We start from the raw sequence: 119337 nt of genomic DNA, 5'->3' as shown, positions 1-119337 counted from the left end.
TGCACGCCACCTGCTGGACATTTGGGAATGTATAGTAAATATTCTTTTTTTAAATGATTTTTCCTTCTTCTGTATACAACCAAGAGTTAAAACACAACCCATGTTGTGACACAGCTGTCTTGCACTCAGTCTTCACTTACACAATCACCTGAAGGGTGTCAGTGTGTCAGCAGCACATAGGGCTTATCTGTTGGGTTGTTATCAGCACACAAACAGCTCACACACCACACTGGGAGGAACTTAGATTATGTAGTGCGGTGTGAAAACAAACAAACAGACAGCTTAATATTGAGGCAGAGGTCTGTGTGCAGTTTCATATCTGCCATTGTTGTTGAGTCTTACCTCCAATATCACACATCACGAGGACATCATGAAGTAACATCCTCATGATGTGTAATTTTCAGTTAGATGCACAGCAGCTGGCATGTTTCGCAGCACCTGCTTACACTTGAAGTGTGCTGGGTTCAGCTTACAAAAGACTTATGAGAAAATCTAAAGCAGCATTATTTGCTGTGGTCAGATATATGAGATACTAGTTTCTACCAAAGAGGTCAGTGTTATGCAGGTTATTTTGTAAGCATGATGCTATTGGACTACTGGACACTAGAGAGCAGCAAAGCAGCATAAAACCCAGGCTAGCCCTCTTAAACATAAAAGTGTAAACCATAAGTTTAATAATTTATTCCTCAGTCTATATGAATTTGCACCATGTTGAGAGGTAGACTAAGTTCATGGGGAACAGGTTCACTGTATCTTCTTGACAGACAGTTAGACCACAGGCAAGCCTCTCCCAAGCACCAATTGTTCCTTTACATTGACAGAGCAGATGAATATTTAACAGGAGGAGGGAAAGTGGTAGGCATCAGGTCACTAAGAAGAAAATAGCACTCACCCCAGGTGACCCCACCACCAACAGTCTGATGACAGACTAGATTGCTGCTGCTGATTGGCTGCTTATATCTTTGTTGACCCAAAGGAGAGCTGTGTAATGAGCCTTAAATGAAAGCATATTTGTGGGAATAGAACGTGTGTCTAGGTGGGCTGAGTACCTTCAAGAGAGAAGCAGACAGGGTGGAAAAGACTGCGGTCAGCACCATGGACAGCAAAAGGAGAATTATCCAGGTGATCAGCGCCATGCAAGCAGATATCAGAAAGCTGGAGCTGGAAAACATGGGCCTGAAGAGGAAAGCTGGAAGTAATCTCAGAAAGAATGCATCAGTTCCCATCATGGCAGCAGAATGCAGAGGTACACTCATATCATTATTACTTTGTGATATTAGGTAGTCCAAAAATAGAGTGATTTTACTATAAAATGTGTGCTCGTGAGATGTTTTTGTCTCTTTACGGCTCTCTAAGATAAGCTCATAGTATCATTTTAGGGGATAATAGATGTAGTTTTCACTACAGACTTGATTTGGACTTTCAGTGCTGTGTAAAAACATCTGGCCCCTTCCTGATTTCTCAGTTTATTGCATCGTTGTCATGATTAAATGTTTCAAACCAAAGCAATTTTAATATTAGACAAAGGTAACCCAAGTAAACCCAAGCAAATACAAAATGCATTTTTTGATGATGATTTTATTAATTAAGGGCCCTATGAGAAAAAAATGACTCCCAAGACTAATAACTGGTTGTGCCACCCTTGGCAGCAGGAACTGGAATCAAGAGTTTGAGGTAACTGTTTGAGGTAACTGTGGCCATGGAAGAGTTTTGACCATTCTTCTTTGCAGAATTTAATAGAGCCACACTGAAGGGTTTTCAAGCATGGATGGCCTATTTGAGGTCAAGTCAAAGCATTTCAGCCTGATTAAAGTCTAAGCCACTCCAAAACCTTCATATTGTTTGTTTGAGCCATTCAGAGGTGGACTTGCTGCTGTGTTTCAGATCATTGTCCTTCTGCATAACCAAAGTGTTTTTGAACTTCAGGGCATAAACTGATGGTCTGACGTTCTCTTTCTGGATTTTCTGGTAGAGAGCAGAATTCATCAATTCGTCCAAGTCCCGAGGAAGCAAGGCAGCCCAAGACCATCACACTACCACCATCAATTGGACTGTTGTTATGATGTTCTTTTTATGAAATGCTGTGTTAGTTTTACACCAGATGTAATCAAACTCAAACCTTCCAAAAGTTCAACTTTTGTATCATCAGTCCACAGACAAATTTTGGGGATCATGAAGATGTTTTTTTGGCAAATGTGAGACGAGTGTTTGTGCTCCTTTTTACTCAGCAGTGTTTTTTTCCTTGGAACTCCCACGGCTGCCATTTTTTGCAAGCAAGGCCTGCAGGTCCTTTAGATGCTGTTGGGATTGTTTGTGAACTCCTGGAGGAGTCGTTGATGCGCTCTTGTAGTAATTTTGGTAGGATGGACACTCCTGGGAAGGATCCCCTGTGTACCAAGTTTTTCTCCATTGGTGGATTATGGCTCTCACTGTGAGTCCCCAGGCCTTAGAAATGGCTTTTTAACCATTTCCAAACTGACAGATGTCAGTGACTTGGTTTCTCAGTTGTTCTTAAATTTCTTTAGATTGTGGCGGTTGTGTTGCTTTTTGAAATCTTTTAACCTACTTCACTCCAGGTAGTTTTGGATAATGCTTTATTCTTAATAAATAAAATCATGAAAATTGAAAATTTGCATTCTTTGAAAATTACACGGGTTACCTTTGTCTAACTTTATTTGATGACAGAAAATTAGAAAGGGGAATAAGACTTCTTCACAGCACTATAGAGGTGAATAGGTTTATTTATTTATTTCCTCAGACATTGAAACAGTGCTCTACGGAAGAGGATTAGGGCCACTGGGGAAAAGAGCAGTAATGTCTTTCTTTTCTTTTCCAGAATTCTGGGGAAAAAGTAAGAATTCTGACTTTTTTTTCTCAGAATTCTGGAAGAAAAAAAGATGTTACCGCCTTTTTCCCCAGTGGCCCTAATCCTCTTCCGTAGTGCTCTTATCTCTGTGTTGTTGAATTTCATTTTCTCTTTCAGAAAGTGTCGTCATGACAGTGAGGCGATATTCAGTCTTCCAGCTGCGGGTCAATCATCGATATTTGACCATGGGCATCTCAAAGAGTGAGGGAGGGACCGGAAAGAAGCAACGCTGACACTGAGCATAGTCAAACCAGAGGCGGAGCCAGACATTTTATACACCCAGAGTTTAGCCCTAAAGGGTGGTATGCATGTGGGATTGGAAGGGGGGTGGGAGGCTGGGGGGTGGAGTTGCTGTGGAGTTGCTAAACCCCAATTCAAGATCCAGAACTGACCTGGAATTAAAACAGGACTACAACAGTTCAAAATCAGGACTACTTCAGGACTTACCCAAGACAGAACCAGAATCAAAATATAGTAGCACTGAACGAACCTATGACACTTTCAGGGTCAATATTATTCAAGTATTCCAAAAAGATACACTAGGTACTAGATACATGTTCTAATGAATTTTGGCAAACAACCATTTGACTAACATGTCTGTCTCACCTGGCTCTTGTTCCATTTCTCTTCTGTCCTCATTCTCCTCTCCATCTCCCTCTCTGTGCTGACAATCAAGACAAACACCACCATCATCAAATACACAGTTGAAACCAGATATTTACAAACTCTTCAGATATAAACACAATCACTTTTTAAATTGTAAAACATCAAATCAGACTAAATGTTTATTTTTCATGGACTCTGCTAACCTATCAGAAGCTTCTTAAGCTCAGAATGGAATCATCTGGAGTTTTCTTATTTTTTAAAGACACAATAAACTTAGTGTATATATACTCCTAAATTTGATGAAAGTGGTAAAAAAAAAAATAGACAGCTCTCTCTCTCTTTATTCTGACGTTTAATTAATTTAAAAGATATTTCAATATTTATTTATCTAAAACAAAAAAGTTTACTTGATGTTCAACAGTAAAAAAAAATGCTTTATGTTTATTTCCCCAAAGGTGTATGTAAATGTCTGGTTTCAACTGTAAATATACTGAAGTCTATTGAAATTCCTCTTGTTTGCAAAGAAATATATTAAACAACATACAAAGCATAATATATAAAATGACATTTACCTGAGATTTTACTTTGAAAGAAGCCCCTTATGCCCATTGTTGTGTAAATCAGTACATTTACTGTTAGGTATTTTAGTACCATGGTAGCATTTACTGGATATTGTTTTATAGTGACATTATACAGGAAAACTCTGTCATTCAATAAGGCCCCTTTGTTTTAGTTATTTTTCTCTTTGACCCAAGAATTGATGTGTGAGAATCACAAGCTGGTACAAGGTTGAAATACCACAGAGATCACTCCCTCAGCTACATTAGTTTCTTAATCTTTTAGACGCCTGTTGAAGGCCAAATGGTTTGTTTCAGATTTCACTAATGAAAGAACTCTTCGTTTTGTGCCTTGAAAATATGTCGCTGAGATAATCACAATTGTAGCTGAACTGATAAACTACACAAAGGATGCTTCTTCACCCATGGGCAGGAAGACGCTGCCTTATCTTGGTCTGTACTGGTTTAAACTGATAAATCTGCTGTCTCATGAATTTTACCCTCTATATAAACTGTTGTACTTGTGAATAAAGTTGAGTCACTTTGGGAAGACAATCTAAAGCAGTCTCTGTTTTCTTGTTCTCCCAAGCTGCTCCCGAGCTCGTACTAACACGCTGAATGGCATGCTTGAATATTACTTGAGAATATATTTGACTGTGTTACAGACTAAGGGACATTCTCTGCTGATAGGTGAAGGTACATTCTCTGCTGATAGACGTCCACGCCTCGGAGGAAGTCGATCCACGGATTAGGCCTTGGAAACCGTTTCCTTCATTTACTGAAACCGATTTAGAGTGCTTTATTTAGCCGTGGAGGGTAACAACTGAAAATATGAAATAAACACAAGTAAAGACTCTCTAAAAAAAAAACAAAAAAAACAGCATTGTTGTTCAGCTTTTCATTTCGCCATTTGTTGATTCACTCAAAGAGCAAGTAACGTAATATGGGTCAAGTGATCAGTTTGATATCAATATTTTGTGATACACCGTCATATTTACATTATTTGTACAGTACGAATGATTTGCTTTGGTACCTGGTCAAACTTAAGCTCTCCTCTGTCTGCACTTCTCCTATAGCAAATTCGCACGCAGCAGCTTCTTCCCCTCACCTGCCTAAATGCTGTGCTCAGTCGGCTAGTGTCCGAGCTCGGATCATACCAAAATTAGGGGGAATTTACGACTGTGCGCTATGTGCTTCGAATAGTGTGTGCAGTTTTTGTTTTATACAGTTGTCAGCCAGGCATCTAACTATGAAACAAATTACAGTCTGACCCGGGCTTAAGCCCAGTAACCCCCCCTCCGACACCGGGCTTAAGCCCAGTAAGCCCCCCCCCCATGAGTCAAACTACAATATATTTCACAAAATTCCAATATCTATCTCCTAGCAACCTATGTCCTCGTTTACAAATGGCAGTGAGAGATGAATAAAGTGATAAAGTTGAGGGTACTATAAAGGATTCAAAAGGTAATTGAATATTTTTTCTATACATTGTTCTTTCTTGTGTTTTACTTTAAGATGAAACGGTTGATAAAATACTTTACTTAATACTTCACTTATTTATTGTCTAATTATTATTGCCGATGTAACCATCAAGGTATGTAAGACATGAATCGCTAACGGAGCCAAGATGGCGACCGAGGTAGACGCTGTTCTCCGATGGTAAAAAACACAAAGGTGATATAACTCTTGCTGATGTGCAAAACAACATTGCTACTTTAATTAATGAGCGCTCTGGATAATCTGGAGGCTATGGTCATGAAGAAGTCTATTGGCTTCATGTTCTTGGAAGTAGAATCTTTGAAGAATGTCACCAAAACAGTTAAAGCTACTTGTAAGAAAAACAGCAGCAGATTGTCTCAAGTAGAACTGAAAGTCAACGAAGTTGAAAGATACCATCGGAGATGGAACCTCAGGCTCTCAGGTGTCCCTGAGCAAAAGCAAGAAGACATCTCCAGAAAAGTACTCGACATCTAACTCGGCGATGTTAACATTCCTCCAGATCCTTCACTAGACAGATGGCCACCTAGCTCAAATAACTCTGTCCTGTTGTTTAAATACATTTATGCAAAAAATTTCATTTAATAGACATTTGGAGAATTTAAAAACCCTAAAGCCAGACTATTTACATGGAGTAACAAATCCAACTCTTCTAAATCCCGTATTGACTTCTGGTTAGTCTCTGATTACTTAGAAATAATGTTATAGTCAATATAATGCCAACTCCACTCACGGACCACAAAGCAGTATCACTTCAAGTCTTTCTCAATCCTAATGCTGCCCAAACTTGTAGGAGCTGCTACTAGAAACTTAATAATTCCCTTCTAACACATGAAAAAGTGATTGAAGATATTTTGTCATTAATGAAACGTTTCTGGGATAAAGCCCTAATCAGTCATCTCTGTCAAAATTTGGAACTCTTCGAATTTGAAGCCGCCTCATATTTAAGAGAGTATGGCTCATCTGCAGCAAAACAAACTCTCTTTTTAAAACATGCTTCACAGGTGCAGATAGCTATTAACACAATTAATGCCTTTACTTTAGCTTCAGGACTCCACTTAAACATTGGCAAATGTGAACTGCTTGCCCTTAGAAATTGTACCAGTCTATCTGTTGCTGGCATCCCAGTGAAAGAGTCTGTCACTTACCTTGGTATCATCATTAATAAAAATCAATCCACCAGGTTCTCCCATAATTTCACTCCAATTTTGAATAAAACATAAGCTAAATGCTTAGCTGCAGTGGGATTTATCCAGTAAAGGGAGAGTTTTACTCATGAAAGCGTAGGGATTATCTCGTCTAACTTATGCTTGTGTTTTTGTTGTTTCTTTTATCTTTTCTGAGTTCTCTCTTTGTTATGAGAAAATACTGTTTGGTTTCTTTAAGTACCCCACGGACAGGGCAAACAAATTTTAATTTATTAATTTACTGATATTACTGGCTAAATTTCATATACATAAATTGAAATTTTCTAACGCAAAACCATCCTTTCAGTGCTTTTTAAATGAAACCAAACAATATGTTAGAACCATACAACATTCCCAAAATGTAAACGCTGTCAAAACCATAAACCTATGTTCCCTGTTCAATTGTTCAATGTTATGTGATTCTTTACTAGACTGCTCTGTTTTGGTTTTTACCAAACCCCCGGACACTGTGTTTTTGTAATTTGGATCTATATTTTGTGCTTTGTCAATAAAGCTTATTCAAAAAAAAAAAAAAAAAGAACCGCTAACTTCCAACCTGTGGAATGCACCTGTTAGTGACTTTTCTCCTCTCGCGAGATTTCGGATTGCGCAGTGGAGAACAGCCGTCCGCCATCACTGCATACAAGCTAACACTAGCCAAAACCACTGAGGAGAACGACTGACAACAACACAACAGACACACAGGGCGACCTAATTCCCACAGGGGAGGTCACCGAGTTTCTCTGTCGCTTTCCGGGCGCTGAAAGCAAATTAGCAGCTGCCTTTCATGTAGTCTTTAAGTCAACTTAGAAAGGATAGTCGTTGCAACTAATCATGTCCAACCTAAAAAGCGGCCCCAAGAAGGACACCAAGATGAGGATACGAGCCTTTCCTGTGAGTACTGAAAACTGTATGAGCTTTGTAAAATGAGCCGAAACTATGAGACGAGTCAGGGGATGACAGGTCTTTATGCTAGTAATTGCCTGCTAACTAGTTGCTCAATCGAAGAAAAAAAATGTCACTCAAGCGAAAACTGCTTCAATCTCAGCAGTTACCTTGGGCGTATTATCGTGCAGTTTAATTAATGCTAGCTGGCTTATTGGTTTGTAAATGTCACCGTCATTTGTCATGAGCTTATGTTAGCATTAATTGAAACTTCAGTGAGAAGATTGCTAGCTAAGTAGCGGGCCTGGCCGTGTTAGCTGTCTTGACATTTGCTAAGTCAGTCTGCAGGTATCAGTGCGCTATGGTAACGATAAGCAGGGTTGTTTGTTGCTATTTATTCACGCTATGCTTTTGCTTCCGCCCGCGGAGGATATCAACACACATTGTCATGCAGAGTTAGCTGGAGAGCTAGCGCAACTTCATCCCAACAAGGTGCTAAAGTAAACATGGTCAAAATAACTTGAACAGGTTATGGTGTTGATGTTGGCCAACCCATCACAGCCACCCCTACCACAAATTCACACTTAGACGTTTGCATATAAGCATCTGATCAAGCCTGATACATTTAGGACAGTTTAGAAAAAGAAAAACCCAAAACAGATGATGAAGCAAAAATAAGAATGATTTTGTCAGTAGCTAGCGAGGTATATTTGGCCAAAAAAGAGAAAAAAATGAAATGGTCCATTGTTTAATGAACACACAATCAAGATATGGATGATGATCCTAAACACCTTTTCAAAATGCATAATAGACTCCCTTAAGAGATAAAAGCTTTACCACGCCATTTACAGTCCCAGTAATATGCAACTGTCAGAAAAAACGGTATTTATAGAAGGAAAAAAAAATTGAGAAAACATTTCTAGCAGATTGAACAGCTTGGCTCTTGTTCTCCACTGAAATCAGGTTAAGATTTCTGCTGAGAGAATTCACATCTACTTCCTACTTACCTACCTCTTTTATAGGTACAGTTGTTTTCAAATGGTATGACTCAGTGGCCTTATTTCTTGATTTAGAGAGTTTAATTGTTTGTCATAAATTAAGAAAAAAAGTTATTATTATTTTTATGAAGCAGAAAGCAGGGCGTTTGGTAACCTGTTAAACAAGCCACCCTTGCTTGTTTTTGGCATAATATTCAGGTTCAGAGATGTGGCTTTCAACATTCCTACACTAATTTCCAACAGAAGGGAGAAAAAAAGTTATGTCTTTATATTTTTACAAAACAGTTACTGACCATATGCAAGAGTATACAAAAGACATGAGATACATCAGATAGACCTGCTTTGGAAAGACTAATCCTTTTTCATTGTAAACAAAAAAGGCATTAATCAAAGTATCTGAATTTAATATTTGTCTCTCACAGATGACAATGGATGAGAAATATGTGAACAACATCTGGGACCTTCTAAAGAATGCTATCCAGGAGATTCAGAGGAAAAACAACAGTGGACTGAGCTTTGAGGAGCTGTACAGGAACGCCTACACAATGGTGCTCCACAAACATGGGGAGAAGCTGTACACAGGCCTGAGGGAGGTGGTCACTGAGCACCTCATCAACAAGGTAAAGAAACTTTCATCAGTTTCAAAGTATTTTAGACAATGATGAGAATCGATCTGAAAAGAAGACAATTATTCATAATACCACACCAGATGTTGAGATGACTTTATTTGACTATTTATATCTTCAGGTACGGGAAGATGTCCTAAACTCCTTAAATAATAATTTTCTGCAAACACTGAATCAGGCCTGGAATGACCACCAGACTGCCATGGTCATGATCAGAGACATCCTCATGTACATGGTAGGTATGCTTTTGTGTTTTAGTCATACTCCTCATGTAAAAAGTTCTGAAGCTGGACATCAGTAATTGTAAAAGATCTTTAAGATTTCATAGAGCATTTGTAACTTTTGTTTGGTGTTTTTGCACATGGAAATAATTTTGTGATATTTAAGGGATGGTCATTTGTGTTAACAGTAGACGTAAACGGCTTCTTTCACTCCTCAGATGGTTTGAAAGAGGAGTGAAAGAAGTCATTTACGTCCACTGTGAGCGACTATCTTTAAACAGAGGCGGTGGTTTACGACACCAACTGTCTGCCATCTATAATCCAGTTTTGCGATCCCTTCCCAGACGCCTTAACGCCTACTCACATCCTGGGTCATCTGACCTCAGGAAATCACATGATAGGGTGGGGCCAGGTTTCACAATGAGCTCACCCGAAACCCTGGCTGATTGTGACTCACACCCGCTTTCACACCTTGGCTCATGTGATTAGGTAGAGAATCATCAGGGGGTCCGTTGTCCCTCTTTGGGGGGAAACTCCCACTGGGTTTAAATCTGGGACTCTCCACCATTTGACCTTAGAACTGAAGAAGCTTCTCGTATGAGAGGTGAAACGTCTTCAAGCAACTCTAAGAAGTCCAGACGCTTTTCTTTCCAAGCTCCTTAGAAAACAGTAGGGTAAACAATGGCACCGTCAGTACAGAGACTACACAGCTGTCCTGGAGTTCTTTAGTTCTGTACTGTCCTCTTTCTTTAGCCCAGACAGTGGGTTTTTTTTGTTTGTTTTAATCTACTGAAGGCTGATAACCTACCTTATTGGAAGCCACTTCTTACTTTGTAAATTTACATATGCTACTATGTATTTGTATAATCGCAGTACAGCAAATCCATCCCTTTTTTCATACCATAGTTTATCATAGTACATATTTTCATAGAAAACTGCATCTTCTGTTCTCATGTCTTCTAGGACAGGGTCTATGTTCAGCAAAACAATGTGGAAAATGTCTACAACCTTGGCCTCATCATATTCAGAGACCAGGTGGTGCGCTACGGCTGCATTCGGGATCACCTCCGACAGACCTTACTGGACATGATTGCACGGGAAAGAAAGGGAGAGGTTGTAGACAGGTGTGAAAGAATAGTGCTTCACTTCTTGGTCTTTAGAACACTTTTACTGCAGAACTGAAAATTTGTTCAAGTACAAAATTGAGTGATGGGCTAGTTTCCTGGCCTTATTTCGAATGCTCTACAATTCATTGCAGGGGAGCTATCAGAAATGCCTGCCAGATGCTGATGATTCTAGGCCTGGATGGCAGGTCTGTATACGAGGAGGACTTTGAGGGTCCTTTCTTAGATATGTCAGCAGAATTTTTCCAGGTGAGTCTGTGCTATGCACTTTTTACTCCATCTTTTTGTTGCTATTCTAAATAATTTCTATAACAACACATAATATGTGCTTGTTTCAGATGGAAAGCCAAAAGTTCTTAGCAGAAAACTGTGCCAGTGTCTACATAAAGAAGGTAGAGGCCAGAATCAATGAAGAGATTGAGCGAGTTATGCATTGCCTGGACAAGTCCACAGAGGAACCCATTGTCAAAGTAGTGGAAAGGGAGCTAATTTCAAAACACATGAAGACCATTGTGGAGATGGAGAACTCTGGCTTGGTCCATATGCTTAAGAATGGCAAGACGGAAGGTAAAAGCATTAAATCATTCATGACTTTTCTGTGCACGTAATTCAGAAATAAAAAAAAATTAAAAAAACAGCAAAGAATTTCCTTTCTCATTGTTTTTTACTTCACGTCTCACTCTCAGACCTGGCATGCATGTACAAGCTGTTTAGTCGTGTGCCAAATGGCCTGAAAACAATGTGCGAGTGTATGAGCTCTTACTTGAGAGAGCAAGGCAAAGCTCTGGTGTCAGAAGAGGGAGAGGGCAAGAACCCCGTTGACTACATTCAGGTATGCCTCTGGTATCTGAAAAAAGTGTAGCATTAGAAGATTTAAATATCAGGTTAATCATGCTTAAAGTACCAAGAGAGACTTGTATCGTGCTGGATTACATAACTTCTTTGTTACCACCGTTTGAACAGGGTTTGCTAGACCTGAAAACACGATTTGATCGGTTCCTCCTCGAGGCCTTCAACAACGACAGACTCTTCAAACAAACTATAGCTGGAGACTTTGAGTATTTCCTGAACCTCAACTCCCGCTCTCCAGAGTACCTTTCACTCTTTATTGATGACAAGCTCAAGAAGGGAGTCAAAGGGGTGAGTGGCTTCTTCAGAAACCTTGAGTAGATCTGGAAGTCATTTAGAGTTTTCTGTTAGCAGTTGACTTCTACTTTTTATCTTGTTTCTGCCCTTTTCTTGTTTGAATAGTTGACGGAACAGGAAGTGGAGTCGATTCTTGACAAGGCCATGGTGTTGTTCCGGTTTATGCAGGAGAAGGATGTTTTTGAAAGGTACTACAAGCAGCATTTGGGTCGTCGGCTGCTCAGTAACAAGAGTGTCTCAGACGACTCAGAAAAGAACATGATCTCTAAGCTCAAGGTAAAAACCATTCAAAAAGTAGTAGTTTTGTATATAAATTTATGCACGGGACTTGTACATTCTCATATCATTTATCTCGTGCTTCCTCTCTTCACCTGTCTAAATCTTTGTCAGAGGGTTCACGTCATTTTCTTCATCTCTTTCTGTTACAGACAGAGTGCGGCTGTCAGTTCACCTCAAAACTGGAAGGGATGTTCAGAGACATGAGCATCTCCAACACTACCATGGATGAGTTCAGGCAACACATACAAACTACATCAGTAAGTCAGTCAGAAAAACAAGGCACACAGAAAAACCCAGCACAGCTGACGAACTCTATGATAGCACAGCAGGATTTCAGATATAGAGCCTCATACACCCACACATTGCACATTCATACAGCTACACAGCACATCCTTGCATGTTCAACTTAGGCACACACTTTATTTTGAAATATGTTCTGTCAGTGCCTTATCTCCACACTTTGTGATGTTTGGTGTCATGTCTCACAATAAAATTAAAAAGAAGAAGTCATTGTTTAGGTTATTATTTAGAAGTCCTGTTTTAAAGCATGACTAGAGAGCATTAACTCGTGGTCACAAAGCACATTTAGATTAGAAGTCAAAGTTCTTCTCGAGTCCAGAGTGCTGATGTGATCGTCTCTGCCTCACCCCAAAGGAACATTTGAACATATCAAATGCTAATTTACTTCATGAATACAGTAATCTCAGAAAGATAAGTACACTGACCCACATCTTTACTTGGTATACAATAGTAGACATGCCTTAAACTACACAGTGGAGGCTTTACTGTGTATATGCGTTAGTCAAACAACATGATTGGCTCATAGGGTCATTAATTTAGCTGTTGATTGTCTCTTTTGGGGCCAAATTCTCCCATTGATTTTTTTTTTTTTTCTTTATTCAGGATTTGTTGAGTACCATCTCTCTCTGTCTCGCTCTCTTACTCTGTCTGATACCAGATATTCTGCATTGAAGCTGTAATGGGTGTGTAGTCATGTTATCTGCTTTTCATGTACGTGTTCCAGGCATCTTTAAGTGGTGTGGACCTCACAGTAAGAGTCCTAACTACTGGCTACTGGCCCACACAGTCTGCAACACCTAAATGCACCATCCCCCCTGCTCCCAGACACGCCTTTGAAGTCTTCAGACGGTAATCCTCTTTCTTCATATGTTTTGCAATACAAAGAAGATCTCAGTGTACTTTTAATTTATTGGTTTTCACCGCCTTTGTTTTTATTTACCAGATTTTACCTAGCTAAGCACAGTGGTAGACAGCTCACATTACAACATCACATGGGAGGAGCTGACCTAAACGCAACTTTCTATGGAGCTGTTAAAAAGGTAGATTCTGCATTTCAAAACTGCTTTAGTATTGAAATTAAAATCAGTATCATTGAGGATTTTCATAATCTTTCTGTTAAGCAGCAAAACATGTTTTTTAAACCTTCTCCATGTGCAGGAGGATGGTTCAGAGTTGGGTATGGGAGGTGCCCAGGTGACAGGGTCTAACACCCGCAAGCACATTCTACAGGTCTCCACCTTCCAGATGACCATCCTCATGCTCTTCAACAACAGAGAAAAGTGCACTTTTGAGGTGGGAACACACTTTTTATATGGCTGCACTCTACCATTATATGACTTAATGTCTTTATATATGTGTGTTTTTGTACATATTGGTGTCACAGTTTTTGACTTAAAGCCAATTTTCTTTTTTTTTCTACAGGAGATTCAGCAGGAGACAGATATTCCAGAGCGAGAGTTGGTGCGAGCATTACAGTCTTTAGCATGTGGGAAACCCACACAGCGAATTCTCACTAAGGAGCCCAAGTCCAAGGAGATAGAAAATGGACACGTGTTTACAGTCAACGATCAGTTTACCTCGAGACTGCACAGAGTCAAAATTCAGACAGGTGAGCAAAGGCTGTGTGTAATGCACCAGAGCTCGCTGATGTCTTGTGTCTTTTCCGGGACCCTTTCTGTCCGTCTCGGCTGACACTCCAGGATATATGGGTCATCACCGCTGTGCTTTTTAAAAATATAATAGTATTTCATATTAGTACTTATATTATCTAATACTGACTGATTCAGTACCACAAGTAGAATATCATACAGCTTTTTAACTCAAAATAAAAACACAATAATTTACTTTAATTTTTATTTTTAATTTAAAAAAAAAATTTTTTTTATTTAGGGCTATGCATAAGTAAAGGCTTCTGTTCTGAAATACTTACTGTTACATGGTGGCTGTGTAACCATAGCATTCTTTGAAGTGGAGTTAGGACACTTCCTTTCTGTAATACAGTTCCTGTATCCAATTTTTCCAGTTGCTGCTAAACAAGGTGAATCAGACCCTGAAAGGAAAGAGACTCGGCAGAAAGTGGATGACGACAGGAAGCACGAGATTGAGGCAGCCATTGTCCGAATCATGAAGTCGAGGAAGAAGATGCAACACAATGTCCTGGTTGCAGAGGTAAGGAACTCGTCCATTTTACAGAATCCATTTTCATTTTTCAAATAATGAACAACAATTTTAATGCTGTTACTTTCTGTTCTTCTTTTTTTTTGTGTGTGTTTGTTCAGGTCACTCAGCAGCTCCGGGCACGTTTTCTTCCGAGCCCTGTGGTAATCAAAAAGCGGATAGAGGGACTTATAGAAAGAGAATACTTGGCGAGGACACCAGAGGACCGTAAAGTGTACACCTACGTTGCGTAGAAGATGAACTGTGAAGGAGACGAGGAAGAGACTGGACTGGAGGGAGGGGGAGGGGTAGTTGTTTTTCTTTGGACTGTTGTTACGCATGGACTGGAAGTTTCTTTTAGAGACAGACACTGGGAACCCGACTCATCGCCCCTTCCAAAAAAATACAGTAAAAACATAAATGGGGAATAAAAATCTTACTACAGGAAAAAAAGAATCCATCGAAATCTTCTAGATGATTTTTAAATCTGACCAAACTTCCTGTTCCCTGAGAGTTTTAACATGGATGGATCCAGCTTCAAGCTTTTCACTGTTTTACCCTTGTAGAGCTCAAACTTGAAAAGAATCCCTTGGGAAAAATGTGAATGCACCACTTATTTTTTTGGCTCAATACTGTATAAAAATAAAATTATTTAAAAAAAAAAAAAAAGGAAAAAAAAAAAAAAGGAAAATGTGGATTCTTACAAAATAACGATTATGAAATGCTGGAGTTTTTCAAGCAAGCAATTGCAAAAAGTCCACTAATTTACTGGTGTTTGTCAACCAGCTGTGACGGATCAGTATGAAAGGAAGCGGGCTGAGAGGGAGCGTTTACTGCTCTCTGCTGACCCTTTGTGGAAATAGCATTTAAATCCACACCCAGACAGTTGAGGATGAAAACATCTAGTTTATCCCGCTGCTCTGCAAGAACACAAGTACAGTCTTTTCTCCCAATGGACACAACGCTGTCATCTGGTGTTTATATAGAAGAAAGTGTTTCCTTCCCAGCACGCTTGGTCATGGTTCAGTTATCTGAATTTGAGATAATAATAGGTATTTCCCCCCCCCCCCACATTCCATCTGTTAGGTTGGGTTTATACTGCCGTAATATTGTGCAAATATGTAACAATGTGGCGCCATAAAGGAGACTGAGCAATCAGGTGCAGAAAAGCCATTTTTTTCCTATTTTATCAAACATCAACTGCACATCTGAGATTTAAGCACTGTTGACATTTGTGCAAATTTCCAAATATAAAGCACGAGTCAGAAATCTGTTTTTGTAATGTAAATATACAAGACATGAGTGCACATGCAATCAAGTCAGTTATTTCGTCTTTAATCAATATTTTGTGACACTACAGAACGCAGTTTCATAAACATGCAACTGTCGCTGTAGACAGGAGGCTTGTTAAGAATCGACGACACCTTTTCCAGTAGCTGGTCATATGGTTATGATGTAGCAGACAAACTAGACAAACTGTGGTCTACAAGGTCCAGCGGGATCTGCGTCAGCTTGCAACTGAAAATCTTTGGATAGATTCTCCAATTGAGTCATGAAACTCTGAATCTCCTCAGCCGAACTGTGAGTCCAAGCCAGAGGGAGGTGGGTGGGAACAGGCTTCCGATCTGCAACACATGTAAGCTGTCAGAACTGGTGGCGCCAGACGATGACGATGCTTGAGTTGACCTGAGAAGGTTAACAGAAAATATGGTGGAGCCCGTCACATTTTGTGTTGTTTACCTTGAAAGAACTGCCCGCTGCGTGTTCTGGAAGCCACCCTGGACAAAGCCAACCACACGACTGTGTCGGCTCCTTGTTCTACAGTACGCAGCCTGTCCTCCATCATCCGGTGGAACTGAGGCATTGATGTAGAAACGGCTGGAAACAAGGAGAAAATAGATCTAGCTGTTAATTGTATTTGTGGTTTTTGAGAAAGGAGGAAGACTAATTAAGATACAGTTCAAGAAAAACTGCAACTGTTGCTCAAATGAGTGTACCTGGTGTATCTACCCAGCCTGGATGCATGACAGAAAAGTGAATGACAGGATTGGCTTTGGCCCACTGTTCTGTCAGCACCACCTGCTGTCTCTGAAAAGGAACAACACAATGTGGCCTCTTTACATCTTACGTCAGTCTTCTCCATTACTTTAAATGACCTACAGTGGGGCAAAAAAGTATTTAGTCAGCCACCGATTGTGCAAGTTCCCCCACCTAAAATGATGACAGAGGTCAGTAATTTGCACCAGAGGTACACTTCAACTGTGAGAGACAGAATGTGAAAAAAAAATAAAAATCCATGAATCCACATGGTAGGCTTTGTAAAGAATTTATTCGTAAATCAGGGTGGAAAATAAGTATTTGGTCAATAACAAAAATACAACTCAATACTTTGTAACATAACCTTTGTTGGCAATAACAGAGGTCAAACGTTTACTATAGGTCTTTACCAGGTTTGCACACACAGTAGCTGGTATTTTGGCCCATTCCTCCATGCAGATCTTCTCGAGAGCAGTGATGTTTTGGGGCTGTCGCCGAGCAACACGGACTTTCAACTCCTGCCACAGATTTTCTATGGGGTTGAGGTCTGGAGACTGGCTAGGCCACTCCAGGACTTTCAAATGCTTCTTATGGAGCCACTCCTTTGTTGCCCGGGCGGTGTGTTTTGGATCATTGTCATGTTGGAAGACCCAGCCTCGTTTCATCTTCAAAGTTCTCACTGATGGAAGGAGGTTTTGGCTCAAAATCTCACGATACATGGCCCCATTCATTCTGTCCTTAACACGGATCAGTCGTCCTGTCCCCTTGACAGAAAAACAGCCCCATAGCATGATGTTTCCACCCCCATGCTTCACAGTAGGTATGGTGTTCTTGGGATGCAACTCAGTATCCTTCTTCCTCCAAACACGACGAGTTGAGTTTATACCAAAAAGTTCTACTTTGGTTTCATCTGACCACATGACATTCTCCCAATCCTCTGCTGTATCATCCATGTGCTCTCTGGCAAACTTCAGACGGGCCTGGACATGCACTGGCTTCAGCAGCGGAACACGTCTGGCACTGTGGGATTTGATTCCCTGCCGTTGTAGTGTGTTACTGATGGTGACCTTTGTTACTTTGGTCCCAGCTCTCTGCAGGTCATTCACCAGGTCCCCCCGTGTGGTTCTGGGATCTTTGCTCACCGTTCTCATGATCATTTTGACCCCACGGGATGAGATCTTGCGTGGAGCCCCAGATCGAGGGAGATTATCAGTGGTCTTGTATGTCTTCCATTTTCTGATGATTGCTCCCACAGTTGATTTTTTCACACCAAGCTGCTTGCCTATTGTAGATTCACTCTTCCCAGTCTGGTGCAGGTCTACAATACTTTTCCTGGTGTCCTTCGAAAGCTCTTTGGTCTTGGCCATGGCGGAGTTTGGAGTCTGACTGTTTGAGGCTGTGGACAGGTGTCTTTTATACAGATGATGAGTTCAAACAGGTGCCATTCATACAGGTAACGAGTGGGGGACAGAAAAGCTTCGTACAGAAGACGTTACAGGTCTGTGAGAGCCAGAGATTTTCCTTGTTTGAGGTGACCAAATACTTATTTTCCACCCTGATTTACGAATAAATTCTTTACAAATCCTACCATGTGGATTCATGGATTTTTTTTTCACATTCTGTCTCTCACAGTGGAAGTGTACCTCTGGTGCAAATTACTGACCTCTGTCATCATTTTAGGTGGGGGAACTTGCACAATCAGTTGCTGACTAAATACTTTTTTGCCCCACTGTATATAACCAGTCAGACATGGTATTGTGCAATGTAAAGCAGATTCAAACTTAATTTTTAAAAACTCTGGACCACACCTTCCTGTCTTACCTTGTTCTGTGCGTAGACCATAACGGCATCAAAGTAGCCCTTTGCCGACTGCAAGTCATCGACCTCGAGTTTCTGTACCAGCATGCCTCCTGAGGACACAGTGATCTAATAGGCAGGAGGGGGAATAAATACATCAGTGTGCTTACAACACCATGACCCACTACAACGTGGACAAGAGTGGCATTATGCTGTCTGCACTATACAGATGAACACTTTGTTTGTGTGCACTTATGCGTGTAATCATACCACTCTTGGATCCCGGCTCTTCTGTAAAAGTGGTATAAGAGTCTGTGTGAGAATATACACCCCTGAAAAAGGAAATTAAAAAATTGAAAAATTGTTATGCAAGACAACAGTCTGACCATCAGAAGAAAATCTCACCCATAGTGTTAGTGGCAAAGTTCTTCTCCAGCCCTTCAGTGTTCAGCTCTCTCTTGTGCACCATACACCCTGCATTGTTTATCTGCCAAAGCAGAGAAAAGTCCAATCACACAACTTAGTCTAAACCATTAACACAGTTAGCTTAGGAAAGAGGATATGAAATCTATTTATTGTAATAAAGAATAAAGGTGATACATGCCAAACCATTCAGTGATGGATACTGCTTCTTGAAGGCCTCTGCAAACTCCCAGACTTTGCGTGACTGGGACATGTCCACAGTATGGATGTATACTTCCTAGAATATGAAGATTAGGCATCACTTTGTTTCTCATAAATCAGGGGATTTTTTATTTGCTTTTTACTTTCTGTATTCAAAGTCAATATTCTCACCGTGTTCCCAGATTTAGTAACAATGTCTTCTTTGGCTTCTTCTGCTTTATCTTTGTTCCTACAAACCATGTGGACCGTGCCACCTGGAGACAAAGCATCAGGTTTTATTTGCTATCATTATGTGGTGATGTTTGACAGATAACACAACCCTCCGGCGTGTACCTTTCTTGGCTATAGCCACGGCTGTTGCTTTTCCAATTCCACTGTTGGCTCCAGTAATCATAAATGACCTCCCCACCACCGACACATCCAGGTCCCGGGGATCAAACTCTTTCGATGCCACCTCGTATCCCTTCCTACGGGCGTGCAGAAAACATGTAATAAAGGTAATGCTTCAAGGCGAGGACTGATCATTTCTCAAAAGGCGGCTTGTGATTGACAGCCTGCATTGTTGTTGAGATGATGAGACGATGAGACTGTCATCCTCAAGACACACGAGCTGTCAATAGAACTATTGTAACTGTACATAAAGGGCAGTTTGTGTGATGATTGTGCCACACAGTGATCAGACCTTTGATATGGCTCTGCGGAGCAGCTTTTAGGGTTGAATAAACAACATGAAATGCATGTCACAGGGCAGAAATCTTAATTTTAGTTTTAAAAAAAGAGAGACAGAACAAAACAATACCAAGTAAAAAGATTGATATTTACCAGGCATCTTTGGACAACATCCCTACACACAGCAGATCAACACCAAAATGATATCCTACTGACCTTGTATATTGCTGGATTCCATTCAAAAACCAGATGGCATTTCGGTACAGAGACATGATTTCAAATGAGGAACAATCCCAAACAAAGTGCATCAAGTTTTCCAGTCCTTGTTCAAGCAGCTGTGTGACAGATCATAATCACATGAGGCGGGAGGAGAGGGATGCGCTTGCTGCTCTCTGCCGACTCTGACCGGGAATAACATTTAAACACACACCCTGACAGCAGTCAAGCGACGCCAGTTATCAGTTCATTCATTAACGTGGGTCCCACAGTCACGTGGCAGATTTTTTTGTTTTTTTTAAAGGGCGCTCCTGGTTGGGCGGATCCCTGGAAATACAAGCCCAGGATAACCAATCCACGATGGTTGTGAGTACGGATGACGCGTCACTGCCCAGCGGCATTGTGGGCGGAGTTAGCCAAGTTTCACCCTGTACTCACTTCACGGAGGATAGATATGTGTCCATCCGGGCAGTTTGACCCTTTGTGAGGGTTAAAGTACTTCGTTTTTAAATATTTTCACGGTGTTTTGTAGCTCCTCGGTCTGGTGTTGAAAATGGTAAGTTTCTGGCGAATGTGTTTGTTTTGTGCGCTTGACTGTAGGCGAAAAATACCCCGACTGTTCACCTGTTGCACCTGCTGTCGCTGACAGGTAGCTAAAGCTAGAAACTGCGCCTCTAACAGCACTTCCTGCTACACTGGGGCAGGTTTGTTTTCCGATTCAGGCCTGATGAGAGTCTACTTGGTTTCCACTTTGAGTTTTTATTGTCTGTATCCTACTTTTAATAAAACTCGGAAGTAAGGTGTGTGCTCTACCAGTAGGTCTGTTCTGTAAGAAAACAGGTTTTGTGACTTCTCGTCGAGCGTTGCCCTGCTGGCTGTTTAATGCTTTACATATTAATTTGCCTGTGAGTTCTTAAGGGGTTTACACACCTGTAAATGACCTACAGGTGTGTAGACTTAAACAATCAAGTCTTCCTGTATCTCTGGTGATTAATGCTTGACTATCACTCAGTCTAATAATGTTATCTCCTTCTGTATTGTTCATTTCTAGTAGTGGAAGAACTGGTATGTCTTCATTTTGTTGGCCTGAATGGCTATAATAGAAGAATATGTTTCTTCTTTATACATTGTATAACCGTGTATTGTTTTTTTTTTTCTGTCTTTAGTTAATGGGTTTCTCAGATACTTGAACTCAGCTGCTCATTTGAATGACACATAAGCAGGCTGAATCATAAATGTTGTGCAGGACATGCCAATTGTGTCATACTACACATACTTCTTTATGACTGCAGTGGTGTCCACTGGCTTTTAAGTGTGCTCTTTGTTGCACATCAGGGTTTAGGCATTACAGCCTCACTGGTGACCTGAATGGTAGAAAATAATTGACAGACCTCACTACTGAGACAACCCCCTGTTTTTCCTCTTTTGTTTTCTTGCAAGCAAAAACCTGGTACTCTTAAAGTCGAGTCTGATTTTTGTTTTTGTTTTTTCTTTAAATGAAACCTAAAATCAGGATGATATTTCAGAGAGCCTTGCATGTTCTCGCTTCTGATTGGGAGAAAAATGCTCCATAAAGCCTGAAGACAAAGTAATATTTATTCTTGAAGCCTAACTTTAACAATGAGAGGAAACGGCACGGCAGTGTGGTCCCGACAGAGCGGGGGTGGGGATGAAGGAGACTAATGTCTGTTTGGATATGTACTCAAACCTGACCGGTGCTCGGAAACACGTTATCCAAACATCCAAAAGCTGGACTCGCTGGCTCACTTGAAAACTGCCACTTCCTCAGTTGTCAGTGACCTTCACTATTACTCCCTGTCAAGCCCTTTATTTCCCCTCGTGTTTGGTCAGTCAAGTTACTCGCTAATGAACCGTGCCAGCAGCACAGCCACTTGTGCAGTCCTGATTGTGACTGTGTGTGTTGGTGTGGGCGCAGCGCCGGCTGCTTAATAAAGTTTCTCGGGATTAACTTGATGTGGATTTCTGTTTGTTTGTGTGAGTCATCATTGCTGCCTCGACACGGGCCAGGATTTCCCCTCTGACAATGCCCTCTTGTGTCGTTAGATGCGCTTCATGCTGCTCTTCAGTCGCCAGGGGAAGCTGCGTCTGCAGAAGTGGTTCACGTCAATGTCGGAACGTGAGAAGAAGAAGATCATCAGGGACATGACCACCATGGTGCTGGCACGGCAACCCCGCTCCTGCAACTTCATGCAGTGGAAAGACCTAAAGATTGTTTATAAGCGGTAAGATTGCTTCACGTGTTTATTGACACTTCTCCAATAGGTGTTGGTCCCCACAATGCCACTGTTAATCATCTGTGTCTGATTCTCCTCAGGTATGCAAGCCTGTATTTCTGTTTGGGAGTAGAGAGCCAGGAAAATGAGCTGCTAGCCCTGGAGATCATTCATCGCTACGTGGAGCTGCTAGACAAATACTTTGGCAATGTATTTCACCTTCTCATATTTGTTATGCAGCTGTAGTCTGAAGTAAAGTGTTGCTAAAAATCAATAACATTGCTGCTCAACTAGGCTGCAAAGATTGGATCTAAGAATATGTTCTGCTCTGTAGTTTCTCTAATTTAATAACTGCGTCATCCTCTCAGGTGTGTGAGCTGGACATTATCTTTAACTTTGAGAAGGCCTATTTTATCCTGGATGAGTTTCTAATGGGAGGCGAGATCCAGGAAACCTCTAAACAGATTGTGAATCGCTCCATTGAAGCCTCAGACATGTTACAGGAGGTGAGATTCACTGATATGCACGCACAAATGCACTTAGTAAAACACTGTGACTTGCACCTGTGGTGTGAGCACGTAACATCTGTTGCATGGCTCAGTGTATAAAGCGAGACACTGCAGGCATAGGCGTGTTTTCTTCATGCACTGGTTGATTTTTGAGATTCTGGCCTATTTGGATTTTTTTTATTATTATTATTATTATTATTATTATTATTTTGTTCAGACTAATGTAAATAAAATGTCTTAAATATGCATTTTATCCACTGTGCAAATTAGTGCATGTTTAAGGAGGCAGTGCCTTTTTTTTTTTTTTTGTATTTAAATTTACTTGCAGCTCTTAGGAAGTTTCACGGTTTATCTGTTGGTTAATTCTTATTAGTAAAACAGACACTGAAATGCTGTTTTCCTCAGAAATCCCCATTCCAGTAGCACTTACATACAGCAAACCTTACAGAATGACAGGCTGGAATAAATCTGTATCAGCTCTCTTCAGTGTTCAGTTAAAAAGTTGCAATACCAAAAAACTATACTTAATGTAAGTGCTCAACAGGAGAAGGTTAATGGTGATACATTGTATTTAACAGACTTCACTTGTAGTGTCTCCTTTTAAAGCAATGTTGCCATGTTTTCAAATGTATTACAAAGTTTGTTTATTTATTTAAATCATGGTTGTGGGGTATTTTGAAAGGCCCAGATACCTGAAATTAGTGCTTACTGTTTACTTTAAGCAACACGAGTATTGTGTGAGGCTCTGACATGGGAACGTGATGTGTGTGTGTGCGTGCGAAGTAGTCGGTGCATTGTAGAATCCAATCAAATGTGGTGATCCCTGTTGTGCCTTTGTCTTCCTCATAACTAAAAGGCATGTGGATAGTAGTGGCTGCTCCCTCTTTGTTTTAGAGGTCTGTGTTTTGCTGTTTTTCTTACCCCTTATGTCTCTCTCTCTCTGTCTGGGTGTTAGCGTGAGACAGATTTTCTTTAAATGTTAGCGCTGATGCTTCCTGCTCTCCCTGTAGGCTCGTGGCTCTCTGCGTAGCTGGGTGTGTTGTTCGGTGCTCCTGAGTCAGGGTGATTAACACTTTTTATCTAGAGTGATGCAGTTTAGTCTCCCATTCATTTTGACCATTATCGCTTCAGGATGACATCAGTGAGTGGTATGAGGTGGAGCTGTTTGGATGACCTTGAATATGGACAGAAAGGTTAGATGTTCCGCTTATGTTAGTGCATTGCTGTGCTCAGCACTTTGTAACAGGTGATGTGTAGATGTGTGACTGTGGATATGATTTTGTATTACACTGCACTTTTTGGAGTCTGGGAACCTTGATTGTTTTTTTCATCCCTTGTGCTTTCTTTTCTATTTTTTTTTCCTTAGACATTGGAGGAGTACATGAGCAAACCTGCATTTTAGCTTGTGGGGGTGGGGGACAAAAGGACATGAACTAACAGCAAAGAAGAAGACGGGAGCAAGATGTGCTATATAGCAGTCACATACTTTTCTGAACCTGAAAATCGAGCGAACTTCGATTCTACTGAACATTTTCAGAAGAGAAAAATCTGGCTTTACTTGAATGTCTGCCTAAATCATAGCTTTGTGCATCATGTCTTTTGTGGCGACTCTAATATACATTAACAGTAATGCATTCAAGTGAAAGGAGAGTTTGTATGGGTGCGTTTCTGTGTGGAGGATATGGGTTGGGGTTGGGAGGGGTTTTTCGATGTCAATTGCAGTTATTAAATTTGAAGTAATAACAAGATGGTGGGTATTTAAAGGAAAAAAAATCATGATCAGGAAGTGATGTTCCGATTTCCAAATTTCCTGTATTTATCATGTATTAATATGTCAGAAATTAATGTTTGGAGTCTGTCTGAGAAGTCTCTGATATATATATTTTTTGTGTGTGTGCCAATCACTCAGCAACTTACGGAGTTACTTACAGCACAGAACTCGTTTTGATATAACACTGATACCAATGATTACCTGCTGTTTTTAATGTGCAAGACATACAACGTGTGTTTGACTGTTAGTCTTTTAGAAAGGGCACTTGCTATGCTAGTGTGGGTGTGATTGCTTTTTCTTTTTTTTTTTAAATGTATACATTTGATGTGCATTTTCTGATGTTACAAATAAAATGTTTTTTGATAAGCAATTTGCTTTGAGTAGTGACTTGTTATCTTGGTGCTGAATGTTTAATTTGAATGAATACTCATATATATGTCGCTGTATCCCGCCATCCCCGCCCCCCCAAAATAATGCACATGCTGCTTTGGCTTCCTTTTATATGCAACATTTATATTTGTTTAATAAGGCAACACAACTCAGAAAGAAGAAAAATAATACCGCTGATGCTTTATTCATCTGTGATTGATCACACATTGTTGAACATGTACAAAAATGGTTTAAAAATGAGCATACATAGCACAATCACTGTTAGGCCAACAATACAGAGCTTCGCAGTATGAAAGGGGCTGGAAGGCAGGCGACGTTCTGATATTGAGACTTGGAAATAATTATCTGTAATAACAACATTAAATCCACTAACCCTGAATATATCACGAGTCACAACAACACTCGCTCTGAGGCCAGCACACTGCCCTAATGAAAAATTCCTATAATATTCCAATAGTACTCCAAATACGCCGTGTACTTGGGTTTTTAAATTCCCGGTCAGCATCATACTGAATAATTTACATGAATATTCACATATGTAATTGAATAGTTTTGACATGGATGAAAAATAAGCATCTTTACCGTTACTCATTTGATTACAGTTGAAAATATAGTGCTGTTTACAAACACATTTAATGTAAACAAACCTTCAACAACATCACAAATCTTTAATAACTTGGGTTTGGTTGTTAATTCTTTTTTTTCTTTTTCTTTATTAACTGGCAATTTGAGATTCGCAAGAGGTTCGCAACCTAAGGGAGGAACCTAAAATCTCTTGTATAACTATATATTAATAATAATATAAGGTTCTTGCAGCAAGTAGGGACTATTTTTTTATTATTTGATTTGTAAGAGTGCTGTAGTTCATTTTCGTTAGGGAGATATTAGTCATACCGGCTATAGTTCATATAATAGAAATTTGTAAACTAGATCACGTCCACCAAACTTTATTTTTCAGACAGTATATATATTAAATTCATAATTTCGTGCGTCTGGCAGGACATCTGGCTACATCCCGGCCACTGTTTTTTCACGGTGCTCCTCCTCTTCGTTTACGGTTTGAGGGGCCGAGGTTTTAGCCGTTATCTTTTCTTTCCCCTGCATTTCTGTGGGCTTTACGTTCTCCTCTGTGGCCTCCTCGGTTTCCCTCTTGACCAGTGGCCTTTTCTCATTGTCCACTTGCCCCAAGTAGTCCATTGCGCGCTCGTACAGCTCGTACGGGAACTGCGCCTTCAGCTGCGCCTGGGTGTCCCGCTTGGTGATGGTGTTGGGGTACTCTGTGAGAATTTTTGCCGCCAGGTATGTTGTCACCTCGTCTTCCACGTCACCGCCGTCGTCGTCGTCACTGTCAGCCTCACGCTTCAGGGGCATTTTGTTGAGCTCGGAGAGAAACAGGTTCTCCCTACGTCCGGAGGGAGGGGGGATTTTAACTGGACCTGAATTTGCAGCAGGGTTGGACGCAGCAGGCATTCTGTCTGAGGGCTGAGAGGTCTTCATGGGTCTCTGCACCACGGGGTACTCGTTACTGATTGTCTCTACCCCGATGATGTCTAAAAAGTCCTCTCTGTCCATATCATCAGGGATAGTCTTGCTTTTCAGCGGCAGTCTGCGGCTGAAGTACCTTATCTTGGGGGTTTGGCCAGCATTCGTGTAACGAGCCGCGGCTTGTGGATCGCGGTGGAGCTTTCGGAGCTCCTCGGTGAGCAGCATATCGATAAGGTCTTGTGGAGGGACGTGCAGCTTCAGGGAAAGCTCCAGCAACTCCTTCACGGTCCGAGGATCCACGATAGAGGGACGGATCAGTCTCTTTTTCTGCTCACCGGTCCTATCCCTCTTCTGCGTCTGGTCACTCATCTCCAGGACTTTCAGCAGGTAGTAATCTACGAGCTTAGTGTCATCATCAGCCTCCTCTTGGTTCTGGCTGGCCCGGCGTTGCATCTCCTCCCTCTCTGATTCCTCCTGGTCACTGAGCGCCCTGTCCATTTCTTCATGGCTCCCGTTGACCATCTCCTCCGCCTCTTCCCTCTCCTCCATGGGGACCCACTCCTCGCCTCCGGCCACATCCTCATAGGCCTGGTTTCTCAGGCTGAGTCGGTCCTCTTCTTCCTCCCCGTCGTCCCCGTCTCTCTTCTGCCCACCGATTGTGGGCATCCTCCCGAGCTCATCAAAGATGGACCGCAAATTGGCGAGGCTCTGGGGTGTGTACTGCTCATCCAGGTCCTCGGTGGCCCGCTTGGAAGCGTCAGTATTTTCCTCGTCCTCAAACATCAGTGGGTACTTCTTGTGGGGTCTGGGGAAGTTACCGTAATCTACTGGTGCGCCCTCAGGCATTTCAGTATCTTTGGTGCGGTGCCTGTGAGCTCGGCGGTCATTTCTCGGCGGCGTTGGGGGGCTAAGCTTTGCGTCTTTCCCGGTCTGATCCTGGAGGGACCTGAGCAGAGCTTTCATCAGCTGCTCAGCGGTAATGTCCTGCCTCTGCATGCCCTGGGAAGGCTGGTGATCCCCGGGACCTTCGTCCTGCTGCGAGGCGAGCTGAAGCAGGACCCTGAACTTCTCCACTTCGTCGTAATCCACGGGTTCAGGCTGGCCCCCGTTTCGTTGCTGCTTCAGGTTTTCAATGTACTCCAGGGCTTTCATCATGTCGGCGCTGGGTTGATACGCAGCCGGCTGCCCCTCACTCTCCCCTCCTCGGAGCCTGTAGTGACGGGGGAGAGACGCAGCCTGCACGGCGCATCCATGAAGGAGGAAGGCGAGCAGGACCACGGCTCCCCCCGCGGGCAACTTGTGGTGAAAATGCAGCATTATAGGCAAATTATTACCTGGAAAACAAGAGAGAGGACAATGATGGTGAAGCAGCTGGGAGGGGGAAAAGATCATAGATTATTTCCCTCTCTTCGGTTATCTTAACTAAAAGCTTATCAGGAAGCAACGAGCACGATCGTAAACAATTCTGTTTTGATCTGGGGTTTGTGCGCCTGTCGGGGAGTTACGCTTCGCAAACTGAACGATGTGTCGGTGTGCGCGTGGAGAAACATTCACATCGCTGGATGAGTCACTCCCCGTCTGGTTATTGACGTCTTAAAAAAATCAGATTTCCTCCCGTCAGCATCCACATTAACTAAAAACAATCCTCCGTTATTACAACTCACTGTAATCCCCGACTGTAGAAGGATATAGTTTTCTTTCTATTTCATTCGTTCTAACGGAACGTGTCGAAATCTGCGAGAAGCTGTGATTTAAAAAATAGAAAAAAGACTGTCTTTCAATTTTACCCGTCTAGATGTGAATCAGAATAAAAAATACTGAATCAAATAAATAAAAAAGAAATCGTGGTTTACCTTTGGCAGTAAAGCTCAGACAGCAGTAAGGGTGTATGACATCTCCTCAGTAGCGGTGCTGTTCTCTTCTGTTTTCAGCACTCGGACAGCTCCCCTGGTTATATGAGGCAACACCTGACCACCGCGTCATCACACAGCACACGCAATAACCGGCCCTAAAAATCCATATAAATGATTCAGGTTTATGATATGGCATACTAATAGCTGCGTTTAAAAATAGCCTTGGACGCTGTCTGTTGCACAGCAGCGCTGTGTAGAAGATGCTGACAGGAAGGATGTTTGGAGCTGCTGCTTGGGAAAAACAAAAAGAAATAAAGCCGTTTGTTAGATTCAGCTGTGGAAACAATGAAAATGTTAACTTTGCATGTACAGGAGAGCTGATTTGATTGAAGTGAAACCAACTCTTAGGCGCCAGTTTTATGAGATGTAGAACTAAATGTGCCAACGCCAAATCCCTCTTTGTAACGAGAGGTTCTTAAAAATGCACTTTTGGTCATGAAAAACAACATCGCTGCACGTTCTCAACTTGGCATCGGAAGAGTTAAACCCTCTAGCGATGACTCACAGGCTAAAACCACCGCGGAGTTGCTGTCGCAGTTGAGCAGCCCCCACCAAACCCCTCCTCCTTCTCCTGCTCTCTCTTTCTCTCTCCCTTCGATGACAGAGATGTGATAAACACTGGGCCTCTGTTGGGGGCCAGAAGCTCCGGCATTCCGCAGGACCACAAGGTGTAAAGGTCTACAGCAGACGAGATAAAAGGTGGCGACAGGTGAAGTTTATGGTGAGATCAAAAGCCTTATTAAACACTTGGGCTATCACTGTTATCGCACAGTGACGCCTTCATGCTAAACCAATCAAGAGCACTACACGAGGTGTCCAAGGTTCTACAGTACATGAACAGATGCCACACAGACTTGTTATACTTTATCCACATGTTTGAATACCTTAATATATTTAAGTTGATGTGAACAGTAACATTCCTGTAGTATTCCCGTTTCATGTTTTCGTTTCAAGTGTCTCCTTACAACCCTCCTCTGATGCTCCAACAACATCTCAAGTCTCTAAAGAGCTTCAGGTCAGCGTCCTCTGACATCCCACACATACAAGTACTCTTTCATTTCAGCCCAGCTCTGCCTTTCCTGCCCTATTTCCATCTCACATCTAATTGCATCCGCTGTCCTGCTCTATCGTTTCATATTTTCCATCCTTTCACATCTCTTAAAAAAGAAAAACTGCTTTTACTTTATCCTCAGTACCAAAAGTCACAGAGGGATGGGGGAGGGAGGAAGGTGCTTTTGAAACTCGACTGTGCCGTCAGCTGCCTGTCACGTACGGCTGAAGAGCTGCAGAGACCCTCGTGACGTTGAAAGACCCACTGTGCTGCTGTGCCTGCTGCCTTGTTTAAGTCCATCTCGGTGTGGGTGTGGGTGTGAGAGGGGGGAGCAAATGGAAAAAAACTGAATCACAGATCAAAACACAGTTAAAGGGAAAGGAGGAGAGGTGTGGTGGTGTTTGGAGAATGTGTTAGCTCTCAGCATCACACACTGGACGTGGTGACTCTCCATTTAGAAACAGCCATCGCCATGGGGGACGGCAGCGGTGTCAGAGGTCACAGCAGTCGCATCGCTGCTGTATAAATTGAGTTGAACTGTGTCTCTCTTCAAAAGGGCACATTTTCCTGCATGCATATTAAGAAACTGATGATGGAACATGCTTACTGTCGCCTATCTGTTTTGCTGAAAGTGAACAAGCACACAGAACTACTTGAAGATCAATTTTTGGCTCATTTGTTGGCCGTGATGCTGGCCGATGTCTTGTGTGCGTGAGTGAAAGTGACAGGGTGAATGAGAGCTGTCTCACATCATGTTTGAAGGAAATGGTCCCCTGCTCAATCTCCTTTTAAATTTTTGCCTTTTGTCCATTTACAGTGTAAAAACAAGCACGCTGATGTGTCAGAAATGCTCAAATGCTATTCAACTTCTAAATATAACTTCTGCAATGCATGTTTAAGCAACAAGCAACATTTTAGTAGATATTTCTCTGCCAGTGTCTGAGCTGTGGGTCAGTAAGAAAAACAGCCTGGTGGTCTGGATGTTGTGACGTGAGCTGTTAAATATCTGGTAGAGTTTAAAGGATGTGTGCGCTTCTATTTGCGTGTTTATCTCTTGTTGTGGAAGTTATACCAACCCCCCTGGGCACTGTGATGATTCTGAGTGATGGATCAGAGGTTTCTAAACTCATATCCCAGCAGGCCGCTGCTGGTAAAAGATTCACTGACTGAATCTGTTATTCGTCTCCGGGGCTTGTGATGTGCTGTCTCTGTGCATCATTCTGTACTGATTAATTACTTCAGATGCTAAAAAGAAAATAAACATTCCCAGTGAACGGCACTATTGCATTCTCTCTGTCTTTTTCTCTCTTTATCAATGAGAGTAACATCAGGGCACGGAGAAAATGATAGTAATTAGATTACGAGTCTTTAGTGCCACTCTCATCCTCTCATGGGTTTTGTTTCCTGCTTCTTCAGTGCCCTTCTTCTTCTTTCTCTCCATTGAACTCTATAAGTCTATCGATAGCAAAGCCCATTATTAGACAAAACAGAAATCATTTTGGCAAAGTGTTGATGATACCATTCCCTCCTTTGGTTGCTAAGTTACACAGAAGTATGCTTTGGAGGCGCCCTTCCATTAATTCAGTTCTGAAGTTTATCTTTCCACTGAAATATTTCTCTGAGCCTACATCTGCTCTGCCTTCAGATAAAATAACTCAAAGATGTTCTGCACTATCTAAATAATTTTAAAAACAACAACAGCATGGCAGTCAGGGTGTCCTGGTAAATCAGAAGAGCTGAGGTCAGGGCACTGTGTTCCAACCCAGCTCTTTCACAGCTCCTCAGATTGTGATCTGGAGATCTCACCAAGTAGAGTTATCATCTTCAGCTCCCCCAACCCCACCCCCCATTAAAAATAAGCCTCGTAAAAAAATTAAAGAGCTTAAAGAGCCTCCTTTAAAAGACCCGTAATTACATACTTTTGCAGGAAAAGTTTTTCGTCTCTGTTTTGATCGTGAACCTTTTTTGTATTCGGCTCTTACTCAAGGTGCTTTTCAGGGAGAAGAGAAAACATGACATGAATTCCTTTTATGACTCGTGGATTTTTCAGATTCTGGACTCGTGCCATTTTTCTAACAAAGCAGAGACTCAGAATCACAGATGTGCAGTGCAGACTTTATTAACTGAGCTGGTATTTTTCAGGGTGGGGGTCCTTTAGGCCTGAGAGAGAAACGCATGAAAACCACACATTTACAGGTTTCAAGGCAAACAGATGTAGAGTCACAATGTTCTGACCTGTAGTCAGAGAATACTGAGAATGAGCCTCTTTTTCTAGGAGGAAATGATTTGCTTAATGGACAGTCTTGGTTGTATGTTAAAAATATTATTCTTTCAGCAAGTGACTTCATTTTGCTTCCTTTCTTCTTCAACCTGTAAAACCATGCAAGTTCTCTATAATCATGAAATGATATATTTCTTTCACTCCTGTTTAAACCCAGCAGCCCTGCTGTTCTGGGTGATACCGCTGCTGTTTCCTTGCACATAAACCAGAGATGTGGGGGGAGAAAATTAGACTAGCTCAACAATGGCTTGCTTCCGTCATTATAATAAAGGAGTACACACCCATATACAAACTCAAACACATACACTGTGTGACAAATGGTCTTTTTGTTTGTTTGGTTTTACTTTACTTTATGCTCTGAGTTCAGATTCTTGCATCAGTCAGCTCAAGGACCTGTGACTCAGCCGAGATCTTCAGCAATCAACACCGATTTCCTGGAATGGTCTAAGCATTCAGTATGTGCGCTTAAATAATGTTGTGTGCGAAAAAAAAAGAAAAAAAGAAGAAGATATAGATAGAGCTGCATGTAGTCAGCCCCTCCTCCTCCTTTGTTTTGTTTAACTCCTCCTCACCTCTTCACCCACCCACCCCCAGTCACCACATCATGAGGCGGGAGGGCACGCGCAATGGCGCGCCCGTTGTCATGGCTCACCTTCCTTTTAACCAACGTCTCCATGGTGACGCTGTCTCACTTGCCTTTCATCTGCCTCCACCTTCATCTCTTCCCACAGGTTGGTATCCTTGTCTCCTTCATTAGACTCTCCAGTTTAGCTGGCCGTTTTCTCAGTGACGTGCATTCATTACATTTTCTCCTTCTGCTGTACCCATCTGGCTCATCCTTCTCCTTGAGCCAATTACTGCAAGTAAAGCATGGTCCTTGTCTTCAGGAGGCAGGTTGTTTCAGGAACAGAGATGATGGTGATTAGAGCCACAATATGTTGTCTGAGCCATTAGGATGGAAGGACAGAAACAAGGAGAGGAAGCATGCTAGCTGAGCAGCATAGGGAGGGCAGAGGAGAAATGAATGAAACAAGGTGGAGATTCAATACAAGCGTAGCCTTTCTAAAAGGGCAAATGCCCACGTAATGCTACAGGAATGCAGGAGAGGACCTGTGGGATTGGATCAAATATCTCTGCTTTAATGAGACTGGCTTCAACAGCCAAGCCTCCATTCCTCCTCTGCTAATGATCATCTTTGGATTCCTTCCATTAAAAAACAAAAATAAATAGTTCGACATGTTTGGAAATGTGCTTATTAATTTTCTCGAGTTAGGCTATATGAGAGTGTTGTTGCCACTCTAATTTTTCCAGTTAGCTCATGAAAAGGACTGGAAATATGAGGGGTCTTGCCAAAACAAATCGTTCTTCCACTAATCAATTATATACCTTGTTCCTTTAATCAGTACAAAACCAGAATGTTTGGGGCGATTTCACAGGTTTTGTGCGCCAACACTGTTTCTTGGCTAAGTGTCAGGAATACCCTGGAGTCTTGGCCGGGTTCATGGGAACTTGCTCCCAACTGATAAACAACATGCACTTACGTTTAAGCATGACGTTGCCAATTTCCAGCTACGCGTTTAACAAAAACGATTCCCTTCACTCTTATTTAAGTGCATACTTCTATTTAAAACATATATTTCTGATGATTTTGTGCCTCTTTTTTTTTTTAGCTCACTTAAGCATAGTGAACACCAGTGAACACCAGGCTTTGTGCCATTCTTTTCCTCTCCTCATCTCATGTTTTTTTTCTTACCGTCTGACAAAGGTGCTATTTTAGTCATGCCTACCTGGCTGTCTCCACCGTCACAGCCTGATTCTTTAGCAACCACATTTTTTCCCTTCTCCTTTTAACTTCTCTTCAGCCCTTTTCAGCAGTGCCCCCAACTAGCCTCTCAACCTCAACATCACTCTTTTCACTCCTTGTTGTTACCTTTCATACCCCATGCTTCTTTACACTGTACATATTAATGAATGCGAGCACTCGCCATGTTGTTCTGAATCATACTGAGAGGATGTGTGTATGTGTGTGTGGCTGCGCATGCATGCGTATATGAGCACACGTGCTCAGATTCGTGTCTATGGTGAGGGATTCAGCATGACGCACTGGCTGACGTCACCAGAGGCCCAGTGAGGATGTGTTTATTGATGAAGAAATCCTGTCAATGAAGAGAGAAGAATAAGAGCGAGCACACGCCACAGTAACCTGTTTTTTAAAACTGTAGAATATGAATCAGAAAACATTCAATTTAATCAGATTTATTGTGGCCATATGAGAAGCTGTTTGGAATTAATAATGCACATATTCACAGAAAAAAGAAAAGGAATGATCCATCAACATTTTTGCCTTTCCAGCTGCTCTTTTTGCCTCCCTAATTAGTTGTTCTTAACAGTCTAATATGTTCCTAATTTGCTTAACTGTAACCCACACTGTCTTGGTAACAGAGATGATTGTCATGTTCATTAAAGCGTGACACCTTTTCCAGTCTTCCTCTGCAAACACAGTTTTTTTTTAAATGCAAAGCTGCTGGGAAAAGTGTTTTTTTTGTTGCAAATGTGAGTCATTAAATATGTTTTGGGTGTTGCTCTAATACCAGCTCCAGCACAGAAATAGCCTACTGTAGCTTTGTTGTTCTATTAGAAAGCCAGCGCCTGTGTTTCTTGCGCACCACATGGAGCTCACTGGATGTTTAACAGTGTCCCTGCAGCGTGGCACTATCAACAAGACAAGCCGTCTTTGTTCTGAGAATTTTAAATGCGCATGCTATTTCTGCCTCCTCTACTTCTCCCCACAGTTCGTCCTCTGATCTTTCCGTTAGTTAGCCTAGTTCCATCTCATTCTTGGACCCTGCCACCACTCCCTTCTGCCACTCTTCCACCTCTCCTCCATCTCTTCCTTTCCTCTCCTGCCCTTTTCCTTCACCGATGCTTCCTCATCTCTGCAGTCTCTGTCTCTTCCTTCACCACTCCCCGTTGGTGCGATGATGCTGTCCTGGCTGCCTCCCAAACCCCCACAAACTTCGCTCCTCCACCGCCACACCTCCCTCCCGATGCTATAAATACCCAGCATCGGTGAGTCATCGCCCAGACGTATCAGTTGCCTCTCTCTCTTCTTTCTGCTTCACCATCCTCACCCCCCCACCACCCGCTATCGCTTTGCTCAAGCTCATTAACAGACCTCACACATTTTCCCACCTCCACTTTGGCCCCAGCTCCACAATGACCCAGCTGAGCTAAGCCGAGGTCGCGGTGCCCATGCCCGGCACGGAGCAGCCTGCCGTCAGAGAGTGTGAAGCCAGAGGTCAACCTAACACATTACCAGCCAAAAAACCCAAAAACAAAACCAGCATGAAACAGAGGATTAACACGATCAACCAAAACTTTACTGCATCACATTCATCGACTTCCCAATTAGTCAATGGAAAATGTCACCATTTACCAAAGAAACATGTTCATATTTAACAGTATCAACTAATCTGTTTGTTTCAGGACTTAAATGCAATTATACCACACTAATAATGAAGTGGTATGGCCTACTAATATCTAGTATTAGTGTTACATTTCACTGAATTTCAACATGAGATATTTTTGCTTCTTTTTTCTTGTAAAACCTTGGCTCTTAAATGTAATTGAAATTATTTATTTATTTATTTAAACCCATACACTGGGAGTTCAAGTGATGTAAATGCATCGTCAAACGCTTACATTTAAAAAACAAACTTTTTCTTTCACCTTTTCCTCGGCTGCCTCTAATCCACAGTTCATTGTATATCTTTGTGTGCCAGTAGTGGGCAGGGATACCTTAATCCCAGTCCTCAGCCTCAGATGTAATCTTTTTTTTTTCCAGACACCACCCACTTCTCCAGAGTTATAAAGGCAGCTAACGTTCGGCTTCGGCTCCTTGTGTAAACTTCAGTATGGCTTATTGGCTTGCAGTAGTGTGTGCGCATAGAACACAGAAAGTTTTTTGCGCACCTCTGAGTCATAAGTAGGCAGGGAGAGAGCGAGAGAGTGAGAGAGAGAGACGAGCAAAGCAAGGAGAGGGAGAAAGAAAGGAGCAAAAAAAAAAAGAAGTAGGAATAAAGTGTCAGAGAGCAAACCGAGGACAAGCACGGGAACACGCACATATACACACACGCACTCGCACGCTCACAAACTAACCACATATATAATGTGAAAGATGTCCTTCACTGTTTCCTTGCTGTTGTTGTCTTTGTGGTAGAGCCACTCTTCTGTGTGTGTGTGTGTGTGTGTGTGTGTGTGCGTGCGTGCGTCAGAATCAGTGGGCTAATAAGGGAGCATTATGCTTCTGACTCACTCACTCGTCCCATAGGGTTGGATGGAGCGAATAAAGAGGAGGAAGAGGAGGGGTTGGAAGAATTGCTTGACTCTCTGTGGTCTCGTAGATTCATTTTAAATAAAGGAGCAGCAGACATGGTACCGGCAGAATGAAAAGTGTTCTCCCTGACATTAAAGACTGGCATGCGCTTCATCTGTTTTCATCTCTTGGTGTGAATTGATATGAACTGTGATGTGAATTGTAATGCAGACTCTGGTACTGTAAAGTTTACTTGCACCCATTATTAACTTGTGCTTAGCTAATCAGGCCTTTTACAGAGTGAGCACTCCAGACGGTAACACTGAACTAGTGTATAGAATAATTGGGTGCAGTTGTGCTTTTCACTTTTGTTTTTATATTTATATTTTATATATTTTTTTATATATTTCTCTACAATTTTGTTGTACATGTACAACGACAATAAAAGCCTATTCTATTCTGTTTCTGAAATTGCCACTTGAGGCTGTCTCCACAGTCACATCAGTCCCTATATACTTTCAAACGAAAATCCCCATGTTTACAGCAGTACAGGCCCACTTACAGCCTGGAACAAAATAGCCGTTCTTTGAATGAGGCTTCAATTCAGCTGTTTTTAGTCTCTGGACCTCTCAACGATGTTTGGGGTATTTTTTTTACTGCACTTCCTTGATAGATGGTACAGTACTGTGCGAAAGTTTCAAGCCACTTCTCATATTTTCCTAGGAAAATTGTAAATAGTTGAGGTAATATATCGGAATGTGCAAGCAAAATAAATGTATAGGAATGCGGTATATATGGCAAAAAAAGGTTTGAGCACCTTTATTCTTCAACACAGTCTGAAGTAGAGTTCAGGAGTAGTTCTCTGGGCTTCTTCTTTTGTACTTTTCTCTGTCATATGACCCAACACTGCTATTGGGTTCAGGTTCTAGGGAGGCCAATCCATGGCTAATGGAATTCTAATGTGTGTTTTTCTATCTAGGTATGGTTTCACTGCACTAGCAGTGTGTTTGCAATCATTGTCAAACTTAAAATTGAAACTGTTGCCAATTAGACGATTTCCAGATGGTATTACATGGTGGATCAGGTCTTTGCTGGATTTTTTCCCATTTCTTAAGGATGTCACTTACAGATACTGTTCATCAGCTGTAAATATTTTTTTTAAGGTCTGCCACTTCTTCTTTTGTGCTCCAGTTTCTTCAGATTCTTTAAAGGATACACTGTAAACCATGCAGAAGTATGCCAGATTGCCAGATTTTTGGCTAATAGCTCTTTGGAAATCACCAGTTGAGTGAAACTCATCTCAGTTTTTCTACTTAATAAAAGAAGAATTTCTGGTAGCTCATTGCGAGGCTGTCCCATATTTATAAAACGTTAACCTTTTAGAGATTGATTTAAAAAAGTGTTTGGCTTCTAACCAAAATATCCATAACAGATAGTGAAAAACAGGATTTTCTGTCATTTAATTGTGTATCTGTTATTTAACTACTTTGGTGTAGTATGAATGGCTGTGGAGGAAAAAAAACAAAAGGCCCCCAACAATGTATGCCCTCCTTCTTATTTTCAAAGCTGGCTAACAGGCTGATTTGAAAATAAGTCTCTGGGGGGCTGATTCTGGCCCCTGGGCCTTATGTTTGACACTCCTGGTCTATTAAATATAATAATTGAAAAAAACTCCAGAAAGCCCACATAGGTATTGCTTAACACTTCTGGCTTCAAAAACAAAACTTAAATAATAAACATAAAAAAATAAATTTAAAAAAACCCAATAGGGTGACAGCCATAAAGCTCAGCTGCAGGCTTTAATAACAGCATGTATAAACTCATGTGTGACTTGTTGTTTTATACGTGCAGTCTGTGATTCTGGAGAATCCAAATACGTCAGCTGAGGCTCAGAGAAACTGAATGGGACAACTTGCCAATGTCATGTTTTTTTGCTTTAGACTAAGGCTCAACAGCAGTTCAAAAAAGTAAAGGATTATCTGCAGCCCTGGTGTTGAATAATGGATCCTGACTACATCATCTATGTTAATCAGCAGGTGCGTTCAGAAGGAATTCAATAAAAGTTCTTTTTTTCTTTTTCTCTGATTCAATTTCTCAAGAAAGGGTGAAGAAAAAACAAACAACACCTTCCTTTGTTTACTAGCTTTAAATGAAGGTCGACTTCCAGGACTGGATGTTCCGCTTGCGTCGAAGCGGCACACAGCCTTTCACAAACCACATCCGCACACGCACACTGGCCTTCGTTGCCATAGAAACTCTGCTTTGAGGATGATTCCAATCAAGCTGCTGATTATTAGTCACACGTTAAACCTCACAGACTACGTTCAGGTGTCTGACAGACACACACACAGAACTCCAAAGCACACAAACACCAGCAGTATTTACAACACAAACTTGTTTATTTCATGACATAATTTCCAAGGCCAAATCACAAATAAATAAAAGGAAGAAGACACTTGCAGTAGCTCAGCTTTCAGGCCCACCCCGAAAAAAAAAGTTCAGTTACAAAGATTACTAAACATATTAACAGGAAGCTTTACACATGTACAGTTATTGGTACTTTTAATGAACTTTGATCTGTGAGACCTGCCCCACCCACCCCCACCTCCCTGATATTTACAAAGAAAGAGAAAATAACAGGAATGGTGAAATTGATCTCTGCACCACCCCTCAGTCTTTGCCTTGTTAGTTCAGATAATGCTTGTTGGTATGAGATGACGTGCGTCATCAAGAAAAAAAACCCCAAAAAAACCCAACAATGTGTGGAGTGCTTCACATTCTAAAGACCCCTGAAGATAGCTCGTGTGTGTCAGAAGGCAACCAGCCGCCTCAAGCCAGGCAGAGAAAAAGCAGCAAACAGCACACACAAAGGGAGGCACGGGTCCCCCCCCAACTTTATCGCGATAGTTTGGTCAAAGCTAAATACGATCCTTATGTATGAAATCTGATGACATTGCCATTAGGAGGACCCTACTGTACCCTTTATTAATGTCATCTTTGTTACAAGCAAAGCAGGGTTTGCATTCAGAAAAAGGCGGCTGCAAGAAAGATGTAAACCTTACAACAAAATAAAAGAAATCGAAGAACAGGGACAAAGCTTGTAAAAGTCACTTTACACTATTGCCATTCAGAGTATATCAACCACCAGCACCAAATCCATAAACCTACATTAATTAATGCATGTTTTTTTACAACATTTCAAATAAATGTCAGGTGTCTGTAGCACTGGAGACCCTTTTATATACACTGCACAAATATTATACAGATAAACCAATTTCAAGATACAGAAATGTGAATTGAGCTTCAGCTATGCATACACTCCCAACTTTTTTTTTTTTTTTTAAAAGGAGTGGGTCAATAAATTATTTCTTCAGTTGTTTGAATGGAGTGTGATTCTCTCATACTGATGTGCTTTGGTACATGTGCACTTTACATCATGCAATTTTCTACAACGCCAGATATAACTTTTTTTTTAACTTTACAGTCTTATTAAAAACATTACATTTGCAGCACAGTACGTTCAAAAGGAGCTACATCTACACTTCTCTATCAGTGTCTCTCTACCATCGCCCACATTTCTACAGTCCTACAGGCCTTCCATTATGCACTGAAGTTGAGGCCTAAATGTTAACATGCCGCGAAAGGGCCGCTGCCTGTGCGCTTTTTTTTTCTGTCTTCCTTCTTAGATACTTTTAATATTTGAGTATAAATATTGCACATTCACTTTGCATTTCATTTTTATACGTACGGTAAAAAGGTTAAAGTAACAGTAAACAGACCTATGGTAAAAACATGTACAGTTGCACCACAAAGTAACTGGGACAGCAGTCTATGAAAGGCTAACTAGTATAACTATTCTTCCTGTGGTAAGCAACTAAGTTCCCTTGAAACCATCCGTTTGGTGCATTGGTCGTGACTGGAGGAACATGTGGCATGGCTACTGTATGTCAATAAACCACAGAAAAAAAACTGAAAGGAAAAACAAAAACACTCCCAATTGGTCCTAATGTTTGACAATCTTGTGTAGGCAGGGAACAGCAGAAGGGATACGACTCCATCATTTATAACTAGGTCAGGTCAGTAAGTCAGAATTTAAATGTACAGACCTTATGACGCGGGCTAATAAAGGAAAAAAGATACAAAAGAAGAAATGAAAAAGCTTGTAAACAAAGACCATTAAAGTACAGGTAGCATGAACAAAACAAATAATAAAAAAGGAAAAGAACCCCCACCCCCTACCAAATAATACCACCATAAAGTAAAAGTATGAAAATGTATTTGAAGACATCCTAATGCTCAAATCTCTCATGGCTTTGGAACACCCATTCCTTACACAGAAAACTGATCAGATGGGTTTAAAAGCTAACAAACCAAACATGAAGGAAATGTTGAAATGCGGATTTAAAAAATAAAATAAAATAAAGACCACAGAGATCCCCGCAGACCTGAATGTTACTTTGAGCCCAGGAGGTGTCCCCTCTGTTGGGCTCATGCTACCTCCCCACCATGTCTCTGCCAGGGGTGCGCTCTTCATGGCCCCCACGCGGCACACTCCAGCAAGCAGGGCAGCGGGAGGAGAAGCAAACAGAGTGTGGTCGCTGACATGGGTTCAGCTGCATCAAGCTTGACATTTGTTTCACTTTGAGTCATGCAAAGGTCTGACTTCATTCGCTGTCTTGGTCGTCACAGCAACTTAAAGACCTGAATTCCTTGAAAGGGAGTGGTTGGTGCATTGCACACGTCTGGCTGGCTCAGCTGTCTGTTCAGCCTCTTAGGTTTTGACAAAAACCATTAAGCTGGATTCGAGAGTCGCCCCCCCCGCCTCCATCCTGCTTTGATCGAAGCTGGTTGCAGGGAAGCCGGGAGGGAGGTGCATGGGTCCCTGTGGGTGTGTGTGTGTGTATTTATGTGTTACTGGTAACTTAAATGTAACTCCTCAGAAAGTAGTCTTGGAAGTAGTATTGAGAACTGTGTGAGTGTTTTCAGGTATATATGTGGATGTGTTTACTGGTTGCTGGGAGTGCGTCTCGTGTTATTTTCCTCCGTACATTCTCTCGATATCTTCCTGGTAGTGTGTCTTTAGCTCCTTACGTTTTAGTTTGAATGCGTCAGTGACCAAGCCCGTCTCTGGGGTCCAGGGCTCAGCGCTCAGCCGGATCTTCTTGGGAATCTCAAATCGCTCCAATTTTGCTGGATGTGAGAGAGCACAATCACAAGTCAGCCTGACAGATAAAGTGTCATCTTAGTGCAAAGTCTGACACAGGGGACGGGATGCTATCTCACCAAATCTGAACAAACTATTCAGATGTCTCACTTGAGTTTTGTTAATGATACTGTACTTGGGAGATAAGACTTTTTCCCTCTACCTGTGATAGCAGCCTCAGTGATGATGCGGAGGACCACCTCCTCCATCTGGGAGTTGTTGCAGAGTTCTTCCCACGAGTCCTTTATTTGCATCTGCTCAGCCAGGGCCATTAGCTGCTTGTGGTTAGGCACCACAAAGCTGATCACATATGACTGGTCACTAAACAACAACAAAAAAGATTCGATTACAGATTAGGCAGCAACAATGAAATAAACAGATCCAGAAAGTCTGCGGGGCTTTACCTGTTGGCATAGGCACAAATATTGTCTATGAGTGGGCAGTTCTTCAGAACAGCCTCCACTTTTCCTAGAGAGACATATTCGCCTGCCTGTAGTTTCACCAGATCTTTCTTACGGTCTGTGAGAAAAGAAGAATTATTAGAATCCCGACTGATGTTCCCTCTTGTATCACATGCAGTCTAACTCATTTTTGCATTTCTTACCGATGATCTTGAGGCATCCGTCGGGGTGGAATTCTCCAATGTCTCCAGTGCAGAACCATCTCTGGCCGTTCTTGTCCACAAAGAAGTCGTCTTGGATCTTGCCTTTGCTTTTGTAGTAACCCATTGTGACATTGGGCCCACCAATCAGAATTTCCCCTCTTGGGTTGGGCTTGTCTGTGCTGTAGTAACCACCTAAAAAAGATCCGGATTTTTTGATTATTAAGCAACTTAAAGTTTTTTTTTTTTTTTTTTAAATGAACTAAGGACGGATTTTCTAGCTCTGTACTCACCCTCTTCCCAGTCCTTCAGCGTGATCTCTGAACAAACCAGTGGAGCACCAACCCGCCCTGTGCTGTAGTCCCAAACTGAAAATACAAATAAGGACTTATATTAACTTTGCTTGTCATTTCTAAGTTCTTTTTATAATCGTTTCTCCTAACAGCAAAAACACATCTACTCTTTCACATTTGCTTACATTCACTGATGGTGCCAGCTCCACAAGTCTCCGTCAGACCATAGCCTTGCCCCACAGGGCAGCACATACAGATGTTCATGAATCTCTGTGTAGCAGCCGAGAGGGGAGCTCCGCCAGACAGCAGCACCCGTGTTTTCCCTCCCAAGAGCGCACGCACACGTTTGAACACCAGACTGAGGAAAAAGACAAGAAAACAGAGCAGGGTGATGATGACGACTGCAAGTGGAGGAGACTCAGACAGCAACTCCAGAAACTAAAAGAGCTTTGAAAAGTTAGCCATAAAGCCCCATAGCAAACAGATATTGATTCGTACTAAAAAATGTTGTGTGCACGCACAATACGAGAGTCAATACTACCCAAATACTCACACAGGATCCAGAGAAATAGCTCTTTAGTTATGATTAGCCAAGAAGGAGCAGACATAAATGTTTGCTTGTGTATAACTCAGAAAGCAAGCGTCAACTGTCATTAATACAGAATGTCTGAACAGCAGGTGGGCGGGGCTTCGTCGCTCACAACCTAAACTGTGTGCCTGATATCAGCACCACTGCACGTACCCTCTCATCGTACAGATTCAAACAGAAAAGCATAAAAGGTCCTGTTTCAGGGTTACGTCATGTGCATGGGTATTACCGGTCACAGAGAGGTGTGCTGTAGCCCTTGGAGATCTGCTCCATCTTGTAGTTGTAAGCCAGCACAAACAGCGTCCTCTGGAATTTGCTCATCTCCTCCACTTTGGTCATTACATTTTTGTAAATCCGATCCATGATCTCCTGCACACCAAGCAGATGAACTCTCAGTAGACATTTCTGGCATTTTAAAAGCCCCCAGTACTTTTATCTGGTGTGACTGTGTTAGGTGTACTGCGATAAATGCAGACTTACTGGTACAGCAGCCATAAGAGTGGGTTTAAGCACACTGGTATCACCTTTACTGCCCTTCTTGATCTTGGTGGACTGTGAAATAAAACAAAAGGCAACCTCTTTAAATCTTTAATGGGTTGTGAATTTGCAGTGTACAGTTAGAGAGACAAGAAACGCTGACCAAAAGATGCTGCTGCCCGTTTCCCCACTGACCTGGTCTGCTAGAGTCTGAGGAGAGGAGTAGCCGATGCGACACCCGTGAGAGATGGACACCAGTTCCGCGCTGAGCTCCAAAACGTGGGCTAACGGCAGGTAGCCGATATAGGTGTCCGTCTCACTGCGAGCACACAGGTGATCTCATTAATTACCTCTAGATACTGACATAAAATTGAGATATAAACAACAAAACTGTCTCTGTGTGAGTGACAATCACCACACACGTTGGCAGAGAACGAAGTGACAGTGGAAACTCTGTGCACCAGAACGTGGCAAAACTCAGCGAGAAAATGTCAGAGAACAGCGAGAAATCGGATATTGACATACTTGAGGTTAGGGATTCGCTCCGCCATGCCTGTGATGCCAGCAATGAGGTTGCCATGGGAGATCATGACACCCTTGGGGATGCCTGTGGAGCCGCTGGTGTACATGATAACTGCGATGTCTGAGGTCTCTGGCTTTCTGCGGTCTACTGCAACTATGGTGGACAGAGAGAAGAGCGGTAATGGCTACTGGGGAAATGGACCGTAAATATAATATTTACAGAAATGAAACCGTAGTAACAACAACTGCATGGTGTGTGATGATTAAGGATTGACTTATCTTTAAGGTTTAAAAAGGACAAATATAAACACTTTTAATTGCATATAAATTTACAGTGCTTTGATCATGCCTCTTTCAATTCATATTAATGGGTTTAATTATTGAGAGATTGAATTGCTCCTCATTATGAGCCCGGTCTTCAAATGTGTGAAGACAAAGACAAATTTCAGATGAATGCTGTATATTAAAAAAATGAAAATAATAATTTCACACATCTACTGCACATGACAAAAATGCAGTTTTCAGATGTTTCAGTTAAACCAAACACAGCCGAGGTGTTGGCTTTGTGATGGCATTGTGTGTTTTGTAAGTGGTGATTTGACCTCCTTCCGTCACGCAGAGCACATCACTCCAATTACACATTAGGGTGCTGGCTTTGTGTTAAGCCTCCATCAGAGCACTTCCACTTTCCAGACCAAATTAGAAAACTTTTCAATCACCCTGCTCAAACACTCACTATTGTCAGGCCTGGATCCCATCTCCTTCACTGTGTCCATGTTGTAGACCATGATGCCTTTAGGAATGTCTGGCCAGCTTGTGGGTTTACTGTCCACTACGATGATATACTGCAGCCTCGGCACGTCACACAGAATGGCCTATGGCACAGAGATAGATGCAGGTGGGAGGGAGGAGGAAACCGTCATTAAGCTACACTTGTTATCACACTCTAATGTTGCACACAACAAACCAGCAGCTGCTGGTTGACTTTGTTAAACAGCGTACATGTGATAAGTGTAAGAAGGTAAGCAGTTACCTTGAGACGGCTCTGCAGCAGGTCTTTGCTTGTGATGATGTGCGTGACTTCGGTCTCATTCAGCCCATGTGCAATGGCCACGGGTCCGAGAGTGGCGTACAAGGTCACAACTGTCAAATTCAATTACATCCGTTTTAGTTACACAGTCAAAACAAGATATAATGGTATCAGCTTATATGCTGCCTGATAGGAGAAACTTTTCTATACGTCCATTTTCATAACCTTTTCTCCAGTTCAGGGTCATTGCGGGGCTGAAGCCTATCCTAGCTCTCATTATGTAAGAGGCGGGCAATTTAGAATCACAACATTAACCAACAAAGACACCTTTGGACTGTGGGAAGTACCTGGAGAGAACCTGTGCAGTTACTGGGAGAACATGGAAACTCCCAGAAAGGCCCCAGCTGTGTGGCAGGTTCAAACCAGGAACCCTCATGTTGTGAGGAGACATTGCTAACCACTGTAACACAGTGCCATTAAAATAGGCTTGGGATAATTTTGAAATGATACAAATCCTTTTATTGAACAAATAGGCTCTGACTCTACTGCCTACAATACCCGCAGCACTGTCTGTGGGAAGTAGCGTCACAGCTGACTACGATACAGTCAAATGGTACCTTCATAGTAAGATGCTCACTAGTCTGAAAAATATTGCTGGAAAGTTTCTAAACAATGGCACAATGACTACCCCTTTTTTCATAACTCTTATCAACAATTATATCAAATATTTTTTACTCATTAAATATCTGTATTGAAATTAGTCCCTAAAAGTAAGAATCCTCTGAGCTTTACATTAAGACAATATAAACAAAAAAGAGCAAAATAAAGAGAATGTATATTTTATTGAAAAGTGCCTTGGATGTCTTTGATATTTATTATTATTATTATTATTATTATTATTATTATTATTATTATTATTATTAATAATAATAATAATAATACACATTTGTCCTTCTGCCACTCACGTGGGAAATTGTACATGAAGCAGGCTTGTGCTGTGACAATCCACTCCGCTCTGGTCTCACAGAAGATGGCGATGTTACAGTGAGGCTTCTGATTGAGAGCTGCCAAACCACTGCCAAAACACTTTGCTGCCTGGTAGGCTTCCTCATACGACAGCCAGTCATAGTTCCCGAGAATTACCTGCAACGAACACGCAGAAACCATGCAGTCTTCAGCATTTTTGTCCTCATACTACACCAAACATTAAAAGAAAAATGATGGTGGTGCATATTTTCTACAGGGCCGGGAACGGTTTCATTCAATTGGAAGAATATGAAATGAATAAACGGAACCATAATATCCACATTTGTAGGATCGGCGCTGCTTTTTATTAGAAGGAATAACGAAATGGTATCACTGAACCCACATGAGAGGCTGCAGATATTGCTCTTATATGCAATACTGAAAAAGCCGAACATGATAGTGTCTCCTGATGGCAGCATAACACATTATTTACAGTCCGCTAGTGCCATCTATGGGTCTGTTGCTTTGCAGGTGTTAATTGGGCCCAGAGACATAGGAGCAGAAAATTTGCTGCACTTCCACCCACATTCATCACACTGTGCACAGCAGCTGACTGCACTCTTATAAACAAACTTCCCGTTATCTGACCGAGTCGCCTGGTGTTACATTTCTAAAGTTAAATGAAATGAGGGGATCTTCATCTTGACATGACTCAAACCTCAATTTTCACATGAACTAAATAAAACTAATTAAACAAATTATAAGGGTAGCATGTCTCACCTTTTTAAAGATCTTGCCGTTTGGTTGGCGCTCATCCTCCTCACTGAGCACCTCCCTGGTTCCCAGACAGTCTCTCTTAGGAAACCTTTTGGCAGCGTATTCAAACATTTTGTCCAGGGTGTCCACGCCAGGGTGGAGCCACGCAACTAGCTCCTTTTGGCTGTAGACTGCTCTGTAAGGCCCTGCTGGGTGCCCGCTAACCGAGCGTGCCTTGATCCTGCGGGCTCGTTCCAAGTTGTTGCCAGCTCCAGAGAAGAAGTACCAGGGTATGAAGGTGATGACAGAATAGACCCAGACCACTGAACGGAAAACCTGCAGCAGCAGGGGGTTCATATCCTCCTTCAACTTCATCTCTGAAGATGAAGTAAGCGCTGGAAATGTATAAAACTTGGACCTGCCCTGAAAGTACCTCAACTTGCTGCTGAGGCTGAAGGCTGGAGGCTGTGAGTTCTTTTGTGCTTTTTCTTTCTGCACAGGAAATCACCTAGACCTGCGACACACAGACACACACACACACACACACACCACATGTAACTTTAGGAACATAGTCTGGAATAAAGACGTATCAGCACATTTTGATAGCAAGGAACTGCTTCCTGGTAAAATAATCTTTGCTTGCATGAAGGTTATCTCTTCCTATTCTTAGTATCACTTTCAGTCAGCACTATTCACCTCACCAGCAGGTCTGTTTAGAGAGGAAACATGGTGCTCAGTTATAAGATAGCTATTAATTAAAGATTTATTAACAGAGCTGATATGGACTTGTAATTAACTCCTTAGCTTAAAGACAACTGACTGCCTCATGTGTGAAACTGCTTAATTTCCCCATTTCATTAATTGCTAAATTAGTATTGTGAGGGCAACACTTTGTGATCTGGCAACAATACAGAAACAGCCCTCATTTCTTTCCTTTCATCTTGTCATTTTTCAATATTTTGTAGAACACCGTTAGATACACTTATAGAGATGATAGCTACAGCTGAAGTCTTACATAAAGATATAGATAAACCAGGCCAAACAAGCTTTGGTATTGCTGGAAATGACAACAGTTAACCTCACAATCGCTGAGGGCAAAATCAAGCAGTGGCTGCATTTAAGCCAGAGAACAATGCCTCTCTAATTTTCTTTATTTCTGACTGCGTCCAGTGTACTCAACCACTTGTTTCCAACTGGATCATAACATGCACTGTACTTTTGTACTTCTCCAAGTCGTTTGGCTGTACAACAAAAACCAACTGCAGAACGAGAGCTTGGCTATTTGTAGCATATACTTAAAGCCAAAGGGTAATTTGCAGAGTAGCCCTGCTGCCACACAGCCAGACCACATGAGAGTTGGTGACAGGCAGTGACTCATTCTGCAGCTTAATGCAGAGATGTTTGCAGACCCTCACATAACTCTAAAATGACTAAGAAGAATCTTTTCGCTTCAGCATTTATTTAAGAGGTGGGCTGACCATGTGCAAACAGAAGCTACAAGACAAGAGGAAAAGGTCCTCAGAAAGCCTCTCCACAGTTGCACCCTGAAGCTGAATTGGAAGACTTCTGTGCTGAATCTGAGTAGAGCCTACTATGCAGACTGCGCAAGTGGCCCGAGCCATAGCCAGAGTCTGCAACTGTGAGGCTGTGATGAAGCGACATGTAGTTACAATCCCAGGTAGCTGTAGGTTAGATAACTGCATAGGTTTTAAGAATCTGAATCTCTTTATTTTCATTGTACAAGTACAATGAAACTGGATATAAATAACACATACAAAATAAATAAAGGGAAATATAAACAGTTAAAGCTAAAGAAATAAATGACAAGCATTCTGCAAGTGTGTGCATCAGCCCCACTTTGTACCTGTATATTTACTGGGGGGAAAAGACAATCCTAACTGTTACTTCAATCAGGTCCAAACTCAAATCGCTCCTGCTACAAACATGTCTCACCTGTTGTACAGCAACCCAGATACCACAACCAACCGATAAAAGTCATCCATTATCTGGGCAAAGTACACTGAGAAGTCCTTCCAGCTCCAACACGTATTACAGGTCCAGCCATTGTTGGATTTGAATGACAGAGACACACCCTCTCCTGCTCACTAGTTCAACAATATAATGCATGAAAAAAATATGTCTCAGTGGGAAAAACCTGCAATCCCTTAACACACAGCTGCAATGAATAACTTTTTGATCAGAAATTAGACCTTATTTGTTAATGCCAGCCAACAGAGACTACACAAAACCTCGTGCTTGTTTTAGTAACGCAATTTAACAAACACAGCAACTTGCTGCCACTTTAATTTTAAAGTATTGTTTGTTTTAACACTAAATATGATAGCAATAGTGGCAGTATGTTAATCAGCATCGGGACAGTAGTATAAACTCAGCAACTCCCACTCTGGATTTAATCTGGTGACGAGTGTAGCGTTTAACCTAGTAATTATCATGTAATTCAGACTGAAGCAGTCAGATGAGAAGCATGACATACAGTGCGGTGTCGGTGCGTTGGTTTGGATCCTTAACAGTATTCTGTATCAACATCGTTGAATAAAACCGGCACACATAAAATAATTTTTGAGCAACACTACCGCTGGATGACACACAGAAGGTCACATGCTGCGATGCTAGCGAAGTAGCATCCAGATTAGCGGCTCAAAGACGCGCTAGCATTTAGCTATAGCTAGCCTCCACCGCCGCTACTACCACTGGTGCCTTTAGTGAAGCCGGTTTTCCCGGTGGACATTCACCGAAATTAATTTAAAAAGCAGCATATAAGCGTGGCCCGGTATGGACGTCTAAGGAGAATTAAAGGGTACGTGCCACGTTGATTAGCAAACCGGTCGCTGAAAATAAGACCATCTCTCCTCAACATCTGCAGAGCGCTCACGCCGCAACACATTCTCACCTCTTTCCTCTGCAGCTGCGCTTTCAGTCTCTGAAGCACCGGATCAGCTAGATTAGCCTCTGCAACCACAGCTCTGAGAAGGATGAAGACATCGTCTGCTAACTCAGCGTGCTTGTCCCTAAATTACAACCGTTGGTCCGCTTAAAAACCAATATAAAATTAAGTCAAATTGTAAATCAGAGCATCACCGGGCCACTGCTGCCAGCCCGGAAGATATAAAGTGACGTCACGACGCTTCTCCGCCTGCGATTGGAAGACTGGAGGTGGCGCGTGCTTGGGCCAACAGAGACGTCAGAGAGGTTATTATCGGTCACAGCCGTCTACGCGGTCCTACAGCAGTAGACACAGAGTGTGGCCGCCCGTGAGGCGACAGGTTTAGTGGGCTGTTAAGTGACCGCAAGTCACATATTATTGTGTTTGATAAGCAAGTCGGCGATCTGCCAAAGAAGAGACAGACAGCTGTCAAATGGGCGAAGGGAAACGAGACGAAGGGAAAACAAGCTATACATACCGCAATACGTGTAAGACGCTAGGTTGTCTTGAGCAAGAACGGTTACCAAAACCACCGAAACTCCTTACCTTCCTCTTTTTGTCGACAGCTTATTAAAACCTAGGAATGTAAAGATTGACTACCTCCTTATCAGCTTTGATTGACTGTATTTCATTCTAATACATATCCCAGACCATCAAAATGATACACTGAAACGTATATGAATTAAAACCACGATGCTGTGCGTTCAAGCACCAGACTAAGGAGCACTTAGTGAGTAATCTAACTCACATCACAGTCTATTAAAATTTCAGTACCCTACCAGATATGTCAGTTTCCCCCCAAGTATTTAATTCAAATATCTAACTGCATGTGATTGTTGCACAGTTTTATTTAAGAGTTCTGAATCCTTGAAAATAGCACACTTTTGCCACAATATATTTCCTGAATTAAGAAGACGAAAGAAGCGTCTGAACTGTTGTTTCATACTTCTCCATAATTGTTTTTTTGGAGTTTCTATTCCTCCAAACTATCTGGCTAACGTTGTACTCGTGGTTCTTTTCTGGTCTATTTCCTCTCAATAGTGTGTGTGACAGGATAGAAATGAGAGAGTAGAAATATGAGGAAGATGATGAAGCTGCAGTGAGTGATTAAAGTTAGGATAAAGCTTGTTCCATATCAGCCTCTCCAAACTAAATTCATCTTTATAAAAGGTTTATTTCCATGTACCTGTATCATGTGAGAGACAGCCAGCACTCTTAATAGAGCTTTCTACAATAATGTATTGATAATTAATGGTGCTACTGTTGCAATCAGTTCAGCCTGGCCTGTGGTGGTCACTGATATTCATGTAAAATCTGTTTTTGGGGGAAACAGTTAATGGATAGTTTGCGAATTCACTTATCAGAATAATAAAAAACAGCTGCTGCTAAAAAGATCACATGACTTGATAATGTGGTTCATTCCTGTGTTTCACACACATAATAAACATAAATATGTGTGTGTTGGGTTTATTCTAACAGGCAGACATGTAAATACAATAATCACCAACATTGGTTGACTTTTAAGTGTCTTTAAAAAAAATCAATTCATATATATTTAAATATTTTTATGTAATTTTATAAAAAGAAACTTGTCTGCAATCTCATGTTTACACACCAGAGGGAGTTGCATCTCTTACGTGAGGCCCACACATTGCTCTCCTGTTTCAACTTGACTTAGACGTTATCCCAAAATGCTGCATGTGAGACAGAGGCAGAGGACAGATAGGAGAGAAACATCTCCTGTGACTGCTAAAAAGGAACACGATGAAATTGAAATGGTTAGATGAGCTGCGTGCGACACTTTGACCCTGGACATCGATTTCTTCTCACTGTTCTTTAGAGTTTTTGCATGCTTGTTGGGCCATATGTTTTTACTGCCATTTTCTGACACATGTGCACACAAAGCCACACTTTCTCCACCACTTACACACAGACTTGGACTCACACAAGCTTGTGGTCACATGATGAGGCAAACTGCACACAGAAGGGTGATAATCTCAGTCCTCGGGCTGTGTCTTTGAGGTCACGGCGGGACACGGACCGTCAGGGTGCAGATGCTGCAAGTACACACATCACTTTCATCTGCTCTGTGAAATATGTGTGTCCAATGTGATAATGACACAGAGACACACTCTGCACACACTTAAAACGATACAGGAAGAGAGAAAATGTATCATGCAACTGTCTGTCTCTTTTGAGTGTCCACGGCGTCTAATCACTGTTCCCCGGAGATTCACCTACTGTGTTATTTAAAATGTGATTCTTTCCCGCCAGTGTGATTACAACGTGATTACCTGCTACTTTAGTTATTCTGAGTTGCTCAACTTCAAATCGAAGTATTTTAAATTCTTCTCAACTTTCTGTTACTTGTGCACATCAGAAAGAGCACTTCTCATTTACAAAGGTTTCAGAATGTTAACCCTTTATTTACCACAGGCCTGCCAGTGGGCCTATTTTACAGGCATTCTTGACCATGACCATAACTCAGTTAACGTTTGAGTTAGAGACAAAATTCAAATGGTTTCTGAAAAATCTCAATTATTTCCCTTTTCATTTTACAGCCAAAATTACAAATTAGGTCTTTAGCATGTATAGATCATAGTCAACAAAGGGTTAAGTTAAAAGAAAAAGCACAACTGCTTACAATTTGAACACTTATTGGCTATACATGTGTTTGATTTCTCAGTTGCAAGGTCACATGCTGTATGATCCATGTCAAAATCTGCTGAATCCTATGCAGCATTGTGTACGTATTCTCTTTTTTGACACCTGAGCATTTGTGAGTGAGTTACAACCTTTTGCAGGTTAACTGTAGTGTTGTGCTGCATGTATTTCTGGGGAGATTTGGGAGAGCTTCAAGGCTGCAAAATTTAAAACGTTTGGAGAAATACACCAAAACCCACTGAGCAAAATTGTGGAGAGAGTGATGACCTCAAAACCTGTTCCTTTTTGTTAGAGATGTTCCACTGTCAATGTCAATGTCAATTAAAGGTAAAACTGGTAAACTAATAATGTTTGACCCCCCCCCCCCATCTGATTATGAAAATCTCTGATATCTAGTTGGACGTATAAGGAAGAGGAGGGTGGGAGTGTGTGTGTGTGTGTGTGTGTGTGTGTGTGTGTGTGTGTGCTGTGTAGGGATTAGAGAACAAAAGGATCCTTCTCTGTCATCAAAGAGGATCTGCTCTCGACTCATCCCCTGCTCTGTAGCGACAGCTTTTTATTTTTCGGGAGTGGGAGTGATGGCTGGAGGGAGGGTGGGAGATGGTGGGAGAGTTTGATGGCAGGGGATGCAGATTTCAAAGTAATCTTTAACTTTAAGCCCCACAGTCCCCATGAAATGAAGCCCTCTGCCCCAGACACACTGTTGCCTATGGCTCCCAGTGGAAGCCTGCTATCCCTCTTTTTTTTTTCCTCCTCAGGCTTTTGTCATGGTGGCACTTAAGTGGCATTACTCACTGACCGGATGACCAAATGAAGGAGTTCCTTTGAGAGACCTGAAAGAGATGGATTTTAACTCCAGAGACCAGTGTCGCCTCTTAAAACAACACTAAGTGGATATAAATGCCTACTGTGTTACTGGGATTCAGCAAATACCACAAACCAAATGGAGTCATCTCCTTGATCAGGATGGATTTAATAACCCAAACCCAGTGCACTGAAAGTGCTGCTGTTCTTATGATGATGAGACACAGCAAATACATGCAACAAATCCACAAAAATCCAATAAAACACTTGCTCTAAAAGCCATCTAAGCATGATTTTAATGATTTGATAAAGATAACTGAACCCCCATCAGGTTATTTAAGACAGCCTGCACTTCCATTATGTCATCACTTCAAAAAACTACTTATTTAGGCCCCCAACCCCAAAGTTATTTTTCTCATCTTGTTAAGGCCCATGTCCCCTCAGGGTGACTGACCTGGGATCCCCTGCTGCTGCTGCCCCGGCCCACCATGGGGAGTCAGTGTAATCACACAGAGGTAGTTTTAAGGTAAACGGGCACAGAAGATAGGAATAATTCTGTCATGTCCCATTAGCTTTACTCATACAGCTGTTTCAATGCACCTTGGGACGCTAAGCTAAAGCCTGCTTTAAATTTTAAGTTATTATTAATGGCTCTGTTTAGGTAAAGTGTCCCAGTAAAGCATGACAGTGTGGCAAAGAGTCTGCACAAGTTCAAACATAGTTTGTGCACCGTTTACTGATGTTATTACAATTATCCACAAACACACCTTTTACTAAAGTGCCATACGGGATTTATAATCACTCTGAAAAAATAAAATGATAACCATTTCCCTTTGAATAGTTCTCAACAGGCTGGGTTTCGTTGGTGTATCCGGGTGATCACGTGATATTGAGATAAACTGAGTCGCTTGCCTCGGTTTCAGGCTGATAAAGCATGCAGGCTAACCAAGTCAGGATGAGCGAGAACAGGGCAAGAATGCTGGCAACAGACAAGCAGACAGGGACGAGCGACCTGATGTGGCTGAGGTTATGCACAAAGACGAGGCCCAGAAACAGGAGCAGCAGCGTGGAGAGGAAGGAGAAGATGGCGCACACGCAACTGGTCTTGAATGCAACGTGTTTGCACGCCTCCCATCCGCTGTGGCCGGTCTCCGTGGAGGTCGCAAGAGAAGCGGGCAGACCCGGCAGCCTTTCCGCGTTTAATGAGTCCTCGGGCTCCCGCTTTTTGTGCGAGAGCTCCTCGGTGAGAGCTGTGTTGTCGGGGAGGTTGCGAACCCGACGTTCCGGTAAAGGAGTTCGGTGGCGACACACGGGACAAACGATTCTCCAGCCCCGACCCTCCCGGAAGTGCAACGTTTCGAGGCATTCCAGGCAGAAGGTGTGGGAGCAGCTCAGCAGTTTGGGACTGTGGCGCTCCAAATCGAAGTAGTTGTAGCATATTTTGCACTCGCTTTCCTCCCCATGGATGCCTCCTGCACTGAGCGCCTCCGCCATGTTCTCCATTATTGGACCGCATTAACTGCTTTAATTGACAACACTGTCAGTACACCGAGTCTCACATTTCGCCATCACACATAAGAGGACCTCCTGAAGTGGAGGACTGCAGGAAGGCAGTGTGAAGTGGAATAAATAATATTTCTGGTTGTGTTGAAATCGCGTTCCTTTCTGAGCATCGCCGTGATCTCAACACCGGAACTAACTGTTAAGCGAAAATATATATCTAATAATAATACTAATACTAATAAATCGATAGACATTGTCAAATTGATTTCTCCATTGGTCTCTGTCACCTGGCAGATTTGTCTCAAGCGTGAATCACGTGTATAAGTTGGATCTAACAGGCCTATTTAACCGTATAATTAGAATTTAGTGCCCGCGGTGTCAGTAAAGGGCACCATGTGTTGATTCCTCTACACTTCAGCACCACAGGCAGTGGACAGCGCCAAGCAGGATGATCAGCGGTGACACCTTCAGCCCGGCGCTGATCCGCTGTTGTGCAAGTTTTAGCTCAGAGAGCACCACATGGGTTACATACCAGCAGCCGGTTTAGAGATTCGTGAATGTTCTTTTTCATTATCATGTTTGATATTAATAACCATTTCCAGGAGACTCTCATGGAAATGGTTCTTTTTATTGCAAGCATAATGACTCATATTCCAGTTTTAAACTTTTGTCCGCCCTAGTAATACAAGGAGTATCTGCTCAACTTACATACATTTACACCCTATTTGGTTTGTGTGGAGAAATATTATCATCATTATTTTATTTAATGAGAAATTATGAAATTATTTAATTTAAATAAAGTCAGACCACTGGTATAATGCACAAATGTGTTATGTCTGTCCTTAAAAGTTTTGCATCCCCATCCATAGTATGGATCTCTGAATATGGAGTTAAAGTATACTTGAAACGTTTCAGAGTCAGTAGAGTCATCTTAAAGGAATTCCCTGCCAACATAGATGAAGAAGATTTCATGACCTTTCCACACAGAAACTATGTGTTACATGTTAGGACAAGCTTCTGTCTTCAGGCTGTATCTTTACACATGATAGCACACACACACTGGCCTGCAGGATGTGCCGACGTACAATGGGCCCTCTTGTGGCGGAATTTATGCTTGCATGTTTAGTGAAAGCAGTGTTAATCTATATAAATGAACAACTTTACATGTAGTTAAAACGTTTTAACAGCGCGGTAATTCCAGCCATTAATGGTTAGAATACACTTTAAATTGCTAGCATATCAGTGCTCCTTTATAAAAACTATTATAAACTTCATTCTAATCATGGATTTAATGACGATTGGTGTTTCGCTTTAGTTCCTGTATGATTCAGAAGTAAAGTGATTCATCAGTAAAATATATAAATGAAGAAGAAATGTGTCAACACATAATGAGATGAATTTCTGACAATAGAAATGTTGTCAGCGCCAAGATTTTTAAACAAAAACATGGAAAATGCATATAATTGAACTCTTTCAAGCTCTGTAGCCCCCTGTACTGGGACTGCTCTGTATCTGCTTTTAATAAATCAGTAAAGGGGATGTGAAATACTAGGACTAAAATTGATTTAGCATTGTTCTCTTTTTCTCTTCCATCACACAGTTACACCTAAGAACGTAACACTGTAACTCATCACAGACTCATTCATTTAAGGCTGTTATCACACTCCGGTTCTCTGGCTTATGGTTGTTATTGGTCTTAAGCAGAAACATCAGTTGCTGTTTTTTTAAAGCTCAATCTGGCCCTGCGATAGAGAAAATGACATACCAAAATACTTCTTGCAAATCATATTAATTATGGCAAAAGTCACCCGAGTGTTTCTTATCCAGAGAGACAAGGTTGTTTGGCCTTCTAGTCGACTGAATTCATCCTGCATGTATTTTCAGGGAAATTAAGAAAAAGCCCTAGGGCTTGATGGTGTCTTGGGTTACTGCTTCAGAATATGTTTGACATATTTATTCTTTTCCCCCCTGTACATTAGAAAATAAAACTGAACTCAGAATATGTAATCCTTGAAGATGTGCAAAAATGAGCAGATTATGGATAGGATTCGCTTGTGTTATATATTTTGTGATTTTAAAACAAAAGCCTATTGAATGATGAATTTCCACATCACACGGGTAAAACTAGTCATTGCTAATCATTAAAAGAATCTATATTGCACTGAATTTGCTTTGGATGTAAAACTTTCTTTGGCGAAGCAATAATTCTGCTCCTGTGTATTGTCATAACACCGATATCCGCCAAAGAGAAACACACACACACACACACACACACACACACACACACACACACACACACACACACACACACACACACACACACACACACATTGAAGTAAGAGCACAGTGTATTGCAGGTTAAATAATAATCTTACTGAAGGTGGCAAATGATGGTTCATCATCTCAGTGTTTGGGTCTGTAGTTACTCAGCTATTAAAGCAACCCCGCATGCCCCGAGGTTGTATGGTTAACAAATGCTTTGCTTCTCTTTTTGTTTGTGCTCCCTCACCTAAGCTCACCTTATAGGTCTTTGTTATGATAACTGCACTCAGCGTGAGTTCCCACTGAAGTCTGGAGAGCCACACATATTTGATAAGATCAAACACACTAGAAAAACAGTGCAGTCTTTTGGTTGTGCCTTGTAACAGTAACATCCCAAAGGCTGTTAATCAGAGAATGGATTTCCTCATTCTAACACTGCTTAGATGTTTATCTAATAGATAAATTGGGTATTCTCTGTTTCTCACCTTTCAGACTATGTCCGCTCATGTAAAGCTCTATTAAATTATCACCATTGAATGCTTGGAGCTTAAAAAAAGACAGGATAAATAAATAAATCAGTTACGATTGATATTGTCCTTAACGGAAATCACACACACACACACACACACACACACACACACACACACACACACACACACACACACACAGATAAACCCTTGCGGGCGTCTGCTTTACAGACATGTATTATTACACTTAATTTAAAAAATTCCCACTCACAGCAGAGGCATGATTCTCTGAGGTCTAATAAAGGTTAAACACATGCTGTTTTACAGCTGGCTGTTGTTTTAACACACTGAAATTATGATAGAAAGTCAATGGATAATCCAAATTTGGGTAATCAAGGTTATCAATCACTCTGCTTGTCAGGGTAAGCAGTTACATTTACAATATATTTTTTTTAAACTAAGGAACGGAATTTTTTTTAAAATGATTTAACCTTGTTAGCTCAGCAGTTGAGTCCCTATAGCTCATGGACAGATTATCAGTTATGATTTAATTTCCTCCAGATGTCCTCCTATATTTGAACTGATATTGTGTTAATCTCGACTATTATGCTGTAAGTGGCTTTGCAAAGAAAGGAGATTTTTCCAGTGCTGTGGTTCAGCAGAGGGCCTTATCGGCCAAGAACAAAACTGCCTATAGGTTATTAGGCAGCTATACTAACTTTATCTTTAGTGGAGACATAGAAGGTTATTGAGTTTCATTAATATGTATGATTCCAAAATATAGCCTCAAAAGACTCTGGCTGTGTATCTGCCAAGTAAATGCTACATGTTATTTAGTTTTGGGTTCATTTTGTTCTATATTTTTGATGCATTAGGTTCACCGCTGCTGCCACCACCACAGCGCATTTCTGACTCAGCTTACCCCTCTAATTGATTTGACATGGTAGATCCAATATCCTTTTCATGATAGTCAAACTTTAGTATAATAACTTTCTATCTCCCCCATTCTGCTTTTATGGACGTATAATGTTTCCACATGTTCTGTGTCCATTGGATTTTTTTTAAACAGAGGGTCTTATAGAGTGACTAAAGATATGTTGAGCCACATGCTGTGGGAGTGAAAGGACCAGAAAGATTGCACCAAGTTGGGATGTAAGTGAAATAACGATACAACAATCTCTGTGCCCCCATCCATTGTTTCTCCATTTAACAGTCAATAAATAAATAAATACGTTTATTATTAAATGAAATTAGTTTCATTTAGTTGAGATTTTCACAGTGCTCCTCAGGATCATCATCATGTTTAGGTAAATATTCACAAATATAACGGTGATCACTGCATTGCACAGAAAATGTAAGTTATGATGTTGCCTAATATTGTTTTGACCAATCAGTCATTCAATTCAGCAGACTGAGGTGTCCCATAAGCTCAGTCACCCAATGTATAACGTATTCCTGGGGGGAACAGAATAATAAAAAATAAAATAAAATATAATAAAACCGCCATTTCTTGTAATTATTTAAAAAACAACAACAACAACTCAAGCTTTAGAAAAATCAAGTGATCCAACATGTGGCTCAGGGTGTCCCTAATGCAGCATTTGCACGGATGTGTTACACTGCTCCGCGCTGCATTCATTGTTAAATTACTGCAACGATTACATGACAACTTATAACTTATTAGAGCTTATTACGGTGTATGTGAAGAAACTCCTAGAAAAAGATTAAAAAAAAAACCCAACTAGACTCCCCCTTCTATAATAACAACAACACCAAGAAAATGTCCATAAAAATATCTATATGTATAAAAAAATGTGTTTTTTGTTGAAATAAGGTTATGATTGACTGTGTTAACTGATTTGATTTTAAAGTACTCATTGCGAACTCTCAAGGTAGCAGAAAACTTAGATGACTTCAAAAAGAATCGTCAGATTTGTAAAATCTAACCGCAGTCGAGCTGCTTCTGTAGGCTAATCGTCTCGCGCTGTTCATTTGAGGCCCAGCAGTGGCATCATCATCTCAGCAGAGCCAGGCAAGAACTATTAATCGAACAGATCTGGTGAATTTGTTTTGTTAAGAGTTGCTCTCGCTGTGAGAAGTTTCACGCACAGAAGCCTGTGACGTGACAAGCTGACCTCGTGAGGTCAGTCCAAAGACAAGAGAGGGCCCGACGTCCAATCACACAGCTCCCCCTGGCCCTGAACGTCCGGATCTTTGACCAATCAGCATGCGCGCGGTAGAGTCAGAGGGGACGGCGAGCACAGATAAAATGTTTAACTTCAATCCATCCTCGCACAGCATCTTCATAGTCCCCGCAGGACTGCCAGGGCAACCAGCACTTTGATTTAAACTCACCCCTCAGCCCACATCGATCACCGGAAAGCAACCAGTAACTCTTATGAGGAATTCGGTGCGCTGCGGTCGAGGCAACCTGTTACTCAACGAATGCAAAGAGGGCGTCTAAACTAACAAAAGAAGGAGCGTCTTGTTGGATTAAAATCTACCAAGGTAGCTACGTTAAACGTGTGAAGCGACCTGACAGAAAGTCAGGAAACATGACAGCACTTGCAGGAGGTTTACCGAGGATGATGAGGCCGACTCCCCATCAGAATTACCCGCGAGGAGGATACTCTCTAGAAGGTAAGAAACCTCATCCAGCTGCTACTGCTCGCACATCTAAAACTAAACTTCAACTTAAAGCAAAAAAACTTGAGCAAAGGTGGAAAAAGTGACTGCGGAACATCTTTAAAACTGTAAAAAACCAAAACCAAAAATAAACAAAACAAAACGAAAAACAAAAACTTGACTTTAAATGTCTGTTACTGGAGAGAAAGTCTGACTGCGCTATATGGTGATTGGTTTTGAATTTGTAATATTTCATGTCTATTTTATGCCTACTATTTAAGCATAAGTGTAGTTTTTGTGTCTAAATGTAACCTTTAAAAAACGATGTGTTTAATAACACAGTTGTCCAGCTGGCCAATATATATTTTATAAATGCTTTTACATATTTCACTGCTCTTATTCCAACATAGCCTGTCACATGAGAGTTGTGAGGAGTTGTTGTTTGTTTATTTATTTTATACATATACAGTTTCCAAAGTGTTTTGCTGAAAAGATAAGAGGCAAGTTGTCTAGTTTTCAGGTGTTTCACAAACTAAACCTCTTGTTGTCTATAGTCTCGACTCCGTTAGGACAGGGTCGGGTCAACCAGCTCGGTGGTGTCTTCATAAACGGCAGACCTCTTCCCAACCACATTCGACATAAAATAGTGGAGATGGCCCATCACGGTATCCGGCCGTGCGTCATCTCCCGTCAGCTGCGGGTGTCCCACGGCTGCGTCTCCAAAATTCTCTGCCGGTACCAGGAGACGGGTTCTATCAGACCGGGGGCCATCGGAGGCAGCAAGCCGAAGGTGAGAGACGGGACGGCTAATGTTGTGTCTGATTATTATTCAAGAGCCAGTGTCCACAGGTTATTTCAGCAAAGCTTTTCAGAACACGCTCAGACAACACATTCCCGTCAAAATAAAAATCTTCACTGTTGTTAAACTCACAGATTTAATAATCTGGAAATTTGCAATCGTTATTAAAAAATTCAACAGCTGATATTAAACCCCCCCAACCTTTTCTTTTTTAGACATTCAGCCAAAATAAAACGTGTGTCTAGAAATATGTATATATATATATATATATATATATATATATATATATATATATATATATATATATATATATATATATATATATATATATATATAAAACCCTTATTTAAAATATGATTTCTCCCTTTTCCCACCGAAGCAAACCGCTTCTCCAGAGATTGACAAGAAAATCGAAGAGTATAAGAGAGAAAACCCGGGAATGTTCAGCTGGGAAATTAGGGACAAACTACTGAAAGACGGAATCTGCGACAGAAACAACGTCCCCTCAGGTACAGACAATTATAAAATATTGTAACTATAACCGGAAGGAACGATGTGGAAAAATCATTTCATCTTCCCCGCTTAAAAGTGATGGGATCATTTTAATCAACAAAAACGAGCGCAAAATTTGTTGGTGTAAGGGATTCTGAACATTTTTTTGTTAATTATTTGATAAGGAAGTATTTTTTTAAAGAATGATTTTACTTTTTTCTTTCTTTCTGTAACTTATCCGAACTTTTCCGTCTGACTCAGTGAGCGCCATCAGCCGCGTCATGCGCTCCAAATTCGGCGGAGCTGGTGAGGATGAGGAGGAGGATGAAGAAGTCGTGAAGAGGGCGATGGAGGAAAACGAGCCACGGACGAAACACAGCATCGATGGCATTCTGGGAGATCGATGTAAGTTCTTCATTTATGATTTCAATGCGCTTTGTGCTCATGTTACTGTCCAGGAGAATGTTGATAAAGAAAAAAAAAATTAAGAAACGAATTTGAGTAGAAAAGTAAGATCTGGTTGTTTATGGCTTTTAAATGTTTAATTGTGTGTGGTCGGTTTTGTTGTCTGTAGCTTATGAGCAAGGCTTTTCAGGCTGGTGAAATCCGCTTGTGCTTTGCCGTTTGTTTGTATCAGAAAGAAAATGAATAATAATAATAATAATTTCGATATTACTTTCTGGAAATGTTTGAATTTTTAAAATCTCAGATGCTCACGCATGCGCATACACTTGTGAGAGTTAAACAAATAGTTTTTTCAAAATCAAACATTTGTGTAACTCCCAGGCCTGAGAATTTATTTCTTTTTTTAAACACTTAATCGGACACTGCGAATGAACTTCTGAGCACAAAGCATCGCGAGTCCATTTAGAGTCACACCTCGGTATGACGCACAAAAAAGCCAAACTCCAGTGAGCGGCTCAGTGGTGTACAATAAAATGCCAGGCTCTTTCAAAATAGGGAAAGAAAGGGAGGAGGAGAAAAAAAAGCTGCGCTGACAAAAGGCCGGGAGAAGACATTATGAACCCGCAATGAGCGATGAATTATTCAGGGACACCAACAGGCCCAGTGCGACCTGGTTTATAGACTCCTCCAAAAAAGTGCCAGTTTGGAGGATTTCGTCAGTGTTTACAGAACAAATCACATCAAAGGGGAAAAAAAGGGAAGAAACCAGAATCAGACAATCACCTGTTGATTTTCGACCTGTTGAGGACTGAAATGAAACTGTTGCTATTGGAGACGTGATTGAATTTATAGTTGCTACACGAGGAGTAATTATGCTGCTGTTTTAGCCTAAATAATGCAGAGTTTCCTAATATATTTCTGTTGAAATGCGAACTCTTGTTCTATTTTACCAGACGGGAATTCTTCTAAGAGGAGAAAATAAAATTAACATTGAGTTAACGCATTCCGCAGCTCACAAAAGGCTCGCAGTTTTGTGAAATGTGGAGATGTGTTAAATTCACGCCAGTCAAATCGAACGGTTCCGTTACTGTTGCGCACGGAGCTTTTATCGCCGCTTTTTGTCTTTGCGCAGCGAGCATGACGCCTTCAGCGAGCGAGCGCAGGGAAACTCTTCACTCTTCACTAGATTAAACCCGAACCCTTTTATTTCTCTCCACTTTCATCCCAGAAAAAGTCCGCCCCTTTCCTTTCCGCCTAGGGCGCATACATTTAATGGAGTGACTGTGGGCACTTCCCTCCACCAGACGAGGAACATCCACAGTATTGATCAGGCCAGCTTGCTTGTTAAACTTCTTCAACTCATTTGTAAGGGAAGGGGGGGGGGGGGGGGATACAAAATAAAAATCCGATTAGATTCTGATCGTAGATGGATACACCAGCAAATTATGATTTCATACGCATAATTTCTTCTTGACCCTGATTTGCTTCATCGCCCCAAGCCGAAGACCTAGTTGTTTAAATATGTTTAAAATGTAATTTGAATGATTTTTAGGAATTGTTTTAATTGTCAGAACAAAATAAACAAATAAATAGAAGTTTCTCCTTTCTCTCTCTCTCCACCAAATAGGTGACATCCTACACGCAATCATCTTTAAAGCACATTTCTCTATTGAGAAAAGTACAATTTCATTCTTGTCTCTTTGTGGAAGTAGTTGAGTTTTTCTTCTTTCCCCCCTCTTTTATGAGACTTCATTAGAATGTGAAAAGGGTGGTTTGGGGACTGAGAGAGTGTCTTCTGGCCAAATATTGATTAAGTAGGTGTTTGTAGAGGCTATTGTTGTGGTAGAGAGAAGCCTGTTGCTCTCTGCCCCTTTCTCTTCTACCACTATTGTTGGCTTTCCTTAAGTGCTAAGATCAAAGCTGACTCATTTAGATTTATTTGTCTGGGAAAAAAAGGACTGCTAAGGTTTGTGGGTTAAAGTATATATCAGGAAGGCCAATGGCATTGGTGAGTGGCTGGAACATTGTGGGAAAGGGTTTGATTGTTCCATTTCCTGCATAAGTGAAAGTAGACTTGACAAAGTTTAAACAGCGCGTACGGTTGAGCAAGTTGGTTTACAATTTATATATATGTGTGTATATATATTTGTTAATAAAGCAGTCAAGCAACTCATTGTATCTTGGGTGTGTGATATTTACAGGAACACTGAATTGTGCAACGCTGTTCTTGTTCTTGGGATGTGTTAATTGATAGCATCCTTTCCTCCATACTCTTAGCACTTTAGCCTTTAGCGTCATACAATTAATTAAAGTAACCAAAGTCATCGAAGCTAGAGCAGCAAGTCTTGCAGGATCCATTTATGGCAGTGGGGTGAAAGGCAAAAAGAAGAAGAAGAAGGAGGAGGCGGGGGGGGGGAAGAAAGCTCAGAAATACAAACAGTCAAAGGGATAACTTTTCTTTAAAAAGGGAGTCCCGTGGTGCCAAAATGAATGAGCTCAGTTCTTTCAAATCTGCCATGGTGAACGCAGTCAACATGTAATAATTGGTTTCATTGAGGTGCATTCCAACAATCTGCTGCCATTCTCCTGCCTCTATTGTCCAGAGGCAGGCAAATAGCCAGAGGGACAGGAGGAATCAAGTGCTGACAAAACATGAAAGATTTAGCTGCTTTTGTCAAAGGAGCTGAGTAGGACTTTGTTTGTGTAAATAAACTGGGTTACTGGCTCCCTGTGATTTTGGCATGGCTTTTGAATGAGGGGGAAATTTGGAGAGCGAGGAGAGCAGAAAGTCTGCAACTGCGTTCAGGCCTGTGCCGTATTTTAAAGCGGTCAGAAATGCGTATGTAATATAGGTTGATCTGAACCGCCAACAAAGGAGAAGCTATTGCAATAACAAACTTCCGCACGTAGCCGGCTACATACAGGCTCTTTAATCCAATTTTCAAGTTTCATAACTTAGGCTCTCATGAGGCATCTAAGTATATAAACAGATAACATTTCGGGCACACACAGGGAACAGAGGCATCCAGGCAACATAGCAATAACCCTTAACTGTAAACAGAGAGAGAGATTTTGTAGAACATGCGACTGGAGTTTTGGAGGAGACAGGAGACAGAAGGCCTCAGTGCAACCAGAGGAATGTCTGCTATAGCCACATTTCCATTTTCCTCTCAGGGCTGGATAATGGAAAAATTTATATGTGGGGCTCACTCTGTGTTTTCCTGTGTTGAGAGTGCTTATGATGCTTATTTATCCTGTTAGACTGCTGGGAAAACAGCCCAAATTCATAGATGGATGGGTGGATAGATACTTCTTTGCCCTTCTACTCTACTTAAAATACTCAGCACTTTCACATTTTGCTAGTCGGCACCACTCTCAACGCTCTCTCCTGCTCCAAAAAAGAATGGAAAAAATCCACACTGGCTGATCTGCAACTGAATGCAGACTCTATGCTTCATTAAAGCCTCTTTCTCTGTTGGCACCCACATTGTGATCCTCCAATATTAATTCAAAGGACAATTAATGAATGCGGGCCAACTTTGAAGTAATGGGCTGGGGTCCTGCCCTGAGCCGGCCCCTCGGCGCTGATGTACTCTCTGCATTCTCCCCACTAACCCCAAAGACACTGTGAAGTTACTGAAAAAGAAGCATCGAGCAATAGAAGGTCAAGGAGAGGAGCCCCAGTAGAAAAAGAGCTCTCTATTTTCTTGGAAGTATTAGCCAAGCAAAAGTCTGTGATGGGGAGGATAAAGGAGCGAGGAGAGAAAAGGGTCGGGAGCGAGGGGACTCTCCAAAGAAGAGCCACAATGGGATAGTTAATTGAGTAAAGCCAGACAGCGTTGTCAATCACTTAACTTTGTTTAGCCTCAGGTTTTGTGAAGCAGTTTCATCCAGCACATTGCACATTACGGACGTGCCAACGCAACTCTGCTGCTGTTTTGATTTATTTCTTTTTCTCACTCTGAACAAGGAAGACAACATTTTTTTTAAGTAAAGAAATGTGTGTTCTAGTTTCCAGCTTATTTCCTACCATTTAAGTAAAAATAAATAAATAAATCATAGACATTTGTAGGGTCTGAAAAATTAAAGTGTGGAATGTGTTGATGGTTTTTCTCTCTGAGTATCTGTGCAGTTTTGTTGCAGGGTCAGTGGCGAGGCTGACTCCGCTGCGGTGCTGTGTGTGTGAAAAGGTCAGGGGCTAACCTGGGGTCACTTCACTGTTAAAACTATCAGGCCCCAGGAAATGAGGTTATGATAATGTTTGGGAAAAGCTGTCAACGGACAAACCAGTGTCAGGATGTTACACCGAAGGATCCATGACGCACAAATAACCTTCTTTTTGTAACACGTACATCTTTCCTGCATCCGAGAACCATGTTCCGGCTGTCCTGCGTCAGGTAATTGGTTCGGGTGTCTGTTTTGCCTAACAGGGCAGAGCTGATGGGGAGCTCTGCTGGTTGGTCTCTGTGTGACTGGAACGTGCGGCAGACTGGCCTGTTGCTGCAGCCCTGCGTGGGTTCTTTGCAGTTGCTTTGTCCGTGCCCCGAGGGTGGAAATGCCACCGTGAAACTGTCACCTAACTGCACTGCGGTGGAACTAAATAATAACCACCGCACACTGGGCACACATAATAGCCACGCAGGGCCATTTGTGCTTTTTTTGTCACCCTCACCGATATTAGACAGAGATACATCTTTCAACTTCATATTGCCGGCTATTTCTTTGTCCGTTAAGTGCTAACCTCCTCCGCTTATTCGCTCCATTTTTTTTTCTATGTCCATCACATCATCATCTCTCACTTTTTCTCCCCCCCCCCCCTTTTTTTTTTTTTTTTCCCAGGCAGCTGCGGGTTCCTGGGGGCTCTTTAGCAAGTCAAGTGAGCAGCCCACTCACTCCCAATTCCCCCTTAACTGTTAACCCCAGCTGAGCCCATAAGCTGTCAGTTAACCATTCTTTCCCTCAGTGCATCTGCTCGCTCTGGCTCTATGTGGCATGCCACTATTTTATTCAGTGGCCCATTCGCACTGTGCTCTGTGGCCTGAAAGGGCCACATCTACTTCCTTGGGCAAATAGCTAGTTCATTTGTCTCTTCTGCCCTTTGTTTTGTGTTGCGAACACATGTCACCAGCTCAATTACCTTCTCTATTAACAGCCCCTGGAGGACGGGCTAAGCCAGCCCCTATCAAGATGAGACTATAAACTGCCACATATGCTCTGCTTCGCTTTCTCTTTCCTCTGTGTTTCCTCATCCCCTCGTTTCCCTCTTCATTTGAGACTTTCTCGTCTTTTTTGATTTCTTACTTTATTCCTTCCTTCAGTATGTACTTTGAGTCTCTCTCACACTTCTCTCTCCACCTCTTTGGTTTGTTTCTCGTTTCAAAGTGCATGTGTGTAAATTTATATGCATGTATGAGCGCAGTGTCTCTTCATATTAACATCTCTTGAAAGGGTAAGTGGAGGGGGGGGGGTGAATGCTTGGCAAGGCAAGCCCTGGCCGAGGTAGTTTCTGCAATACACAAGAGCAGCCTTTATTCCTAACAGTCGAAACCCTCTCTTGGGTTTTTTTGGCTTGTTTGAGGCACTCCTGCTGCAGGTGAAGCTAATGGAACTGGACATTCCCCAAGTTCACATCTGTGACCCTCTGGAGTTTATCTTCCCTGCCTGTCAGTCTCCTCTCTCGATCAATATGTGGTTGGGTTTATCTTGCATGGTGGGTCTGCAGCACTGTCCTTGCCCTCTGCATTTTATCTGCCTGCACGCTCGTCTGTGAATACACTTGTTTTTTTTTTTTTTGTTTTTTTTTTGTCTTGAATTTCTGATCAGGGAAAGGAACCTGTTGAATTCACTTGTTGAGCTCCTTAAACTGCGATAAACACAGTCATATCTGTTCTGCTATCTGAACTAGCTTCTTATTAGTTTATTATACTACATCTTGCTCTCTTTTGAAACAACTGTTTCGTGGATTATTCTTCAGCAACCTCAATTTCCGCTTGTGGGATAATAATCTATCTTTCTGTTTGGACGCCCGTCAGAGCCAGAGCCAAACTGTGAGGAGCGATGGAGTATTTTCAGCTCCCCGGTGCTTTAGCTCCAGCGTAAAATTTGATTTGGGTGTTTAAGTAAGGAGGTCGAGGCCTTCCTTTGTGCGGTTAGTATCCTCTTCTGTCGTTTTGTTGCAGGGAATGTGTGGGAACAAGCCTGCTTCTGCATCAGCATGCCTTAAAAACTGATGTCAGTGCAGGAAAGTGTTTTTAAAAAAAAAGTCAAAGATGCAGATGCAATGATGGGAGAGCAGAAGACAAGAGCAGTGAAGTAAATTGATGAGATTTAAGGGACAGGTCCTAAAGAATAACCAGCACCCCAATTTGCCTTAGCTTGGCACCCAGCACGCCTTCCCCATCATCTTCTTCAGGTGCCTTCAGCCTCCCATCTCCTCACCATGTCAACCCTTCAACTCCCCATCCCCCAACTTTGTGCCCCTCAGGCCATGGAGGGAGGGGATGAAGGGGTGCTCCCCTGCTGTGCCCCTCCACAGCCCTCAGTAGCCCTTCTCCAGACTCCTTTGTGCCCCCCCCCCCTTTCTCCCTCCCACTCTTCATTCCCCCACTCAGCCCCTGGCTCTACAGCCCCCATCTCACCCTTCAGCCCCCTCCACTCCCCTGCTGGGCAGGTGACAGGCCCCTGAATGCGGGCCCGGGCGTCCCTGATGGCTCCTACAGATGGAGCGTGGTAATCGGTCCAATAGAGCCCTGCCACAGGCTTTTCCCTGCAAAGATACAAAGGCCTGGCCACATAACAACCCCCCCCCCCCCCCCCCCCCCCCAAAAAAAAAGAAAGACAGTGAGAGAGGAAGAGAGAAAAAGAGAGAGAGCATGCTAGAGGATGACAAAAGCAACACTGTCATTTACCATTAAGGACACTCTGTGACGGACTGTTTTCTTAGTAGTTACTAATAATAAAAACAGGGAGGGAAAGGAGAAGGAAAGACAGAAATAAAAGGTAAAAGGGTGCAGGCGAGGAGATCCACCCCCAACCTTGTAGTTAACATGATATACAATGCCAATGGGGAGCTTTCTCCTCTGAGGAGTTTTATGAGTTCGCCTTCCCTCCCTCAAGAATTTTTTGCGTTTCTTTGCCGTCATTCATTGTCTTTTTTTTTCTTTCCTTCTCTGTTCGCCCATTATTAAAATGGTAATGGCACTGGATATAGCTGTGCTCGCTTCCTCATCTTGAGATGTACTCTCCTCAAGTTGCTGATTTATAGAAAATGCACAGAGAAATACAAAATAAGTTTCCTTTTATAAGCAAAGTTTTACTTTAATCCAAAGTCTCTCTTTGTGTCGGACATGTATTTTACATATAAAATGTGCTTCAGTGCGTCTCAGGCCAAACTTTACCTGGAAAAAAACAACACAAAAAACAGCCCATGCTCAGAGTTGCACTTTCCAAACCTATTGAAGCATCCAACCAATCACTGATCGCCTATACACCTACGTGGCACCCTCAGTCCAAATGTAATAAAGAGCTCTTCTCAGCATCAGAATCTTGTGTGCTGGCGGTCCTTATCACAGCAGCATTCCCTCAGGCCAAATCCGTGTGTAATGCCTGGTCAGACACACACTGGCAACCAGCACAAACATTTCCTGCTTGGCTCCAGAGACTCCAGAGGCGAGGGGAGATCTCTGCCTTAGCCCCCACCCCCTCCTTGTTGTCTGACTTGGCACTTTTTAATTAAAGCTTTAAATCTGAAGGGCAGAGGGAGAATGTCTGTCTGTTTGGGGGGGAATAGCCAAGCTTCGGTCTTCTGCTGAAGCCTTTCTGCTGCTTACACCTGTCCGTCTGGTTTTGAGCCACTTATTTCGTCTCCCTCGGCGTAGAGGTGTTTGCTGCATAGTTTGAGTGTCGAAAAGGTGCAGTGAACCCTCCTCATGAGCTTTAAGGGGTCCCTCTGGGGTGGATTTGGAAGTGGATTCCAACTCTGTCTTATTTCCATCTGTTTTTGACACATTGTCACAGTCTACATTCACCGAGTGAAAACCCGTAGCTCAGGCGCAGCAGATGCATGTTTGTGAGTGTGCATATGAGTGAGAATGATGGGGGGGGGGGGGGGGGGGGGATTGCACACACGTAATGGTGGACAATGGAAGACTGTCACGCTAGTTTGTGGAGCTTAATCATTATTTAATAGATGGGCAACCTCCCCCTCAAAATTCAGAAATGGTTGTCTATGGTCTCAAGCATTCAATGATTCCCTTCTTCTGCTGAATTAGGTCCCAATGGCTGTCTCCCAGTTACCCAGTTGCTCTCTCCTGCCCTCAACTGAACAAACAGATTAAGAAGCACCTGCAAAAGGCTGACTGCCTTTCACTATGGGACCCTATCGGCATAGGACACAGCATGGCTAAGACTGGAAGAGACACAGTGTCCCAGGGAATGGATACCCCAGAGAGATGTAGTCCTCTTTAATCCATGTTCAAGCAGCCTCTGGCTTTTGATCCCCTCAGGAACCACTGAGGAGTTTAAGGGAGCAGGAGGATACAATCTAAAGTGGCTCTGCACCATGTGTTGCACTCAGCACAATCTATTGTATCAGATCCTGCTATTGTACCCCAGCTTAGTATTTACTACAGTGTTTCATTCTGTGTCAGCCTGACTCCTCTGAATATCGAATTAACACAGAGTTTGTTTCCTGATCCCAGCCAGTCACTCAGACGAGGGCTCCGATGTGGACTCCGAGCCGGGTCTGCCTTTGAAGAGGAAGCAGCGTCGGAGTCGGACTACCTTCACGGCAGAACAGCTAGAGGAGCTGGAGAGGGCTTTCGAACGCACGCACTACCCTGACATCTATACGCGAGAGGAGCTGGCTCAGCGGGCCAAACTCACCGAGGCTCGAGTTCAGGTTAGACCCACGCACGCAAAAGTTTTGGAGACCTGAATCTTGACAGTATAGCAGTGTGTCAGTCCGTCATGACTTTGTGTCACATGGGCATTAAATAGCCTTGAGATGTTGCCACGCATTCCTCACAGCTATTAGACATGTGTTCCTCTAAAAACCCTTGACCCTTTGCCCCTGCACATGCAGACAGACAAAATGCAGATTCACTACAGCCACCGTGTGTGAAAACAGTGTCCTATTTTTGGCAAACTCCTCAAAAAGCGCTATGTTAAGATCATCAAATATCACAAAATAGACTCTTGTTTAAGACGGTTTCCTAATTATAGGGTTTAACAACCGTAACAACCCTCCAGCCTTATCTGAACCCAGCGACCAGCCATGGCACACAAAGCAGTAATGTGTGTCATTTCACTTCACTTTACAAATGTTAAGATCTCTGTCAGTTCAGCTCCTTGTAATCACACCGACTGGCCTGGCATGTGCACATATACCTTCACTGGCCTGATGGCAAACCCTATTGGGTTAGGAGAAAAATAAACACTTGCCTATGTTACTCTCTCAGGTGTGGTTCAGTAACCGAAGAGCCCGGTGGAGGAAGCAAGCAGGGGCTAATCAACTGATGGCGTTCAACCACCTCATCCCTGGTGGTTTCCCCCCATCAGCTATGCCCGGTTTGCAACCCTATCAACTGTCAGACAGCCCCTACCCTCAGACTTCTATAGCTCAAGGTGAGCATAGCTGAACGAATCTGAGCATACCTGAGTAATGATTTTGCAGATTTCTTCTTATCGCACATGTTTGTGTTTTTATAAGAATAATTGGATTTTAAATAAAATGTTTCATCTAATTTTATCCAGCAGCTTCTGAGCAGCCCAGTACAGTCCACCGACCGCAGCCTCTACCACCCACCTCTGTGCACCAGAGTGGGCTCAGCTCCTCAGCCAGTTCCCAGGATGGGAGCTCTGCGTACTGCCTGTCTTCTGGTCGACACGGCTTCTCAGGATATTCAGAAAACTTTGTGGCCCCAGCAGGACACACCAACGCCGTCAACCCGACCATCAGCAACAGCCTCTCACCGCAGGTCAGTCTGCCAATCTGTTGTTAAAATACACAGCAATACATTTATCGCCAAGTTATTGTACTTCTGCATAAACAAACATTAATTAGACTGAAATACAAGCACACACCTATCCACACATAGCAAAAAAAGAAGCAGTCCTTCGCTGCGGTTCGAGAAGTCCACCATATGTTGGAATAATGACACACGGGCACTCGCACTTCTGTGTGTGGCCTCATAGACAGCTTTGCAGCGACACAGACGACACCTTGTTAGGCTAAAGAACTCGGTAGCTTTTCATTTTTGTTTATTCCGACGGGTAGCTTGATGAATTTAAAATGTGGCAAACGTCAGTCTTTGGAGGGGCAGAAAGGACCAGACGTGAGGAAGGATGTACGGATGTCGGATGATGACACAAATCAAAACTGAAAAGACAATTATGGTCGATTACACAGTCATCAGTGTCCATCAGTGGCTCCCTACCAGCTCAGAAGATAGACTAACAGGCGTAAAACGAGCTTTTAACCGCCACAAAGGGTGGCGGGCTCACATGCAATGCATGCTGAGTCTTAATTCCCATGAGAGAGAATCTCAGACTCCTGTCAGGCTCAGATAAAAAAACAGCTCCGGGCAGGTTTCTTACTTTGTGAATGCCTGAGGATGTATATACCGAGAAAAAAGAAGAAGAAGAGCTTTGTTGTGGCCACTGAGGTGCACAGTTAGAAAGCAGTAGGTGGCACCATTGTGGCTGAAGCTATAACTGACCACTTTGGCAAACATCTGAAACATCTGGTTTTAAATGCATTCAAAGTTAGTCATGTCTGCTAACTCATAATTTGTAAATGGTACGCAAGCTTGCTGGTAGCAGCCTTCCTGTAACTGAGCTCATGCTTGTGGGCTGAGTTTCCTGCACCCACAGGGTCACCAATGGACTTTAACTCCAATAAAGAGGCCAAAGGTGCTGTGGCCTCATGGATGGTTTCAACATTAACCTTAGTGGGCCGCTCTGCATTTAAACGGACATCTCATCTTGCAAATCGGACGGCATGCCTCGAATGTTTTCTCAGTCTGGAATTGCAATCACTGAATGTTCCAGTGTCTTAATTGATTGGAATGAAGTAATCTAGCCCTTCGTAACAAGGTGTGTAATTTATGTAAATGACTCACTTTGTTGGCTAATTTGTTTTAATTTATGTATCCATTGCAGCTGTTTGAATGTACATTACAATGCGTTTTTCTCGATTTCAGATGAGGATAGAATTAATTTCCCGATTTTAACTTAATAAGGCAGAGAAAATGAGAATTTATTAAATTCTATGACATTGATAGTTAATACCTCAAGACCTCTCTGCACTCAGAAAACTTTACTTCTTCAGTTTCGTCATATAGCTACGTAGCTTGGTCAAATTTGTATCAAATCCTTGCTGGATTTATCCGTTTATCTGACCTCCAAATTTGTCTATAATATCTGATCTACTCTACTGGATCCTTCAGACGTTTCGGGGTTTCATTCAACTCCAGATATGGAGAGGACCGTGGAGTTTTGATATGGATAAGGTTTACTTTAGATAGATGATATTCTTGTCTGAACAGTTAGCTCTGCTTTGGGAGTAGCGTTCACGCCAGTGGTTTCCCTTTCTCCTGTGTCTCGCTGCTGATCTGGTGCATACCAAAGCAATCCTTTCTCACCAAGGAAGCAAGCGGCCAGGATTTGCACCCCCCCGAGTCCTAATCTCCGGAACAACCTCAAAACAGACACATACTACCAGGACCTGATGCTGTTTCAGTTGGAGACAGAGAGGGCATGAGTACCTAGATCAGACAGAAAGCCATGCAAATACAACGCAAACTAACCTTTGCACACACATGGTGCATGCATTTCAACACAATCATGTGTACTATATGTTTTATTTTGTAAAGAAACACCACGTGGGGAAAAATGTTAAAAAAAATAAATCTTAATTTAATCAGGCAGTCTGAGAACAAAATCTATTTTACAATAACAGACCAGAGAACATGAAAGACTCACAAGAACAAAACTGGATGAAGACACAATCAAGGAATCCTTAAATACAATTCGTAGATTCATAGCAAAAACATGCACGGGGAATATCTAAGATTAAGTATTCATTGGATATTGAGCTGCAATTTGGTAGGAACGGGGGAGAGGGATGTGAGAGTGTAAATGAATACCAACAGTGAGAAATCCATCCAAACTTTTCATACAGCGAAGAACGATGGGTGTGAAATTTGTCATCTCATTTTTTTTCTTTTTTCTGGGCTACATTACAATACAAATGATCTCACATGGCCAAAGACACAATAGCTTTAAGGCTGAAGGTACTGCGACATGCAAGGCCTAGTTTCATTCATTATTAATCAAATATTAACTAAAAAATAAAACGTCTTAATTACTAAAACATGACTGAATTGTATTGTTTGAAATCTACGTAAACAGAAGTTGAGATATCAGCCTTGCGTGTTCAAAAATATTTAGACTGCACAAATGGAAACTAAATACTAAAGGGGAAAAAAGAAAAAATATGTAAAAATAACTGAAGAAATTAAATAGTTTGAACTAATATAGCAGCTTTTAATCTTAACTAAGTTCAATTAAATGCATCGCAGTGCATTTCTGATTGACAAACGACTCATACAACAAGGGTGGAAAACAAGGTGCTGGCCTGCCATTTGAATTAAATGGAGTTCAGTGTCTTGTCCAGTATGTTGATAAGCTGGGGATCAAACTGGCAACCATGCCACTAGAAGACTGCACTTTTTATCACCTGAGCCACGGCCACCCTCAAAGCTGCCTCTGTAGCATACATGTGCGTGTGTGCGCCAACTGACTGTCCGCTGTGAAAGCCTTTGTTTTTTAAACCACTTGGCGCTACTCATTCTTTATCTTTTTCTTTTCAGTTAGACAGTTCCTGGTTTTGCTCTTGGCTTCGGCTCTGCGTCCTCCTACACGGACTGTAATTCTTGTTCTCCCTTTTTGTCCATTTTTAGACATTTTAATGACTTCACTTTGCCTCTCACGCAAACCTTTGTGCAGCTGTTCCCGGTGGATCATTGATACCCCTACATCCCTGACATCGGAGCAAAAAACTGCTAATACACATACACGTGCGCATGCAAACACCTACTGCTGCATGCTTGTAGGAGATGTAGCGCTCAGACACATATGCAAACACACCCCACCCCTCAATCCCACCTAACCTTTGACCTCTTCGCCCTCACAAGGACACTGTGGTTTTTGTCTCAAGAGAAAGTGAGATGATTAAGGGAAAGTGAAAGCGTGAAAGTGAAATTTGCTTTTTTTTTTTTAGGCAGAATTTAAGCAAAAATAAACATCACGTTCTCAGCGTTTTTGTTTTTAAAATCAACACTGAGCAAATTTAGACACTTTCTTTTTTGTTGGTTTAATTTCAAGGAAATGCTACGAGTTGGCTAGTGTAAACAATGAGAGAAAAATACTCCAATATTTTTATTAACCTGCTTCTGCAAATACGACATAAGAACTATAGCAGATTCCACTAGTGGGCTAAAGCTTTGGCCACTGTTAGCTTCCTATTCCAAATAAAGAGAACCATATGTGTGACGGAAGCTAGTAATAATGTATTTATGACAGTGAACGGGGGGAGAGAAGGAGCGCTTACACTTCAGCCCACCTGTGTGGAGTGGATAAAATGAGTGTATGATACTGCCTTGGGATTTTTCAAAATTTACTTTGCAATATATTTTATTTTGAAGGTCACGCTGTAAGTAGAAAATCTCTTCAATTAAATCCAGTTCCTGTTCTAAACAATCAAGACTTCCTCTGTCTGCCTTCAGGTGATGGGCCTATTGAATCCAGGTGGAGTACCACATCAGTCCCAGAGTGACTTTGCCCTTTCCCCATTGACTGGGAGCCTGGAGCCCAATGGTGGTATGGCTGCTAGCTGTCATGGTTCCCAGCGCCTGGAGGCTCTACCAGGCCTGACCAGCATGCCCGCCCTGCCTAGCACTCAGTCTTACTGCCCGCCCTCCTACTCCTCCTCAGCCTATGTGGACCACCACCCTTCCTACCAGTATGGACAGTACAGTCAGAGCAAGGTACAATGTAATTTTTTAAATTTTTGTTATAATATTGTAACAAAAACACTAATTCATACCGACTTCCAACCTGATTTAGGTTTGTTTAAAGGCCTAAACCATAACCTCTGCTTTAATTGCGCAGATCCTTCTGATGAGTGAGCTTCTCAAATCGCCCAGCACTGCGCTGAAATTACATTAAACTTTAGGGAATGCTTGCAGCGCGGTTACCTCAGTTTACATTACCATCATCGGGCTATCCACGTGGCCCGAAGCTTATCCCAGCACACACGTTTTCACTCACTGTCCTTTCGTGACCCCTGCGTATGATGAGCTTGCCCATCAAATCCTCAGTCTAGCTCACCTAGCCATGTAATGACCCCTGTGTAACAAAGATCGCCGCCAAAATGAAAGGACTCGTGTCTCGAAGTGCGTTTGACAGGCCAGAGGGGAGTGTGCAGTCTGCTGTTAGGCCTGATCTGAAGTACACTACCAAAATGTTGACTGGCCCATCAGTGGCAACATCTTGATGTCATTAATTTAGTCAGTCCTGGGAGGGACTCATATGTAGCTGGGGGGTGGGGGGGGGGGGGCAAATGGATGTGTGTCTATGTGTGTGCAGGCGTGTACGTGTATCTGCATAAAAGCAGGGTAAGAGGCTTTTTAACAGGGGGTGATTATGGCCCTTGGCAGGTCCGGATTAGAACCATGTGTCCCACTGGAGGTCAGATTTAGAGTTGTTATTGATCAGTGAAGCAGTGCCAGAGATCCAGGCTAAGGCTCTGTCTCGGCGCAGTGTAACCAACCTCACCAAGTACAAACTATGTCCAGACTTATTCTCAGAGCTTTCTCAAAGCTTCTCATTCCGAAGTTTACCAAAGGGTCCCAGATTTCTTTCCCACCTGCTCTCACCATCCCTCCCTACCAACATCACGTCTCACATTTAACTGTCCATTTCACACTTAAACCTCCATGAGATTTTCTGTTGTATGTAAATAAAATAAACAAATAAAATAAACTTTTTATGTTCCCCTTAGGTGCCTTTTATTATTTGAAGCTCCCAAGGTGGTGTGAAGAAGAGGTTTGCCAGGCCTCGCTGACATTTGTCACTGGAAAACACCACCAGCCGCTGCCTCTGACAACTTCCCCAGGACAGCAAGACATAGTGTGGGGGCTAAAGCGATTCAGACATTCTCCTTTGGCAAGAAGTGAACGTTCTGAGATGAAGGTGAAGTGATGAAGGTAGTTGTCTGGGATAATCAGAACCAAAGGCACGGTTGCTCTTGTTACCCGACACTTGCTTTGCTTGTGTGTCATGTCATGCTCCAAGAACCAAGCGCTGATCATTCACCATACTTCAAGAGGAAAAGTAGGAGGGCGGGGATATGAGAAGTAATTCCACTCAAGACCTTTTAGTATTTTTATTTTTTAAACATGTAGCAGAGATGCAAGCTAAGGTAGACTTCATAAGAACTTCTGCTCTTCTAAGAATGTCTTCATCAAAACCGTGTCATGGAAAATGATATTAACTGTAAATTAAGTAACTCTTTGGCGATCAACGTGTGATTACACCGGGAAAACCAGCAAGAACACATGAACTGAAGCCACGTGGAGTCATTGTGAATCCGCTGCAACCCAAAGAAAGTGCAATACAGTCATACCTCATGTAATGTAAATGAACGTGCATCAAATGTTCCCCAGTTATAACCTCAAAAACACACTCTGTCTTCGTAATGTCATTCATTTTGGGTTGTACGCACTGAGCAATCAGGGGAAGTCATCAAGCGATGAATGATAGAACATATAGTTGTGATGTCATTAAGCCAAAAAAAAAAAGAAAAAAAAATTCTCTGCCAGTGAATACATTATTCAGTTTGACAGTTAATTTTTGCTTTTGCATGTGTTTAACTAGTTTTTTTTTCTTTTTATAAGGAACTTGCAAATATTACTTCCACTTCCTATTTATTTAGTCTTCATGTGTCTTTTCTGTACGTCCTCCTGTACAAGCACATGTAAGTGCTTCAGTAAGTCTTACATAATGCTCATTCGTTATGTTTTTTTTCTTTTTTTACACTCTTCATTTACAATGGCGTAAAACTGTTTTGTTGGTAAAAACATTTTGTGTAAAATATAGCACTATTTACTATTTATAATAAACGCATAAAAGTGGACAGTTGTAACACTGAATTGTGTAATTTGTGGAATGCATTTAAAAACATAGGCATGGATAAACTGTTTATCTGCACCTATCTACAACAGAATAATATATGAATAAATCAGCCCCCAGAATCTTACTACCTTTACAGAGAATAAATTTGGGGGGGGGGGACCTCTAAAAATGGTAAGAAGAAGGTTAAAAAGAATCTGATGGCGTAAAGCACCTTGGAGCGACTAAAAGTTCTTTCATAGTGTTTCATAGTTTCCTTCTTTGTTGTTTCCTACCTGCTTTTTAAAGATGGGGTGCATTTCTGGATCACTAAATCATAAATATATCTCCTTTCATAAACACTCCTTCACACCCTTTAATGACTAAAGCAGAGCTGCAGTAAATTATAAAAGCACAGAGTGGGGCATTAGTCAGTCACATGGCTATAGATGGTTTGGAAGACTTTTGGCTATCACCACTAAACAGAAACACACACACACACACACACACACACACACACACACACACACACACACACACACACACACACACACACACACACCAAAACAAGCCAGTTGGTACATTCTTTAAAAGGCTACAACTTTACCTGCCTTTTTTGTTTCTCTGAGCTCAGCTGTGCAGCTGTCCACGCCATTCATGGTACATATCTAAAATGAGGACGCGAGCATCAATGAAAAACACGGACGTTTGTTTAGTGCTTTCATGTGTTTTCAGTACTTTGTGTCTTGAGATGTGTGTTTAAATTTGTTTATGCTGAGTATTTGTGTCAAACGTGATAAGATCAAGGAAAGATTTAATTTCACTGTTTTCTTTGCTCTCTCCAAACTTTTTTTTTTGTGTGCAAGCGTTCAACTTGTAAGACACAGCCAGTGAAAAAGCCAAAGGGTTTGCTTTGGAGCTCCGTGTCAGTCAAGCTGCAACACACTGGAGACAACTTAACCTCTGACCCCAACACTCTTTGAAATGAGTAGACTACTTGACCGGAGCTGACAACAATCCAAGTGTCTCTGCAGCATCCAACCCCCAAATTGAAAGTGAAGGAAAGAGTACAAAGAGGATGAGCTACAAAAAGAGAAAAGAAAAAGAGGTTATTTCTGGAAAAAAAATAAGGGGGGGATTCTTATAAGGACTCTGATGAATTTCTGGTCAAAATGACATCTTTACAGAAATCATTAAAAAAAAAAGAGTGCAGTTGTGCACATTATGGCTGCAAAAGGAAAGAAGTGGGCTTCTTAATATCTGAAACACCACCTTATCAGGTCTCCACAAGAATGGGTGGGAGGCTCACGGCATGCCTTTCCTAAAGCGGCGAGTGACTGCCTCTAACACTTGCCATTCACTATCCCCTTTAGTTCTCTTTCCTCCCTGTGTCTTTTGCTTTATTGTGATTCTTGCTGAGCCTCTTTCCTGCTGCTGATTTGAAAATGAAGACCATGAACCGGACCCTCCTGCTTTCTCTTTTAAGCAGATGCAAGCAGATTCTCGATGACACTGGGACAAACATCAGCGAGCGCCAGTTCAGTGGGACCGTTTCCAACACCACAGTGAGCTCTCTCTCCAACATCGGTCCAGCTACCACCGTCTCCACCACCAGTTCTAGAGAGACCTATGACAACGCTCACTTCTATATCCTGTTTGTAATGTTCTTCTACTCTTTCCTCGCCATGACACTTTTTAAATGCTTTATAGACAGCGACGAAGAAAAAAAGGATCCCTATGAGGAGTTCATAAAAACCGGGCGGCCGTCAACACAGGCATTCAACGCAGACCACATGGCAGAGAAGTTTTACTTTGAAGAGGAGAACAGCCTGTGAGCCACGGGCTTTCTAAGGAGAAGGAGAAGGAGGGGTATGAATGCATACGGGGGATGTTTTGACAGTCACCAAGCCAGAAAAACGTCAGGGCAGACTACTCAGGCAAGACCTGCTAGTGATTTTGAAAAACCTGTAGTAGATTCATTCCCCCCCCTTCCATCTGACAATCAGGAGCCTTATGCAAGCAGGCTGTTCGACAGGCAGGAGGAGACGGCTGCCTCTGATGATCTGAGAGATGGGTGGAAACATAGAGAAGTGTGGGTCAATGGCAGGCCGGAATCTCCTCCTGTGAGGCCCAATCAGGATCACTAACAGCAGGGCCTTCAACATGGGTACACCACAGGGAACCTGGGATTCGCAGCAGACTGAGGGTGGTGCAGGGCAGAGACTCAGTGAGTGCGTGTGTGTGATAAAAATGTGTGTGTTAACCAGCCATTTAATTATCTGTAAATTCCGCTTGAACTTTTTACAGCATTATTTTTATTTGTCAAATAAAAACACAACAAAAACTTTGAATCCTGTGAGAGCAAACAGATAAGCGTTATTTAAAAATATATATAACTGTATATTATATGTTTTTAGACAAACAAGTTCAACAGTAGCCATATGCTTGTGAAAAGACAGTATTTTTCTAAAAGGATGAAATGACATCCAATTCTCAAATTGGTTCTAATTAGACCCAAAGCTCCGTGGAATATCCAGGACCGAGCGACATTCCTTTGCCATTACATTGTAACTGATCTGTGGAGACTTGACGCACGGCTACAGGGCCGCCCCAACCTCTGCGTGACCCCACATGATCTAAGTTTACAAAGCTGTGGCGAAACGTGAACCCACGACTCACTCTACAGAATTAACTTCAGGGATTGTGCAGAGGATTGTGCAAAGAGAACACACGCTTCTCATTTGCGCAACGCAGCGCAAACGTTACCTTCGCGGAGAACAGGAGGACGCTTCAAATTAGCAGACCGGTGTGTGCCAAAAAGTGATCGCCTGCCAATAACTGATTTCCAATGTTTCCATGTGTTGTGTATGTGTAATGTCTTCACGTATATTGGTAAATAGACTTTAGTGAACAGGATTTACAAAGGATCTAAATACAAATTTAAAAGTTACTTGTTTTTTTTAATGTATCTTTATGAATCTTAGTTATACCCGCATTATAACCAATCTGGTCTTTTTTGTCAACTTAAAATATGTTTACAGAACTATTCTTATATTTGTTGCAATTTCAGGTACCTTCTTGGCCAGATCACGCTTAAAAAAACAACAACGTGTTTTTATGTAATTTTAACTATATATATATATATATATATATATATATAAGATATATAAAATCCTCTTCACCAAAAAGTGCTTCTACCTTGTGACAATAATGGTGTTTGTGGCTCAAGTGACTTGCAATCATTCATGAGTGACACATTTGACATATATTTCGCATATAGGCCAACAAGTCCTCTACAGCAGTTTAAATACGGAAAGTCCCTTTTTTGGTAAATACCGGAAATCACCTTTTGGCAGACAGTCACTTTTTGGCAGCTACAGTGTGATATGCATCTCGGGTCATCGCGCAGACACGGAGTAAAAGTAAAGATACATAATAATAAACTAAAAATGCAAAAGCCTTCTTCTGGATCCTGCAGAAGTTAAGTTTCCGGGGTCAAAGGTGGGTCTGGAGCGACACCGGTCTAATTTGAACTATCCGCCACAAAAGGTTATGCCAATCCCCGAGGCCATGTGGAGCTGTTTCCTCTTTTTCACTCATAATTACATTTTTGTCTCATCCTCCTGGCATGAAGAGTTTGGGGTCACCACCTGTACTAGTGTACAGCACCGACTTCACGTTTGGAGCATGACTGCGAATATTTTCTGCGTGGGTTTACGTCATTTTATTACCCCGTGACTTTAGCTGTTTTACCTGCAAACAATCAGAAATAGATATGATATGACTTTTATTGTCTCAGTTGATTAATATATCAGATGTTCTTGGTGCAGAGCCTTCACTGTTTCACTGGAGATGTGGAAAAACATGCATGCAAAACATATATATTTTGTTTGTTGTTGTTGTTGTTGTTGTTGTTGTTTTTGTTTTTTTTACTGATAATGTCACTTCTTTTGTATCTTTGTAAATTGGATAAACGACTCAACCGAGGTCTTTAAAATAGACTTTAAGAAAATATTACCTGTTATGTCATCTGAAGAAACGTGCCAATAAAATCCACACAAACTTTTAACTACAGTGCTGGATTGCACTAACATCTGTGCCACTAACGTCAAAGACCTGGGAATATGCTGCCACCTGCTGGCAAAGATTATTCGCCACTAAACCGTTTACTGGCAATATTTTCTCCTGCTACAAGCGTCACCCACGGCCAAGTAATTGTGATTGAGGGCCGGCACTAATAAAACGAGCTGAAAAAAAGTTTGTAGATGTTCACGTGTGCATTAATCAGGGCCATACAATTAATTAGGCTGACTGGTTCACATTGCTTGAGTATCAAAATGGCAAAAGATGACAAATATGCCGAAGGGGAAATTGGCTTCCACCTGACATTCGTACACACCACACACCACAAACACAAAACAACAAAAATAAGCAAAAACCAAAACAATATACAGAAAATTTCTCTCTCCTTGCATCTCGGGGTTGATTGTCACCCATGCTCATGTTGAGAAATTTGATGACTGGAGGAATAATGGATGATTTTGATCTGTTTTTCTTTTCTAAACAAAAGGGGGGCAATAGCACTGTGTAGACAGGAGAGGAAAGATTCCTAAAAAAACCCCCTTATCTTAAAAAATGTAAATTCCTTTGGGATTACATGAAGCTAGGACAGGTTGGAATAAAGGTGATACTTAGGGAACAGAAGCTCCAACAAATGAAGCCGTGCTTTTGCTTCTGCTGTTCACTTCATATTTGTGAACTTTTGTCCGTTTTTCTTCAGTTTTGTCCAGTTTGACAAACGTCTTTGTCTTGATTTGAGTGGCCCGTTGTTCCAAACACTCATGACTGCTCAGATATAAGAGCATTACCTCTGAACAAATAGCATGAAGGGCTCCCACTCATATGCTAAAATATTTAGGTGCCTAACAAAATCTTTTACATTGATTCTAAATGATGATCCCCTTTTAGATTAGCTCCATAGGAGCTACAGCAAAATACACCAGGGTGTTTTCTCATGGGAACCTTGAAATCAAAGCTGGTGCTGTGACGCATTGTTAGATAAAGATGCTTGAAGACGGGCCATTAAGATCCCCAGTCTTGCCTGCTCTAGCATTAATGTTTATTTTTTTCTCCCAAGACAGTGATAAATTTTTACCACATCATAAATATCATTCTCATCCCTGCCAATTAGAGCTATATATTTGTATTAATATGACTTGTTTTCCAGGGATTATAATAATAGGGTTTGATTGACAAAATCTCAAATCATGTCTGAATTTGTCTTCAGACACACTGCACTCAAAAAAATATAACATTAGATTTACTTAAAAAAGTTATGTCAAGTGGTTCCACACAACTGCTTTAAGTAACTTTTAAGAAATGTTGTTACTTAGTTTGAACTCAATACTGTTAAGTTAGATTTACGTAAGTGTATTGGCTAAATGTAACTTAATTGCAATGCTTAGCTGATACTTATCTTTGTTGCTTTAAGCCTACATAACTTGTTTAGGCAATATCTTTGTAATACTGTTACTTAGCTGGTACATAACTTTTCTGCTTTAGAAGGACATAACCTGGTTAGGTAGTATCTTTGTAAAACTGCTATGTAGCTGCTACATAAATTTGTTGCTTTCGAATTATATAAAATTGTTAAGCACAAATCAATTAAACCAATCTATTTAACACAGTGGAATATACATTATGAAATATGAAAACATATGAACAAAAAAAAAGATTTCTATTTGTTTATTTGCTACAATGAATGTGTTTATAATTATGCAAGATTACATTAATCATGGCAGAAATAGAGGCTAAGTCATTAATGTCATTGATTTTCAAATGAAGTTCAAATGAATGATATATTACATGTGGGTTTAATGTAATTATATTCTAACAGCACTAAAGCCAAGCCTCAGCAGCACAGGCATGTTTCAGAGTATCATATCTTAGTAAGTGTGGCTATTTCCTTGACCACAGCAGACTGGATTTGTACGGTGAATTATTTTTCTGCCAGATAATTGTGAGAATTTCTTCATTTTTTCTAGATTTTTCCCATAAAATTGGAAGTGAAGTGAAATCTGTTAAAAACCCTTATAATCTAAATATATGGTCAACATTCACATCTGTGTAAAACATTCCTCTATGTTTTTAATGTGAAAAAGAACCTGTCAACTCAGCGTAGGATCTTGACAATAGTTAGTAAAGAGTAAACCCTGTGACTTTTATTATGAAAAAAACAGAAAAGAGTGAATCAAACAAAGCACATGTGCTATAAATGTTTTCTTTGATTGAGTTTAAAATAAAAACTAAATAAGAGCTCAGAAGGATGTAGATGCTGCTACATGAATGCAAACATAGAGTGCTTTATTAATTCTGAAATAGTCAGTTAACTTTATTAGCTTTTAATAGCTTATTTATATTTAGCAGATGAGTGTTGGAGTCTGTCATCACGGTGTCGTTTTATCCAAAATCACGCTTTCATTGCCCAAAGCCTCACACGGGTTTGACCTTCACTGCGCAGCCCTTACAGCTCTCCTGGAAAAGTCCCTGAAGCTATGAGAGAGATGAGACTGATTACTGACAAAAGTATCATTGATGCATGTTGTTGTTTTTCTTTTCACTGTAACGTTTACTGTACATTTTAATGCTGTTTGTACTTACAAAAGATGAAATTTCTAAAATTGCTTGTTCTTGGACTTCAGAACGACATTGAAAATTAACCTTTAGGCGAACAATCGCTATTTGGGCAGAAAGAAAGAAAGAATTGCATGTTTAGAATATAATTTAACGTGCAAACTAGAGTAGTTTAAACATTTGGTGATTAGACACTTTTTTCAGGAGTAACACAAACAATGTGAATGTGTAAATGTGAATTTTTGAAATAGCTCTTAAATGGTGACAAACCTGTAGTTGGCTTAGTAGAGACGGAAGAAAGTGTTGGTGAAACGGTGGATGCTGAGACAAAGAAGCCGTTATGATATTTATTGCAGATGTAATGCTGTAGCTTTTTGAGCAGTCTCTGCTTGCAGCGGGAACATTTGTAGTCAAATGTAAATGTGTGTATTTCTAGTCTCTGTGTTTGTCTTCACTTACATTGTCCACAGGTTGAACTATAGTCAGGACAGCAGTCACCCGATTTCACACAACCCTCGTCACAGAAACACCCTCTTCGGCAGGAGCCGTTGTAACCAGCGCAACATAGAACTGGTGGGCCCGCACAACCAGTAGCACCTTGAACACACAGAGACAGATATGTAAAAGATGTACTGGTGGACTCATGTGAGCACATGCACATTATTATTTAGAGAGTATTTCTAACTACCTGGAAAAGGTTACCATTAATACTTCTACAAGGTAAAAACATTTATTTTGTATTTTGATTTGAATGAGCTTGAAAGTTAATATTTGGTATGACCACCTTTATTCTTTAGCACAGCATGAAATGTTATAGGCACTTTAAGTATTCTCAGGAAAATGAGTATAAAAGGAACCGCTGTCCAATGAGAAGACCTTTAGAAAGCCTGGGGAACTATTGTTCTGAACTACTTGAAATAAAATAAAATAAATAAAAAATAATGATTAAAAATCTATAAAACAACAACAAAAAAAAAGGAAAAAAATCTCATTAAAAAAAAGAAAAGCTCATTATTTTGTCACTGAGCACACTCTGAGTGCTGCTGTTTATTTTTAAGGTGACAGCTGTACAATTTGTAAACATGAAAGCTTAATGTCCCGCAGCCTGAAAAAGGAGATGTGGAAATCGCTTCAGTTTGTCTGCAGAGCAAAGTGAAATTAATTTGATTGATTTATTGATTTTTCTAGTAACTATAATGCCAGCAGTTTAAAAAAGAGAGATAGCAGAAGATTAGAATAACATAGCAACATTTGATACATTTGCAAACATTAACAACACCATTACTGCTAATTCAAATAATGTGAACATATGTGAAGTTTCCTGCTAAATTTTCTTTGCTGCACCATCAGCGTGCTGCCTGCTGTAACCCTAATTTCCTTCGGGATTAATAAAGTATTTTGATTCTGATTCTGATATAAGCCCCTTAACACCCCACTTCAAAATTAATATGTCATCTAAACATTTGGACCTCCGCATATTTACCTGAAAAAACACATAAATGCTTGTAAGTACAACCTGTACAGACAGAGGCAAAACTAAGTGCTTAAGTCCTGTGAAAAACTCAGACTAAAAGAAGCTTCGCAACATAAATCATGAACACTAAGCTCTTGTTGAGCGAACGCCACCTTCTTCTTTTTCTACATTAAATTTATGAAGTTCATTTCAGTATAGAGACTCACAGATAAACATCAAAATCGAAAGCATAATAAATACAATCCTGCATTTATAACCATCGTTCCCCCCTTTTTTGTACAGATAGTGCTTCTATATATTCTATATAAAGAATTATGTGTTACTCACTGCTGTAAGGACGCAGAAAACCTGTCAGGAGTAAGAAACACCAAACTAATGACCAAAACCAATCCATGACTCTGACTGTTTGGTTAACTGGAGATGAAGGTAATGACATTTCCAAGTGAATCACATTGACTTATGTAAAACAGTTGACTTCCTTGTTGATTCACCGATGCCTACTGTGTTGCATGTTCAGGTTGTAGGCATGTAGAAAACTATTTCCTTTTCCTGTCTAATTATAATTTGTGACAACCAATTTAATTATGAAGCCTTTTTGTAAACTGGCTTTGATTTATCTTGCGGAGGATTTAGTTAGTGTCAATAGAAAATAACCAGTGATTGAAATAATGAATAAACACAGTAATATCATAGTATTCTCAGAATAATCACACTTATTTCACAGTCTAATCCTGAAAAAGAAATCTCCAGTGTTAAATTAACACTACAGAGTGTCTATATGGGTCCACATCTCTGAGTGTTAAATACAACACTGTTGAGTGTTAAATTAACACTTTTGACAGTGTTGTATGTTTAAAAGTAACCTAGTCAGTTTTGAAGATTAACAAAGACTAACACTGAGCAGTGCTGATTTTCTAACACTGGAAAATAACTCAAAATGTTAGAAATATTCCAGTTTTATCAACCAGAAGTTCATACTAATCACAGGTGGCTGGGCTTAACAGTGTTAAGGCCACAGAATAGGTGCGTACTATACAAACCGTTTACCCAATTCAAGTGTTGTCTATGTTTGTCGCACATGCTATTTCTTTACAGGAAAAATGATTCTATGTTTCTTTACCTTCTTTTAAATGTACAAAGATGCCTTTTGTCTGCCCTCTGCCTATGGTTAGATTAGTTTAGAATGATCTTTTTAGACTTTCTCAGCAAAGACATACTGTTTTGGGACATATTGTTTTAGATTGTTTTATCTCTCACAGCTTTCTCCCAGCTCTCTGCTGACGAGACTAGCGCCACATATGGAGTTGTTTATTTTATCTGTTTTGTATTTTCTTATCCTGTTCTCACTGTCTTTCCTATAAAAAGTGCCCAGCCTCTGTACACGTTGTGAGTTGTTCTGAACAGCTTACCCGTGTGCACGTTAAAGCATAAAAAGTGATCTTGTCTCATTGTGTCTTTATTTCTCCTGGGTCTTTTACAGAGTTTTCCCCCGACATTTCTTGGTCCTTCGGAGCCGGAGCACCTCCATCGTGTCCCATCTCCGTGACCAGTCCACGTTGTTCGCCTGTCGACAGCCCACACACCAGGTGTGTGGAAAAAGACCAAGAGCGTTAAATTCGGGTCTTGGCCAACGTCTTAGAAAGTGACCCACGGTGGTGGGACCCGATCGAGGTGGACCAGACCCGGCGACACTGACCAGGTAGATACAGACACACTGACACAATCTTGCGTAAAAGCGCGTTTTGAATTCAGGGAATTTAAAATAGCGGAAGTGGCTCGTCGACTGGTAGCTCTGGGAGCTCGTCGACTCGTAGCGTAGCTCGTCGGCTGGTAGCTCTGGGAGCTCGTCGACTGGTAGCTTTGGAGCTCTGGGTAGCTCCCCCAGCTGGGTCTAGACTGGGTCTAGGGAGTAAGTAGCTCTGGGAGCTCCCCTTATCATAAGGGTTCCGGTCGCGCGCGCGTCGAAGCTGTGAATGTGAATGTGTGTGTGTGTATTGTTTTAATTAATGGAGCAAGCTGAATTTTCACGGTCCAATAAGAGACTGAGCTGCTCCTGTGTTTTTCTTTTACTGCTGTTCACTGACGTGCTGGTGAGTTGAGAGAACGGTCGAGTTCCGTCTCGTAAAGTTCACACCGCTTTCGGAACTAGTCCGAAAGTCGAAGGGCGTGTGAGCAACCACTCTCGTCTCTAATACCAGCGAAGGTGATAGCAGCTGTATTGTGTATATATTACTTAAAAATAAGTAAATACATAAATAAGATGGGTAATCAAGCAAGTGAAATTAAAACTCACTCCTGCTGACGAGCAGTGGTGAGAAAAGAAAAGTCCAGACGCCGGACAAAACAATGTCTGTAAACTGAGAGATTTAAGAAAACAAAATATAAACAGTCAGAAGACCAGAACTCAACTGCCAGTTTAGTAAAACCAGAAGACGAGACACTGTGCAGTGCCCACAATCCTTTTAGTAAACCATCACTCATTCCTGCAGCCGCATCTGCAGCACCACCCATATCAGGAAGAACATAATAATCCCTTATTAAGTGAAAACTAGAGATCAAAGTAGTTTGAGGTAGTTTAAAAGGGTTGAAAACAGACCCCACTGAGTAGATATAAATATAAAAAGTACGAAATAAAGATGAACAAAGGGAAAGTTACAGTAGAAATTATCTTTAGAGTATTTGAAATTAATAATAGCAAGGATAACAACCTGTAAAGTGATATTAACAATGAAACACAGTTGGCATGATGACCATGCCCAGCATGTATAAAATGAATATAAAGCAAATAATTCACACGAAAATATTTTAATAAAATAAATAAAGTATATTAAGGCTGTGTCACTGTTCAGCCAAGGACAGTGTGTGAAAAGGTAACTGTCTCCACCTTGGGAAAAGGATGATTCTGCAGGTCATCTGAAGCCCTTGATGGATACAAAATAAAATATAATATAATAGAACTGCCTGGTCCGCCATGCAACAGAGAGAACAAATGTGACCGCAGATTGGATGAATTCTAAATTATCTGTTTGCTGAATAAGATGATCCTAACTAACAAATTGGCTCAGTAGTAGTATAGTGGTACACACTGATAAAATATTATGCTATTGCTGTCATATAAGACAAAGAGGATAATATTAACAATGACATAATATTAATATGAAGAGGCACCTTAATCGGTTATGATGTGAGGTGAATAATTGTTAAGCAGTAGTCTGCATCAAGCTTAAGGTTTGCTGAAACTCAGTGTAATGACATGTGAGATGAAGACAATACAGAGAATAACTAAACTAATGAAGTGCATAGAGGCACTTGACCAGCTTGAAACCTATCATCCTAGAATGACACATTGCTGAGATAGAGCACACCTATAATAACAACCAATAAGCAAAACCCTGTAGACAACAGCTAAAACTACAGGATTGAGAAGCTGAATTAAATATGTAGACACTGCTAAGCTGATGAGCATGTTCCACATTTTCTTTTCTTTTTATTTCTTTTAGAGCAGAAGCTGCTGTAACACACCCAAAGAAAGACTCTAGGTCTGACCAACCGTCTCAGTCGTGGGCAAAAAGATGTCAGTCAATAAAATTCTAAAAGATAATTTATTGACGAAAAATATATCAAGAGATAAAAGATAAAACAGTCCAGTGTCCCACTTAAGAATTGTATAAAAACACACAGTCCCAAGGCCAGAGCCAGCTATGCCACACAGCCAAGTTGCACTCCACATGTTGCCTTTAACAGGGTTAGAAGTTGTCCTTGGAGACCCACCACCCTGCAAGCATATAGTCAGTGGTCACTCCAGCCTCTGCAACTCTGCTGCCTTTAGGCTGTGGCATATAATAGGCCCTGGACTGCACAGAGAGACAAAACGACACACTTAATATAAAATTCATAGCGCAAAACCAATCCATCCCAATCATATCTGATTTCATCACATTACATACCTGCACAGAGAGACAAAACAAAACAGCAGTGGTTGTAGTGTGGGCTATAAGTAGACCAGTGTATCAGTGCAATCAAGTACACCTGCCTCTAATTAGTCCAACCTCATTCCAGCCATTGGCTCACCAAAAATGTGACACACACAAAACCACTCCCAACCCAGTGCAACTTCACACAATAATATGGAGCTGAATTAACACAGGCACATTAGTCTACCATGTTACAAGCTGCATGCTATTACAAGCCAACATATGCAGACTTCTGCCTTGTTCGGGTGGCAGCATTTTTCTTTTTTCTTTTGTGTCCTGACACGTTTATGTTTTTTGTTTTTGTTTGATTATTTTGTTGGTTTTGGAAACGAATTTAAACGAACTTGTGACAATACTTGAGAATCACAGTGACACATAGTGATTAGGCATATGATTGAAAAATGCCTAGGTTTAGAGCTGTGAGCTATGAGCTGTGAGCAATGCAAAGTTAAATATATATATGTATAAATGGGAAACAACCCTAACTTGAAAGTTTGAAATGTGTGAGATCCATGAATTGTTTGAAAAACTAGAAATTATTCAAAACTGCCTTAAGTGAAAATGTAGTGTTGCATCTATTCTCCCAAACCAAGACGAACAAAAAAGAAGAAGCTTTCTGTAACTTCAAAATAAGGCTGACTGTTGACAATAGACTAAAACACTAATCCACAGGTGGCTATCAGGAACAGAGAGGCGAGCAAAGTCACAAACACTAAGGCTGCAGACAGCCACGCAGAAACAGCAGATAACATAGAGACAACGCCTGCTAGAACCGTGGAGAGGAAGGTCACTTCCCACGAGATTGTAGGAGTAGAGGACAAATTAGTTGTAAAGTCAGCTTCAGGCCACACAACTGTACAACAATTAACTGCCCTTTTAGAACTAGTACACACAGCAAGTGGCCGCAGGTGCTTTATTAAATGCATATATGACCCGTCGTGTCCAGTAAATTTGCTAGGTAGAGACGCTCTGACAAAACTTAAGATAGCAGTCATGCCATTCTTTTCTGGTATTACACCTGAGTGCCAGAAACCGACCGAGTATCACAACATTCTGAGATTTAAACAAACTCCAGGCCCAGATCCACCTTATGATCAGCAAGTGTGGAAGCTAGGAGAACAGCATTTGACCTTACAGCACAGGCCGAAATTGTGTAGGTTACGCAGTAACCACAGATAGTAAAATAATAGAAGCAAAACCACTTTCTTCTTCATGTCCTGCACAGAGCGCTGAGCTGATAGCTGTGATACGCGAAAGCTAAATACACAAAGACAAACTAATAAACATACATACAGACAGCCAGTATGTTTTCTCTGCTGTGCATCATTTTGCAAAAAATTTGGCATAACAGAGGAATGATTACACCAACTGACAAACCAGCATGCCAACCTCTTACAACGCCTACTGACTCTTTCATTACTACAGGCAACAATTTTGCTGACAGAGCAGCAAAATAGGCGGCACAACAGGCAAACATCACATTGATGGCAGTAAACACACATCAGATTCCACTGGATGTGTTGAAAAATGAACAAAAAGCAGCAAGCACAGCAGAGCAGGCAAAATGGCTAAAACACGGTGCAGTTCTGACAAACGATTTAATGATGTGTTATGGCAAGCCAGTGTTGCCAAAATCGCTCCACGAGATGGCGGCATTAGTGACTCATGGCTGTACGCATTTGTCAACGGGGGGACTGACCAGTATTGTCAACTCTCATTTCTACACTGTAAATTCTACACTGTAAATTTTGAAACCTCAGCAAAACAATTTGTCAGAACGTGCATGACGTGTCAAAAATATAATGCTCAGGGAAACCTGAGACCACACAATCCATATGGACTTTATTGAGCTAAATGAATGCCAAGGGTAAAAATACACCCTAGTGGTTATAGATGTATTCTCAAAGTGGCCAGAAATCTATCCAGTGAAAAAGGCAGATGCAATTTCAGTAGCAAAGTGCCTGTGCAATCACTTCATACCCACATATGGCATCCCAGCTTTGATACGATCAGACAACGGCACTCATTTTGTAAATGATGTCATCACTAAGGTCTCTGAAGCACTCAGTTTCAGCATAAAACACCACTGTGCTTATCACCCTCAGAGCGCAGGCCTTGTAGAGAGAACTAACGGCACTATAAAACAAAGGCTCAGGAAATGCATGGCAGAAACAGGAAGGCCGTGGCCTGAATGTTTGGGTTTAGTGAAAATGTGGATGCGCTTAACACAAGGCTCCCATAAACTAACTCCATTTGAAATCATTCATGGCAGGCCGTTTCCACTGCCCATTACCAGTCAACCAATAGACAAAGCAATCAGAGAAAACACATTAGCAGAATGGATGTCTAAGCTGTTAGAAAACAAAGAGATCATTGTACATAATCAACAACCTGATGATGTTTCTCCAGTGTCTTGCAGACTAAAGCCCGGTGACTGGGTTCTGATCAAGGTGCTCCAAAGGAAAAACTGGAGCACACCCAGGTGGGAGGGGCCATACCAAGTCCTCCTCACTACACCGACCGCTTGCAAAATTGCGGAACGACCATCCTGGATCCATCAGAGTCACTGCAGGCGAGTCAGTGAAGCCATCTAAACACAGCTGACGGCAGGCTTGCCCACTTGTTGTGATCTCGCCCGGTGGAGGGGTCAGCTATCCTGGCCGGGGGGTCTACTCGCGACAGGAGGGTGTGTTCCGTCGTCATGAGGTGGTGGCTCTTAACAACTGCAGCGGCCCTGACCATGGCCGGGCTCCTCACCTTTGCTTCCATGAGGGACAACAAGTCACGCTATATGGAGAAAAGGCAGACACTGTATGACAAAGGAAAGTACACCAAGTTTCCCCATGGATACGCCACTAACTTCTGGTGGCAGTTTATGAACACTACAGCTCACTTGAATAACAAAACTGACTGCTATGCATGTACCCATATGCCCCTATCCTCACAGACGTCTGGCCTGTGGCCGTACAGCATACCTGAAGATCGCAGTTGGTGCCTGTTGGGCCTGGCAACACATCCAGGCTACGGTACTCTTTGGTCCAAAGCCAACTACAGCATCCCAGCGAAAGCAACCTGGAGGTCATCATCACTCACAAATGTGAACTGTTCCGGACAGACATACCTACTGACCTGGCCCCAAGTCTCAGACCCGCTGCCTGATGTAATTCTACTGAACAAACTGAACGCATCACAACTGCCAGTATGTGTGATGAACAATGGATCGCGGGCAGTGGGGGAGCTGCCTACTCACCTATGTAAGCACATATACACTTTCTGCCCACCAAGGAACGAGAGGAAGTGTATGGACTGTTCACTCAACGAAACCTGTGCCAGTAACGCGACACTGATGAGCCTCAACTGTCGCTCCAACTACAGCTACCGAATGATACTACAAACAAAGACTCATTACCAGACAGGATGTGCACGGACGGCACCCAGCAGTAAAGGAACCAGAGTTTTGGCTGACTGGTACTTCCTATGTGGCAATAAGGCTTATCTGTCACTCCCTGAAGGTTGGGGGGGTCTGTGCGCCCTGGTGCAATTATCAGATCACGTCTTCTTCATGCAAAGTGTTGCACATCACCCAAGCAGCCGACAGAGACGTGAAGTGGACATCGCCTCACCCAATTCTTTCGGCATTACAGTGGACACTGGAGTGCCGGGAGAGTTTCGCATCTGGGGAGGAGTGAAATTCTTACAGAGCTTGATCCCCGGCATTGGAGTTGCCGAGGTGCGGGATCACGTGGAAATCAATCGATATGCTCTGCTACGACGCATCAACTTTGACAAAGACCCTGGGAACGGCCTTAGCAGGAGAACAGAAGGCCATCAGAACGATGGTGCTGCAGAACAGACTGACACTAGACCTGCTAACAGCATCACAAGGAGGAGTTTGTAAGCGGAGACATTTATGAAGCTTTGCAGAATTTGTCCATTCTGCAAAAATATGTCACTGACCACACATCTAGAGCAGCTACAGCACAAGGCTGGCTGGACTGGCTGGACTGGCTGTTCGGCGGTTCATGGCTGGCTGCTGTAGCAAAGCCGTTTGTCCTTCTAGGTCTCATCATGATAGCACTGCTCATATTAGTGTTGTGTGTGTTGCCATGTCTAAGAGTAATGATTTCAAAGATGATAACAACTACAATGACTGCTTATGTTGCCGTGCCTGAAGAAGACCAGCATCCCGTTGCAATTCTGTTAGAGGAGAACTTGTAATAACTGCTAATGAATGACGTGGTGATTAAAAATGACTTGTCAAGTGATCACGCACTGATTAAAACATTAGTAGGTTATGCAGGTTTTCATCCTTTTATTTTTTGAAGTTTTCAGTTTTAAACATAAAGTTTTTCATTTTAAATATAAAGTTTTCATCCTTTTATTTTTTGAAGTTCTCATCCTTTTATTTTTTTTTGAAGTTTTCATTTTAAATATGAAGTTTTCATCATTTTACATATAAAGTTTTCAATTTAAGGTTTGCATCATTTTAAATATAAGGTTTTCATCCTTGTATTTTTTGAAGTTTTCATTTTACATATTAGGTTTTCATCATTTTTAAATACAAAGTTTTCATTTTAGTTTTTATCCTTTATTTTTTGTAGTTTTAGTTTTATTATTTTTTCTTGTTTATTCCACTTGTTATTTCATTTACTATGATTTTCATTTACTATGATTTTCATTTACTATGTTTTTCTTTTTAATATTTTCTTTTGTTTTATTCTTTAGACCAAATGACTTCCATTTCTGCTATGCTGACATTTTGAAAATTAAAAAATTGCTTAAGATACTTAATAAATAACCTTCACAGACAATTGTTGTATACATTTAAAATAAGTTAAAACAGGAGGGAATGTTACAGGAAAAATGATTCTATGTTTCTTTACCTTCTTTTAAATGTACAAAGATGCCTTTTGTCTGCCCTCTGCCTATGGTTAGATTAGTTTAGAATTATCTTTTTAGACTTTCTCAGCAAAGACATACTGTTTTGGGACATATTGTTTTAGATTGTTTTATCTCTCACAGCTTTCTCCCAGCTCTCTGCTGACGAGACTAGCGCCACATATGGAGTTGTTTATTTTATCTGTTTTGTATTTTCTTATCCTGTTCTCACTGTCTTTCCTATAAAAAGTGCCCAGCCTCTGTACACGTTGTGAGTTGTTCTGAACAGCTTACCCGTGTGCACGTTAAAGCATAAAAAGTGATCTTGTCTCATTGTGTCTTTATTTCTCCTGGGTCTTTTACAGAGTTTTCCCCCGACATTGTCCTTGTCTTTTTGAAAGTCAGTCTCTGAGGGAACTCTGATATTTGAATTACCAATAGACCCTATCTATGGAAATAAACAATTTGATTATAAAATAGGATTTAACCACCTCCCTTATGCTTTCCTGTTGTACTGACATGCACTTCCACTGAAGATATTTTGATCTTATCCACAGGAAGATATTTTTGATTGGCAAACTAATAAACAGCTAAATTATCAATCTGTCAACTGTAATAAACCACTCATCAACTGAAGGCCCCATCATTGTTTGTCAATTCAAAATCTCAACAATTACACCACTCTGTATTAACAAGTACTTGGTCATAGTGGGAAGGAAAAAGTCACTGGAAGAATCAGAGCAGGATCAGGGATGGACAGCCACCTACTGTGACTGAATGGGTTTGAAAGGGGAAGACAAGAGAAAAGACTATAAGAAAAAGAGCCATTGTTTAATAATTGCTAAGGATTAATATAATAGTGATGAATAAACACACATGGAGTAAAACGATGGATTAAACACAGAGCATCATTGGAAGCCTCCCAGCAGCCTAAACCTCTTGCAGGATAAATTAGGGATGGTTCAGGGTCATCTGGTTCAGCCCTAACTATAGGCAAGCAAACAAGCACTTTATATAGCTTTCAGACACTTTCAGACAACTCCCAGCTGAAAACAAAGTGCTGTACACGTGACATGCCAAAAATGATACATTGAATAACAATTAAAAAAATTAGATTAATTAGAATTAATTTTAAAACAATAAAATCAGCACATTAGATTAAGTTAAAAGCTTTGTCAAAAAGGAAAATTTTAAGCCTAATCTTAAAAAAGTTTCCCTAGTGACAGGTGGTTGCCATGGGGTCACTCAACAGTCTGTAGGGCTGTGTGACTTCACAAATATTCTTCCCATGTGAATGTCATCAACCTCCAGGAACCACTGGCCGGGGAATATAAATTTTTCCCATCACGATTGATACCAGATGGTCATGAACCAGTCTCTAATAATTGTTCAACATGAAGTGAATGAATACAAATATAACATCTAAACCTAAGTACGTAAACAGATACATGTTAAAATGTCACCTGCCTATTAAATGGATAATAGACTAAAAAAAAGTACCAGTAAATTTTTAGATGTAGTTTGTCAAGAGAGGTGGATTGAAAAGGATTGCAGCCCCCCTGGTTTACCTCTCATTTACCTGAGAGAGGGTAAAACGACTTAGCATCACCAACCAGTGATTGAAATAATGAATAAACACAGTAATATCATAGTATTCTCAGAATAATCACACTTATTTCACAGTCTAATCCTGAAAAAGAAATCTCCAGTGTTAAATTAACACTACAGAGTGTCTATATGGGTCCACATCTCTGAGTGTTAAATACAACACTGTTGAGTGTTAAATTAACACTTTTGACAGTGTTGTATGGAAAATAACTCAAAATGTTAGAAATATTCCAGTGTTAGAAAATCAGCACTGCTCAGTGTTAGCCATTGTTAATCTTCAAAACTGACTAGGTTACTTTTAAACATATAACACTGTCAACAGTGTTGTATTTAACACTCAGAGGTGTGGACCCATATAGACACTCTGTAGTGTTAATTTAACACTGGAGATTTTGCTGTGAATGACTTCGATGTATTTCTTGGCTGGACCTCAATGATCAAATTTGAAGCTAGAGCTAGTGGGATTCTAGTTTTATCAACCAGAAGTTCATACTAATCACAGGTGGCTGGGCTTAACAGTGTTAAGGCCACAGAATAGGTGCGTACTATACAAACCGTTTACCCAATTCAAGTGTTGTCTATGTTTGTCGCACATGCTATTTCTTTTTGTCCTTGTCTTTTTGAAAGTCAGTCTCTGAGGGAACTCTGATATTTGAATTACCAATAGACCCTATCTATGGAAATAAACAATTTGATTATAAAATAGGTGTCACGGCTGGCGGAGGGAGCCGTGTGGTGTGGAGGAAAAGGAGGACCCAAGATGCAGCGAACTGATGACAGAGTGATGTTTATTTACAAGGTGGTGGTGGTGGCAAAAACAGGCAACTCAACATGAGCAATTACAAACCTAAACTGGGAGAAACTAAAGACAAACCTGAGACCATACAAAAAGGGTGCGGGGCAGAGAGACGCAGAGACAGGAACGAAACACCATAGAATGCAGAGCTACACGGAGGAACGCAGTGATACATAGATGAACGCAGACGAGCCGACAACAAACACAGACCGACACCCACTAAATATACACACACAAGGTAATCAGGTAATCGCACACAGGAGGGAAGAACAGCTGATCTGAATACACATGATGACTGGAGGACACAAGCTGAACACAATGACAACAGACACAGACTTTCAGAACAAAACAGGAAATCTAGAACCCGAACCAGACACAAGGGGGGAGGACACAGAATAACTAGACAGAGGGAAATAATCACAAAACAAAACGCTGGGTCAACGACCCAGGACCATGACAATAGGATTTAACCACCTCCCTTATGCTTTCCTGTTGTACTGACATGCACTTCCACTGAAGATATTTTGATCTTATCCACAGGAAGATATTTTTGATTGGCAAACTAATGAACAGCTAAATTATCAATCTGTCAACTGTAATAAACCACTCATCAACTGAAGGCCCCGTCATTGTTTGTCAATTCAAAATCTCAACAATTACACCACTCTGTATTAACAAGTACTTGGTCATAGTGGGAAGGAAAAAGTCACTGGAAGAATCAGAGCAGGATCAGGGATGGACAGCCACCTACTGTGACTGAATGGGTTTGAAAGGGGAAGACAAGAGAAAAGACTATAAGAAAAAGAGCCATTGTTTAATAATTGCTAAGGATTAATATAATAGTGATGAATAAACACACATGGAGTAAAACGATGGATTAAACACAGAGCATCATTGGAAGCCTCCCAGCAGCCTAAACCTCTTGCAGGATAAATTAGGGATGGTTCAGGGTCATCTGGTTCAGCCCTAACTATAGGCAAGCAAACAAGCACTTTATATAGCTTTCAGACACTTTCAGACAACTCCCAGCTGAAAACAAAGTGCTGTACACGTGACATGCCAAAAATGATACATTGAATAACAATTAAAAAAATTAGATTAATTAGAATTAATTTTAAAACAATAAAATCAGCACATTAGATTAAGTTAAAAGCTTTGTCAAAAAGGAAAATTTTAAGCCTAATCTTAAAAAAGTTTCCCTAGTGACAGGTGGTTGCCATGGGGTCACTCAACAGTCTGTAGGGCTGTGTGACTTCACAAATATTCTTCCCATGTGAATGTCATCAACCTCCAGGAACCACTGGCCGGGGAATATAAATTTTTCCCATCACGATTGATACCAGATGGTCATGAACCAGTCTCTAATAATTGTTCAACATGAAGTGAATGAATACAAATATAACATCTAAACCTAAGTACGTAAACAGATACATGTTAAAATGTCACCTGCCTATTAAATGGATAATAGACTAAAAAAAAGTACCAGTAAATTTTTAGATGTAGTTTGTCAAGAGAGGTGGATTGAAAAGGATTGCAGCCCCCCTGGTTTACCTCTCATTTACCTGAGAGAGGGTAAAACGACTTAGCATCCACCCTTTTTATGTTAAAGTGATACAGAGTGTTAAACCAGAGTTTATACATGTGATTTTACTATTAGTTAATCTTGCTCAATTGTATTATTAAAAATATATAAAATCAGAATATAATCAAAAATAGATTTAATCAAGAATTAATACCTGAATCTTGACCTTTTACTTTGATTTGGTGTGCGTACACGTGTGTGTGTGTGTGTGTGTGTGTACTTCTCTCTGCTGGGATTATTTGCATCAACGGGAAATGCAAACATGGCGCAGCCCGAACAATTGTCGGGGGCATTTAGAGTTTGGTCAGAATGACTAAGCAAACTTTGACTTTGATATGTATGATTTAATAAAAGAGGATATAATGAGTTTTTTGTGATTTACTGGGTTATGTAGAGAAAATGTGAGAAACAGTATTCCTATATAACTGAGCTGATGAAAATCAGTGTTTGACTGAATATGTCATAGTCCGCAGTGCTCGGTGGGTAAAATGCCATGTTTATGCATTGTGTTGATGTCCCTCGTTTCCCTTTTCCCCCACATTGTGTGTGTGTGTGCACATCAGTATCTTGGTGTCCTGACTGCACTTGAGGCAGGGTGGATATTATTAGGATTTCCAGGAGAGTTGCGGAAACAAATGGACGAAGTGAGCAGGTTGTATATAGACACCAAGGGAGCAGAAACACAGACCATGGACACTGGGAGAACACACTGCACCGGAATAGGGAAAGCACAGTCACCAGGAGCATGCATGGGGATTTATCTGCATATTGTTTTTGCTTCACAGTAAAAAAACGCACTGTGTTCTACGTAGAAAGTCCTGCATTTGGGTACAGCCTTCGCACACCTGACAGAATATTCATATGTGATAAAGTTATTGATAAATCATGTTAAAGTACGATATAGAAAAGAAGAAAATGCAGTGATTTTGAATTTTGTTTTAAATCATGTTGAAGTAAGGTCACATGCAGAGCGATGATATGTGGCTGGGCCTCTCGTGATTCGATGTCACTGCGGGTAAAGCCAGATGTTATCTCAGAAGATGTAATGCTGTGAAAGAGGTGGGACATTAGGACCAGGTATAAAAGTTTTGTGCAGAAGAAATGACTTGTTCTTCTTTTCATCTCCTGCCAGGCAAGCAGAACAGAAGACTAGCTTTGATATGTCTGTTCTCTCTTTACCATCTATTGTCTCAAAATAGCATTAGCTGTTAATCAGATGAGTATAATTCAAGTGATTTGATTATGTGATTTTTATAATTTGATTTTAATTTGCTTTGCTCCTGCTAAACATAATAAAATATGCTGAATGATCAAAAAGTGTAAATTGAGAACTTTTCCTTTTTAACCCCCTTATGAATCAGAAAAGATATAAACTTTTCATTGTTATTACAGCACAGCCTAAAGACTTAACAGGTACCATATAAGTTACCAAGTGCAGAGGGACAGTTTGGCAAGCACACCTTCAGAGGCAGCAGGATCGACATCTGGAGGGCTGAGAAACAATTAGAGCTGGGTGAGTCTCCTTTCTGGCTCCAGCCAAGCTTTGCGTTGCCCACTGGGTAACACTCACAGAGACTATGATTTTTTAAATAGAAAACCAGTTCCAGTTCCTGTTTTGGGGCTCCCTATTTGAAGATCCATAACATAATAGTTAAGCTGACAATTCAAATCACAATGACAGTGGCAGAATTCTATATAGTTATTTTAAAATACACTTCCATGCATTGAGGTTTCACAGGACTGATAATTTGTGTACGCATTTGAGTTTTGCTGCCACACGAGGCCTGTAGAGTCTCCCGCCTTTGAGCCAGACACACCTGAGGATAATCACTCACCTCTTGCTGAGCTGTTGGAATAGTTAAAGTGTTTTTGTCGGCTGGTGGATGTGACTGTACTCACCGTGGCATCTCTTGTTTCCAGGTGGATTGCGGAAACGTGTGGAGGGAGCAGCGCACTGTTGTACATAGGCACCGAGGAGGACAAAACTTCACCACACATCAAGGAGTAAAATCACAGCACGGGGATTGGGAACCCACGCAATGTTTCATAGTTTCTTTTCATTGTAAATAAACACATTTCATTCAGAAAGACCTGCATTTGGCTCCTTCTTCAACCAACCCTGACACCGCTATTATTTTTTCATCAATTTTTCAACTCTACATTAGACCTGTAAAAACCTTTTTCCGAAGTCATTAAGGTTTTTAGAAAAAAAGAAAACAACACTAAACATGGGCGGTTAAAGGTTTTTTAATTTATTCATCACAGAGTTAAAGTGACTGACTGACGATTCATGGTCTGAAAAACGAGAAAAAAAGTTTTGATTTATGTAGTGTATTCTGCATAGGTTACTTTGTGTAATGAAAAATGTCCTTACTGTTTTTCAAAAATGCATTAAGAGTGGTAAAAATGACTTTTATGCTATGAGAATTGAGACAAGTCGACTGAGAAAAACTATAAAGTCACTTCTATTGTAGCTTTGAAAATTGGATAAACAACACTGGATGTATTTGGCTCACTTAACTCTTTAAAAGAGAGTTTCAAGAAAATATACTCTGAAGAAAGAAATGTGCCAATACAAAAACCACACAAAAGTATAACTACAATAGAGTATTGCGCTAACATCTGTGCCGCTAACTTCATAGACCTGGGAACATGCTTCCATCTGCTGGCAAAGATTAGTTACTGGCAATATTTTCTCCTGCTATAAGCATAACCCAGTGCCCAGATTGTGCAGAAGGGTGGCATTAATAATATGAAAAGCAATGGATGTGGATTTTTACAATTGCATTCATAAATGCAATGCCAAGAATGGATCTGATTGGTCCTACATCCCTCCTGTATCAATATGACAAAAGCAAAACATGCCACAGACATGCCAGTGAATATTTTGGTCTAACTCCCAAAAACTTGCATACGTCATTGAGCTGACAGCATGGGAGGAAGCAATTGAGGAAGCGTTTAAGCATAAAAAGCTGCGGTATGCCAACTTCGGAGCTGAGGCAGAGGACAGAGGCTGGAAGATCAAGGTGCGCCCGGTGGAGGTGGGATGCAGGGGTATTGTTGCCAGTACAACAGCAAAACTGCTTAGAGAGATTGGGATCAGAGGACAGGTGCAACAGCAGGCTATAAGAGAATTAGCTAACACTGCTGAGAGGACCAGTCACTAGCTATGGCTAAAAAGGGCTGACATCACTTGGACAGCTAAGGCAGTCAGCTAACTGTGAGAGAAAAGAAAATATTCCGCTCTTCTCCCCTCTGCTCTTCTTCCCTTTTCTGGGAGGCAGTGGGGAGGTAGAGCGTACAGCCTGATCCGGCGGGGGGGTGTGGGAAGCCAGATCGGGCGCCCCCTTCCGGCTCTCCTCTCTCCTATCTCCTATCTTACTGTAGAAATGGTAGAAAACTAAACAGAAGAAGGAAGAAGAGAAATAACAATTTGACAGCCCTGCGACAGACTGGCGACCTGTCCAGGGTGTACCCCGCCTTTCGCCCTATGACAGCTGGGATAGGCTCCAGCGCCCCCCGCGACCCTGAAAAGGATAAGCGGAAGCGAATGGATGGATGAACAAATAAAGACTTTTTTTTTTATAATCAACGTGCTGTTTAAAAAAAGATTACATTAATCATGACAGACGTAGAAGAGATTAAGTCATGAATGTTGTTTTCCTTGGTTGCCCTTATTAGCAGGTGAGGCCTCACTCCCGAGGCGTAACATGCCGACGTTTTGTCACGTCCTGCGGCGTTCCTGAGGAACGCGGAAGGTCTCCTTTCGCGGTACGCGCCGGGTTATGGCGGAAATCCAGTGGAATGACGCTCCCGGAGTAATAGACGTTCCAGCCCTGTATTCCAGCCCTAACCATAACCTTATTCCTGACCTTAACCAGGACTTTAATGATGTTAAATAGCGTGTTTCCAAGCGATTTGAAGAAAAAGAGCGAACATGTGTCGATTGAGTCCAGGCGGTTCTCATATTTCCTCATTTTTCTGAGGTCGTCATTTAGGAACGTGTTGGGTAGCTGAAAACGTAATATGTTGACGATTTGTCACCTAGCATAAAATGTTACGCTTTGGGAGTGAGAACGTGTTGAGGCGAGGAATTAAAAAATGAAGAAATTACACCAGATCTATAACATGTTAGTTACTTTAATGTAATTACAGCACATATCATCTGGAAAATTCTAACTGCACTGCTAATATTACATTTTAAATTATGCGTTATAATTTTATTGCAGCCGCTCAACTTCCACAACTTAATATAACACAGAAAAAAATACAGTAGGCTAATGCAAACATGTTTGGCAGTGTGTCTCCTTCCTTGACCAGAGCAGACTGGATTTGTATGGTGAGTTATTCTTCTGTCAAATGATTGTCAGAATTTTTTTCTTTTAAAAAAAAATAAAATTATTCCATTATTAAACTTTATTTAAAAAAAAAATCTTGTACCTCCACCTAAAAAAACTTTTTATCTCTATATATGGTAAAGATTCATAACTGTGTAATACATCCTTAAATTAAGATTATAAGAACTTAGAAACATGCATATACTACTAGTTGAGAAAAAGTGTCTGTCACTTTATTCATTCTGAAACAGTCAGTTAACTTTACTGGTTTAATTAGATTTTATTGTGAGTGTTGGAGTCTGTCATCACCGTGTTGCTTCATTCTAATTCATGCTTTCATTGTCCAAAGCCTCACACGGGCTTTACCGTCACGGCACAGCCAGTACATCTCTGCTGCACGAGTCTCTGAAGCTATGAGAGAGATGACACTGATTACTGACAAAAGTATGAATAATGCATGTTGTGCTTTTTTTCACTGTAACATTTAGTGTACATTTTAAGAATGTTTGCACTTACAAGTGATGAAATTTCTGATATCGCTCGTTCTTTGGTTTCAAAATTAGATAGTAAGGACACTTTTAGGTGAGCAATCGCTATTTGGGCAGAAAGAAAGAAATACACATTTAGAATGTAATTAAACCTGCAAACTAAAGTAGTTGAAACATTTAGTGTTTTGCCACTTTTTTCAGAAGTGACACATACAATGAAGGAATCTTTGTCTAAATGTGAATTTTTGATATAGCTCTCAAATGGTGACAAACCTATAGCTGAATTACTAGAGGTGGGAGAAAATGTTGAAGAAAGACTGGATCCTGAGGTTGTGGTCACATTAAGTGGTGCAAGTGTTGTACTGTTTGCTGTTGTGAAAGAGATCATAGACAAAGAAGCTGTTATGATATTTATTGAAGCTGTAGCTTTTTGGTAGTGCAGTGGAAACATCTGTAATCAAAATGTAAATGTTTAAAACTGTGTATATATTTCTAGTCTCTGTGTTTTTCTTCACTTACATTGTTTACAGGTTGGATTATAGTCAGGACAGCAGTCACCCGCTGTCACACAGTACTCGTCACAGTAACACCCTCTGTTGCAGGAGTCGTTGTGCCCTGGGCAACATAGAGCTGGTGGACCCGAACAACCTGTAGCAACTGCAACACATAAAGACCGATATAAAATATGCACTGTCTGGCAGTATGCGCGAGGTGGACTCATGTGAGCTCATGCACGGTATTATTTAGAAAGCATTTCTAACTAGCTAGAAAATGTTACTGTTAACATATTTTTAACAATCAGATCTATGAGGCAAAAGAAGTTTGTATGAGCTTTGTAAGTTAATATTCATTCTTTCACCTTCATTCTTTGGTACAGCATGAAGTGTTGAAGGCAAGCTTTCTTTTAATTTCTTTAAGGATCCCTCAGGAAAATGAGTGAAAGCCACTGTCTAATGAAACATTTCTAAAGATTGGGAACCTTTGCTCCAGATTACTTTAAAAACTGACAACAAACAAGCTTTGGCTCATTATGACAGACAATGTGAAGCTTTTAAAGATTTTCAAAGATAGTAATCCAGTGGGGAGGGCCAAATTGGTGGAGAGAAGAGCCAGAACAGGAGACATGTGGACAAGCAGGGAAAACATATGAGGGGCAGCTAACTTGAATAAATATGACTTTTTCAGGAAAACAGTAGAAGATGTTAGGAGTTGGGTTCTGGTTATGTGGTGTTTTTGTCTGTATGTGTTTTTGGTGCCTCCCTTTTTGTATAGGTAGGCGGGGCAGTGAGTCACTGAACCTGGCACACCTGTTACTCATCAGCTGCATTCTTCAGAAGTGTTCTTTAGGAGCTACCTCATTCATTCATTTCATTTCATTTATTTGTTCATTTTCAGGCACAACAAATACCTATATTGAACATAAAATGCACAAAACAAAAAACAAAAATTGCCTGAAAAAGGAGTGGGACGAAGAAAACTTATTAAATCCCACCCCTATACTCACTCATCAACAAAAAAAAACAATAAACTTCCCGCAGCTACGCCCATCATTGCATACAGACCCATCAACAGCCCCGGGCACATACAAGCATCTAAACAGCAGCTCGCAAACAACAATTAGAGCCTTCATAACTGAATACAGAATATATAAATTATAAATTGCATTACCACAGGTAACAGGCAGTAATAACTACAAGTAACAAACACATATACGTATACCTGACAGAAGACTAGTGTCGGAGTATTGACGTTTTGGGAGAGTCTGTAATTCTACCCCTGCCTGCTGGAGCCGTTGGATTATTTCTGGTGACTGTAAGGAGTTTTGTTTCCTCCCCAGGGTTTTCCCTCGTCTGGTTTGTTTCCATCTGGTGGTTTTGGCAATAAACAGTACCAAGTAGGCTCTTCAACTCTCTGTAAAGTCTACATTAAGCTTTTGTCGGTTATTAGGCAAGACCCTCCTAATTCTCACGTCCCTCTCCTTTTTTAGATCGAGTGCACTACCTGTTGTGTTTCCGTCACCTGCACGTCCTGGCTCCGCGTCCCCATTCATACGCTATTGTACATACTTTGTCCTTGTAAAACCTCCCCATCACTGTAAATAAACTGTCTTCACCGCAACTCTGCCTCCGTGCGTTCTGCTCCCTGGGTCCATCTGCATTTGCCATAACAGAAGATGGATGATTCACCTTAGGAACTATTTTATTGTTAATGACTGCTAAAATAAGTTTTTTAGCTTCTCATATGGGGCATGCAGAAAAAGTTTAATAAACACTGTCAACAGGCAGACGCTTAGCGGGGACAAAAAAAGCCAAGAAATGATTAAAATAATGAACACAAACAGTAATTCCATAATTTTCTAATAATATTCAAACTTATTTCTCGCACTAGCCTAATCCTGAAAAACAAAAACAACTTCTTGACTGGACCTCAGCGATCAAATTTGAAGCTAGAGGTTATAGGGTTTCAGTTTTATCAACCAGAATTTCATAAGTACTACGATGAGGCTGTACTTTACTGTGTGGATGTTCTGGAATGTAGACATAGGTGTACTATTACTGCAGCTGGAGGCATTTTCAAAATGTGGAGCAGCCAGTAATGTGGGGCATTCTTGAAAATTATTGGTTGTCTGCTTTTTCTGTTGCCCTGACACACTATAAAAACAATTACTTAATAATTGGAATAAACTTTTTTGACCAAGAAACAGATTGTAAACTCTTTTGTTAAAAGCAAATTCATTTCTCAGAGCATGAAATGGTGATTGACCAAGTAAAAAAAAAGGAAACAACACAAGTAACAATGGTAAACTCGCAAGCATAAAGTTGTCCGAGCGCCTGCTGCCAAGCCAAACAAACCAAACCTCTGGCTCATGCTCAGCGGTACCACTCTCTTCGATGCCGCTGCAGGGAAGTCGGACTCACCTGAGCGGCATCCACGATCACGTCTCGCCGGCTTAAAAATCTGCAATGGGTCCTGGGTTATTGTTGTTGTTGGAGTGTTCAGCTGCAGCCGTGTGTGTAGTAATAAAAAGTGCTGGACGAGTCTGCTGTGGTATGTTTACAGAGGCCAACTGGGAAATTAATATTTTCAACACACAATTTATTTTGTCATAATAATTCGTCATCATCATAGCCAATATAACCAGAACACTTTATATTATGCAGACTGTCTATGACTGTTGTAGGTGGTGAGCACTGTCAGTAAGCTAAAACAGATTTAAACCCATTGGAGAAACTTCTTAGGAGTTCCCCCAGGGCCCTGGAGGTGTAAGAGTCACATCAGCAGGGGTTCAGAACGCGTGATCATCACATGGTTCATGCAGACTTCAGATAGTTCCTGGAAGTGCTTAGTTCGAACATGTGAATGTGGGGAGACAGAACTCTTTTTCCAATAATTAGTAACTGAAAATAGTTTTAAAACCAGAATTAAGTGCATGCTGTCAAATCTTTGTATTTGTGTTCATAAGTTACATATTCATGGTTTAGTATAAACACCAAGCCTTACCTGTATTCTTGGAAAACTTCCCTTTTGCATGCTACAGCTTTTTCTTTAACATTTTAAGCTTACCGATTGGGGTCACAACTTCTTTATTACTGTTATATTTTCATGAATAGAATAAATGTTTCAAAGTAAATAGTTTTTTCATTGGATTTTCAGTAATCCCAAGATAACTAATACTTTAAGTAATCTCAATTATAAATTAAGTTTAAGCCTTTCAGATGTATGATTAAGAAGTCTTCAGATTTCCATACATTCCATTCTGATCTATTACCAGAAGGTTTTTTGTTTTTTTTTAACAAGAAATGTTAAACATTAAGTTGGGGTTCATAATACATAGTTCATATAAACTTTGGATAGCTTTCAGAAGTGCTTCGAGTATATTTTTAATGTGCAGAACAATTTTTTCAATAATTAGTAGTCAATAAATGCACCGAGCTACAATAGCTTCCCTAACACAGCGAAACTGAGTATTAGCATGACTAGCAAGTCCTAACAAGCCTTTTTGACACATTTTAAGCTTACATTACCACAGTCAGCAGGCTTCTGTGGTTAAAATGTTTTGTATGCTAATCATTAGTAGTCACAACCTGATATTTATTGTTGTATTTTGATTAAATTGAATAAAAACCTCAGTAATCTTAATAACAATATATTTTAAGACTTTCAGGAACTGACTGATGGGTAAAGTTTCAGCATTCAGTGATACACATTAAACTGAATGCATAACAGATACAATAATACATTTATATAACATAAGCATTTATATAGCTTTTTGTAAGTATAATTTTGTCCCATTATGTAAATAAAAAAGTAAATAAGTGATGCAGTTTTGTGCCTCAGTTAATTATTATTAAGTGGATTTTCCCTGTATTCACCATGTGTATTGGGTTTGTTGATATTAAAACATGGATGATGGCTCATTTAAAATGAAAAACTAAATATGTTACTCACCGCTGTGAAGAGGCAGCAAAGCTGTCAGAAGTGAGAAGTACATTGCAAACCAGTCCATGACTCTGACTGTTGAGTTGACTGTAGCCAAGAGTGGCACAGTGTCAAATTAGAGCAAACTGCGTTACGCAAGAGAGGAGGCATTTTTACTTCCTTGTTGACTCAAGAGACGACAGACACGGGTGGAAAGTGTTGACTTTAAACCATTCACCAGTTTTCAAATTGTGTTTTTAAAGGCCAAGTAAAATCAGAGTTAGGATTTATATTTTACACAAATTATAAATCAGTTTTTTGGTAAATTCTAAATGCTACTCCCACAGAGGATAATTATCTTGTTAAGTGTACATCCTTACTGGGTAAGGCTCGGGATACTGTGGCTCCTCTGATAAAAAGAGCCTTAAATCAAAAGTACTTGAATCCCTGATATAACTCTCAAAAGCACATGCTATAACAGGTAACCCATAACCTGGAGAGGAAATGGGGCCTCACTAATTTAGCCTTTCTTTAGCCTGGAAAAAAAGAATAAAATAGTTTTTTGCTGCATAAAAAAGCTCTCTTAGAACATCCAACTCTTCATTACTGATTGGAGAAAATAAGAACAACCCGAGGTTTCTCTTCAGCCCTGTACCAGGCTGACAAACAGCCAGATCTCTGTTTGCCAAGTGTTCCTTTAATCGTAACCAGTAATCACTTCATGAATTTCCTCAGAAACAAAATCAGTACTGCTGTCCAGCTGTTGGGTGCTCATGTCACATCTGTCCACCCCTTTTTAAATAACACTCTAGTTTTCACACAGTCATACTCATCATATACATTTTTTCCCCTGTCTGTCAGCTTAGACATTTTGATAATACACATATACTGTAATAACTGAAATAACACTAATAGAAATTAATAAATAAACAAAAAACCAAACAAATGAACAAAAGGAGACTATAGAGAACTTAGAGTTCTGATCTTGGAAAGGCAAAATGTGTTTGGCACAAAATTGCATTCAGATCATAATTCTGATTGCAAAAGTTGCCAGACAGGACAGGTTAGAAAATTGTTTAGTTGTCACAGGTAGTGTTGGAATTCCACAAGAAAGACAGTTCCCTAAATGATACATTTTGTACACTTTTACCAGTGTTTTGAACTTTCATTTTTGTTATTTAATGTTTGATTTTTAGTTGTGAAATTTTGTAGTTTTGTGACATTACAGTAGAGATTTCCTTGTTGGTTTCTTTAGTTTATATACATGATATTCCGACAATCTACTCATCAGCTCCAAATGTAATGTTTTGATTTGCAATCTAAGTCCTTTCTGCTGAATGCTTAGTGTCTAACTCTAGCAGTTAAATTTTGGTCACTTTAATCTCACCATAGCCTGGTGCTTTCTCTTATCAGTTTTTCAGAGATACTTACCCAGTTGAACCTGAAGCCATCCTGCCTTCCTCCCGTCAACCTCTGTCATTCTCATGAGAAGTTGAAAACCAGCTCGAAAAATGAAAAAAACAAAACAAAACAACAACAACTGAGCATCCTGGTACTGGTCCACACTGCCACCAGTGCAACCGCCTCAACCTGGGGTACATCAAACAATTTTTCTACTAAAGAGTTTTTTTGGTGCCCACATCTGGATAAGAACACAAAACAAGAACATGTTTCAGCATGCTCAATCTATGCAAGAAGTGGCCCCAAGCTTCCTACAGGACATTTATAAACATTATCAATTTCAAATCATATTACTCAGGTTAAGCATTGGATTTTGTAGCAGGTCTCCCACTAAAAACGAACAGATTATCTTCAACTCCCCACTTCTTCTGACACTGCTAAGATCCCAGCTAATCATGTGTTCAGGCTCTACAGCATTCCATCCAACAAAAGGCCCACAATTCATCTCCCAGGTTTGGAGGGCCTTTTGTGAAGCCCTAAGTGGTAAGGTCAAACTTAAAGGGTCAATCAGGAGGTAGGAGTCCCCTGATGTGTTATCTTCAAACCCATCTTTCTTGACAACTCAACCGGCATGGATGGAATATCCCCAAAGCACACACACTTCCTCTTCTGTAAGCCTTTCTTGTCTCAATGTTTCTCTAGGATACCAGCCAGTTTATAGTCTCAGACACAAGACTGGCAACAGTGACAGTAAAGACAAATCTTGTAAGTTAATAACGAATCAAGTTACAGGACAGACATGATCATTAATATGTAAATATATGCTGAAGATGCTGTGGCATTTGTTGTTGTAGTTTCAGTATTACTGCTTCTTGTGTTGACTTCTATGGAAGTTAGGAAGGTTGTTTTTGGTTAGAAAGGTTGTATTTGTTTATCATATATGTCAAAATACACAATGGATATTGAATAGGACAGTGGTAGTCTGAGGTTGTGTTGCCAATCAGTAGGGGGACCTCTGGATTCTGAAATGTTGCTGATGGCTGCTGATGGAAAGAATGGTGAAGATGGGAACATAACAAAACCATTACTTATGGTAAGAGTATGTGGCATCTGATGGCTACCATAGTGGACTTCCTAGAACAGTAAAATAATACACATCACCTTCTGTCATTTCTCTGTTAAAGGAGTGTGTTGTGTATACTTTCAATGAAAGTAATAAAAAAAATAATAGCACACCAAACAAAAAAAGTAACTATTTTCAAACAGTATATTCAGTTTTTTTTAATATAAAAAGGTTAAAAACCTAACAAAAGAATAACGCCCTAAAAATTTAGAAATACTTTATGTCATTTTACCAGATTAACATCAGGTCATGCTTTATTATATTATTAAAGTTAAATTGTTTCTGCAACTTGGATATCAATACAGAATTGGCTTCTAAACTTTTCATCACTTGCATTTAAAAATAGTAAATATGTTTTCATCACATTGACTATGTGCAACTGTGTGCAGCCTCACAGCTCAGTTTCCTGTTATATCAACTTTCATATCAACAGTTTTGTACTTCTGCATATTTAGACTGATCTAATAATTGAAAACTACACAAGCATAACAAATCAAGTCTATTAGGCAAACAGAAGATTGATAATAATGCACAGCAATTGGAATACATACAAAACATGAAGTGAAGTAATGCTAGATTAACCTATCAGAATCCGAGCACTTCATTAATCCCAGAAGTAATCAAATTGTCACAGTTGCTCCTAGACAGTAAGTAATACAACAAATTATGGAGTTAAAAAAATAGCTCTAATTATAACTATCCCACTATATTGCAAAAAATTAAATATGGTTGACATTGAGGTGTGTGAATGAATATTTGTGTTTCACCTTATTTAACCGTACTGATATCTAGCTGTAACTTTCCTGAACCAAGCAAGAGTGTGAAGATTTAGAAACAAACTAGTTATAAACTGTGTTCAAGGTCATGGCCTACTCTATGTGTCTTCATTATCAGGCCGGTGCCTACATGACTGTGGGGAATGAGCTTCCTACCACTGAACACATAAAGATTGTATCCACAGGATGGTTTTAAAGGAGCTGTTATTATTTCGTCTGATGGTAATTGACCACTTTGCACAGGTTTTAACTTTCTATCTCTAAATCTCAAAAAATCCTTTTTCCACAACAAGGTGCCCCTCTCACCAAATTTCACTTGCTATTTTCTCTGTAGAGGGTGAGCTACTATTGCACTGTGTACTTGTGCTTTAGATGGAGGAATTGTAGGCGAGGGAGAAAGGATTTCCTGTGCAGTTCAGTATTGCTCCTGTGACTGTTTAGCACATCATGGAGATATCCAGCATTGTACTGTCCAACCTGCCTCTCCAACACCACTTTAAGAGAGTCCAGCTCCCCATAATGTGCCTTGAGGATCAATTTATTGAGCCTGTTGGCATCTGTGAGTAAATAATTTATTAATTTGACTTCTTGTAGTCTATACACATTATCCACGTCTTCAGGTTAATGGCGCTCCTTTGCCATTTAGATTTATGAAAAATACCAAAACTTGGCAGTACCAGTACTGAGTCATGCTGCTTTTAAATATTAAATTCAAAGATATTTTACTTGCCAAGAGAGTCTGCAAAGGATCAGGATCAGATGCAAACCAATTCCTGACTGATAAGTCTGGTTAACACACACAGACTCTGGCGCAATGCCAAAGTATAGTTACCTTGACATGCTGTAAACCTGAGGACATTGCACAGATACATGACTGATTGCAGACTGTACACATGTAGGGAATGCTATTACAGCTACAAATGAATGACAACACGGTGACACAGATTTAATCATTTAGCAGAAAGACTGTCTGTAGCACAGCCAGGTTGTTTTCTGAGTAGACGTTTGTTTTTGTTTTTTTTGGCATATCCCATATCCACAAAGTCATTTCAAAATTGATAAGAATTAAAATAAAAATAGTAATTCAAATCCTCTCTGATGATCATGATTAATTTATTAGATAACTATTAATTTTAGCATACAGTCAGGCTGTCCAGCTCTTTGGATCTTTTTTTTAAACAGCAGCTAACGTTTATCTTTGGCATCCTCCTGTAACAAAAACAGTATCTTTACTGTTGCCAGGATCGGGGCTTTTTATTATCTCAAACACAACACACAAGCTAATGGGATTCACATTTAATAGTATGGTACTGTATTTGTAAGTTATGGCATGTGCAGTGAGATATGCACTATCTCACACGTTTCAACTACCTGGTGTTAAATGTGACTGTTAGTATTATAAAACTGAAAAGCCCATGCTATTAACCTTGAAGCATCGACTTTCAAGCCTCTGATATCTTGAATCTTATGTAATTTCAAAAAATTAATTTGTTGTTGAGAATTTTGCAGTTTATTGTCAGAGTATAGCTGGTGCTGTATCCTGCCTGCAGTGACTGCTGCAAATCCCATTTCTCAGGTGGGTTTGACGTGTTGAACCTTGAGGACACAGCGCTCACAGTTCAACTGGAGAAGGATGTTGGACAGGAACTGTGAGAGAGGAGATTATCAGTGATTATAAAGGCACGCCGCATCTGAGGCTGTATGATTTGTATTCAGAAATTGTTTTTCCTTACACTGGATAAAGCCTCTAAGATCACATCTTTGTTATCCCGATCAGAGGAGGAAAGTGAAGCTTTTAGATGAAAAGTCACTGTTTGGAAATCTTAAAGCAAGATACAAATAAAATTACACTTATTTAAGTACTGCAGATATTTGATGTATATAAATGTTAAAATAGATATATGGACATTTCATTGACTGTACCTTTGTCTGAGCTTGTGTCAGTTGTGGAATCCGTGTTTTTGTTGGAAATGCCAGCAGTGTTTCCACTTCCTGGGAAAGATACAACACCCCTGTTATCCAGATTTGCACAGCTGTCTAACAGTCTGTATTCTTAAAAGACTCTATCTAATGATTTAAAGCAGGTGTGTCAAACCTGCCAGAATTGGCCTGGCAAGGATTCCAATCCAACCCACTGGATGCCCTTGGAAAATCTGAGGGAGGACTTAAATTGTGGACTTTTACCTGTATTTTCATGTTTTACAACATTTCCTACTGATAGAATCGAATAGTTCTTTATTGTCATTGTACATGTACAACAAAATTGTGGAATTGTCATAAATACTTCCTTGATGGCTTTTCACATTAAATCAAAGTAATTATGTAGAAGATAAAGAATTAAATGTTAAATTAAATGTTTTTTCCACTACTTATACTAGAAATTTCTAGTATAGGCAGTTTTTTTCTTTTTAATGGATCCACAGCAACAAAAAATAGAAAGAAAAAAGAAATGCTACCACAACTACCCAACTTTTAAAATATCTTTAATTGGAGACAATTTGGGATTCTATAGTAGGAAAGTATGTTTCTTGATATACTGATATACTGCTGTTAATAATTCCACCCATGCTTGTCCTACCAATGGTTATGAAAACTTCTGTCATGATATACTGTAGGGTCATTCAAACAATGACCAACCTGCAACAGTGGAGACTGATGTTATGAGGTCATCTAAAGGAATAGATGCAGTAGTGCTGCTTTTTTGGCTGGTTGGTGTAGAATCAAAGACTGAGGTTGTTTCGATATCTGCTAGCGTAGTGGTGGTGCCCGCTGTTGCAGTGGAGATGACTGAAGATGGTTTCTTAATTGCTAGTGTAGATGTATCACTGCTTGTCTGGTTGGTTGCTGTAGATATTGGCACTGTGGATGCTGAGGCTGTGCTGACATTAAGTGTGGATGCTGCATTGAGCACTGGTGTGGTGATGTTTTTATCTGTATATATTATATTGTTGTTTCCAGTGGCTTGTTTTCTTGTTGGTACTTGGGTCAGAACTGTAGCAGAGAAGAAAGAGTTGCATTATAAATATTCAACCCTGAATCCACAAATTCTTACTTGTGAATGCAGACCTTGCTATTTTGCATGTTCACTCGCACTTACATTCTGTACAGGTTGACCTGTAGTCACGGCAGCAGTCACCAAATGTCAGACATATCTGATCACAGTAACATCCCCTGAAACAACTGGAGTTTTGTCCAGGGCAGCATAGCACTGGTGGACCTGCACAGTCTGGAAACAGCACACACACCACAGCTTCTGGCATAAAACTGCATGATCAGCATGGCACATATTTGTAATTTTGCAACATGCTATTTTGAAATATACTAGTAATGTGTAAAAATATAAAGTAATGATCTCACAAACAGTAATCAAAAAGATGAATAATATTAAATACAGAATAAATGCAACTGTAATAAATTTGGTTGTTTGTGTGTTGTCAGATTGAGGAATTTCTGAAATGCTTTGTGGACAGGCAACAAGGTGGTTAGGGTTCAGGAGTGAGCAAGGATCACTAAATGGAATGAGAGCGGTGAAAACACTTCATTAGTTCCACATTAGATTGACAGGTGGTGACTGTGGAGGCTATTTGAGTATAATAAACTGATTGTCACGTTCAAGAAACCAGTTGATGTGAGCTTTGGGACATGGAATGTTATCCTGCTGGAAGCAGCCACCAAGATATGGTCATAAAGACATGGACAGTACTCAGGTAGCCTGTGCAGCAGCCTGATCAGTTCATACAAGGCCAGATGGAATCATGCTTTCATTTTGCCTATGTCTAAATGTCACAGTAGAAATGGGACCAGACATCTAATCTTCTTTTGTCTAATTTTGGTGAGCCTCTGAATCATAGAGCCAGTTTTCTGTTTTTAGTTGAGAGGAACAGCACTTGGTGGGGTCTTCCACTTCTGTAACCAACATATTTTTGTGCATTCAGAGATGATGTTCTTCACACCTTGGCTCTAATGAATGTTTTATTTGAGTTGCTGTTGCCTTAGCATCAGCTCAATGCAGTCTGGCCATTCTCATTTCACCTTGGGCATCAACACGGTATTTTCACCCAGAGAACTGAGCAAAAATCCCTTCAACAGTTTCACTGGATATTTTCATTGGGTATTTTCTTTTATCCTGGAATATTCCCTGTAAATGTAGAGATGTTTGTATAGGAAAATTCCAATAGATCAGCAGATTCTTAAAATACTCAGACAGTCTGTCTGCACCAACAACAATGTCACATTCAAAGTCACTTAAGTCACTTAAATCTCCTTTCTTCCCTATTCTGATACTTGGTTTGAGCATTGTCACCATGTCTCCATGTCTTCTTGCTTTCTTTGAGCTTTCGCCATGTCTACCTGGTATGCCTAACAAAGTGGCTTGTGAGTGTACTTGTAGCTTGAGTAGGTGACAAAAATCAAATTCATTATTGTGGGGTTTAGATATAGGCAGCGTCTGTCGCACTGAACACAATGGCTAATTGTACAAAGATTGTTGTGGGTATTACCTGTTGGTTTAGTAGTTGGAGCTGGTATTTGGGCTAGAAAAATGGAAAGACAATGACAACAATATAAAAACATATTTATATTAAAGAAACATGTTAAATTTTAAATACATATTCTTAACATACAGTTATGACTTAATTTTTCTTGCCCAACAGGTACCAAAAGTACGAGGACTTAAATACATAGTAATGATATTACTTTCCTGCCAGTTTGAAGGTTCTTCTGCATCTGTACATTGCCAGACTGTAGCATAATGGCCTTGGCATCAGCATCAGCTCAAGCACCATGATAGATATTTAGAAATTCAGATCTACTCAGTCCATTCCTGAGATATGTATTCGAGCACTAGAACCAGCTAAAGGAGGCTCAGCACAGGGAAGTAAATATCATTATCTGTCACTAATAGCAGCCTCAAGCTCCAAACCATAAAACTAGTAGTGTTAATGCTTACAAACTCAGTCTAATCTTTACTAGTTAGAATAGTTTGCTTGCTGTTTTTGTTAGCTACTTAAGTGAAATCCAACAATACCAGAATTATTGACCATGCATTCACCTATATATCCAGGGACATGAACTCAAACTATCAGTAACATTAAAGAGGATCCACCTGAAAACACATCAACTAATTAAAAAAATCTAAAGGATCTAAAAGTAGGTTCTACTCTTGTTAAAACAGCAGTTTGAAAGTATATATAATGTCTCAAATACATTTTTGTAGTATGAAATAATTGTGCCATAACTTTTTGAAACTGTTAAATAGTAGCCAATAGGCATAGCTTCACTTACCATCACAGAGAAACCTTAAGAAAAGAAAAATGCACAGAACAAATACATCCATGGCTCTATGTGGTGTTGTAACACTTGAGAGTAAGGATTCCACATAAACATGCCCTCATACAGATACAGACGAGCTTTTCAAGCAAGAGCAATCCTATTGTTTGCTAGAAAAAAAACAATTACCTTCCTTATCCGTATCATGTTACAGGTTTTGTGTTATTTGTTTTTCCTTTGTTTGGGTTGGTGTTCCTGCTGTACTGCAGGTGGTTAATGGGTTGTACCTTAAAAATGTACACGTAAACTTGGGACCAAATGGCTGCACACAAAGAAACACAAATGTCCTTACAGTCCACTTTTATTAGAGTAGTAAGTTCATCAGAAACCTTCAACAATGCAGGAAGCCAAAAACACCTTATGAAATGTGATCATTCACCACATACTTTTTAAATTTTTTATATTATCCAATGAGAATAATAGCTCAATTTACATGTAGAGTACAATGATTATATCAAATATATGTAGAAATAATAAGAAAAAGATAGGTATCTAAACATTCATGAAAAAATAGATATGCTGATATTCAGAAAACATAGCCCTAAAAAGCTAGGTAAAGACAACACTTGCTGGCTAACGAAGAAAAGCCAAAATCATTACACTCATCTGTTCTTTTTTATCCATATGGAGTTTTATGTAACTGATAGAGATTAAACTCATCCACATTCAAAGACAGTGTTTCATCTGGCATTCACACTCTCCAGCTCTCTCCAAACTCTTTAGTGCTTCTGGCTATGGTACCATCTGGCTTCATCCTGTCATTTTTTCTCTGAGCATCAAAGTTTCCACACAGGCCTCCCACCTTCCTTTTATAAATGTGTGGTAGAGTAATCTCTGCAGAATAAATATGAGCGTTTAATACATTGTATGAATATGGGAAACGATAAATTATTTATTAGCTTAAAGTGGAATGACACATTAAATAAATTACATCATCTGCTTTTGATATTGTACACTGGCTACCTGCTGAATGGTGTCCATTAAATGCCACTGACAAGCCAAAATCAGTTTGTAGGTAGATATGAGAGGAACGCTTCCAGATCTTTAGACCACCAGTCACTGAGACGGGCATTTCCGTAGGTTTTCCATCCACCTGAAGAGGAAAAAAAATCTCTCAGTGCAATTTAAGATAACTGAAGTATATGTAGATGTCAATTCTGCTGTTCATTCCTGTATGATTATGTTTGTTGTATGAAGAGAAACATACATTTTTGTTGTGGAAAGCTTGAGTATTAGCTGAAGTCTTTCCTATATTATCAAATACGTACAAGTTATTGAGATTCTATTAGCTTTCAGTGCGTAATAGCTAATGTTAGCATGCTAGTGTGATACAATCACAAGCAAAGTACATTATAACGCTTACAGTCTTATACTTGCTTAGTTTTAGTTCCGTACCCTTGCAAATTGAGATTCATAGGATTATATTACTCGCACACAGACACAATAACATCTAGGCACCGGATAAACATGGAATATTGCCATTACTGTTTTTTACACATTGTCTCTCTTCCTCTGTCTTATACCTACAAATGTTAAAGTGAAAAGAAATGCGCTATCACACAGCATAATTTAGCACATATAACATCCTCTCCCTCGCTACAGTTGTAACACCTTGAAGAGAAATGGGAAGAGGAGCTAGTTATTTCCCAGACTGATTTTACAAATGTCTGTGTGTAGGTAGCATCACACTGTGCCACAGTAAAATGCTAAGAAGTTAATGTGTTAATACATACGATCAGTTTCCGATTCTTCTTGAACTCCACAGTGTGATTGTACACTCTGATCTTAAGCTCTTGTAATCTGTGGTGCTCGTCATGTTCTTTGCTGTCATCGTCATCATCATCACCTTCCCTGCTCTTCTGCTCTTCTTCACTGCTGCTGTCATTTTCATGCTGACTATCACCGCCCTGATCTAAGACGGGCGTGTTGATGCTTTCAATGTAGATGTCTGGAAGGTTGTTTGGCAAGTTGCTGGTCCTCACCAGCACGTAAGAGTGTTCACCCTCAAAGTCATGCTTCATTTTATCAAATGTTTTATATTCAGGGTCCTTCTTGATCGTACACTCATCGAAGTCTGTCGGGAACAAGAAGAGCAGTTAAATAAATAGGAACAAAAGCATAGTTTAGGTACATTGCAGGCATGTAGACTACCTGTAGACTGGCAGTAATAATTGCCCTTTTCATTTTGAAGGCAGACAGCATTTCCATCACATTCATCTTCATCATCACAGTCAATCTTTCCTATTCCGTCATCCTTCTCACATTCACATTTCTGACTGCAGTGATCTGTGTACCACTGTTCATTGAACTGAAAAGACACAGACAGTCAACATACCACATGACCACAAGCTCATTTTCAAAATTGTCCATATTGTCAATTTGTCTTACTTGGTGTTTGGTGCCATTCTTGTCCACACAGCCACATTGTTCCAGAGGCACACAAATCTTCATTTTCATGACAAAGCCATCATCGCACACACATCCAGGAACACAAACCTCATTGTCACTACAATGTGGTGGGCCATTCAAGAAAAAACAGGTTGGACTACATGCAGGGACACAAGTGGTATAGTGACTATACCGTGGGCAAATTGGTGCTGGGGAAGGAAAGATGTATAGAGTTGGAGAACAGATATATCCTCAGTTATAAACTTCAAATGACAGAAAAACAAAATAAAAAAAAGTTTTGTTATATATTGAAAATGTATTTGTTAATCCCAAAAAGTTGATTCTGTTCATCTGGATGTATAATTTTCATTGGGAGCAACACTGGATGATTGAGCATGCATCAAGACATGTGCTTGTTATTGTCTTAAGCTTAGAACTGACATACATGCACAAACATAACATGACAGCTACTGTATACATTTTAGGAAACCCAATTCAATGTTTCAATTTGTTTTTATAACTATAGACACGCAAAAAGAACTTACTTGGTACCGTCAGGGTTGTTTGTTGCGGTCTTGCTGTTGTTGTAGATTGCGGTTTATTTGTTGTGGGCTGGGGTCCAACTGTGGTTGATGGTTGTGGCCCAGCTGTTGTTTCCGGCTTTCGTTGGGTTGTGGTTGATGGTTGTGGCCCAGCTGTTGTTTCCGGCTTTAGTTGAGTTGTGGTTGATGGTTGTGGCCCAGCTGTTGTTTCCGGCTTTAGTTGAGTTGTGGTTGATGGTTGTGGCCCAGTTGTTGTTTCCGGCTTTAGTTGAGT

General features: G+C 40.8%; 10 protein-coding genes and 1 pseudogene across 16 annotated transcripts in view; 4 read left to right on the top strand and 7 right to left on the bottom strand.

Annotated features, from left to right (window-relative positions):
• Positions 1-5400: 5400 nt before the first annotated feature.
• On the top strand, positions 5401-15756 carry LOC146553685 (cullin-3-like). 2 transcript variants are annotated; one of them, XM_085255828.1, is made up of 16 exons: positions 5401-5493; positions 9019-9216; positions 9344-9457; positions 10407-10567; positions 10702-10816; positions 10906-11134; positions 11254-11399; positions 11531-11707; positions 11819-11989; positions 12142-12249; positions 13017-13141; positions 13236-13332; positions 13451-13585; positions 13715-13901; positions 14316-14461; positions 14572-15756. In XM_085255828.1, the coding sequence occupies exons 2-16, from the start codon at positions 9019-9021 to the stop codon at positions 14701-14703; spliced, it is 2241 nt and encodes a 746-aa protein (XP_085111954.1). In that variant the 5' UTR covers positions 5401-5493; the 3' UTR covers positions 14704-15756. The 2 variants fall into 2 exon arrangements, with proteins under 2 accessions (XP_085111954.1, XP_085111953.1); XM_085255827.1 differs by lacking the exon at positions 5401-5493 and adding an exon at positions 7312-7607.
• A 7-nt stretch (positions 15757-15763) lies between these two features.
• On the bottom strand, positions 15764-19863 carry dhrs12lb (dehydrogenase/reductase (SDR family) member 12-like b). The gene is made up of 10 exons (XM_085255831.1): positions 19793-19863; positions 19241-19374; positions 19079-19161; positions 18888-18983; positions 18689-18770; positions 18554-18615; positions 18308-18412; positions 16447-16537; positions 16190-16327; positions 15764-16074 (listed from the first exon to the last, which is right to left on the bottom strand). Exons 1-10 carry the CDS (start codon positions 19846-19848, stop codon positions 15917-15919), a joined length of 1005 nt encoding a protein of 334 aa, XP_085111957.1. The 5' UTR covers positions 19849-19863; the 3' UTR covers positions 15764-15916.
• A 133-nt stretch (positions 19864-19996) lies between these two features.
• ap1s3b (adaptor related protein complex 1 subunit sigma 3b) lies at positions 19997-24676 on the top strand. 2 transcript variants are annotated; one of them, XM_085255832.1, is made up of 6 exons: positions 19997-20348; positions 21857-22035; positions 22128-22236; positions 22395-22532; positions 23667-23728; positions 23902-24676. In XM_085255832.1, the coding sequence occupies exons 1-5, from the start codon at positions 20346-20348 to the stop codon at positions 23706-23708; spliced, it is 471 nt and encodes a 156-aa protein (XP_085111958.1). In that variant the 5' UTR covers positions 19997-20345; the 3' UTR covers positions 23709-23728; positions 23902-24676. The 2 variants fall into 2 exon arrangements, with proteins under 2 accessions (XP_085111958.1, XP_085111959.1); XM_085255833.1 differs by lacking the exon at positions 23667-23728 and having other exon boundaries at positions 20035-20348.
• Positions 24677-24856: 180 nt separating this feature from the next.
• scg2b (secretogranin II b) lies at positions 24857-28170 on the bottom strand. The gene is made up of 2 exons (XM_085255830.1): positions 28035-28170; positions 24857-27515 (listed from the first exon to the last, which is right to left on the bottom strand). Exon 2 carries the CDS (start codon positions 27496-27498, stop codon positions 25705-25707), a length of 1794 nt encoding a protein of 597 aa, XP_085111956.1. The 5' UTR covers positions 27499-27515; positions 28035-28170; the 3' UTR covers positions 24857-25704.
• Positions 28171-38118: 9948 nt separating this feature from the next.
• Positions 38119-49294, bottom strand: acsl3b (acyl-CoA synthetase long chain family member 3b). Its single transcript, XM_085254106.1, has 15 exons — positions 49090-49294; positions 46203-46692; positions 45422-45599; positions 44460-44569; positions 44163-44301; positions 43430-43580; positions 43100-43223; positions 42908-42979; positions 42657-42796; positions 42024-42196; positions 41839-41913; positions 41549-41740; positions 41349-41463; positions 41108-41265; positions 38119-40931 (listed from the first exon to the last, which is right to left on the bottom strand). Exons 2-15 carry the CDS (start codon positions 46551-46553, stop codon positions 40774-40776), a joined length of 2136 nt encoding a protein of 711 aa, XP_085110232.1. The 5' UTR covers positions 46554-46692; positions 49090-49294; the 3' UTR covers positions 38119-40773.
• A 3463-nt stretch (positions 49295-52757) lies between these two features.
• LOC146553680 (RING finger protein 228 pseudogene) lies at positions 52758-54262 on the bottom strand (annotated as a pseudogene).
• Positions 54263-59145: 4883 nt separating this feature from the next.
• Positions 59146-77308, top strand: pax3a (paired box 3a). Of its 2 annotated transcripts, none has more exons than XM_085253866.1 (9): positions 59146-59462; positions 60002-60237; positions 60626-60755; positions 61000-61143; positions 69843-70042; positions 70602-70767; positions 70900-71120; positions 74931-75191; positions 76208-77308. In XM_085253866.1, exons 1-9 carry the CDS (start codon positions 59378-59380, stop codon positions 76223-76225), a joined length of 1461 nt encoding a protein of 486 aa, XP_085109992.1. In that variant the 5' UTR covers positions 59146-59377; the 3' UTR covers positions 76226-77308. The 2 variants fall into 2 exon arrangements, with proteins under 2 accessions (XP_085109992.1, XP_085109991.1); XM_085253865.1 differs by having other exon boundaries at positions 70897-71120.
• A 1195-nt stretch (positions 77309-78503) lies between these two features.
• Positions 78504-94659, top strand: LOC146553677 (uncharacterized). 3 transcript variants are annotated; one of them, XM_085254510.1, is made up of 2 exons: positions 78504-79543; positions 91807-94659. In XM_085254510.1, exon 2 carries the CDS (start codon positions 92099-92101, stop codon positions 93293-93295), a length of 1197 nt encoding a protein of 398 aa, XP_085110636.1. In that variant the 5' UTR covers positions 78504-79543; positions 91807-92098; the 3' UTR covers positions 93296-94659. The 3 variants fall into 3 exon arrangements, with proteins under 3 accessions (XP_085110636.1, XP_085110637.1, XP_085110635.1); XM_085254511.1 differs by lacking the exon at positions 78504-79543 and adding an exon at positions 83304-84522; XM_085254509.1 differs by lacking the exon at positions 78504-79543 and adding an exon at positions 86995-87122.
• Positions 83486-86924, bottom strand: LOC146553678 (uncharacterized). Its single transcript, XM_085254512.1, has 5 exons — positions 86833-86924; positions 84409-84546; positions 84220-84270; positions 83977-84053; positions 83486-83868 (listed from the first exon to the last, which is right to left on the bottom strand). The coding sequence occupies exons 1-5, from the start codon at positions 86870-86872 to the stop codon at positions 83809-83811; spliced, it is 366 nt and encodes a 121-aa protein (XP_085110638.1). The 5' UTR covers positions 86873-86924; the 3' UTR covers positions 83486-83808.
• Positions 94660-102397: 7738 nt separating the features above from the next.
• On the bottom strand, positions 102398-107608 carry LOC146553676 (uncharacterized). Its single transcript, XM_085254820.1, has 5 exons — positions 107536-107608; positions 103606-103743; positions 103360-103455; positions 103115-103191; positions 102398-103009 (listed from the first exon to the last, which is right to left on the bottom strand). Exons 1-5 carry the CDS (start codon positions 107591-107593, stop codon positions 102950-102952), a joined length of 429 nt encoding a protein of 142 aa, XP_085110946.1. The 5' UTR covers positions 107594-107608; the 3' UTR covers positions 102398-102949.
• Positions 107609-116432: 8824 nt separating this feature from the next.
• Positions 116433-119337, bottom strand: part of LOC146553675 (zonadhesin) — a 13287-nt gene continuing 10382 nt past the window's right edge. For both annotated transcript variants that reach the window (XM_085255253.1, XM_085255254.1), the window contains 6 exons: positions 119067-119337; positions 118522-118730; positions 118285-118441; positions 117867-118207; positions 117097-117226; positions 116433-116967 (listed from right to left, as the gene is read on the bottom strand). The exon at positions 119067-119337 is cut by the window's right edge and continues 362 nt beyond it. In XM_085255253.1, the coding sequence (XP_085111379.1) occupies positions 116825-116967; positions 117097-117226; positions 117867-118207; positions 118285-118441; positions 118522-118730; positions 119067-119337 (1251 nt within the window). In that variant the 3' untranslated portion in view covers positions 116433-116824. The remainder of the gene's footprint in view (positions 116968-117096; positions 117227-117866; positions 118208-118284; positions 118442-118521; positions 118731-119066) is intronic.

This window comes from Mchenga conophoros, linkage group LG18, assembly GCF_057382185.1.
Source record: "Mchenga conophoros isolate Kocher_MC1m ecotype Shallow Benthic linkage group LG18, M_conophoros_male_GT1.1, whole genome shotgun sequence".
Lineage (NCBI taxonomy): Eukaryota > Metazoa > Chordata > Actinopteri > Cichliformes > Cichlidae > Mchenga > Mchenga conophoros.
This window is presented reverse-complemented; position numbering and strand designations above follow the sequence as displayed.

Bases quoted from the DNA above. Each gene is read 5' to 3' on its own strand.
- pax3a (XM_085253865.1), top strand. From the start codon at position 59,378: ATGACAGCACTTGCAGGAGGTTTACCGAGGATGATGAGGCCGACTCCC. The intron at 59,463-60,001 runs GTAAGAAACCTC...TGTTGTCTATAG, and splicing joins AGGAGGATACTCTCTAGAAG to TCTCGACTCCGTTAGGACAG. The intron at 70,043-70,601 runs GTTAGACCCACG...TTACTCTCTCAG, and splicing joins TCACCGAGGCTCGAGTTCAG to GTGTGGTTCAGTAACCGAAG.
- LOC146553685 (XM_085255827.1), top strand. From the start codon at position 7,548: ATGTCCAACCTAAAAAGCGGCCCCAAGAAGGACACCAAGATGAGGATA. The intron at 10,817-10,905 runs GTGAGTCTGTGC...TGCTTGTTTCAG, and splicing joins TGTCAGCAGAATTTTTCCAG to ATGGAAAGCCAAAAGTTCTT. The intron at 13,586-13,714 runs GTGGGAACACAC...TTTTTTCTACAG, and splicing joins GAGAAAAGTGCACTTTTGAG to GAGATTCAGCAGGAGACAGA.
- LOC146553677 (XM_085254510.1), top strand. From the start codon at position 92,099: ATGAGGTGGTGGCTCTTAACAACTGCAGCGGCCCTGACCATGGCCGGG.
- ap1s3b (XM_085255832.1), top strand. The intron at 22,237-22,394 runs GTATTTCACCTT...TCATCCTCTCAG, and splicing joins TAGACAAATACTTTGGCAAT to GTGTGTGAGCTGGACATTAT. The intron at 22,533-23,666 runs GTGAGATTCACT...TTATCGCTTCAG, and splicing joins CCTCAGACATGTTACAGGAG to GATGACATCAGTGAGTGGTA.
- acsl3b (XM_085254106.1), bottom strand. From the start codon at position 46,553: ATGAAGTTGAAGGAGGATATGAACCCCCTGCTGCTGCAGGTTTTCCGT. The intron at 42,197-42,656 runs GTAATACCCATG...CTTTTTCCTCAG, and splicing joins AGCACACCTCTCTGTGACCG to TCTGGTGTTCAAACGTGTGC. The intron at 40,932-41,107 runs GTAGAGGGAAAA...TCTCACATCCAG, and splicing joins CACTGAGGCTGCTATCACAG to CAAAATTGGAGCGATTTGAG.
- LOC146553676 (XM_085254820.1), bottom strand. From the start codon at position 107,593: ATGGACTGGTTTGCAATGTACTTCTCACTTCTGACAGCTTTGCTGCCT. The intron at 103,744-107,535 runs GTGAGTAACATA...TATGTGTTGCAG, and splicing joins TTTGCTGCCTCTTCACAGCG to TTGCTACAGGTTGTTCGGGT. The intron at 103,010-103,114 runs GTAAGTGCAAAC...TCTCTCTCATAG, and splicing joins TATCAGAAATTTCATCACTT to CTTCAGAGACTCGTGCAGCA.
- scg2b (XM_085255830.1), bottom strand. From the start codon at position 27,498: ATGCTGCATTTTCACCACAAGTTGCCCGCGGGGGGAGCCGTGGTCCTG.
- dhrs12lb (XM_085255831.1), bottom strand. From the start codon at position 19,848: ATGTCTCTGTACCGAAATGCCATCTGGTTTTTGAATGGAATCCAGCAA. The intron at 18,616-18,688 runs GTGAGATTTTCT...TTCCTTTTTCAG, and splicing joins CTTTGCCACTAACACTATGG to GGGTGTATATTCTCACACAG. The intron at 16,328-16,446 runs GTACACTCATTT...CCTTGTTTCCAG, and splicing joins AGGCTGGGTAGATACACCAG to CCGTTTCTACATCAATGCCT.
- LOC146553678 (XM_085254512.1), bottom strand. From the start codon at position 86,872: ATGAGACAAGATCACTTTTTATGCTTTAACGTGCACACGG. The intron at 84,271-84,408 runs GTAAGTGAAGAC...TCTTTGTCTCAG, and splicing joins TAGTTCAACCTGTGGACAAT to CATCCACCGTTTCACCAACA. The intron at 84,054-84,219 runs GTTTGTCACCAT...CTGCCCAAATAG, and splicing joins CTCTACTAAGCCAACTACAG to CGATTGTTCGCCTAAAGGTT.